This window comes from Nelumbo lutea, chromosome 6, assembly GCF_056320005.1.
Source record: "Nelumbo lutea isolate HS-2025 chromosome 6, American lotus-T2T, whole genome shotgun sequence".
Taxonomy (NCBI): Eukaryota; Viridiplantae; Streptophyta; class Magnoliopsida; order Proteales; family Nelumbonaceae; genus Nelumbo; species Nelumbo lutea.
The window spans coordinates 65,948,406-66,059,378 of NC_142689.1; the positions used below are offsets into that span (position 1 = coordinate 65,948,406).

Consider the following 110,973-nt stretch of genomic DNA (forward strand, 5'->3'; position numbering starts at 1 on the left):
TCATATTAAGCCATTTTTGTTGGGTTCTTTTAAATTTGAAACTCCCTTATTTTATGTGCTTACAGATCTGCAATTTGGAAGAGTTTAACGATGACAATATCACCGTCCAGGGGGACAAGGAGGTCAGCTCACCCAAATCCTCCCCTCCATGTTTGGTGTTTTTTTTTTTTTTTTTGTATGATTATTTGTCTGATTTGAAAATATTTTGATTTCATATGAGAAATTCGATATTTTTTGTTAAAAATCATGCAAAAAAATTGCTAAAGTTGGATGAATATTTGGTTGCATTTTGATGTTTGAATATTTGTGTGTTTTATTTTTTTTAACTTCTCATTAATTTTTTGTTAAATCCGAAATATTTACTTGTTTTTTTTTTTGCTAAATTTCTTAAACTACAGTTTAGCTAATTGACTAAGTGTATATTACTGTTTGAAAATTAACTAATGCTATCTTTACTGTTTTTGACAATTGACTAATACTTCCCTTAATGTTAATATTCCATCAAAAACCATTCAAATGTATATTACATGACTGCTAAACTTTCAAAAATACCCAACTTGCCCTTATTATAATTTTCAACACCGGCTTCGATGGAGTATCTCATTGTCCCCTCTGGCACCGGCGCTGGCATCTTCGAAATAGCGTCTCTGGCACCGGTACCATTTCGGAGATGCTCTCTCTCTTCCTAGAAAAACAAAGCCTCCGAACCCTCTTCTTCTTTCTTATCTTCTCTTTCTCTCTTCTTCTTCTTCTTCTTCATCTTCCTCTCCTCCTCATCATCGGTGATTTCTCACCATTTTCTTGGAGGTGTTCCTCCATCGCCACTGTATCACAAGTTATCAAAACCCATCGCTCAGTCCCAACAAAATCCCTTGCCCAGTCCTAATCATCTTCTCAAACCGAGCCAAGGCGACGAAGCAGCTATTAGCTAAGGAGTGGGTGCCACTACCGAAACCGACACTCACAGCTTTTGGACCCTTCTAACCATCTGATTCTGCTGCTCCATCTCTCTCCAGGCGACGAAGCAGCTATCGACTAAGGAGCAGGTGCCACTACCGAAACTAGCAATCACAAGGTCTTTTGAGCTCCTACAAATTCCGGCAAGGTGGTGTTCCTATTTCCGGCGAAGTGGTGTTCCATGAGTTCTGATGCAACTATTTTTACATTCCATCCCTTTGCTCGCCACCTAATCAATGAACCTCAGTCGTTCAATTGCAAGGCCGACAACTATGGGGACTAAATTCTCCGTCATTAAATTTCCATCGTTGCAGAGAGAGACCGCCTTTAAATCTCCATCGGCGAAGTGGTGTTCCATGAGTTCCTGTTGCTTCTTTTTCACCAACGGCACAGATGGAATTGCCGCAAACATTGCTGCTTGCTACCGTCTGTTTCAAGGCCAATGTTGGTGAAACAAATCACCTTGAAACAATGTCGATCTCACCTATCCTTCGACCATCTGTGCCAGTCTGTTTCAAAGTCTGTAACTTCCGATCTCCCCTGTTTCATCGCCCCCTCCACCTCTGTCTCTCTCCATTCTCAGACCTCCCCCTTCGCCTCTGGTCTCTCTCTCTCTCTCTCCTTTCTTCGTTCTCAGACCTCTCCCTCTACCTCTATCTCTCTCTGGTCACTCTCTCTCAACCTCTACTCTACGGTCTCTCTTAACCTCCGTTCTTAGACCTCCCTCTCCACTCTCCGATCTTTCAGTAAATTATTCTGAATTTCAATTTTGATTGGGCTCCATTGAAATGGATTCCTGTTGCATATTTAAGTTGTTTTATTTTGAAAATTCTCTCTCTCTCTCTCTCTCTCACTCTCTCTCTCTCTCTCTCTCTCCTTTCTCCGTTCTCAGACCTCTCCCTCTACCTTTATCTCTCTCTGGTCTCTCTCTCTCAACCTCTGCTCTACAGTCTCTCTTAACCTCCGTTCTCTAACCTCCCTCTCCATCCTCCGGTCTTTCAATAAATTATTCTGGCATTTCAATTTTGATTGGGCTCCATTGAAAGGATTCCTGTTGCATGTTTAAGTTGTTTTATTTTGAAAATTTGAAGAAGAATAAAGGGTAAAATAGTCTTTTTTGTCTTTCTATTAACAGGCGCTGATGGTAAGGGAAGTACTAGTCAATTGTTAGAAACAGTAGGGGTGGTGTTAGTCAATTTTCAAATAGTAAGGGCTCAATTAACTAAACCATAAGAGTAGTTTAAGAAATTTACCATTTTTTTTTGCATTGTCTATGTGATAGATTCCTATACATGAATAGATTTTTTTTTTTTTTAGTTTTTTTGTTAAAAATGATGCAAACATATGCTGACATATGTGGGTTACAGTTTTCTTCTTGATTTTTGTATATTTTTTGACATTGTTTGAATTATTTTTTATGCAAACAATAATGTTGAAAATGATGCAAACATTATTTTTTATGCAAACATATGCTGAAAATGATGCAAATAATAATGCAAACACTGTTTGAATTATTTTTTGGCAACTTGTGAATATTTGTTATGTTATGTTTTGTATATATTTTTGTGATTTTTTTTAATAATCTGAATTTTAATTTGTTGCATTATCCTATTTTACTTTTTTTAGATAGGATATTGGTGGTGTTTTTTATATTTCCTTGAATAATAAAAATTTCATTTTTTGATTTATTATTAACATGTATACTTAATATTATCCTATTTTATTTTTCTTCAAATCTCATTGATTTTGGTGATCTTTTTGTGATTTTTTGAATAATCCAAATTTTAATTTGCTGCATTATCCTATTTTATTTTTTTAAAAAGGATATTGTGGTTTTTTTATATTTTATTAAATAATCAAAATTTCATATTTTGATTTATTATTAACATGTATACTTCATATTATCCTATTTTATTTTTCTTTAAATTCTTATTGGTATTGGTGATCTTTTTTGTAACTTTTTTTAATAATCCGAATTTTAATTCGTTGCATTATCCTATTTTACTTTTTTAAAATGATATTGTTGGTGTTTTTCATATTTTCTTGAATGATCAAAATTTCTTTTCTTTATTTACTATTAACATGTATACACAATATTGTACTATTTTATTTTTCTTTAAATTCTCACTGGTATTGGTGATCTTTTTTGTGATTTTTTTGAATAATCCGAATTTTAATTTGCTGCATTATCTTATTTTATTTTTTAAAAAGGATATTGGTGGTGTAGCTTATATTTTCTTGAATTATCAAAATTTCATTTTTTTTATTTATTATTAACATGTATACTTAACATTATCCTATTTTATTTTTCTTTAAATTCTCATTGGTATTGGTGATCTTTTTTGTACTTTCTAGAAGTATGTTGTGAAAATTGCACCTTAAAAGCATTTTCTGAAAGTATTTTGTGAAAATTGCACTTAAAAGTACTGGAAGTATTTTGTGAAAATTGTGTCTTGAAAGTACTTTTTAGAAATACTATTCAATATTTATTAAATTATTATTAAGGTAAATCTCTTAAGCTACCGTACTGTTCACGAAATTGATAAACTGTATCCTTACTGTTTATCTATTGTCTTAAGCTACCTTAAGTTTTTTGACAATTGTCTAAAACCTCACTGTTAATTTTCTGTCGCACTGTTCACTTGTGACATCACGAGTGGTAATTATTTTAAAATTCCTAAAATACCCTTATTGTTCACCGCCGCTGTTGGAAGTTGTAGTGGTGGCGATGATTTTGATATCGTGTCGCAGATGACGGCAACCATTACAACTTCCGAACAACAAAAGTTTGATGAAAAGGTGAAAAAGGTCGAAGGAACATCTAGTCCCGGTATCGGCCACTGGTTTCTTGGGTAAGAAAACATTTGCACATTGCCCTGGGGTATAGTTACCGAAGCAATTGGTTGCAATGACGTTCGTGATCCGATGGAATATAGTATCGACGACCCTTATTCTTTTAGGGATAAGGATATTCATGCCCCTAAGGATGCCGGAGGAAGAGCTGATGATTGGAGACGATGCGGTTCATGGAGCGTCTTATTGTGTTCTCCTCCAAAGGCAGCAGCTGATGTCTTGGCATCTTATCTCTACCAGCACCCCCACCGATCTGGAATAATTGATGTCGTTGTGCTTGTTGTTGCTGTTGCTGTTGGGGGCTTAAAGACAGTAGACTGAATCCTTGTAGCAAAGCCAGATTAGAACCACTGAACTCCCCGACGACATTCATGGGCTGATTCAACGATTGAAGTGTTGTTAACTAAGACAGAAACCCTCCACCTGGATAGTAAATAGAAGGTGGGTTGGGTGCTGGTGGGATCATCAAATCTACTTCTTTGATCCTCAAAGTAGGATTACCACCACCACTAGTGGTTATGACTGTAGAGGTGGAGGTTGTGGATGATGTTATGATAGCTGGGGAACTGATGCCAGCTGGTTCTGTAGATTATCAGCGGTATAGGAGTTTTTTTGATCGCTTTCCCTTTCTACAACCACCGCCCACGAGGACGTTCCGTGGGGCCCAAGAAGTAAAGTAAATAGGGCCCAATATGAGATTGAATGAAAAGGACCTCTTGGGCCCATTAAGAGGAGAGAACGGCCAGGATTGAATGGGTTAACGCCTCAGCCCAACGGCTAGTGAAATCAAATGAGGGTATGTTGGGCCTATTAAAGATGAAAGGCTTCTTGATAAGACCCAAAGTATTAGCCCAATTAGCCCAAAAAAACATTGGCGGGTCTAATAGAAAATTCCATTGATGCAAAGAAAAGGAGTTTCCTTTTGAATTCAAATCTGTCATCGGTTGATGATGGGCTGAATCTTAAATTAGGATATATGGAATCCCATTTAAAAGGCATAATTGGTCAATCAATTAAGGAAGTCTTGGTTGGCCAATGCACTAAATGATGCATGGGCCCAATCCCTTTGCCAAGTGGTGCTTGATCCCAAGTGTTAGGAGAAATCCAATATCGAGACCCGAGATCATCCACGAATTGTGAATTTAGTGGGGCCCATTTGAATAATAATCAATTTAATTGCATCACAATTAAAAAGAGAAGAAAAAGGAAATGTTGGTTGGCTATTTTGACCGACCACATGTGGGTTAGTTTCTTGCCAAATAGCTTTCGATCATAATTGATCATGATCCAATCAATTTAGTGGGCTCCACTGGGATGACAATTGTCACTTGCCATTAAAAAAATTCATAATTGCTGTTGGGTTTTTTTACATGAATGAAGGAAATTTGAATGTGAGGTTGGGCGTGCTCTTCAAGTAAGGCCATCCATTATAAAAAGGAGAGGAGAGCAGTAAGATGAGCTCTCTCTAAAAAGGTGATCAGGACAAGCTTATCTGATAGAAAAAATAAAATAAAAAAAAAGAAGGAATTTCAACGCCTACATGTTGCCACTTTCAAGCGTTTCGTTAGAAATGAAGTTTTAAGATCAGTAGTGCTAGCCGCATGCATGTTGGGAAGCGTGCCCAACTAAAGAGATTTTTCTCCCCTTTGGCTCCCCTTTCGGCTACCCAATTCCTCTCCTAAACCTTCATTGCTTTTGACAAAGAAGAAGAGACGAGCTGCATTCCACTCAATAATCTTCGAACCAACTCACGAGTAGGGGTGTCAATGAATCGATTTTGGGTTGGACTTCATCCAAATTAAAATCCATATGTACGGATTGGATAAACCAATAAGACATTAAATTTGGATGAACTGGATGGACTAATATGACATATTGGAATGGACCTGATCCATCCATAATAAATTTATATTGAAGTGCGCCAATATCTGATCTATTAATAAAAGATAAAAACACAAGTGCCAATGGACCAGATTTGAGTTGAACTCAATCTAAATTAATAGGAATTTGAACAGATTGAACAGTCTCTGAACCGATCCAAAACAGTCCAAAATATTCATTAGACTGGATTGGATCAGGTCCATTTGTAATGGACTCACATTGGACTGAACCGGATTGGACCAAATCCAGTCCAACTGACACCCCTACTCACGAGTTAGCTCCGCTCTCTTACAGCCCTACTTCTAGTTAATCATCTTTGACAAAGCATAAATAAAAATTTATGATTGCAACATTAAACAGTGATACCAACTCCAAATTCGGTACATAAATCATAGACAAAGCAAACCAATCCCGTCCGGATGGAGCCAAAAATCTGATTCCCCCTTTGTTTCAGGTGGGACACAAGCAACTCTAGTCATTCAAAACATCTGATAAGTGTTCGATGGATTGCGTCAACAATGGAGACAAGTTACGGAACCCTTTCGGACTTTGGGTATGATTAAATGGAGATTGAGTGAAAGCTAAGGTAACCATGTTTGGACTATTAGCACTAATTATGATTAATGAGTCTTTTAACTCTTTATAAATTACAAATACAAATCGCAAATCAATCTCCATTGTCCACACAATGAATTGTGAATGCCAAAGGAAGCTAGCCAGGATGACGTTCGGTGATCATGACTCGAGCCCATAAAATGGGTGAACGATATGACACTGAGAGGTTGATACATATATATATTGAGCTGCTCTGATGCGTTTCAAACACCAATACCCCAACAGACAAACTTCTTTTTCTTCTTAAATCCTCTCTCTCCAAGCGAAATCGTTGTTCTTAACAAGACAGAAACACAACACATTTGCTGCATGAACTGGAGGAGCCTTTTTGTTTTCTTTCTTACAGTATGACTCATATCAGAAAGATTATGCGGTCCAAGTTGAGATCATCTCTTACGACCGCAGTAGGTGAGAGCCTGTTAATTAAAACCTTTTTGTTTCCGTGTTTTGATGATTGATTGTCTTCTTTATTTCATCTTCTTGTTTTTCTTCTTCCAATCAAATTACTATCTCTCAGGGTTTTTTAGATTTGATACTGCTTTTATTTAGGTTATGTTTGGTTTGAAGGAAAAAGGTAGGGAAATCAATACAAGGTTTATAAAGGTTTTTCTACCTTTTCATTCCTTTCCCTACTTTTTCCTTCAAACCAAACACTGCTTTAGGGATAAAGAGGGATGGAATTGAGAATTTATTTATAGAAATTGGAACATATCCTTATTTTCAACTTTAGGGTATGTTTGGCTCATAATTGAAATTAGAATCAGAACCAGAATCAAAATCTATTGGAATTGGAATTGGAATGGTCGATTCCCATAATTTATTTGGTTCAGAGAAGAATTAGAATAGGAGTTGAAATCGGTTTCGAATGGGATTTCATTCTCAAGGGATGGGGGGAGGGAATATCCATTCCTTCAAATGAGAGAATGCCATTCCATCAGAAATGGGAATAGGATTTCAATTCTATCCAATATACCAAACAGTTGGGTCATTTAGACTGCAATTCCAGACCCCCACTCCCATAATCCAAACAGACTCTTAGTTCAAGTGAGATTTGGAATAGGAATTAGGATCAGAATGAGATCTCATGTCCAAGGGAGGAGGAAATGGCCTTTTCCTCAAATGGAAAAATGTCATTCCACCAAAAATACTAGTGAGATTCCAATCCCACTCAACCAAACAGTACATTGGACCATTTAGATTCCAATTCCAAGACTCTTATTCTCACGAACCAAACAGACCCTTTAATGAAATAGAAGAGAAATTCTAACGACTTAGGGTGTCGTATGTCTCCTCCTTTTTCTTTCAGGCGGTGGATCTCCAAAGCAGCAGGAGAAGAGTAACGTGGGAAGCAAGTTAAACGTGAACGAAGAATACATGGAAGCCTTCAGAACAAAGTCTTACGTAGAAATATGGAGTAAAGCTCAAGGCCAGATGAGAAGAAAAGACGAAGACAGGTCCTCTTCCTCCTCTTTGCCGCCCCTCCCTTCCTCCCCACGTCTCTCCGATTTCTTGCTCGAACCTCGCCAAGATATTCTAGTCGAAATGATAAAAAACTCCGACCAGCATCGTCTTCTCACCGACTACTTCGACGGTAGCTTAGAAGCATGCAGAATATGCGACTTACTCCTGAAAAGCATCGACCAAACACGAGCCAATTATCGCATAATCCGAAGGATCATCAGCCTAACCAAAAGGCTACCGGACTCCTGTGATTACACCGACGATCAATGCAGACTTATATTCCGTGATCTCGATTCTTTCGCGAAGCTCAACAACCCACTTTCGGCCGGTTCTAGCCCAGTCGAATTCCGTCTGGTTCATGACAGATACGGGTCGATGCTCAATCAACTAAGAAAAACACGAAAAAGGATAAACAAGAGAGAAAAATTGATCGGATTAAGCAAGAAGGCTGCCGGTCTGGGCCTCATCGTTGCTTGCGGTGCAGTCTCAGTAATCACACTGGTTCTGGTGGTTCACACGTTGGTGGGCATCATAGCGACCCCTGCGCTACTCGCTTTCTCTGTGAATTCCATGAAGAAGAAGATAAAGTCCGCCCGAGTTGGGCTTAAGACAAGCATGCTAGCCAGGCTCGGCGCACAGCTTGATGCGGCGGCCAAAGGGGTTTACATACTGAATAGGGATTTTGACACCATCAGTCGGCTTGTGGTGAGGTTGCAGGATGAGATAGAGCACGGAAGGGTGATAGCTGGGGTGGTTGTGAAGAACCAGACGAGGCGGATATTGAAGGAGGTGGTGAGAGAGTTTCAAACCCATGAGTCTTGCTTTCTGGAACAGCTTGGAGAGCTTGAAGAACACGTTTACCTGTGTTTCCTCACCATCAACAGAGCTAGAAGTCTTGTTGTACAAGAAATAATTAATGGCGCACCAGACCCACCCAAAAACACTAGAAGATTCAAATTGATTAATATCAGAAGCTAAGCTAGGTATTATTGTGATAGAGAATAGATACTGGCAATCAAAGCTTCAAGCTTTACAGAATGAGTTTTCCTTAGTGCATCTAAACAAAATGTTTTTTTTTTTATTCATTTACTAAAATAAAACACCCCTTATAGTTTGCAATCAGTCTACTTAATCAACAATTATGGTGGGAAATGATAGTTTTGACCCTAATTCCATTTAAACAAATTTAATCAAATAAAAATAAAATGGAAATACTATTTCTGCCCTTAATAAAACATGGATAATAACCACTCTATTTGGCTCTATTTTGTCAATTTTATTTTCTATATGAAGAAGTGTTGGGGTAATTTGGAAATAAATAATCATAGGCACATGCCCTTGAACATTTTCCACTCGGGATGACCATATTAACAAACAGTTCTTAGAGAAATGTCAATCTAAGTAAATAGGTTGCAAATTATATGGGGTATTTTGTTAAAATGAAAAAGATAAATTTAAATAAATACTTGAAACTATAGGGTGTTCTAGTTAATGGCCCCTTTTTTTCCTTGAATTTGAACATATTGACTGTTTTTTATAAACACAATATGATCGGATAATGAGGCATTAATGCCGAGCAACCTGAACCGCTTGATTAATCAACTTAATTACCAAAAAATAATTAAAATTAAGCCAATAATGAGATTTCATATGCTGCTAGAAATAGCTTTGCTAAGGATGATTAATAATTTAATATATATTGGTGTTAACACAAATTTCGGGCTGAATTTGGAGCACAAAAAATTAATGCGGGCAAATTCAAAGAATTTTATTTTTTATTTTTGCAGAAATTTAAATGGGATACAAACTCTCTTTTTATTGACAAAGAAAACTGTCTGATTCTCATGTCTTGGACAAAATCTGAAAACGTGACTAGAACTTGCAATTATGAGAAGCAAGTAACACCCAACCTTGTGTTAACGAAGATTACTCATGCTCAATCAATGATTAGAACGTAAACAACTGAAAGCAACATCCTCGCTTGTAGAATTGATGAAAGTCTTTTGAATCACAGGAATTTGAAGATCGAAACTTCACGAATTGATGTTGTAGCAATTTTGATGCCTCGACAATTGAAGAGTTAGGGCCTTTCTTCTTTTTTACTTAATCTTATTGTATCCTGTTTCATCTCTTTCTTTTTAAAAAACAAAGGAAGCTATCGATGATAGACGAAAACGGTCGGAGATGAACGGAAGTGATGGTTGAAAGGGGGCCGCCGAATTGGAGAAAGACCATCCCCTTTTATAGCAAAAATCACGCTCAATTCAGATATGAATCAATCAATTAATTTGGGGGACCCACAAGATTGGCTTTAAATGGTTGTTGTCAAGATTTCATCCATCAATTTTGGTGTAATCTATTCAAGATTGATCGGCCAAAAGATTAACCCCAATATTTTATTAATTCGGTTAAGATATCCCTCTTCATATCCATTAGCCAGCCATTTTACTTTTTTTCTATAGATTCTCATTTAAGTTTGATTTCCATTTAATTGGGCCCCATTGAGCTTTTAATTCATTTGACCAAAAGTAATCTCCAAATTTGGTTGATCAATCAGGCCTCCTTAACGTGCTAATTTCCTTTTAGATGGGATTCTTTGTAATACCAATCCAAGATTTGGCCAATCTGTTTACTGAATGATATTTAAATTTAGGGTTTTCCCCTTTTTTTGATATCATTCCAACGAATGTTTGCAACTTAAGCCCATGATCCATAAAGTTCTAATTGTTTCTTTGGGCTAATGGGCAAATGTATTGGATTCCACCTTAACTCTTTCTTAGCGGGCCCATTTTCTAATTAGATTTCACATTGGGTTCCATCCAACATCTTTCTTGGGCCCAAATTTTGTTATTCTTTTCTTAGTGGGCCAATAGCTCCTTTGGGCCCTATTTACTTAACTTCTTGGGCCAAAATTTTACATATCAACAAATGCCCCCCAAGTTGGTGGTTGTTGTTGTAATTGGCAATGCAACCACCGGCTTGCAAAGTTTACGCTCTTGGAGGATTTTCTGTAGTCTAAACCTGTGTGGACAATGAGTTTTTTTTTTCTTTAATTTGATTTGGTTTGGCCGTTGGCAGTTTATACTCATGCGGGCCAAGAGTTATACAAATGATTTATTTTGTGACTACACCTTTTCAGGTTGCCTACATACCCCTTAGAGGGATCAAGTCATGATGTAGTTCATAAAGTAGTTTGTGACTTGGGGCTCTATAGATAGTTTAAGCACTTATCTAGGAGCACTTAGTGGATAGTTTAGGCTCATGTCTGGGAGTACAATCTGAGTTATTTTGGAAGTTGAATAGTTTATACTCATACTCAGGAATCTTGTATACAGTTTATGCTCGTATCTAGGAGCAAACTTTGAATTGTTCATGAAGTCAAGTAGTTTATACTCATACTCGAGAGTCTTTTAGATAGTTTATACTCATATCCGGGAGAAAACTTTGAATTGTTTATGAAGTCAAATAGTTTATACTCATACTCGGGAGTCTTATAGATAGTGTATGCTCGTATCTAGGAGCAAACTTTGAATAAAGCAGTGTAAATAGTTTAAGCTCATATCAAGGAGCGAACTTTGAGTAAAGCAGTTTAGGAAGTCGAGTAGTTTATACTCATACTAAGGAGTCTGGTAGATAGTTTAAGCTCATATCCAGGAGCATACTTTGAGTAATGCAGTTTAGGAAGTCAAGTAGTTTATACTCATACTCGGGAGTCTCATAGAGAGTTTAAGCTCATATCCAGGGGCATAGATAGTTTAGGCTCATATCCGGGAGTGAACTTTGAGTGTTACCTTTTGTTATTAGATAGTCTAAGGTCATATGGAGCATAGATAGTTTTGGCTCATATCCAGGAGTGAACTTTGAGTTAATTTGATTTATTTTCTTTCTACGTAACATGTGACAGTATGCACAACTACACATCCTCTAGAGAAGAATCCTGTTTGTATGTACTTTTGTAGAGTCATTGGAAGTCGAGGGACTTGTTTTAAAACTTCATTAGTTACCACTCGTGGGGCTGGCCAACAATGTTTTTGCCTTGTCTTTTCTTGCTTTTAGGGAGTCTTTGTGATTAAACATTCCTTTTAATTTGCTTTGATTGTCCACAAAGTGGAGTGGATTGGTGTGTTGCATGACACTCTTGACGTGTAATGATGGTCCAATCATCTTTTGAGAGTAATGTGGTGGATTGGGGTAAAGGAATTTCCTTGGAACTTAAGGCCTGTACTTGTGCTCGATTTAGTATTGCCCCCCACGTATGGCCACGAGTAGAAGGGTCAGTAGGGATTTTGGTTTGATTTAGTGCTGCCTCCGATATAAGTTCATGGATGATGGGACAATGAGGGCATTGGAGAGCTTTAGGTTCAAAGGATCTGAATGCAACTGTTGTCATCTAGATGGTAGCTATGTCCTCACTTGGATCTAGTTTGATCATTCTTGACTCGGCCAACTGCATTATCTTATCTTTGAGGACAAAACATTTCTCAACTGGGTGGCTAATTACCCGATGGTAACAATAGTACTTCGGATAATCAATTTTCCCTTCCTCTTCTGGTCGTTTACTATTAGGAAGCTCTATAAGCTTTTCGACTAGAAGGGAATCCAACATTTCTGGGACGTCTGAGTCAGGGAATGGATACACCTTCGCTTCCTCCTTAAGAGTGAGTTTTGGATTTTCTTTTTCTTGTTGAGTATTAAATTTTATTTCTTTTTTGCTTTTCTTCTTCCCAATAACCTTGAGAGGGGCTATTGAGGTTGCTAGAACTTGCATTGGCCTAGATGATTTTGTCTCATTTTCACCATCTTTCTTTTCCCTTCGGAAATCGTTCCAGTGATATTCTCCAAAGATAGCCAAGCTAAGTTCCATGTCATGGGCGCGGGTAGCCAATTCCTCAAATGTTCGTGGTTTCATTCCATTGAAGATGTAATGCAAACTCCAATGCCTTGAATACAAGTATCAATAGTTGAAGCTTCTGAGAGTTTGTCTCAATAGTTAAGGTAGAGATTTCTCCACCTATCAATGTAGTCAACAACTGGTTCATCCTTCTTTTGCTTTGTGGTGGTGAGTTCATACATGCTTATAGTACGTCGAGTACTTTAGAAGCGATCTAAGAACTCTCTTTCTAATTGATCCCAACTATCGATTGATCTAGAAGGGAGGTCAATGTACCAGTCAAAAGCATTTCCTCATAAAGATTGTACAAATTGCTTTACTATCAAATCACCATATGTCCCAGTATTGTTGCATGTCTCAACGAAGTGCGCAATATGTTGCCTAGGGTTACCTTTCCCATCAAATAGTTGAAACTTCGGGGGCTGGTACCCTAACAACATAGGCATATGATCAATGCACTCAGTGTATGGCTTAGTATACACCAAGATGACTGTAGAACACCCCCATACTGAGCACATATTGTGTCAGCTATCATGCTTTGGAGTTGCTGTACTGAGAGGGAGGCAACCAAAGCATGTTGGGCGTCCTGTATGTTAGTATGTTCCGGCAACTCCTCTCAGGGAGGATCTACTTGTGGGGTAAACCCTGGTAGGTGTGAAGGCCCCTGCCTGGATGTCGTTGTTTGTATTTGTTCCATCTGATTCATGAGAGAAGCAATCTGAAGGTCCTTCTCTTCCAATGTCTTTGTTAACTTAGCTATGGCCGAAGCCATCTCAGCGAGTTGTTCTTCTACTGTAGTAGCTCCTGCCATCATGACAGGTGCTACCGAGGTGTAGGAGCGAGTCTGCATGTAATCAGACCCTCCAGTCTTGGGAGAGTTGGGACAAGAGTCGGACCTTGACCCGATGCTCAATCCCACGTCGGACATGGGCATTCCTCCACTTGGATACTCAAGTGGTTTGTTGTGGTGAACCCTTTTGCCAGGGCTACCCCCTTCATATTAACGTCCCTTGCCATTGGCAACCTTGAAGGTCCCTTTTTGGCATCTCGAACTTTTGAAGGGACCCCTTGAGTTCCATAGAAGGCGAGAAGTGCAACCAGTTGGGAATCCCTAGACCTTGTCATAAGGTTGGTAGTTGGCCTCTCGTAGTTGGAGGCTACAACTGCACTTGATCCGGATGAGCTTGAGCTATATGTGGTGTTTTTCTTGTTCTTGACAACACTTGAAAATGTTTTCTTTGGAGGCATGTGTCCAAACCATTTGCCAAAAATAAACTTGATGTATTGACTTGAGAGATGAGAGGAAAGAGAGGTCCCATCGGGCGTGCTAGAAATTTGTCAACACAAATTTCGTGCTGAATTTAAAGCACAAAAAATTAATGCGGGAAAATTCAAAGATTTTTTTTTTGCAAAAATTTAAATGGGATACAAACTCTCTTTTTCTTGGCAAAGAAAACCCTCTGATTCTCATGTCTTGGACAAAAGCCGAAACCGGGACTAGAACTTTCAATTATGAGAAGCAAGTAACGCCCAACCTTGTGTTAACGAAGATTTACTCACGCTCAATCAATGATTAGAATGTGAACAACTGAAAGCAACGTCCTCGCTTGTAGAATTGATGGAAGTCTTTTGGATCACAGGAATTTAAAGATCGGAACTTCACGGGTTGATGTTGTAGCAGTTTCGGTGCCTCAACAATTGAAGAATTGGAGCCTTTCTTTTTTCTTCCTTAATCTTAGTGCATCCCGTTTCTTCTCCTTCTTTTTCAAAAGTAAAGGAAACAGTCGGAGACAGATGAAAATGATCGGAGATGAACGGAAGTGGTGGTTTTAAGGGGGCTGCCGAATTGGAGAAAGATCATCCCCTTTTATAGCGAAAAGCACGCCCAATTCAGATCTGAATCAAGCAATTAATTTAGGGGGGACCCACAAGATTGGTTTTAAATGGTTGTTGTCAAGATTTCCTCCATCAATTTTGGTGTAATCCATTCAAGATTGATCGGCGAAACTTGCTAAAGTGGCTAATTAGGAATAGCTTGACCCCAAGATTTTATTAGATCGGTTAAGATATCCCTCTTCATATCCATTAACCAGCGATCTTACCTTTTTTCTATAGATTCTCATTTAAGTTTGATTTCCATTTAATTGGGCCCCATTGAGCTTTTAATTCATTTGACCAAAAGTAATCTCCAAATTTGGTTGATTAATCAGCCACCTTAATGTGCTCATTTTCTTTTAGATGGGATTCTCTATAATCCCAATCCAAGACTTGGCCAATCTATCCACCGAATGACATATTTAAATTTAGGGTTTTCCCCCTTTTTTTTTATATCATTCCACCGAATGTTTGCAACTTAAGCCCATGACCCATTAAGTTCTAATTGTTTCCTTGGGCTAATGGGCAAATGTATTGGATCCCACCTTAACTCTTTCTTAGCGGGCCCATTTTCTAATTAGAATTCACATTGGGTCCCATCCAACATATTTCTTGTTCTATTATTCTTTTCTTAGTAGGCCAATAGCTCCTTTGGACCCTATTTACTTCACTTCTTGAATAAAAAATTTACATATCAAAAATTGGGAAGGAAGATTAATGGATTATAAATAAAGATGGAAATTGCTAGAATTTTTCCCTTGACTTAATTCGGGTTAGCTGAATGCGATAACTGTTTTGTGGACTATCAAATAATGATAACACCCCACACCAGTCATAACTGCTAAGCAAGAGATTGAATGGTGGTGGGAATTATGTATTTTTTACTAGCATGAGGTGTTATCGTTCATTCCACAGCCTGCTTAACAGCTATTGTGTTCAGATAATCTATCAGTAAAACCACATGTTCTCCATGACATAACGAGTGGGCCTCTTGGTTTTGACACGTATAGAGTTCCTTTCAAGTGAAAGAGAAAGAAAACTTCATAGTCTAGGAATTTTTATATGTACTGATAATACATTTTATACTGCACCTCAGTTAGTATTAAGTGTGAGAACAATGCATCTCTTGCCATAGTGCAAGGTTGTTTATTGCTTCTTGGGATGGCCGAGGACAACAAGGTAGTTGCGTTCCTGAGCTCTGGAGGCAGGTCGAAGGCTTTGAAGGCTCAAAGGGGATATTATCGAAGTCGAGGTGTGTAAGCTGAGGCGGAGTGGTCTCGGAGTACGGTAGAAGCCAAAGGTAGATATCCGATCTCTGTTGGAAGATAGAAGCCCGTTAGAGAACCCGAGGCATAGTCTCCAACGGTCAAGTTAGTACATGGTACGAGAAGAGAGAGAGAGAGTGGGAGAGTGAGAGAGAGAGAATCTTGGTGGTTAGCTCTAGGCTAGAGCAATCAAGGCAATAGCTATATGATTCCGATTGTAAAAAAACCTTCTTTACCTGGAGGAGGGCACCCATATTTATACTTGACTTACTTGGAGGTAGGTAGAGATGGGAGTTGTACGAGGGTTGTCAACAATTCTAGCAGGACCATGTGATAGCGCTGTGGTTGGTTTCGTACTAAGGGGGCATGGTAACCCCTGCTGTAGCGGATCCCGTTCCCTACTCTGGCGCTCATGGATAGGGCCTCCCAGCCTCAAATGGGCTGGGTTGGGTCACCCCACATCACTTGCCCCCCACTCCCGAGGCCGAGGAGAAGAATTCAGCTTCGATCGGAGGAAGTAGTAATGGTGAGCGCCAGTGGGCCCAACAACCGAGGTGTTCCTTGCAATGGTGTCCTTTCCTGCGTCTCTGCCTGGTTCATCTTCACGAGTCGGGCCAAGGACTAGAGGGAGTCAAAGGCTGTTTAGGCCGAGGACATGTGAAGCCGGGGGGGGGGGGGGGGGAGAAGGGGCCCCAGGATCCGTTCGCGAGATGGCTCTATAGTCGAACTGATAAGCTCATCCACGAGAACAGGTCGCTCAGACCAGCGGGTTGCTTTGGGTGAACTTCACTGGTCCGTCTTGAACGTCATTCCATCTTCCGAGGGTGAGCGTTCGAGGGTGCGACATGGCTGGATCACTGGTGCGGAGGTGCTCCCTGTCCGTTGGATCTGCGATAATCCGAGCTATTGCCAACTCGCCGTTTTGTCTTCCGAGGCGGAATGTCACGCAGTGCACTGTGATTGGAAAGTGGAAGTGGTGGCTTATCAGCCATTGGATCTCGAGAGATCTAGGCCGTTTACTCTTCTTTAAATAGCAGCTTCGATGGCAGAATTCTTGTCATTTTGCCTCCAAGCGTCTTTGTTCTTTGAGTGAACTCAGCTCCCAGATCTTCCAGTTTTCGACACTCCATCTTTGTTCCTTTTTCCTTCCACCTCCTTTCTAGGTAATCAACAATGTCTTTCTCAGATTTCGGACCTGAGTGCTATGAACTTCCAAACATATCGAAAAGGAGCTCTACTCGAACCTTTTCTCCCCTTTCTCCCATGAGTCCCTCCGTCTTCATGCTCCCTCGGCGCGAGGTGGATGTACTCCGGGCTAGGGTAGCCTCTAGGGGAGTCGAACGCATCTGTCGAGGCCATGACCCTTCCTGTGAGAGCGCCACCTCTGTGACGTTGAGGGAGGCCAAGGGGTCCCCCCAGGTTGAGGAGGAGCAAGACCCATACCTCATCCCCGGGAGGAGGGTTGAAGGTGCTGCCAGGGTAGTAGCCGAGACTAGACATGTTCATGGGCCGGGTGGCCTGACGGGCCAACCTGGCCCCCGGACGAGCTTGAACATGTTTATAGGCCCATGGGCTTAAACTCGGGTCAAAAAGCCCGACCCACAATAAATTCGAGCCGGGCTCGGGTTTTGTCAAAATAGCCTGGCCCGACCTAAAATTAGACTTAAAAGGGTTATGTGATTATGTCCATTTGAATAAATTTTTTGATTTAAGAATGTAAAATTGTGTTTTAAAACGTAAAAGAAAGGGAAAAAAACCATCTTGTAGGCCCATTGTTCATTTAAATAGGAAAAAAAACCATATGAATTTTTAATTCTAATTTGAATAGGGAAAATTATAATTTTTTTATTAGGTTGGGCTTCGGGCCTTTTATCAAGGCCAGGCTCAGGCCTAAGTTATAGGCCCACTGGTCGGGCTGGGCTCGGGCTCGAGCCTAGCGTATTTCCATTAATGATGAGTAAAAGCCCGGCCTGAGCCCAGCTCGGCCCGACCCATGATTAGGTATAGCCGAGACTGACCCTTCTCGTCCAAAGTTCAGAGGTTCTCTGGACTAGGATCAGGTCAAGGCCCTGACCGGGCAATACTCCATTCCCTCGTCTTACGGGGTAAGGGTGCCTGAGTCAGGCAATCAGCCGTGGACTCCCTAGGAGGGGGAGATCTGTGTTTATCAGCATTTCCTCCAATTCGGTCTTCAATTTCCCCTACATCCATTGATCTCCAACCTGTTGAGGATGTATGGGATTACCCTTAGCCAACTTGTGCCCAATGCGGTCGGGATCATTGTAGCAATGTTGGTGGCGGCTTGGGTCCAGGGGGTGGAGCTGATGCCAAAGCTCTTTCGAGCATTTTTTGCGCTGAGGAAGCATTCTTTCGAGGCGGGTATTTTCTATTTCCAACCCCGTAAGTCCAAGCTTGTAGATAACCCCACTTCTGTACATAACTGGAAGATTATTAAGTATTTTTTCCTGTCTTGTCCTGAGGGCTGGTCCTTCAAATTAGGGTGGGGAGAACCCCATTTTTTTGCGAAGAAGGGTGTCCCTTACTTACTAGTGAGGAGAATGACGATCTCACGTGGTTGCTCAACTTGGGGAGAGTCCGAGCCCAGCCCTTGGTGGAGGAGGAGATGCCATTAGTTTTCGTGGGGCTCAGCCCTGCCTCCCTCAGTCGAATGGGCCACGAGATCTTTTTCCGCTCCGTCTTCGTCTTTCGCTCTTATATAGTGGTACTAACCGTCACCTTACTTGCAGATCTACCGATGGATGCTCGAAAGACCACAGTGGAGCATGCCCATGCTATGCAGAAGGAACGGGTGAAGACTGGTGCTTAGACCCTTCAGAGGGCCACCAAGGATGCTTCCGCCTTGAGGGAGAAGTTGCTGCCCCCGGTGAAGGGGGGTTCAACTCGACAAGTCCCCTCCAAGGGGACGAAGATGCAGGCCCTCACCAAGGGGGCTTCTTCTTTGGCTCCCCCTAAGGGGGCCACCTCCTAGAACGCCACAAAGGGGATGGGGCCCGCCGAGGAGGCACAAATGGGAAGCAAGGAGCAGGCACCACTATAGGTGGTCGAAGGGTCAGGAAGGCCTGGTGATGAGGCCGAGAAGACCAATCGGGGCGGGAAGAGGATAGTTGAGGGGCCCATAGAGGGCCAACCACAAAAGAAGACTGCCCGCAGCGCAAGTCCTATGGATGACGCCTCCGGGAGGCCATACAACGAGAGGATGGGACCCTTCTCAGTCCCTACGCCTCTGGAGGAGCTCGCCCAGTGGTCCGACCAGATCTTTCATCCCTAGTGGGAGGTCTGTGAGGGGGACTCTGTCTACAACGAAGGGGTTGGCCCGACCTTGGTGAGCGGGGCCTTGTTATCTCGATACCAGTTCCAGATGCTGGGGATGGTCCCTGAGAAGCTGTACAACCAGGGACTACAGAGCTTGGCCGAGGTGACAGTTTGTCTCTTCCACTTTTGTCTCCCTTTCTCTTTCTCCCCCTTTTTTGTACTGACTGAATTCTTCCATTGCAGGTCTACCTTTACTACTTGGTCTTGGAAACCGGTTGAAGTTGACCCTGGCCAACATGGACAGGCTAGAGGTGGAGAAGGAGAAGCTTCAATAGACGGCTACCCATGTTGTGAAGAAGCGGAGGGAGTTGTAGTGGGTCACCGTAGATGAGTAGAAGTTCTACAAGGAGGCCGAGGAGAAGCTGAAGAGGATGCATGACCTCCTTGCCAAGGAAGAGATGGAGAGGGCTCAATCTGAGAGTCCTATGTTCGAGGTCGAGTGACGTCTTCATTAGGCCAAGGTGGGCACCTCCGAGACGAACAAGCGGGCAATTGAAGCGGAGAAGACGGATGAGGAGGCAGCAAAGAGGGCTGCTGAGGCCGAGGAGAAGGTAGCGGGTGTTGAGAAGAGGGTCCGGGAAGCAAAGAAGCGGGCCGACGAGCTGGCCGAGGCTGCTTCCAGGGCTTACATGGATGGCATCGAGGATGCCAAGAAGTCATTCCTCGCGGTGCTTCCGGATTCCAACGTTGAGTCTCTACAGGTGATCCTCGATACTCCTAAAGAGGCTACCGACTCCGCGCTCCCTCTAGCTGGCGGTGAAGCTTAAACTGGCCTCCTCCCTTTTTCTTTTTCTCTCTCTTTTTTTTTTTTTTTGTACATGCACATGTATTCGGCTGAGGGGCCATGAGACTTTTTGTAAAGCCAAAGGAATAATTAAGATGAATGGAGCTCAATGGGCATTTTTTGACGTCTGGTGTGTTTGTATTTTTGTTGCATTGCTATTCCTTGTGTTGTTTTTTTCTTTCTTGTTTTTGTTGCACTTTGTGCTTTTGCTTCGTTGGCGAAGGGTCCTTGCCCCTCAAAAGGGTAACCCTAGCGTAGGACCAGTATAGTTCCCTTCAGTTTGTTTTACTTTGCGTGTCAAGAGCATGGCAAAGCCTCGGTAGAGCCAGGGCTTATCTGGCCTAACACCCTTTTAGGTATTCACTTAGGTAAGGCCAAAGAGGCATGTGATGGGGAGAGGCTGAAGCAGAGCATGGGTCTTGCCTAACTCTCTTCCCTTTATTTGTACTTAAGTAGATAGATAGGTGACCCATCGATGTAGAGTGGGGCTGAGGCTAAGCTAGGACTCGCCTGGCTCCCGTTACCCCACGCACTAGCCTTAGCGAGGCCGAGGTGGCCTGCCATGTTGGGGGTGGCCGAGATAGAGCCGTTGCTCGTCTGGCTCAGTGGGGCCTAGGCTGAACAGGGGCTCGCCTGGCTCCCACACCCCCACGTACTTGTCTCGACGAGGTCGGGCGCAGCGCTCCTAAGAGGTCGGCTTCTACACCAATAATTCAAATTGATGATGTGGACAAGATTCCGATTGATCAACTCTCACGGAAGCGTGATCGTGAAAGGTTTGTTACAACTCTTCAGATAGGTGCTCCTAAGACTAAAACAACAAGCTCGTGATGGTGGGAATGCAATTCCAATTACATCTTCAAAGCCAGCTGTGGAGGCAGGGCTCATACAGACCCACCCGGAGATGTGAAGCTGATTAGTTGGAACTGTCGAGGTGGCGGGACTTGCCTGACAGTTCCTCATCTCACTAGACTCCTGCAAAAACACTAGCCTAATATTTTCTTCATTTCTGAAACAAAAACTTCCACATCCAAATCTCACAAGTTGTTATGGCATTTTGCATGATTTTTTCATTGAAATTGTGCCCTCTATAGGACGATTAGGTGGTGTTTGGTTCGGATGGCATAAGACTGTTTCACTTACCTTTCAAAAGATTACTAATAATGAAATTTATTGTACAATTCATAATCGTCCCCATTGTTTTGAATGGGGCTTGCTGTGCTATTATGCCCACCCTTCAGCGTAGGGCCGTAGGAGCTTCTTTGATGAATTATAGGACCATAAAGAACAAACAACTACACCGTGGGTAATTTGTGGGGATCACTACTGACCATGAAAAATTTGGTGGTCATACTGTATCCAATAGAGACACTTCACTGTTAACAGAGATTATAGATAGTTGTGGCCTTCTAGATTTGGGCTTTGCAAGCCCTGCCTTTACTTGGAGTAATCGCAGATCATTTGATCAAATTATATGCAAGCGATTGGACCGCTTTCTTGTTATTTTAGACTGGGTTCTCAAATTTTCGCGTGTTCATGTCCAACACTTACCTCTCTCTGTAGTGATCATAATCCTATCATGTTAACAACTTAACGTTCCTGGAAAAGAAGAAGGAACTACTACAAGTGTGAAAACTCCTGGTTTGTTGAACCTGCACTTTTTAATGTGCTCTCCAATGCTAGGCGCAACTCCCATGGCAATTTGCTTTCCAAATTACAATGTGCATTCACAGAATTTTGCAAATAGGGTCAATCCCTCCATGGTATATTAGAAGAATTGTTAAATTGAACCACAAGAGTGAGTTAGAGGTTGTTACAAGTGTCAATCCACTTGTCCAGCTGTTTCTGTTATTGCATGTACACATGTATAAATATTTAATAAGAAAGCTAATACAAAATATACTCATTTTCGACATCTTCTTTATTTCACATTGCACTGCCACCTCTTGCGATAACCTTTCACATGGTATCAGAGCGACCCCAAATCCCCATATTACTTACATCCCTCAGACCATTCTGGAGCAGTGCTGATCTCATTTCTCTTTAATGGAGAAAATTACTCAATCTGGAAAAGAGTGATGTTCAATGCCCTGTTATCCAAGAACAAGCTGGATTTCGTTGATGGAACCCTCAAGAAACAAGACGAATCTTCACCAGACCTGTTTGCATGAAGGAAATGCAATTCTCTGGTCGTCGCCTGTCTCTTCAACTCACTTGCACGGGACCTTCACGGCAACGTAGCATATGTGGAATGCGTTGTTGATATCTGGCGTGATCTTGAGAAAAGATTTTCACAAGGGAATGCTCCTTGAGTCTTTCATCTCAGACAAGAACTAGCCTTGATCAGGCAAGATAATTTTCCAATTTCTACCTATGTCACTAAACTGAAGTCTTTATGGGATGAACTCTCAGTTTACGTCCTGATTCTGATTTGCACTTGTAGATCCTGTACCTGTGGAGCAATGAAGGAATTTGTGACTGATAAAGAACAAGTAAAGGTATTTCAATTTTTTCTTGTATTAAATGACTGTTACAACACCGTTCGATCCAACATCTTGAGCCTAGATCCGTTGTCGAGTATCAGTCAGGTTTATGCAATGGTCATACAAGAAGAAAAGTATCAGACCTTTGTAAGCCGACGAACTCCTCATATTGAAACAGCAGCCCTGCATGTTGGGAGCACTATAATCAACTCTCAAGCTCAATGCAATCAAGGACGTTCTAAGTTGAAGTGTGACCACTGCAAACGCACAGGCCATATCAAAGCTAAATGCTATGAATTGGTTGAATATCCAGCCGATTGGGAGTCACGAGGCAAGAAGAAATAGATTTCCCATTCATCATCCTCCTTTGCTCAAGTTACATCAATTAAGACAGGATCATCATCATTCGTGAGTCTCACGCCATAACAGTATCAATAGTTGATGGATTTGTTGAATTCCAACAATGGTAAATGTTTTATTTCATCCAATTTTGATGGTAAGGCTACTAAACCCCAAAACATTCTTGAAAACAAATGGACCTGGATAATTAATAGTGGTGCATCGAACCACATGACCTTTCTAAGGTCTTCTTCAATTGATAATCATAGTGATGTAAGACCTGTGCAACTTCCAAATGGCACCACAGTGCCGATGGAATCTCAAACAATAGTAAATCTATGTGCAGTCATCTTCTTTTCGACTTTCTGTGTGATACAGGACCTGACCCACAAGAAGCCGATTGGTGTGGGCAAACTGCATAATGGGCTGTACGTGTTCTTAGACCATCAACCATCAACAAATCACACTACATATATTCCATCTAACACACAAACATGGCATCATCGACTGGGTCATGCTTTATATGATTGTCTTTCTCTCATACAAGAGTTACATGTTTCTCCTTCAAATAAAGACTGTTGTGATGCTTGTAATAAGGCCAAAATGACATGGGTACATTTTTCCTGTGTGACAGGATAGATCCAATTCTTGTTTGATATCATTCACTGTGACACTTGGGGGGAAATCGTACCCTGTCATTGTCTGGTGCACACTATTTCCTGATAATTGTTAATGATTGTTCAAGTGCCACTTTGGTTTTCTTACTCAAATACAAGTCTGAAGTGGCCATTTACTTGCAACAATTTTGCGCTTATGTTAATACTCAATTTCAAACATCAATTTGTTGCATTGGTTCAGATAAAGGGCTTGACTTTTGTTCAACTCCAATGAGGTCCTTTTACGCTTTTCATGGCATTGAACATCAAAGACCCCAACAAAATGGGGTGGTTGAATGAAAACACAAACACTACTAGAAATGGCACGCGCTCTCCGATTTCATGTGGAATTTCCTATCACATTTTGGGGAGAATGCATATTGACTACAACCTATTTGATCAACCACTTGCCAACACCACTACTATCCGGGAAATCTCCTTATGAGGTATTGTCTGGAAAACAACCAAGTTATGAGCATTTGCATGCATTTGGATGCTTATGTTATGCTTGGGTTCATGGTCATGATAAATTCTCTCCGCGATCCACAAGTGCATGTTTCTCGGATATCCACATGATCAGAAAGGATACCGATTCTACAATTTGAACACCCAACAAATATTTGCCTCAAGGGATGTTCAGTTCTATGAAAATCCATTTCCATTTGTTCATGATGAGAGAACAACAAATTCTGGGCCACCAAATGTGATGGGGCACCTTGAACACAACCCAATCATTTTGGATGAAACATGGGCCAATTTCAAACCAAAACCGATGACTGAAACCCATGTTAAACATGTAGAACAAAACCACCCATCACAGTTTGAACACATAGAATCATCCCAACCTGAACAACATCAGGATCAAATTCCACCTGCACCTTCTAGGCCCCACACTAGGCCCACCAGAACCACTCAGATTCCCAAACGTTTTCAGGATTATGTGTGTCCCACATTTGACTTGCCTAGAATGCCCTCATTTTCAATCATCAACACCAATTCTCTAAAATCATTATAGAAAAGGCTCGTGTGGATTGGTAGTTGCATTCTAATGATATTCATCACTCTTAAGTGGTATCTAATGAGAACAGTTCTTTGGCCCCAAAAACAACCATCCATTGGATCCCACCACCAAGAGGTAGTGTGAAAATCAATTTTGAAGGTGTCGCTGCTACTGATAAATCTAGCATTGGTGTCATTATTTGGGATAATAATGGCTCATTTCTTTTTGCATGCATTATTCCAATAGCACCTTAGCCTTCACTCTTCAGTAAAGCCTTATCTCTTTTGGAAAGCCTTCGATTTGCCTCTTCTCTTGGTATTTCTACTGCTATAATTGAAGGTGATGCACAACTTTTGATTAAATCTCTTGTTAGAGGATACCCTTACCCCTCAATGGAGTATCTACACTCTTCTTATGGATTGCAAGAGATTCATATCCCACCTTCAAGACTACTTAGATACTTTTCCTGGCTTTGTAATCGGGTTGCCCATATACTCACTAAACATGCTTTGTGTTGTTCTTCAGCTCACACTTGGTCACCTACTTTTTTTATTCCTTCTCTGGAATCCAATGTAACTGAGTAATTGTTGAATAGATCAGCCTTCGAACATTTTCAAAAAAAAAAGTTAGTATTAAAGGAGTTAATGGACTGGATTTATGTTGGACCCATCCAAATCAAATCAATTCTAATGAGTTTGATGGACCAATATGACATATTGAATTTGATTAGTCCAAATTTAATGGCCCAAATTATTTTTTGGATTGGATTGGACATGTTCCATTTGTAATTGATTTATATTGGACTAAGTTGGATTTAACCATTATCCAGTCCATTCATAAGATAAGAGTGGCGATATCAATGGACCAGGTTAATTTGGGTTAGACCCAATCAAAATTAAACCAAATTGAACAGATTGCACGATCTAGACATTGAACTGAACCAGCCTGGTCCAAAGGATTCATTAGATTGGATGGACCAATATCTAGTCCATTAACAGCCCTAGTTAGTACATGAGAAAAAACGCCATTAGTAAGTCAAAATTGTATTATCTAAAAGAGGTTCACATATGATTTTATTTTTATTTTTATTTTTTCCTATTCTAAAATAGGTAAATGGGCTATTTTCTTTTCCTGATTTTATTTTAGTTAATGTTTCCTTACAGGGGTTTTGTCTATTATAGGGGTGCAAATGGATTGGATCATAATCCGATCCTATTTGGTTGAATTCGGATCACCCTTGGTCGGATCTTTAAATCAGATCATATCCTATGATTTGATCAGAAATTGGATCGGATTCGGATCACCCCCTATCCGGTCTGATATGTTATATATTTATAAATATAAATATAATATATATATATATGTTATTTATTTATTTATAAATATATTATTTATATTTTATTGTTATAAATTTATTATATTATTTATTTATAACCCCCTATGATTTTTTTTCTTTATTTAAATTGGTATATTTTATTTTTTTCTTTTAATAATTTATTATTTTTTAAAGAAAACAATTCAGATCAAATCAGATCCGAACATTCGATAGGATTCGAATTCAGATCGAGTCTTATCAAATAGGACCGGATCGGATCTAACATGAACAATGTTGGCTCGGATTCAAATATAGCTTGATTCGAATCCAATATGATCCGCTTGCATCCCTAGTGTGTTATAATTTGTCTAAGCTGGAACTTATATGACTTCACCCATGTTTAAGCTGGAATCCAATTCGAATCTGCTCCTTACAGAGTGCTCCTCACAACATGTTTAAATTGTACATCAGAAACATCTCCCGTTCTTGTAGATAATTATTGAAGGGAAATGTTCCCAATACACGATAGGATGTCATTGTTAGGTCAGTGTGAGGAGCGCTCTGTGCAGGACAGATCCCAATTCATCCCAATGCATGGTAGAAACTTTAAATTAGTTCCAACAAGAGGACACTGTAAAGTTCACATTTCAATCTTCAGTCTTCCATATCAATCCATGGGACTATTTACCTTTTTCATGAGAATACGTCTAAATTGCTGTTTTGGGATATTGCAAAATGATTCAATGTATTATCTGGGTAAAATGGGCCAAAACTAGGCCCACATTCGCCTCTCTCTCTCTCTTTATATATATATATATTAAAGGAAAATCTTCAGGCAACAGTCCCCACCCTTAAAACACATGGCATTGTAAAAATTCAATAGATAAAATCTTAGAAGATGTTAAACTCTCACTCTTAAAAAAATCTATCCACTCACAAAAAAGTTATAACTCAACTCTCTTAAAATTTACACACATAGCATTCTAATCCCTAAAAAGTGGCCGCTTCAAATGTTATGGTAGTAAATGAATTTTATTCAAACACAATCATTTCAAAAGTAACGATTAAACAAATAATTTAACTTAAAATATTCAAAATAATACAAATAGTGTGAGTTTCATTCTATTAGATGAAATAGTTTATTAGGCTGTGTTTGGAAATGATGCAAATATGTAGAGTGTAAAGCGGTTCATATAAATTGCAAAATTGGGTTAGTTTTGCATTGACAAATTTACCTTCTTATCAAACAGATTTTTAGCTGTAATGGATGGAAACATGAATTCCAATAAAACATATGTTTTTTTTTATTAAAAGCCCACTTGAATGCAAATTTACTTCCTTTTTATTAATGTACTTTTACATCTTATTATCAATGTAAATATGCATTGGTCTTTCATTTGTCAATGCATAAATGTAATGCTGCCAGACACAAGCAAAAGTGAACCAGAGTACAAATTTACCATGAACCAGGATTTATGCTCCATTTGCATCGTTTCCAAACACAGCCTAATTGCAAACTAGATTTAACTTTTTTGGAAAGCATAACCTAATTTAACTTTTAAAAATAAATTTATCAAATAAATAGTAAATACCAATTAAAGTGGGTTATCGCTTACAAATAAGACCTCAATTAATTTCTTAAATCAAATAAAATGCCTAACCTAAAAGTCTAATATAAATAATTTAAAATTTTAAAATAATTCAGATTAATGGTCCCATACTTAGTATGGGGTCATTCCTAGTGAATTAATAATACTGGGTTGTTCTCCATTGTGATTTTTCTTTCTTTTCTTTTTTTTTTAACACAAGAACACAGAAAACAACGTTCTTGTGTTCAATATTGTATTTCTTACTTGTTTACATAACTAAATCACAAATGCAGTTCGGAATATTATCTCATTTCAAAAACATCTTTTTTCTTTTGGTAGCTTAATAATATATTTGACGAAACATAGAATGTTCAAATATAGATTTTGATTGAATGGGTATTAGCTCACTTCTTTTATTTATTTATTTTTATATAATTTGGTCCTAAATCCATTTAAATGTGGGGTGGCATGATCCACAGATAGTTTAAACCAACATTTGTTAAAGGGTGTATATGAGATTTTGGTAAATCTACCACAAACCAAATAGTTGACCACATAGCCTTATGAAAGTGAAACTAAGTCTTTCTGTAGAAGTATCACTTTTTCTAGGGTTTTAAAAACTAACTTAAAAATTTTCCTGTGGGCCAGTAAGTAGCAAATAGGCCTATTTGCCCTTTCGGGGTGGGTTTTTCCCAAATTTGCATATAATTCCCCGAATCTGATGGTAAACTATTAAAATACCTCTATGTTTGATATTAGTTTTTAAGATACCCATGAATTACCTTTAAGTTTCTAAAACCCTAGGATCCAATAATTTTTATTTCTAAAATACTCTGGAATTCCCATAATCCCATTTCTAAAATACCTACACAAGCCCCAAGGGTAGCCCTTCCCCAGCAGTGACAAATGCATATATAATTGAACATCCAACAAAGAAGAAATTTAGAGGCATTTAACTTTTTTGGTTCCTCAATCAATTGATATTCAACTAACATCACACTAGCTTTCTCAAGGATTAGGAAGGGGGTTAAAGGAAATGTTTTTTTTTATTTTAGGGTAAATTACAAAGACCCCCTGTACTATGGGGTCTATGACAAAGGCCCCCTTGTACTTTGATCGTGAGACAAAGATGCCCTTCCGTTAATCTTCCGTTGAAATCCACTGTTGCAATATTTTTTAATCCCCATACTACCCTTGTATTAACCATTTAGAGAAAAACATTGTTCATCTTCCCCGACCTAATGATACACGAATAGTAGTGGCGGTAGCTGTTGTAGCGGTGGCAGACTTCCAAAGTCCTCCCTCCCTCTCTCTCCCCCGGTCTCTCTTCTTCCCCTTCCCCATTCTCCATTCCTCTCCAACATCATGTCTTTCTTCTTTGATAGAGACAATGGTTGCGGAAGCTGTCTTGCTCCCCCAGTGCATTGAATTGGTACGCATTGAGGTCCTCGCTTGCCATTTATTCCAGACAGTAAACAACACACCATTTGAAATTAATCAAGTTTTAAACCCACTTTTTTGTAACTCAACCAATCTTTTGTAGCAGGGGATTTCATTCTGTAGAATGATAATATAGAAGACAAAAGAGCATGCCTCAATCCCCTGATTGGAAGTAGCAACGAGGCTCAAAATTGCTTACTAATTCTCACATTCTGTCTTCTCATTTCCGTGGGGCACAAGTGATGGTTTCATCAACTTTGAGTATCATCTCTGTAACTTTAGTTGCAGAAAGTAGCACAGCTTGTTTGACTTTGAATGACTCTGAAATTCCAAGTTTCTCCATGTCTCCTACTGCCCCAGAGAGGATGTTGATTCCAGCAGTACATCCCTCCTTGTTATGCTCTACACGAAGCTGAGAAATCAATTCCGCACTGTCCAAACCTGCATTGTCTGCAATAGTTGTAGGGATGGCCTGTAAGGCCCATGAGAATGCCTCAATTGCATAAGACTTCTTTCCTGGAGTCCTGTGGGCCAATTCATCAACTTTCTCTGCCATCACCATCTTAGGCCACCCTCCTCCAAGTAAAACTCTACTATCGACAACAGTTTGGGAGAGTACACACAACGCATCATGTAGAGACCTTTCAGCCTCATCAAGCACACATGAAAACTAGCACCTCTTAATACTATGGTGTAAGCTTGACCCATTTCAACCCCAGAGAAGTGAATTAATTTGTCTTCACCAATCATGATTTCCTCAATAAGCTTACAGTGCCCAAGCTTAACCGACTCTGGATTATCAAAGGTCGATGCAATCTCACCACCAGTTACCAGAGCAAGATCTCAAATCCATCAAAATCAACATGCTCAATCGCCAAAATTCCCGCATCTGCAAATAGTTCCTTAGGGAAATTGTAAATTAACTATCTACTCACAAAGCAATTAATCCCATACGCTATAATCTTCTGCACCTTCTCTTTCATTTTCTCTTTTTTTGCCCCTTCAATCTGTGCAACCCGTGAAGACCTAAAGACCCCGTTGCCAGCGACTATAGAGGCAGCTATAGAGACGAGATTGAAGATGGAGAAGAGAAGAAAGGGAAGATGAGAAATGGGTTTCCTCCATCCTTTCATTTCGGAGAGTTGGGAGAGAGAAAGAATGAAATAAGACGGTGAGGGAGAGGAAAAGAAGAGAAGAAAGGCAAAACAATAGGTTAAATAGGTTTTAAGAGAAAAAGGGAAAAAAAAGAAAATAGAAAAAATTTAGTGAAGCATTTTGGTAATTTAATGCATTTCATCATCTGACTTAACGGTCAAGGGGGGTCTTTATCGCAAAACAATGTACAAGGGGGTCTTCGTCACAGACCCCATAGTACAAGGGGTCTTTGTTATTTACCTTTTTTTTTTTTTTGAAATCACGTTATTTTTTTTTTCTTCCATAGTTGCCACAGAAGCACAACACAACAATAGTTGCTGGAAATGCCCTTTAGGCTGTGTTTGGTTGTACTGCAAATTCATTTGCACTAGTACAAATGCATGGGAGTGCAAAAGAAAAAAATGCAAATTATTGTTTAATTTTGTTTTGGATTTTACTTTAATTCTACTTCATGTCTTAATTATTTCATTTGTACTGCAATCAAACAAAATAAGCTAAAATTTGAAACAAAAATATGTCAGAATTTACACTCAAACCATTTACACTGCCATGGTTTTGCATCAGTGCAAATTTATTTGCATTGCAACCAAACACAGGCTTATGAAATCAGATTTGTGATGGGGAAAAATATTCTCCCACCACTCAGCCACTCCCAAATTATTATTGCATGGGTTAGAGATTCTAATATCTAGGGCCATCCAAATTTGTTTCACTTAGGCTACGTTTGAATGCGGTGTAAATACGGGATTGAAGGAATTATGCATCGTTGCCATTCTGCACTCATTGGTTTAAAAAAGTACGTGATGGTTATCATGTAAAGATTTACATAATTTTTATGAGAGAAATTTACTTTGATTATTGATGTAAAACTCAATCTTTGAAAAATTTTACATAATTACATCGATTTCGGGTGGTCATTTACGTTTCATCCAAACAGCTATAAAATGGGACCGAAGTGTAAAACTCCTATAATCCATTGTTTACACCGTAAACAAATTAAACATAGCTTAATTAATTGGGTTTGCCTATGATATGGAAAAGATATGATATCTGAAAAACTTCTGACCAAATCAACCGAAATCATAAACGTGATAGTCAATCAGATAACCAATCAGATATTATTTATCAAATTTGATGAGTAGGTTTTGATTGGTCAAAACCCATAGATTTTCCCTAATTAAAGAATAATTTATAAAAAAGTGGTTCAAATCCTCCACTTCTCCTCAAGTGTCATCATCCAAATTAACATCCATTCCTTGATTTTTTAGGAAGGTGTTCGTGGGAAGTTCATTCATTGGCACCAGGCTCATAAAGGAATCGAACTTTAGGACAATAGAGTCGCCAGACCCCCTTTTGATCAGTGCTTATGGGAATGCAACCAGCATTCTCCAAAGCTAATTGCTTATGTTTCAACCTAATGGTGAACGTACCTTTAATTGAGCTCAGCTCTCCAAATGAATTCATCATCTTGATCTCTCGCAGGAATTGCTATAGCAGAATATAGCCCTAATTTTGTTCAAGGATTAAAATTTCATAACATATCGAAGTGTATTGGCCAATACATATTGTATTGGTGACCCCCCGATATAGCACTTTAGGTAGGGTTTTGAGGGTTGACCAGATTTAAGGTGTAGACAGGCCTTATACCAACCCCTCTGGATAGGCTTGAGAAAAAAATTAAAAGAAAATAAAAGCGACCATAGTACAGGCCGTTATGCCCCAGCCCAAATCAGGTAGGCACAAAGTTGTAAACACGTTTAGTGAGCACTTAAAAATTTTTTTGACACATATCCCTTAATGTACCCCTAGCCTACCCTTGAAAAAGATTAAAAACCACTTTTTAACGCTTGTCAGAATATTTATCAAGTGCTCATTGAAGGTACTTACTATATTGTGCCTATTAGATCCGGTCCTACATATTTGGCGTGTATCGATATTTAGAACCTAGATTTTTCTCATATATGGGTTGTTTCAATCTTTAATTCATCCCACTTTTTCCATTTGAAGGTTAATATCACGAGCAAATACTCCAACTCTTAATTTATTTAAGTGCTTGTCACCAACCCAAATTTCACTCTAGAAAATTTTCTTTCCATTTTCAATTCTCACACCAAAACCTTTTTATAGACTATCTTTACAGTTGACAATACCTCCCCAAGCCCAATAATATCTTACATCAAAGAAAAAACGAGCAATTAATTCCTTATTGCATCCAGCCATCCACCAGTCAACGCTCTCAAAGCGGTATATTAATCTGGGCCAGGCTGGGCTTTTACTGGGCCTTGAGAGTTGAAGTCGTGCAGTCTCAAACACAAAACAAAACAAACAACAACAACAAAAGTAACAGCATCCTTACAGCAGAATACCTCGTCTAAACAAGTAATAGATAGAGGGTACTTAGGTCATAGGTGGCCTTCTGCGTTTTTTTCTCATATTTAGCAAGCAACAAGAAGTCACTCAGCAGCCCTCCGGGATCAAACCGGTGGAACTGCTCTCAGTGTTAAGGTCAGTGGGCCTTACGTGCTGCCTGCTCTCTCTCTCTCTCTCTCTCTCTCTCTCTCTCTCTCTCTCTCTCTCTCTCTCATACACACAAAGCAAAGTAGTGGAAAAAATCACAGAGATCGGATGTATACACATGTATATAGCTTGGAAACATTGGACGGAATAAATTGCAACAAATGGGTACCTTCATAAGAATCTCCAATCAAGTTACAAGCTACACAAACTACGTACAAAGACAGATAGAAACAGAAGAAGGAAAGTAGGAAGAGAGAACCACGCAACCAGGTCATTCTTACCCACTTCCATGTTCATTCCACTCATACAAAAACCTCACACTCACATTACCACTCACCACTCTGTAAATTGTAATCCAACAAGAAGAAGAAGTAGAAAAATAAAAGAAAAACTAAAACAAAAAAAAAGGCATTAATGGCATAAGAAGCTTCTTACGCAATGCAGAACAAGTTTGGAACAAAGAAAGGGAGCTCCCTTGGTCAAAACTAGGGTCATTGTAAGATGGTATCAGCCACATCCCACTCTTTCTTTCCCACCCAGACTTCCACTTCTGTTAGGGACTGTGCCTCCTTTGGACCTAAAATTCCTCCCAATGCACATAAATCCTAAACCCACTTCCACACCCTCCAAACAAAACCAAATCATTCTCTTCATTCCCACCTACTCTCTCTCTCTCTCCAATTCTCTATCTCCCAACCCCTCTTCTTGAATCTTGATGTGGTGAGTCGAGAGAGAAGAGAAGAATGTCTTAAGGCTCTCATCTAGCTAGGGTTTCTTAAATAATGGAAGCTGCTGTAGGAAATAAGGATATGGAGTCATTGAATTCCTCTGAAAAGCCCATTATATTCTGTCCTAGGCTGCAAAAGAGACCTGTCGCTTTAATGATCCTAGAAGAAGCTGTAAGCCAACTAATGAAGCTTTAAACCAACCCATAAACGTGAAACTGGTGGAATTTTAGCAGGGAAAGGTGTCGCAGGTTTGGCCTAACAGCACAGAAAGCGAAGACTACTTACTGACTAAACACTCGAGCTGCTTTTCTGTGGCTGTGTGCTTGCTATCTTGGGTGCATGCAGTAAATGTACGTCTTTCTCGGGCCCTGGAAACATGACGAGACGTGCGTACGTCGGAGAGTCTCAATAGTCGCACAGACGCACGCAGACACACACCCAGTAACTAACCCAGATCCAGATGCAAACTAATTTGCTTCCAAACCCCATGATTTTACTTTAATTAGCCACCATCTCTGATTCCACTGTAGCCATATTGACCACTCTCTTTTCCAATCACCCGCAAGCTTCAGCAGTGAATCCGTGATCGACATGCCTTCTCTTTCTCTTCTACTCTTATCCAAGGTTCAAAGTATTGGCCGATAGTGGAGTCTTAAACGGTCCCCTCAATTGGTTTTGAAAAAAATAAAGAAAAAGTAAAATAAAATAGTATTAATATCACCTGATATGCCCCTATCCACATATGATGTATTGATATTTTGAACCTTGCTCTTATCACCTTCACCCTTTCATCCTTTCAGCAATGGTGGGAGGGAGAGGGAGAGAACTAGTAAAATCATGATTTTGAAAACCGGACCTGATGATTAGATCGGTTGACCTAAGAACTGGTCAGCAATCTGTTCCATTTTACTCTTAAACCGCTCCTGGGCAAAAAATTGTTGATTTGATCAATGACATAAAAGATCCGGAGAGTCAAACTGTCGATCTATTGACCCAAATAACGGTTTTTGACCATTTTTTATTTTAATTTTTTAATCAAAATGAGCCATCCACTTGAATCAAACAATTGATCTGTTTGACCTTAGAACCGGTCCCCAAAACTGTTCCATATCCGGTCCATTTTCAAAACCTTGAGTCAAATTAGAACATCACACACAAAGGCACAAAGCCATGGCCCAAGGACAAGGAGCCCTCCTCTCCTCTTTGTGCAGAAAAGATTTAAAGTTGGGGAGTGGTGCACCCATTTTAATAAAGTTGCACGCCCTAATTAATAGTTTAAAAAGTACTTTGCTCAAAAGACAAAGGGAACCTAGTACGTATGCACCTCGTCATGATATTTCTTTTCACAAAAACGTACTCTTCCATAAAAAAAAAAAAAAAAGTACCCTCTTTATAAGAACACTGGATGTGCTTGAACCACTACTACTGAAGTATTTCAATTTGCAATGAGAAGTTGGATTAACATTGATTTTTTTCTTTGAAAGCCAACATTGATTTATTTTTATGTAACATGTATTTTTTGAAAATATAAATTAAAGGATATGGCATATTATAACTACCAAATTTGTATGCAAAATAAACTGATATTTTTGGTCCACGAGGTGACGATGAGTCAAAAAAAAAAAAAAAAAAAGACTCGGTGGTATTTTATCAAACATCTGAGCGACATTATATAAAACAAAGCCATTTTATAAATTAACCATTGGATATACTTGAGAGGGGAAAAAAAGGATCTGATTGAGATGGGTGATTTGCGTCAAGTGGGGTCCAGTAACAGTGACAGTGCTAGTGGGTCGGGAAATAGAGTTGGAAATGATAGAATCTTGCGCTGATGCAGTTAACATTGAATTCTTATCTTTATGGATATTTCTCTTTCACTCTACGCAAGTACTTTTTATAACAAAATCCTCACGCTGCATTTGGTTTAAATCGTTATTAGGAAAGTTGCAGAAGTCCTTGAGCGATTTTAATACAGATGTTGCGTTTGGATAACCTTGAAGATTTGTGCTTTTAAAGGCCAAAAGCATGAATCCCATTTTTGGCTTTATGTTTTGGGGGCTTGAAAGTGTTTTGGCTTCAGGGTATAGTATCCTTAGAAACAACTTTTACCAAATGCTCAGATTAATTTTGTTTTCCACACCCCAAAGCTCTAAAGCAAAAAATATATATATATATCCAAACGGGGGCTTAGTTTTATTTAGGATTCCCTTTTAACACAGGAAGAAATATTGTCAGACCTGAATCAGAAGTAACATTGGAACGATCACTATGTTACTGGTTCAATAGGTGATTTATCCTTCGAGCCCATGAAAATCGTAAAAAATGAAGACCCAGGCAAAGTTAAAAGGTTTGATAATTAATCCAGTCCCCCGAGTCTGACAACACTGACTGGACATTCATGACCAAACTGAAAAATCCAATTAGGAGTATTTTCTATGGAGCTCAGATAACTATCCTGCACTGCACCTGCACATCCCTAACAGAGCAGAGACAGAGTGGTTGTCACCTCCAAAGAGAGGCTCAGATACACTGAACCTTACCATGGTTTTACAGCCAACCCGGCACTACACAACCATATAATTAAATCTCAGCAAAAAGCCCAACCCAACTTTTTCTTTTTCCCTTTTTCGGTTAACCAAGCCCAACAGTAATTTTCTTTTCAAAAAAGTGTTTGGCATAAATCATATTGTACGCTACTGGTTTGCAAATTATGGGCGTGGTCATGTAGAATCACCCTCGAATCCAAGAAGCTATCTCCAACTTCCAAAACGCAATCAAGAATGCTTGATTAATGCTTGATTCCTCTACTGATTCTTGAGGAAACAATACCAAAAGTGATTTCTTAAGAGTGGGTTAATGAATCAGTGAATTGATTCCTCTAAATAAACACCACCATGATTTATAGTACCTAATTAGGGCACATGCCTTGTGAAAGGACAACAAAAAACCCTATTAAAGTATAGAAGCACATAGCAGTTCCTGTCTTTTCCAAAGATCACTTTTGATCCATTCACTATTCACTATTCCTGCTAAACTTTGTTTTTCACCCCTTCTAATTTGTTTCGATCTGAAGGGCGAGGAAAACTCAAGCAGTGAAGTAAACATAGCAAGGAAACAAGCAATACCGGAATTTACAGCTTGAAAAAATTTTCACCTCTTCTACATTGAAATAAACGTAGAAACCAAAGCTTGAAAATGGAATGGACTACAACAGAACCAAACTATTCACTAGGGTACACGAAATTAAAGGGACGCACACCTTTAACAAAAAGAAAAGGATAGTGATACTTCAGCTCCACCTTTTCTATCGCCACTCATCCTTTATATTACTTTAATTAAACTAAGGGTGTGTTCTCAAAATATGTAGGGTTTTGCTTAATAGGAGGGCCAATCAGGCTCACCCCAAATAAAACCACGGTGCTTGTAGGCTATGTTTGGTTTGATAGAAAATAAGAGAGAAACAGAAAGTTGAGGGAATGTTATTAACAAATTTTGTGTAATTCCTCGAGAACTGTCCCTCAGCTTTCTGTTTCTCTCTTATTTCTGTCAAACCAAACAGTCTTAAAGTTTGGTTTGAATTTTTCAGCAAGCAAACCTCTGCAAAATCTGCATTCAGTCCTGAAGCAATGAATACACGTCCTTAAAAAGATGCAGAGAATATGGTGTTAATTACATACTTTCCCACAAAAGCCAATACATTATGGTTGGGTACAACATTCGGATCATCTTGAGGGCAAAGAAGTGAGAAGCACAAATTTTTAGATTGCAAGATTCCAAGCTAAGTCATTTCAACAGTTACAATACATGTTCTCAAGTCCTTTATTTATCCTGTTTAGACAAGCAAATGAACCATTTGGCAGTTTGGCACAATTGCCAAACTCAAGTCCTTTATTTATGGAAAAAGTTTACAGCACCTTAGCCTCTGAAAGTAAGCTCTAAAATGGCAAGTAAATCTTAAAGACATAACAAAACCACAATACCATAGATCTTCCGAGTTCCAACAAGGGGATGTCTTTTGAGAAATTAAGGGAGATAAGTAGAGCAGCAACAAAACACGACGACAAACAATGGAAACAATCAAAACCATAAAACTAGCAAGAATTCCTATAATTTATAGAATCACAAAATGAGCTATTAATCCTTGACTTTGCAATTAAAGTGGTAAAAGTAGGACAGGACATGGGATGAACTCAGCTAACAGATTTGCATCAATAAGCTTTGAGTGGATGGCTTCCATGCTTATCACTACTAAATCTAAATTCAGGTCATCAGCAACTTCACCTATGATGGCAGTTGGTTTGTTCCCTTCCCCAAGTCGTTCTATCAGCTTGAACTCCTGGAATCCACCTGAACAAAAGAAGCCATTTGTATAAGATAAGCAATGAACAGTTCCACAAATATATTCCAGAAAAGCTCAGAAGATATCATTACGTATATATATTCACATTAGTTTAATATATAAAACCAGAAAAAGAGACATCAATGATGTGACAAAAAAGGGCCATATGGAATGAGTTAAGATAGCATCTATGTGCAAATGGTTTAATCGATTCTTCAACATAGGGTGGAGTGAGCAATTCCCATGCCTAAAAGGTCCAACGGTGTCCACTTCTCAGTTGACAATTGACCATACACATCTCTTGATTGACAATTCCACAAAAGCTAAATGTGTTAGTTAAGTGTGTTTCATGTGGGATTGTAGCAACAGTTCAACAATTCCAGGTTAAATGTCAGCTAAGGTAGCTTAAGTCAACCAAAATCACATGGTTCATAGTTAGTAACTCAACAGAGCCATTATTGCTCTTAAATACACATCCCAGAATTACATAGATTATGATCCAAAAGAATCAACATCCAATACTTAAATTCCTATTTGAACACAATTAATTTCTCTGGTGAGAGAGAATAGGGGATCAAACCTTCAGAGAGATGCCATTGGATGCTAGATAGTTGTGTGTCATGCTCTGGGAATGACTCCTTAGGATTTTCATCAATAACTGCAAGAAACATCAAGTTTCTATATCTTCTGAAATCCAGTGCTCAAAAAGGTCTGTAACCAAAACAAGGGGTGCCTCTACTGCTTACGTTTCAGGTTTTGATAACTGCAAAAATTGAAGAGTACAGAGAACTGGTAGGCATACCAACTACTGTAATGTCTGCTCCATACTTCTTTGCCAAAGCAGCTGTAGTTGCTGCAGCCTGCCAACAGAAGAATAAAAGACTAATACCGGCTGGCCATTACAAGGGTAGTAAAGTAGAATTTGCACTGAGAAAGCAAGAATCACCAGTCTTGTTCCATCAGATAGATATGGGTTCCGATCAGTGATTGGAAGTAGCAAATGTTTGAAGCTTGTAAAAGCATCTGTGACCAAACTAGCTTCAGATTCCTGTTGCTTTGCCCTTGCTGAAAACAACTAAAGCAGAGGATTTCAGCAATAAATCATAGTTCAAAATGAAAGTAGGATCACCAAGTAGATCAAGGATATATTGCAATAATAACCAAGGAAGCAAAGCAAACTTCATCCACAAAATAGAGAAAGGGCTGAAAACAGTACAGTAGGAATGGAGAAAATACATTGATAATAATGAGAATTGGGATAACAAATTGAACCAGGACTGCAAACCTTAAAAAAAAAAGAACAAACTTTAAGCAAGAAAAGTGGAGTAAAGATAGGAAAAATAATAAAGTGAATTAGTGAATTACAGTAAAGAGCTTGAAAATATATTTCAGGTAAACTAGGTGAAAAATAGCGAAGTAAACCATCCTGATTTGAAGATATATGACAGTAGAAGGACGAGGATTATGGCTGCACTTTTTTGTGATATAGATAAAAAAGCTATTACCCAGTGCTGGTCCTTGCTATCCAGGGGATCTTCGGATAGGTGGACTGGGTATCAGTGCAGCCTCTGGCACTTTAGCACGAAGTGGCTATCTTGACATGAACCCAAATATTCACTCTTGTCAGGCTGAGATTTTACCCTTGCACCAAGAAATGGACCCTTTCTTGAGGTATATAGGAATAATTAATTTAAGTTGCCATAGAAAATTAAAACATGAGCATGGTGATCAACTGCACTCCAAGGATGAAATTGCTCTCTTCTATAGATATGTTTCCTTAGCATTTTAATGGCACGTGGTTTGTCAGAAGCTCTAACTTGAGTCGTGAGGCTTCTTCATGAACTGAGCTAAAGTGATGCAGTAATGCATCTAGAATCTTGACCCAATGTGCTGCCTAGTAACATAAGCCCTTACAAATACCTACAATTAAAAAAAAAAAAACCGATTCTTCCTAAGCAGCAAAGCAGGCCAAGTAAAATCCCTTTTTCCACAAAGGGCACTCAACCAGTCTCCAGTACAGAAGATTTGCTCATGGAATAAGGTGATTGTAGCAATGCAAGTTTCCCTTATCCAAAGTGTAACAGGAACCACTCTCTCAACAACAACAACCAACCTTCCAAATAACAGGATAAACTATCTGTCAATCTCCTGTCAGTATGAAAACAAATCCAATCGATGACCATTGGAGCTGTAAAATTTACTCCTAAACCAGACTTTATATGCCTAGGTTCCTTTACAAGAGATCAAGATGGAATAGCAGCCCTAGACATGAAAACGTCCGATGATTTGGATTGCAGAAGTGAGACCAAGAGTTGTGGTCAAAAGCCACTTAAAAAGCACAAGCAAATCTTACTAAGGTTGTGTTTGGTACTAATGCTGTTTCTACAAGAAACATTTTGGGTTAATCAATACAAATTGGCATAAAACCTGTCATTTGAGATTGTTTATAGTTGAAACAGGCATACCTTAAAAATGCATGTGGAAATCTATTTGTAGAAACGTCAAATTGATGTTTCATGCCTCCAGGGCTGAAGTCTAATCATTCTAGTCTAAGTGATTCTCACATGTGATGTGACAATGCATAACTCTCACCAAAGTATACAACTTAAAATTTTGAACTGTCTTTGAAGACTGTTTCACTTGTGAAGAAAACCTTTAAGGCCATGAATAATTTTTTATAGTCCAGAATCTCCTACTGCTCTTCCAGTTTCACTGATATAGTGCAACGGGTGGCATTCCTTCCTGAAGTAAAGAATGTGCATAAAGCCTACTAAACTTAAAATTTTTTGGACAATATGGAATAATAGCTTAGTTATATAACAGCAGTCATGAGATTGGGAATTCATACTAATCTGCCATTCCCTGAGCATAGAGCTGTCTGCCCTCTTATGCATGTGGTTGTCCATGAATTTCCCTTTTTGTAGTGGGTGGAGCTGTCTGTCCATATTCTATGCATCTGTATACTTCCTTTCAAGTACTTTCTTTTCTTTTCTTTTCTTTTTTTTTTGACAAGTAGTATTTTTCTTTTTCTTTTATTTAACATGCATTCTCCTTTTCCTGAAGCGAGAAAAATGGATAGAACCATTCAATTTTTATAAGTAATGATCCACAATGCAGTTCATGATTCGATTTGATTCAACCTTCTCTATTATTTAGGATAAGGTTATTATGTACAGAGCATTTCAACCCTGTGATTCAGAAGACTGCTACACCTAAATCTAAGTGACTTGACGATAAAACACACAGCTCCTCTGTATTCATAATAAAGTGAACAATTAAAAACATTTTAACAGTAGGCAGTGAAAAAGATAAATCATGTATACGAACAGATTACAGCTATGGCATTAGTTAAAGGTTAACAAAAAGTAACATACATGGAATGTGATCACACATGCAATTAATATCACCCGTAAAGCACTTCAAACTTTGACCAGAGGACTAAAAACTATTGAAACCGGAGAATAAACTAATCAGAGTACAAGAAAAAAAAATTCATGAAATCAAATCTCTAAATTTCAATTCAGGGCAACAATATCCTCAGCAACTTCCACACCATTGCAGATGAAAGAGAATTTGGACAAATCCCCGGAAATAAAATAAAAAAGGGAAGAAGTGCTTATTAATGAAAGAGAAGGAGAACACCTGCTTGTGCGATTCTACGGAAACTCGAAAAGAGAGAAGGCTCACGCACTTTGATCCGAACAGAAGAGAAAGAATTCGTAAAGATAGTGGTATTAACTGTGGAGGAAGATGAAGAAAAAGAAGATATAACCGAGGTTCTCGGAGGATTTGAAGTGTCCACAGGCACAGCTAGTGGATAATGAGCAAACGCCATGGCAGAACTGAAACAACGGCCTCAAATACTACAACTGTCTAGAGACAAAGATCAGAATGACGAGTAAGGTTTTGGTGATCGTTCTGAACTTCTGATACACAGTAAATCAGTAGCAGAGGAAATGAGGAATAGGCAGATTGCCTAGGACTTGGAGAGGAGCGGATCAGAGAAAAAGAGATATCGAGAAGGGCCAAGCTAAAACAGGGATTGCCTCTAAGCGACGCACGGGGTGCGTACATGCGCGCATGAGGTGTACAGAAATGAGATAATCAGATAACGAAGAAAATCAACGAGTGGGATCACCCGACCAATGATAACCGTGAGGCCCGTGAGAGATGAACAGAATGAATATCGGGGTCATATAATACAAGTTGGTGAAAACCGTTGATCATCCAACTCGTGACAGATGAACACATGGATAACCGTCTGATCGAAATCGGTGCATGATTACAAATGGACCGCACGATTCTCGCGGGACCTACGTGGCTACGTTGGAGAAACGGCCCACGCTCTCTTTTCTGAAGGATTCTCTCGCCATGGTGAAAGCGGGCCTTTGGAATGGTACGGCGCGTACCATTAGCATTCCCGTTATTGTCACTGCCTAGGCTAATTCGCAGTTGGGAACTTGGGAGTTGGAACATATCGGTTGGAGATGGTCCGATTCGTGAAGAGAGAACCCTGATACCAAAATCCACAATCAATTTTTGGTTCACTGCTTCAGATCTTTCTACGAACACCTTGTAGGCCTCAATTCTAGTATATTCAAAAGATTGAGTGAAAACGCATAGGAGAGATTTCACCGGTTCGCCGTTTGTTCGTTGTTTCAGCCAGCACGATGGAAGGCGACGACGAGACCACCGTTACGTCTAAAGAATCCCTTCATATGACGACGATTTCACGGCATTCGTTCTCAATCACAGATCAGACCGAAGAAGCTTTGACTATCCAAATCATCGAGGTATATTGTATTCCACTCTCTCTCTCTCTCTCTCTCTCTCTCTCTCTCTCATCGGTTGATGGAGTAAACTGCAAAGTTGTCACTTTTGATTCCTCGTCTTGGAACTCAGAATATGAAAGAAGATTACGGGTTGTTTGTCTGGCCATGTAGTATTGCACTGGCCGAATATGTGTGGCAGCAGAGGTTACGCTTCGCCGGGACATCTGTAGTTGAGGTATTTCATTAATATTTTCTTAGAATGCTCTCTCTCTCTCTCTCTCTCTCTCTCTCTCTCTCTCTCTCTCTCTCTCTCTCTCTCTCTCTTTTCTTTAAGCTGGAAAACTTGTTTATGATGTTAAAACGGTTATCTTTTGGTTCATTTGATCACTTCTTTTAACAAATACGATGGAGTCAACATGCATACGAAAAGCTGCGAATTGCGATGCAACTTCTCCCTTACGGGCTACTGTATTTTAATTGTGTTTGGCCATAAGGTGCATTTAGCTGTTTTTTACTTTGTATCTCGTCATTTGAACCGCCTCAAATTGGCTTCAGAAACCAAAAAATACGACCAGAGAAAATTTGGTGTAGGATGTGGTTCATGCTTCAATATTTCCTACATTTTGTGATTTGTTCTATTTCAGTGTTGCTACTGCGGTTTCTGCCAAATGGACCAACTAATAGCTCGGAGTTAGATAATATAGTTGGACCGGGGAAAAGGGGTCATTACCCAATCTTGGTCCTGGATCTCCTGGTCATCAAGGGGAAAGGTGGATTGGATTTGGATTCGGACCAGGACTATAATAAAATTAAATTTCTAAACCAAGCAACATTTAATAATCCGAAGTGTTCAACTTGGAAATTCCATATTTGAAGATCTTAAACTCCAAATGCATACTTAATCAACTATGGCATTTTACATTTTTTTATTGGTCGACTCATTTGTGATTAGGAGCATTGGAGAAAATAAAACCAGCTTTTTTATTGTTTCCAGTAAATTACCTCATTTTTTATGTTGTTTTCTGCTTTTTGAACAATCATTTCTTTTCCTGTATGCTGTTGAACTATTGATTAAAGTTGATCTGTTGATGTTCTTTTCTAATCTCCATATGGTGCAGCTTGGGGCTGGAACTTCCTTGCCTGGCTTGGTGGCTGCAAAAGTAGGTGCTGAAGTCACACTGACAGACAGCTCGAACAGAGTAGAGGTATTGTATTGGTCATAACACAACTCAACAAAACCTTATTCTAAATATATGGGGTTAGTTACTGGAATCCTACTTTTCCATTCAGCTCTATCAAGGTCCCCCTTTCTATGGTCAAATTGTGAGCCCTCAAATCATTTCTGTCTACCTCAACCCATGTTCTTTTTGGCTTGCCCCTAGTTCTTTTGGACCATTCAACTTGCATCAATACTTCTTTTTATTGGTGCAGTAGGTATTCTGTTGGTTCGTAGTTGCTTGAAAAACCACAGCCATCCATTATTGAATGCAAGAAATCAGAACAAAATTTCTACCTTTTCTTGCGCTACATAAATCATTAGACAGATAGATAGGAGTGTCCATTTTGTGTCTCTAGCACATCTTTACAACTTTGTTACCTCCAGTAAAGGTTCCTTGTGCTTGATAGAACTCACTAGGTTCTCTAATGAATCAATAATCTCAGAACCACCAATTTTCCCCCATAGGATGTTACAACTTACAGGAGCTGGTAGGATTGTCTGGGTTCCAAGATGATCATGATCCACCAATAAATGGCTCTGAAGCTTTCAGTAAATGCAATAATCTGAAATCACGCAACAAGATTGTCTCCAATATTTTAACACCTCACTCTAAAAGCCAACCACCAGACCCCTACTCTGACTCCAAATTCTGTATAGTGAATGGTCTATTTTCTCATTGCAAAGCTCAATACAATATTAAGCACAGTAGACTATGGTTCATTATTTCACCTTTCTATTATGATTTACTTAGAAATGCAGGTACTGGAACTACATCTCTAAAACTGTTCTCTTGAATGTTCTTTCTGTTTCACTCACTGGTATGCAGGTGCTGAAGAACATGAGAAGAATGTGTGATCTCAATAAAGTCAACTGTAAAGTAAACTATCATCTTCATTTGAGTAACTTGGCAATACAAACAAACTCCTATGGGCTTCTGACTACTGTCAAATCTGAAATGATAACAGTTGTGTGGCTGGAAAAATTGGGGGAAGTAGAGGAACCTAAGAGTGACCAGAAGCTCAAAGGTTCAACACTGATGTACATGAAAGTCACTGAGCCATTGACCTGCTAATACATGCGATGACTGCACAGGACAGTGAGTCCAATCTGGTGAACCTCCTTAGCTTTATAGATGGAAACATCTCATACCATGTCTGGAAACATTGAAACAGTGACATACTTTTGGTCTGGAAACATTGAAACAAGGATTAACATTATTTTGGGGTAGATACCACACCATACCCAGGAAGAGCGCACGTGCGCATGGTGGAGGTGGGGGGGGTTAGCTGAGGATTTTTTTGACCCAGCCCAGATGGGTTAAACCTAATTTCTATACCAAAAAATGCCTGATATGAGCTTGATAAAATTACTTAACATGTTGAGTTACTGTCCCTCCCTCCCCTCCCTCTCTGTTATGGTTGACCAGTATGTCAGTATAGCTTACTAGGTTTCCTTGATAAATAAATAAAAAGAAGCAGTGAGTAATTATTTTTCAAAGTGGTTATCTTTTATTTTGTAGGTTTTGGGGCTGACTTGGGGAGAATGGGATGCTTCCATATTTGATTTACATCCAAATATTGTTCTTGGAGCCGATGTACTGTACGATAGTAGTGGTAAGTAGTTGCTTCACCAGATCTGAACCTTTATAATTATCTATATGTTAGTGAATCAAATATTGATGAGTGTGCTTGTTGGTAAGATTTTGATGATCTCTTTGCAACGGTTACGTTCCTCCTCCAAAATTCTCCAGGATCAGTCTTTGTAACCACATACCATAACAGAAGGTCTTCTTAGTACTCACTTCCCGATACAGCTTTATAAGAAATATATATTTTGAATGTATGGAATTATCTTGCCAACCAATAATTGTATCTGCTGTTGTACAGTGGGCATCATCTTATTGAATATTTGATGGTGAAATGGGGATTGAGATGTACAAGGCTTCTAGATGCCTTCTCATTTCTGCCTTCCTCCAAGGCATCTAATCTAAGCGGCAACATACAATTAGTGGAGATGATTGTGGATCTTAAATAGCTTATGGTAAGCAATTCCATAAATCTTTACAGCAGGAATCTTAATTTAATCTTTTCACAATCAAATGTTTAGATGACATCAGAGTTTTCAAAGAAAAAATGTATCACCTGAACCCGATGGTCAGTATCAGAAAACAGCACTGGTTTTGTTTTAGGAGTCTAAATGTATATCCCCCATAATGCACATTTAAGTTCCATATTTTTTAGTACTGATAAAGAAAATGTTCCATGTTTTAGTGTTTTTTATATTATGAATTGCAACATAAAGAGTGACATTTCTTTTTCCATCTTTTTTAACTATGTATACATAAAGTTTGTCAAAATGTGTTATGTTCAGAATTTTTTTTCTTTGTGAGAATATGGCCTTCTACTATTTTCTTTATTTGGCTTCAGCTGAAGTTCAATAAGCAAAAGCGGATTCTAACTTGTAATTTGGGTTAAGACGAAATGCAAGATTAAACAGACAATATTTTGGCCCGTAAGGGAAAGCTAATAACGAACAGTTTCTCGGTGTAAACAATAAAACAGTTAGAACACCAAGAAATAATATTATCTTCTCTTTCCTTTTTGTCTTTTTAGATACACTATTTTGAGAACCCTAGTTTTTTTTTTTTTTCTTCATGGGGCTACACAACAGGGGGGGCCCAACCCCAGTGGCAGCGGGATTTGATCCAAGACATCTGCTATAAACAGCCAAAGAACATACCAACTGAGCCACTAATAGTTGTTTCTTGATAACCTTAGTTGATTTTATATGAGAAGGCTTGAGAAGAAATTTCAATGGCCATGAAACCATGGCATTCACCATTGTCCTAACAACTTTTATGGGGTGTTTGGTACAGTGGCATTGCAATTTGGGTTGATCGATACAAATTTGTGACAAATATATGTTGTCACAACATATATAAATTTCATACCAACTAGAAAAATGCATTTTTGTGATTAATCATTTGCATTCATCAACTCAAAACATTTTCTGATTTTTAGAATGTTTCAGGTGGAAAAATCTTTCACGCATAGGGATGCGTCCGGTTTGGTTTGGTTTGGAGAAGATCTCGAACCAAACCAGTAAATTATGGTTTGAAAAATTCTCAAACCAAACCATTTTAGTATAGAAACCAAATCAGATCGAACTGTAAAACGGTTTGGTGCGGTTTCTAATACGGTTTGGGCTATTCTATTGGCCTTAACCCAATTAGAAAGTCTAAATAACGTGCATACCTACATAAATAACAAATATAATTGAAATGTTAACAAATGCCACTTTTAATATAATTGATGGGCTTTTAGAAAAAACGGTCTTTTTTCTGTTTGTCTAGTAAAAGCCTGTTAGACTAGAAGACAAAACTCCAAAAAGACCATAAAAGCCTGGAATGGCCTAGATTTGATAAGCCGCAAGTGAAGCCTAGTCTTTTTTGGATTCCCAGCTTCCGGATGTGTCTGGCAAAAATTCCAAAAGGTCGATTGAAACTCCCGCTACGTCTGCCCCAATGAATAACCATGGACACGGGTACGTTTTTCTCATTTTCTTCTTCTTCTTCTTCTACTACTACTACGTTGTAGCAGCAGGAGGGAGAAGAGGAAGGAAATGGATCGGAGGGTGATTTCTACCCAATCCACCGCTGCAACGAGTTGTAGTGGCAATGACAGAACAGGGGAGGGAATGTCAAACGAAGAGGAGGAAGAAGAAGAAGAGAAAGGAGAGAGAGAGAGAGAGAGAGAGAGAGAGAGAGAGGGAGAGATCGGCGGAAGAGTCAGAATCGGGTTCAAATCTATCGCCACTGCAAATTGCAGCAAAATGGAGGGAGAGAGAGAAATGGGGGAGAGGGGAAGAAGAAGAAGAAGAGAGTGGGGGAGGGAGGTTGGAGGTGGAGATCGATTTGGGTTCACCGCCGCTTATGCTCTGTTTTCCGTTCGAAGGAGGTAGGTAATGAATAGTGTATCCTTAATGAAAGACTTAGGAGTTGTATAGGTAGGGTTAAGGGCAGTTTTGTTAATTTTGGAAAATCTAGGGGTACTTTTATAATTTTGAAAAAGTTGGTAGCATTTTGGTAATGCAAACTTGGTCAAATGGGGTCCAGGGGTTGAATCGAGTTTCCAGTCCAATGGTGGGTGGTTTCGGGTAGGGGTGCTCACGATTTGGTTAACCGAATCGTGGGGCTTTTTCTTGGACCGAACCAATACTATCGGTTTTTGGAAAATCAGTAACTGAAATTGAACCAAAATCAGTCGGTTAAGTGGTTGATCGGTTCGGTTTGTCAGTTTTTTTGGTTTTTTAATGTTTATAATATATATTATAAACATTATTATAAAAATATATAAAAATATTATATTTTAATTTATAAATAATATATCATATATTATAAATATATATTTATATATAATACATATTTATTAATTTATAATATATATAATATACATAAATATATAAAATATATAAAAATATATATTCTGGTCGATTCGGTTAACTGCCAGTTTTTTATGATTTTTCAGTCAGTTTGATTTTTCAGGTTTTTTTGCTCACTCTAGTTTTGGGTAAAAAATGGAGGGTTGAGATGGGTCTAACCACAAAGAGTGAGTTTGTGTGTGTGGATTCATGAGATTGGTTGAAATGGAATCTTTATAGATGGAAGGGTAAATGAGGGTATTTTTTATTGAAATTTCACAATGTGGGTTTTTCGGACATTCTAAATTGATTGGTAGGGTCATATTGGCCCAATTGGGCCTGGATTGGGTAGATTTGGATAATCTAGAGCATCAAAACGGAATTTGTGTGATCGAGGGGAAAGTCGAGCAAAAATCCTATTATGTTTCAGAGAGATTGAGAGTGTTTGATCGGGAATCTGGGGTGCATTAAGGTTTAGACGACGAACTGAGCAAAAATCGGGTGCTAACACATTGGCGTGGAACACCAGTTGTTGCGAAACGCATTAATTCTTCCATCTCTTTCAGATGACCAAATAGTGATGTGAGATACTATTAGATGCAATAGTTCCCTAAATCCTAATCAGTAAAGCAATAGTTCATTTCTTAAACTTTGACATGTATGTCTAGGGAGTCCAGATTTGCCACAGGGTTAGTGCAAGCATGTACAATCCTCTAAAGAGAGATGCCATAACAATGACAGGGGATACAAAGCTTTGGAGGAAAAGTAGCATTAGCGGTGGTGGCAACAATGCTATCGAAGACCCTCACCTATAATCAAGGTTTAAAATTTTGATACGATACGCCCGATATGGGGTGTATTGTATTGTATCTTTTAAAAACCGATACATGATAAGCATGGAAATTAGACATTTCGTCTTTTTTCATCTGCATCAGGGGCGTACCGGTAGTGTATCGACGAAAAAGATACGACCAAAAACTAAAAAAAAAAATAAAGGGAGAAAGCAAGCTTCTTTTCCCCGAAATAAGCCTTCTTTCACCCCCAAATGATTCTAAAACTCCAAACTTCATTCCTAGAGTGCTAGATTTGCAAAATTTTGCAAGAAACAAGTGTGAATCGTTAATTTTTTTAAAAAGATTTTTTGAATTTTGAAAAAATATGGCAAAAATAGGGAAATTTTTTCAATATTTTATAATATCTTGTGATTTCTTTTTTTTTCTTGATTGTTTAAATTTATGTTGATCTACATTTCTTACATTCAAAATCACAATTTTTTTTTGTGCTATCATTAGATTTATGGAAATTTCATGAAGATATTTGGGGAAAATATAAATTAACAAAATATTTGAAAATGTAAATTTTTTCTTTGCCTTTAAAGACTAAATGTGTTTTTTTATCTATGGATTTATCTATCATATCCATAAAGCAATTGAAATTTCTTCTTTAATATATATTTTTTATTTTTTATATTTTAGAATTAAAAAATTAAGTAATAATTAATTATATTTTACCATTTGGTCATAACAATTGAATATATTATAATTCTATGGATGATCTATCATATCCATAGACCAATTGAAATTTCTTCTTTAATAAATATTTTTTTATTTTTTTAGAATTAAAAATCAATTAATTAATTAATTATATTTTATCATTTGATCACAATGATTGAATATATTATAATTCTATGGATGATCAATCATATCCACAATTGAAATTTCTTCTTTAATAATTATTTTTTGAATATATTATATATTGTTTATTTATTTTTTATAATTTTTGGAAATGAATAATAAATAATAATTATTTAAACAATAATAATTATTAATTATATTTTCACATAGAAGTTGTGCCAATGCATGTTTTATGGTTGGATAGGAGAGTTGGGTTTTTCTCATCTCATAAAACATTAAAACTTAAGAATTATAATTTATAAATTATAGTTAAGCTTAGGATTTTTAATGAAATTATAATTAGCTATAATATATTTCTTCGTAAAACCATTAAAATCTATGAATTTGATGTATATACATCTCATTGAGGCCTTATATTTAGTGTTGTTGATGTATTTTTATGATCTATTAAAATATTTATAGTGTTTTTAAGCGTATTTATGTGTATCTTAGTTTTTCTCTGGCATGCATGTGTATCCAAAGCGTATCCTGATACATATCTTAAAATTGCCTTTCTGGTATACTTGGCGTTTTCGATACTTTGAACCTTACCTATAACAAGGATTCTGCTGGAACAAAGATGAGTTCCTTCAGGCCAATCTATTTTTTCTTTAATAAATTCTTCTTTTCTATGTATTTTTTTTCTTCATGGTCCAAGATAGATCATGTTTAGAGAATGATGCATATATAGAAAAAGGGTTTTAATATTTCAATGATTACCAATAAATCTTTTTTTTTTTATGGATTTGAGTTCTTAGAAATTAAAAAATAAACTTGAGGTATAAATCCATTATTTTGCATAAGTGGAATGTGTAAGTAGGATCTAAGTGTTATTTTGCACAAATAAAAGTGTATGTGGGGCCCATAAGTGCTAAATGTACTTTTTGAATGTATCAATGGGTCCACCCATGACATTTCATAGGTGCATTTTCATTTAGATGTTCAGCACTTGTTTGTTGTGGTATGTATGCTTAACAAACAGTCTTTTTAGCTTTTAAGAAGATCTATTAAAAATTTGAAACCGAACAGTCTTTGGTCTTTAAAGATCTACCCATAAAAGCTCATCAGTCTTTTAAGGTCTTGAGCTTTTGAAAGATCTTACTAAAAAGACTTGTCAAACACCTCCTATATAAATTACATTCACACTTTCTCAAACATAAACAACTCCTTAGTCATCAAATCACAAGTTAAAAATTGAAACAAGCAACAATAATTTATGAAATATTAAATGAATATATACATGCATACATATTAGAAACCGACTTAATGGATTTATGATTTGTTCTGATTTCAAAAATATTAAAAACTAAACCAAACCAAAAAAAAATTATGGTTTGAGAAATTCTCAAGCCAAACCAAACTGTTTTAAGGCCATACCAGACCAAACCACCAATTACAATTTGGTTCAGTACGGTTCGGTGGTCTAGATCATATAATGAACACCCCTAGTCACACAAATTTGTATGGTTCAATCCAACCCAAAACGTAATGGAAATGAAATCCATTTAAAAGTAATTGCTCTTTACATCATTCACCAAGTGAAATCTAGGGATGTTGGCAGGCCGGGTTAAATGGTAAAAACAACTTGACTCGTTTTGTTGCGTTCGATATGTTCTTAACTAGGTTCTGGTTGGGTTTGGCCATATGGGTCGAAGGTCAGCTTGCACCACACCCAACATGTTTACATAGTAGAATTGAAAAAATAAAATAAATATATCCTATGGCAATAATGGTGGTACTGTTCATAAGTTGAGCATGGATGGAGTTTGGAATCCTTTTTAATTGGTCAGGTTGGTTCAAATTCGGCTTGAGCCAAACCTATACCCCACCCATTGAGTATTGACATCCCTACTCAATAGGTCTGCAAACAGATCGGATAATCGGATACAGGTGTATTTAAATCTGATTTGTTTACATTCAAATCCAAATTGGATCATATCTATGGGATACTTAGCGGGTTCGAATGAATTCGGATTATAATTGGATATTAGCAACGACTCGTGCGATGCACGGGATTTATTAAGCAAAAGTTAAATAATAAAAGGGTCATTTATCAAAATACCCCTTATAGTTCAATGGATTTACAAAAATCTACCCTATACTTAACATTTTACTAAAACCCCACTTATAATTTGTAATGATTCCATTAGATGATAGTGGAAAATGACAGTGTTAACCCTAATGTTCATTTAAATAAATTTAATCAAAATAAAATAGAAATAAAAATACCATTCTTGATTTATTGGCTATATTGGCTAATTTTGTTTTTTTTATAAAAAAGTGCTACGGGTATTTTTGGAATAAAAAATCATGAGCCTAATGGCAAAACAAACACTCCTTAATGGAAGGTTGATTAAGTAAATAAGTTGTAAAATATATGGGATATTTTAATAAAATGAAAACTATAAGGTAGGTTTACGTAAATATGTAAAATTATAAGACATATTCTAGTAAATGACCCTAATAGAATCACATAAGAGTATACAATTGTTTTATATTTTCAAATTTTTAAATAATTAATAATTATTCATATTTTATATACGACTTTTAATAAATTTTTTATAATACAAAAATAACAATAATTAATTTCATTTAGGTTTGTTCATCAAACTGATGAAACCGACCAACTCGATCAACTCGACCCGAGTTGGTCAGTTTTCTAGTATTATAGGTCGGGCCTTGATTAAAAAATTTCCCAATTTGACAAAGTTGGATCAATTTCACTTTGGCCATTTGTAAATCAACTAAAATCGAACTACCTAACCATGGATATATATTAATATTTTATATTTTAAAAATAATTTATAATATGAAAAAGTGAGAAATTTCCCATATTTCTTAGTTTAAAATGTTTTATTTCATAAATCTATTTTTTTTATTTTTTTAATGATTACATTATAATTTTTAAAATTAAATTACATTTTTAAGTTTAAATCTCTTGAACCGACTTACCTTTTTGTGAAAACCGACCCAAACCAAAACAACATCAGTGGGTTGGTTTTCACAAAAGGTTAGTTGGTTTCAACTAACCAAATTTTAATCTCCAATAATTATTCAAAGTTTTCTATTAAATAACAAAACAAAATAAATTTATACATAATCATTGAAAATACATATATCACAACAAACAATAAATAATTACTGAAATACAATAAATATTAATTTTAGTATATATAATTATATAAAAATACAAATTAAGAGTATATATATTAATTTTAGCATATTATAATTCTTATTAATAAATATTAATTTTTTTGACAGTTATTTCCTCAAATTATTACATGATATAAATGAAATTAGTTATTTACAACATTATGTAAAAATATTAAATTAATATTAATTTCAATATTATGTTATAATTATTTTTCTACGTTTTAGAATTTTATAAATTTACTACATAATTTCTATATTTTAACTATTTAAAGTTTAGTTATGTTAAATATCTTGTTATTTAAAATATTTACTTATTTAAATTCTTAATTAGTATGTAAAATATTTAAATTTTAAAAATATTAATTATTTATTGAATTTAATTATCCATAAAATCATAATTTATACTATTATTACAAAATTTCATTATTAGTTTTGTAATATATTAAACTATTATTAATTTCAATATTATGTTATAATTGTTTTCTACTTTGAAGAATTTTTTTAAATTTATTACATAATTCTGTTATTTTAACTATTTAAAATCTAGTTATGATAAATATTTAAATAATCTATAAAATATTTAAACATTTTGTTATTTGAATTTTATTTATTTAAAGCTATTACATATTATTAAATATTTGAAAAACATTTAAATTGATAATCCAAAAAAACATAATTTATATTTTTAGTACATAATTTTGTGATATATTTTGTAAAAATATAAATTTATTTATTGTGTTTTAATAAATATTTTAAAGATTATATAATTTTGTTGGAATATTTAAATAATTCTTAAATTTTTTTAATCCAAACTTTCTTTAGATAGTTATAGATAAATAGTAGGGGAGAGGATAAACAGGAATTAAAGATAATTTAGGAGAGAAACTCTCTAATAAATTAGAGATAATTTTGGAAATAAATAGGAATTAGAGATAATTTAGAAGATAAATAAGAATTAGAGACAATTTTGGAGATAATTGTTGAAAATTTATAGCAAAAATGCACAATTATTGAAAAATATATTGATAATGAAAAAAATACAACAAGTACTAAACATATATTAAATTAGTCAATAAATAATATAATTTCAAATTATAGTATAATCTCTAATAGATATTAATCAATAAGTTATATAAAAAATACAATAAGTACAATAAACAAAATTTAAAAATTTCAATAATAGTAGTTTAATCTCCAATAATTATTCAAAGTTTTTTTGATAAATAAAAAAACAAAAATAAATTTATACATAATTATTGCAAATACATTTATCACAAAAAAATAAATAATTACTGAAATACAATAAATATTAATATTAGAATATATAATTATATAATAAATATATATTAAGAGTTTAAAATTATTAATTTATATAAGTTAAATTAGTTACTTACAATATTATGTAAAAATATTAAATTATTATTAAAGTTATTTAATTATTAATTTTGTAAAATACTTAATTATTATTAATTTCAATATTATGTTAGAATTATTTTTCTACTTTTCATTTTTTTAATTTATTACATAACTTCTTTATTTTAACTAATTTAAAATATAGTTATGTTAAATATTTCGTTATTTAAAATGTTTAGTTACTTAACTACTTAAATAATATGTAAAATATTTAAAATTTTAAAATATTAATTATTTATTGAATTTAATAATCCATAAAATTATAATTTATACTATTATTACACAATTTTATTATTAATTTTGTAAGATATTGAATTATTACTAATTTCAATATTTTGCTATAATTATTTTTCTACTTTTAAGAAATTTTTTAAATTTATTACATAATTTCGTTATTTTAACTATTTAAAATCTAGTTATGTTAAATATTTATTTATTTAAATATTTAAATAATATGTAAAATATTTAAAATTTTTTGTTATTTACCGAATTTAATAATCCATTAAATTATAATTTATACTATTAATACATAATTTCATTGTTAATTTTGCAAGATATTAAATTATTACTAATTTCAATATTATGTTATAATTATTTTTCTACTTTTGTGAAATTTTTTAAATTTATTACATGTTTTCGTTATTTTAACTATTTAAAATCTAGTTATGTTAAATATTTATTTAAAAATTTAAATAATAAGTAAAATATTTAATTTTTTTATTTGGATTTTATTTACTTAAAGCTATTACATATTACTAAATATTTTGTTATATAGTTACTTATATATTTATAATATTTGTTATTTACGATATTTATTTATTGAAATATTCAAAAAGGATTTTATTTTTTAATGTTAAGTTTTTATTATTTGAATAACATTTAAATTGATAATCCGGAAAAATAGAATTTAAATTGTTAGTGCATAATTTCATGATATATTTTGTAAAAATATAAAATTATTTTTTTGTATTTTTAATAAGTATTTTAAAGTTATTGTATAATTTCATTAGAATATTTAAATAATTCTTAAATTTTTTACTCCAAAATTTCTTTAGATAGATATAGATAAAAAAGTTGGGGAGAGGATAGGAGTCTGGATCTCCTACCCACGAGAACTCTACCCATGTTTATTGCAGCCACACATGGAGAACATCTCATCCTCTACATAGTATTATGCAGGGGAGGATGTTCCCAATTCACGGGGTTAGTGTATTGTGGGTAGGCGTGGGCAGAGTTCTCGTGGGCAGTCAGAGGATAAATAGGAATTAGAGATAATTTAGGAGAGAAACTCTCTAATAATTTAGAGATATTTTTTGAGATAAATAGGACTTAGAGATAATTTTGGAGAAAGCGGGGGATAATGGGGGAGGTAGTTTAGGAGAAACTTTAGGAGAATAGATTATTTAGGTTATTGGAAGAGTACATCTCATTGGTTGTTGCAAAAATGACATGGAATAAAAAATTCAAAAAAAATAGAATTTTTTGACCGCTTTGTTTTAATATATATAGATATAGATTAAATATTATAAATAAATTAAACTAAAAATTATCAAAATACTATATATTATTAATAAGATGAGTTAAAAATGACCTTAATATTATATTTTATTAATAAAGTAAATTGAAAATTATTTGTATAAAAGTTAAACATATGACAATTTAGCCAAAATACAACACTAAAACCAACTTCAATGATAGATATAATATAATTTTTAAGTATATATTAACATATATATTTAAATCAAATTGAATCAGATTATATCATATCAGATAGGGGTAGATCCATATTTGATCTAATTATAAATGGATCAAATTGGGATTTGGGATCGACCTTAAGGCTGTGTTTGGTTTGAAGAAAAAATAGGGAAAGGAAGGGAAAGGTAGGGAAATCTTTACAAAACTTGTATAGGTTTCCCTACCTTTCCCTACTTTTTCCCTCAAACCAAACATGGCTTAGTAGTATCGAATTCGAAATCAGATAATCAGATACTTTGCAGCCCTACTACTGGGATTCATTTCAAGTTCTTAACAAGCTAGATCCAGCTTGGAAACCATTTATGATGGATAGATCCACTAATATTAACTGACCGTTTGGGAGGTCCATGGCTTTTGGCCAGGAGGTGGCTCCACCCATATAAGCAATGGTAGTTCATTTGAGCTTTGTGGATTTTTCACCAAACATGTCTTATAGACTGTTCCTATAAAGCGCACCTAAAAACTCAAACTATGAATGGAAATGGGGTTAGCGGTGGCAATTGGGCGGGTTGGGTTGCTTTGGGTTTGGTTTGGGTTGAGTTTCAATCTAATCCTTCTAATCTACCAACTCATGAATGACCCAATTATATAAAATTAAATGGATTTGGTTCGACTTAAACACGCCTAAACCCATTAGTCTTATATTTATGTACTTAAAACCAAAAGTTAATTTACTTAATAAACAAGTTGGTCATAGCTTGGTGGTAATAGTATTTGTTTTTTATACAAGCAAAGAAGGTTCAAATCACGTTACATGCATATTATTTTTACACAATGACCCATTGACTATGTTCAGGTTTCGGGTTTGACCAAACCACTTAGGTTCAAATTGGTTAGACCAACTTGAACAATCCAATTGGATTTGTCTTCAAGCTAATCACATCAAGAGTGGTTGAACTGTTTGGATTAGGATCAGTTCGGTTGGACCAGATTGGACCAATTCAAACTGTTCAGTCAATAGCGGATTGACTCGGACTGTCCCATATCGGGTCGTGCACAGGTCTAGGACCGAACTGACTAGTTAGAAGCAGGGCAGTGGGCATGCCTGTCCAAATTTGGGTCGGGCTGCACATATTCAAGTCGAGTTGGTTTGACCCAGAACCCAAAATAGGTGGATCATGCCGCTTCAAAATCGGACGGGATTTGGGCAAAAACGACTTGCCCAAGACTATTGTGGAACCGGGTTGATTCGACCCAAAGTGGATCCAAAAATGAGTGGTCTGTGTGGCTTCGGGTTGGACTAGATCTGGCCCAAACCGATTTTGATCGCACCTATTTATGGTTCGGGTTGGGTCGCATCATAACATGCCCAAGTAGGTGGGCCTGGTTGCTTCAAGCCAGACCAAATCGGATCTGGGTTGAACTGTTCCATTTTCGGGTCGAACCATATCGCTCCATACTAAATCAGGTTGGGTTCATACTAGGCTGTTTAACCCAAACTACTCAAACCGAGGTGATCGGGTTTGTTCATATTCTGACCAGGCTAAATTGATTCAAACTGGTCCGGGATCAAGTCAGGTTGATTTGGATTTATGTCGATTTGGGTGAAGTGTGTTGATTCGAAGAAAACTAATTTTAGTTATTAATTAACGCATTAATTAATGGTTATCCACAACCCTACCCAACCCAACACAACCCATTTAAATTGATCCAGTGGGTGATCAACCCATTTCTAACCCACCAAGTAAATGGGTGGATTGGGTGGGTTAAATACTAGGTGGGTTGGGTGGGCTCAACAAGTTGGGTGAAAAATTGCCACCCCTAAATGGGGCAGGGCAGGGCTTGGTTTGGCCTGCCCCATCCCCGATCCGGAACTCAAATGCCACACCCCATCTTGTATACTTACATATTTATTTTTAATATTTTTAAATCTACCTAAAACTATTTTATATTATATAATATATAATATTATAATATAATATAGCATATATTACCAATTATATATATATATATAATATAGTCGGGCGGGTCTGGGGCAGGTTGGACAAATACCACCCCCGCCCCATCCCTAATCCCTAGAGCTTCGGGTTTCCTTAGCCCACCCCAAACCCCAACCGGGGTGGGGTGAGGTAGGTCCCTACAGGCACTGGTCAAATTGTCATTTCTAACTCAAACTACTGCCCACTGCATGAAAGCCCTCTCAAACGGGAACCAAATTTGCTGGCCTTCAGCCCATGGTGACAGATAAATACATATATACATAGCCCATAATGACAGATAATATGAAGAACACCAACTATTCCGACTAACTGATGGTGGCTCGATGAGTTTAGTTATAGCGAAAACATATTCCGTAATGGCAAAAACACAAGAAACAACGAAGGAGAAACCAATCAATGTCAAAATTGGAATATACATTGGGGTGTCAATTGGACTAGATTTTAGCCAAAGATGGACCAGGTCCAATCCAATTTGATAAATTTTTTGAACCAGTTCAATTCAATGTCTAAACCCTGCAATCTGTTTTAGTTTTAATTCAATTTGATAATTATTTGGGACCATTTTGGACCAGTTCAATTCAATGTCTGAACCGTCCAATCTGTTCAAATTAGTTTTAATTTAGATCAGTTCCAACCCAAATCTAATCCATATCAATCGACCGGAATTGGTTTAACCCAATCCAATCCAATATAAATCCATTATGGATGAACTAGGTCCACTCCAATCCAGTAAATATTTTAAACTAGGATTGGTCCAATTCAATGTCTTATTAGTTCATCCAATCCATCAAAATGATTTTGATTTAGATGGTATCCAACCAAGGTTCAAAGTATCGATACGTATCGTTTCAAGACCCCTCCATTACACCCCTACAGTAGATGTATCAGAGGTCTGATCGGTTCAGGGGGTAGAGGAGTCCTAAACCGGCCCCCCTGAACCAGTTGCAAAAAAAAATAAAAAAAAAAACCAAAATATGTATCGATACACCCCTACCGGCATATCAGGCATATCGATATTTTGAACTTTGGATCCAACCCAAAATCGGTCCATTGACACCCCTACCTACCAATCCTGCTAACGCATTTCCAGAATTTTCAATTTAGAAAAGTTCCAAAGGGAAGTCAAAAGAACACAAGTGTACAGGCTTGATATTGATCTTAAACTTCCTGGATGAACTTAAATTTATTAATTTCCTCGGTAAAAGATGAGCTCTCTCCCTATGTGAACTGCAATCCCCAGTTTGTACAAATAAAGTCGAAGGGAATATTATATACGAGCAATCCAGTTTGAGCATCTGCTGACAAAGTTTAAGAAAGTACTATGTAGAAGATACTCTTTTCGGTGAAAATTGGCTCACCCATCTGAAAGAAAGAGAAGGAAATGTCAATGAAGAGCCATCATGTCATTAATTAGTTTCTGTTGTTCAGACAAATCAATTTGAACATGTTGATTACAACATGAGCCTTCATACTTTCCCCCTGAACTCCCCGCCATTTGAGCAAACAACAAAGAGAATTTGACACAAAGGAGAACCCCTGCAACATCGTTCATAAGAACTCCAGCTGCTAAAAAAAATTAAGAGAACTCGTAGTTCAAAAAAAAAAAACTTTCCAATATAACAGGACATTTTAAATGATGGATCAATAAATGGAACATTTCTACATCACAGAAAACTTTACAGTGTTTTTTTGAATTCCATAACAATTCTAAACAGGAAGGTTAGCACATCTGAGGAGATCTCTGCTATGACCGTTCCAAATGCTTGAATTCATGACAGTCGGCCCCTACCTTTTTAAAGGCCAAGATTAATTCAGGAACTAGCTTGGCCAATACCAGTTTGAAACCAACAGAAGTTGAATTCTGGTCGCTCTTCTCACTTATGGAAGCATCCTTTGTAAGAGAGCCAATTAAGTAGCCTTTCATATATGCATCACATGCTTTAAGAATGTAATAACCACGCCTCCTGAAATGGTCCTTGACAAGCACCTCAAAGTCCTAAAATCCACAATGAACAGAATTTAAGATTCAAACATAAATAATTGTTAAAATTTTTGAAGATTCAATCTAAGAACCAGCAGCATGTATTTGATGAAAATGTTTGCTGAATTCTCTATATTATTCTGTTGCGTTTAGGGGGTGTTCTTTTTTTGGATTTTGGGAGGGGGGAAAGTTGGTCAATGGGATTTTGGTTCCCATTGACCAAGAATCCCATGTTCATTTTTCAGATTTGTGGGGATTAGGGAAAGTTTATTTTCCTGGGTATCACCCATCTCCTAGGTGGGTAAATAACTTTTCCACCTAGGGGGAAAATTGCTAACATTTAAATGGGACAAAAATGCCCCTTTTAACAATGGATTTTTATGGCTAAAATGGTCATTACCTTATTTACCTAGGAAATAAAAGAACATGGGTAAATGCACTTACCCGGGTAAGTGTTTCCTAGGAAACTTACCGAAAAGCAAACGGGGCCTTACAGTAATTAGAATATACATGAAAATAACGAAGTTAGGCATATTTTTTCCATTCATTCAGGTCTTGTTCAGATGGATCCTGAGAAAACATAATTCTATTCAAAATTGCCTAACCAGATTGGGTGTGAAAAGGGTTTCCTCTAAATTATCCTGTTGCATTTACAGTGATTACAATATACATGAAAACAACAAAGTTAGGCAAATTTTTCATTCATTCAGGTCTTAGTTCAGATAGATCCTGAAAAAACTTAATTCTATTCAAAAGAGCTCTTTGACTAGAAGATTTTTCTGATAGGAATTGAGGCTTTATAGTTATGGTTTTTGTACATCTAATTGCATATCCTCCCCCATATATCTTGTTCTTTTTCTTTTGATCAATAACCATATACCTTCTTTATTCTCAATCAATATTTACTTTTTCTCAAAAAAAAAAAAAATGTACATGAAAACCAACAATAGAAGATGTAGTTTTCCCATAACTTATGTTTTATATAAAAATGAATAGGTTAGAGAAAGTGAGTGTACATGCATGCACCACGGATCTAGTAGATCAGTTGAAATTGATCCAGATATCACAAAGTGCAGTGCAGATACTCATAGTTGTCAAGGCGTCGCCTAGGCGACTAGGCACCCTTGTATCTTATTAATGTATGTCTTAATACATTTTATTATATGCTATATATATATAGCAATATATATATATATTGAAATTTAATGTTTTACTATTGAAATTTAAAAGATCAAAGGGTTTTGAGAAGAGAAAAAGAAAGAAAGAAAGAAAGAAAGAAAGAAAGAAAGAAATGAAAGAAATGAAAGAGGAAAGAATAGAATAATAAAGTTCTTTTTTTCTATTCTCTCTCTAATTAAATAAATCAGAAACTCCATCCTCGTTTTTTTTTTCTATTTTACTTACCATTTTGAATATTTATCATATAAAATTAATAACCTTCTTTAGCTGCTAATTAATATGAATTTACTCTATTAAATAATGAAATTAATATATGTAAAAGATTTTTATCTTTTAGATGTGATGATTTGCCACATTTTTAGAGGAAATTTAATGTTCTTAATAAAGAGAATTGCTATTTTTTCAATTAACGTACATGCTGAATGGTATATAAAACTAGGAAACTAGCTAAAAGTCAGTTTTTTATATAATAAAATTTTTATCGCCTAGGAGACTAGGCGCCCTAGTGTCACCCAGAATCGCCTAGACGCCTTGAAAACAATGGTACTTCTACAAGGCTTAACACTGATCTAAAAAAATGGTCTTTTTACCAGGATGGATGGACATTGTTGTAGGAGACTACCAAGTGCTGATGACTTGTATCTCCTCTTTTTTTTATAAGAAATGAAATTAACTAATATAAATCAATAATTGGATACAATACAAGCATTCCTTGGAGAGAGGTGTGAGATGCAACCTCTCACATTATAAAAGATAACATGTATCTCTTCGAAATCAGATAATTCCTTGGACACTAAGAATTCTGGCTAGAGAAGCAAAAGAACAGCCAGCCAGCCTGAACTATTTGTTCAGATGAACTCCTAGAACAACCAGATGCTTTAATTAGGGCTAGAAAGATGTGGTCTTGTTTGAGGGGCACCAGGCCCTGCTGCCCTGGAACGTATCTGTAAAAAGGTTACATGTTTATTTATGTTTATATGGTCAGCCTAGAGCTTTTCTACCCATTTCCTCATCTCATAACTGCTAAGATAAAGTAACCATTTACTAGTTAGCCATATACAATCACAGAATCAATAAGCAGTAGCTAGGCATTTACTAACCACCCCTACTACTGTGGCACAAGATCTTATTAACCAGACCATCCAATGCATGGACTGATGTCTTGGCATGACTGTTGGAAAGGGGAATAAGCATAATTGAATATTACTATTGATGATCAAGAACCATGGTACTAGATAGTCTAGGTAATACCATAGATCCACAAAAGGGAAATAATGAGTTCGGATATGCTACTCACATGTACCCACAAGACACTACAGTCCTGGGAACATCTCTCCAATGAATGACAATTGAGATGTTCCCAATGTGCAGCTGTAGTGTATTGTCGGTAGGCTAGTGGTTAGTGTTGTGGGAAGCAGATCTGGACTCATATACAAGGGAGACCTTAATAGCTGGATAAACAAAGTTGAAGGGAGGAGCAAAAGTAAAAACCATGTCAAAAATTTTTTTTCGTATTCAACCATCTCAAAAATTCCCATGTAGTCAATAGATCGCCATGATGTTAATATTTATAGAAAATGCTACTCTGACCCTCAGAGGTATTTCAATCATCTGACCAAAGATTCACCTTATCCAATGTAATGCTCCCATTTCTTTCATTTACTATTAGAGCCTAAAGCTTAGTCACTACTTCAAGAACTTAAAACATTGAGGTGGTTGAGTAACTGATGTAACGTAGAAGTTATCCTACAGATTTATGTGTAGCATATTGTTGTAATTCTGTTAGTATGTAGCCACTAGGGTTTTTTTGTCTTTCTTATTCTTATTCTTTTCTTATTCAGTGTGCCTTTTCTTATTCTTCTTCTGTTCTTCTTGGATCACATGGTAATAGAGCAAATAGTTTTTAAAGCACCAAGGCGAGGCGAGGCTAGGCGACAGGGGGGCGCCTTGTCGCCTAGTCGCCTAGGCGTTTAAGTAAAACCATATATCCTATGGTAGTCCTTAGGTTCCATAACCATCTTTCCTTAATATTTTTTTTTTTTGATAAATCCATCTTTCCTTAATAATTATGCATAATTTTCATAAGAGAAGTAAAAATTTCATGTTTTAAGTTTAGAAAATCAGCATTTTATGAGAAGAAAATGAACAAAAGAAAGAAAATTCATAAAATATAGGGGCTGAACCCCTACTTTTGTTATAGGAAAAGAAGAAAAGAAAAGGTGGAAGAAGAAGATCTGTAAGAAGAAAATGTGTTGATTAGACAAAATTTTAAGTTCTTCCCTTGCTTATTGGTTCAGGTTCTGAAATCTTTGAGGATTCAATCAAGGATCAAAACTTCGATACGATACGCCCCATATCGGGTGTATTGTATTGTATCTTTGGCACCCCAATATACATGTTTACAGGTGTTTTCAGGAACCCATTTTTTTAAATAATATATATATATATATATATATATATATATATATTTATTTATTTATTTATTTATTTAAATATGAAATTGAAAACCAAAGAAATAAAGAAATAGGGGGAGTATCGTTATAAGTACCGATACACCTCTGTCGATACACAGAGGTGTATCGATACTTTGAACTATGGGTTCAATAAAGCAGTTAGCAATGTTTGTGTTGATTAAACCCTAACAAATAAGAAAATAATAAAAAAAAAATTAGTACATGAACACATGAAATGATTATTCTAGTTTAATAAAGCATATTTTATAATTATAATGTCAAAAAATTAAAAATATAAAAGTATTTTATAACATAGTGCACAAAACTACTTGGCGACTGGGCGAGGCGAGCCTTGTCGCCTAGGCGTCGCCTTGACAACTATTATAGAGCAGGGATCTGGACCCTAAAACAAGGGAGATCGGTGTGTGCTTCAAATGGACAAGGAGATCAGCTAATGGTTTAGCTGACACGTTGGCTAAACAAGGGACTGTGAGAGAGAGAATGTTCTGAGCAGTTTTGTAAGAAAGATTACTGGGGGCTCAACACCTATTTAGGGGTTGACAGCTGTACCATTTCCAAACAAAAAAAATCTGGGCTCTAAAACATTCAGTTCATGATTTCTCAGTTAGAACTTGCCTTTCTTGACTGGGAAAGGAGAAAACTTCAATCAGAACGATCTAGATAGAAGAGGTACCTGTGGCATTTGTGGTGATAGCCGAATGCAATAAACATCCCTTTTGAGGTGTGTACCTTCTGTAAGAGGATAGACTAGTATACTAAAGTATCACCACAGACTAGCCACAATAACAAGACTAGGTTTTAATTATAAAAAAATAATAATAATAATAACAAGACTACAGGTTTCACGGTCATCTGACTAGTAATACTCACCTAAGGAAGACCATGGATTCTCTGTACAGAGGCCAACCTTGGATGTCGTTCACATTTAAACCTGAACTGTAGATGCCTTTCGTTGGGCACGAGACAAAGCAAATAAAGTAAAACTACAGCCTAGGGAACAGATAACTGCAAAGCTGATCGTACAACAGATGTTGTCTCCCCCAAGATGACACGTAGTAGGAGCTTGCGGGTGTGGGAATTAGGGCAGATATGTTCCCTACACCGCAGCCCGACACATGTCCTCGTCATAGCAACCTAGGGACTTGAGCTGCCCTCAACCACCTAAAGAATATTCTAGATTTCTTGATCTTTAGAAAGCTCTTAACTGCCTAGGGAATGTTCTAGAATTCTTGCCCATGCACAAAGTGAGCCTTTCATCTATAAATAGCAGGGTTCATGATGTGAAAAGGGCCTTCCATTCTATCGTTTTACAAGTCATTCCCTAGGCCCTCCACTATTCCATCATTCGTTCTATTCAGACTTGAGTCATTCCCTAAGCATTCTAATCCTGGCATCATTTCGTCCTTCATAAACTTTCATTTTCATCTCCATAAATCAGTCTTGTCTCTGACGCCATTATTCTCTCTAGCATCCTATTCACTATCTCCAGAACTTAGACCATCTCTATAGTGCCTCACCTACACCTTCCTTTTTGTAATGTGGGTCGTGGGATCCTTTTTCTACTCTAGGTATGTACAGCTTCATTCAAGCTGAAAATGTGCAGTGAGCTGTGAATGTCACAGTTTAGAGTTTTGGGGGGACTGTATTTTTTTTTATGAAGTATAAGGGCAAGGTGTCTGTTCAGCTAGGGTTTCCAATCCTCTATTGTTGATTTATTGTTGAGTCTACTGTTTGACTATGCTGTCATAGCCTTTATTGGTCAGTTTGATCTGTTACGGCTTTGTAGCTGTTGTGTAACGTGTGTGGAACCCTGTTTTCTTGAGAGACCAGCAGTGTGAGTGATTGTCTAATGGCTACTGAAGGCCCAGCATCATCTAGTATCATTTCCTCTCAAGGAAACCTCAATGGAGGGATTGACAGCATGAGCTTTTTTTTATTGGAAATGGTAACTTTCATTAAGGATATCAAATAAACATCTTACACCATCTGCCACAGAGTTGGCTGATCTCCTTACCCATTTGAATATTACTCCAGCTTCCCTTGCCAAGCAGATTATTTCCCTTATTTGCTGTCTAAAATTCCATAGACCCAACTTCTTTTTTTACAGCCACCCTATGAGCTTTTCTATGACTAGAACTCCCTTGGATTGGCTGAACTGCTTGGAGTGGTCCAAGGGTATTAAACCATATGTTATGGCTAGGGGAAAGGCTGGTTACATGATTGGGAAGATCAAAGAACCTAAATCTGGTTCGACTGAACATGATAGGTTCAGGAGAACAGCATGGTGATGTCTTGGCTTCTGGGTTCTATGTTACCCCGTGTGTAGAACCTCGTGTGGACTGATACTACTTGTGAGATTTAAGAACAAGCTAAGTCTACCTCCTTAAAACAAAGACACTATGCTAAGATCTATCAACTTCGGGTAGAATATTCTACCTACAAACAAGGGGATCACTGCCTATCTACATATTATTCAGCCCTTAAGTCTTACCTCTATTTGGAAGGAATTGGATCATAATCAGACCATTGAGTGGAAAAATGATGAGGATGCCAAAGCTTACAAAAAGCTTGTATCTCAGCGGGTTTTTGCCTTCTTGATGGGGACACGAACCACTCCATGTGCAGATTTTGGGACCTAGTGTGCTTCTCTCAGTTTAGGAAGTATATGCTTTGGTTCAATCTAAGAAAAGCAGAAGAAATCAAATGAATACTTCTAAGGGGGAGCAGCCAAAGGTTCAGACCAAGGTTTTAAATTTCACAATGTATCGGTCGATACGTATCGTTTCGGAAGAGTTCTGATACACGGAATATATACAAGTAGATAGTTTCGTAATTTTTCATTCGTATCAGATCGATACGGGTCCATATCAGCCACGTATTGGACCGTTTTGGGTATGTATCGACTGATACAATCCCGAAATGGACTGATACGCATTATGCATCAGCCGAATTTAATTACCTCTCTTTTTTTAATTCAAATTTAAATTTTGTTCATCTCTTCTCTCTCATTAATATCAATTTTAATTAAGCCTTTAAATTTGAGACATCATTATTTTTTTTTTTGATAAATAATTTGAGACGTCATTAAATGCTAATATTATTTAATTAAATGCTCATTTGAGTTACCTTTAATTAAGGCATTTAATACATCATTAAATGTTATTTAAGTCAAATAACTTGTTAAAAATCATAAACCGAAGGTAACAAGTTTCGAACCCTAGTCATTTGCTTACAACAACAATTAATTAACCACTATGCCAACCTTAATTGCTTATCATAACGACATGTTTTTTATACTTGAAGTAATCTTTCTTGCCTTGGTAGATGTTTCCCAACAAATGCTAAAATTTGATTTATTAAAATTTATATAATAATAAGATGAATACAAATTATATTTATTTATTAAAAATTAAGGTATATATTAACTTGTATACGTAATAAACATTATCTAAATCTATATATAATAAATGCTAACTAATAAATGGCTTCAAAAAAATATTTTAACTAATAAATATTAGTATATATACACACACATACATTTTAGTTCAGTAGAAGATCAAGACTGTAATCAGTCTTGAATCCTAAAAGGTTTTAGGTTTGTAAAACAGAAAAGAATATGAGAGAAAAGGGAGAGAATAGAAGAGAAGCAAGAGAACACAAGTTGCTGAAAGGAGGGACAGATTCTTAACAGATCTGTTGCCGCCACTCTCTTAATATTTATAGGTTTATGTTTAGTACATGATGAAAGGACACATCTGCCCTTGGTACTTACATAATAAAGAAAGTAAATAAAACTGAAATAAATAACAGTTAAATTAGCAAACTGACTCAAACTGACACTACTATAACTGAAACAAATACTGTTGTCCTACGAACACAGTGGGGACCACTGCAGTGGGGCCCACATCGGTGTTCTCTACACTCCCCCTCAAGTTGGGAGTAGATATCTATCATGCCCAACTTGGATAGGTCTGTCTCTAACTTCTTCCTCGGTACAGCCTTGGTGAGGATATCCGCGAGCTGCATATTGGATGTGATGTACGGAAGACACACTTCTTGTGATATAACTCTTTCTCGCACAAAATGTCGATCAACTTCGATATGTTTAGTTCTGTCATGCTGCACTGGGTTGTGGGCTATATTAATAGCTGCCTGATTATCACAATACAACATTAAGGGCCTTTCATAGTCAATACCCAACTCTTCAAGTAGTGACCTCAGCCATAAGATTTCAGCCACTCCATTAGCCATTGACCTGTATTCCTCTTCAGCACTGGAGCGGGAAACAACACTCTGCTTCTTACTCCTCCAAGAGACAAGGTTACCTCCCACAAGGGCACAATATCCAGAGGTAGACCTTCTGTCATCAACACTTCCAGCCCAATCGACATCTGTATAGACTTCCACCCTCATGATTATTGTTCTTAAGTAATATACCTCTACCCGGGCATCTCTTCAAGTATGCTAATATTCGTTCTGCTGCAAGAAGATGAGAAGTTCTAGGGGAGTGCATGTACTGGCTGACAACACTAACTGCATAGCTGATATCCAGCCGAGTGAGACAGAGATATAGAAGCTTTCCAACCAACCGTTGGAACATAACTTTGTCCTCAAGAGGGTCCCCACCCTCTGCACTAATCTTGTGATTTTGTTCGATGGGTGTATCGACCGGCTTAACACCCAGCTTTCCAATTTCCGCCAACAGATCTAGAACATATTTTCTCTGAGAGATAAAAATCCCCTGCTTGGATCTAGCAACCTCAATACCCAAAAAATACCGTAGTGCACCAAGATCTTTTACCTCAAACTCTTGATGAAGGAACTGCTTGAGAGACTCAATCTCATGACTGTCATTTCCTGTCACCACAATATCATCTACATATACTGCTAGTAGTGTCAGAGAGGACTCCATCCTTTTGATGAATAGTGTATGATCTGACTGGGCCTGTACATAACCAAACCTTCCAAGGGCTAATCTAAACCTATCAAACCAGGCTCTAGGTGACTGCTTAAAACTATACAATGCCCTGTTCAGTCAGCAAACCTTCTTACCTGCCTCTGTATCATAGAATCCAGGAGGCAACTGCATGTAAACCTCTTCTTGTAAGTCTCCATTCAGAAAGGCATTTTTAACATCCATTTGAAACAGGGGCCAAGAATGATTTGCTGCAAGGGATAACAAAACTCGAATGGTGGTCATCTTGGCTACTGAGGCAAAGGTCTCCAAGTAGTCTATACCATAAGTCTAAGTGAATCCCTTTGCAACCAGTCGGGCTTTGTATCTTTCAATAGAGCCATCAGCATTATGCTTCACAGTGAATACCCATCTGCATCCCACCGGTTTCTTTCCTTTTGGTGGGTCAACCAGTGTCCAGGTATTATTCTTCAACAGGGCATCCATTTCGACTTGCATTGCATCTTTCCATTCTGGAACCGATAAGGCTTCTTGCACTGTTCTTGGAATAGGGACATCGGCAATGGAAGTGAGATAGGACCGGTAAGATGGTGATAGACGATCATAGGATAGGAAGTGTGAGATGCTGTGAGCTGTAGAAGTGGTGCAATGTCGTTTCCCTTTGCGAATGGCAATAGGGAGATCAAGGTCATCCACAGGAGGGGAAGTGGCAACAGCGAGAGGTATCTCAGTAGGCTCTGGATCTGGAGCCGCAGAAAGAACTGGCCGGGACTGCCGAAGACTAGGATCAACCTGCCTGCATCGCCTGTGATAGACTCTCAACTCCGGCTCCCTCTGACCACCCTCACCACTACAACCTTCATTACCCAGTGGAATAGGTAAAGGAACAGCCCCACTTCCACTCTCACTGCTCAAAACAGCCCCACTTTTACTGCTCTCCCCATGAGGAGAAACCCTAGGATAGTAGGGTGTCTCCTCAAAGAAGGTGACATCCATAGAGACAAACCGTTTCCCTGAAACCGGATCATAGCAGCAATAACCCTTTTGAGTTTGTGCATAACCAAGGAAAATGCATTTGGAGGCCTTAGGGTCAAACTTGGAATGATGAGGCCCGAGAAGCTGGACAAAACAGGTACAACCAAAGGTTTTAAGGGGAGCAATGAACAACTCCTTGTCTGGGTAAAGAAGGGAAAAGGGGGTTCTCATATCAAGGACCCGAGAAGGAACTCGATTAATGAGATAAATTGTCGTGAGGATAGCATCACCCCAGAAGCGAATAAGTACATTGGAGGTAAACATAATGCTTCTAGCCACCTCCAAGATATGCCTATTCTTCCTTTCGGCAACGCCGTTCTGCTGTAGTGTATAAGGGCAAGTGCTCTGGTGAATAACTCCATGGCTACGAAGGTAGGAGGTCAATGGTTGAGCAAAGTATTCCTTTGCATTATCAGATCTGAGGACTTTGATTTTAGTTCCAAACTGAGTGAGAATCATCTGATGGAAGTTTTGGGTCAGAGTGGAAACCTCATCCCGAGAACGCATATGATATACCCAAGAAAACCGGGTACGGTCATCAACAAACAATAGAAAATATCTGTACCCACCCATAGAAGAGATATGATATGGCCCCCAAACATCAATATGCACAATATCAAAAGGGAAATTACTCCTTTTATTACTTAAAGAATAAGAGGTTCTACAATGTTTGGCAAGCTCACAACTCTCACACCTCAACTCTAATAGCTCAACAGACTCAAATAAAACAGGAAAAAGACTCTTCAAAGACTTAAAAGACAAATGACCTAATCGGTCACGCCAAAGCATAACCGAACTCACAAACTGGGAAACAAAAGACTTCTTATCCACTGACTCTTCCCATCGGGTACTCTCCCCAAGCAGATAGATCCCGTTCGTCTCACGGCCAGTTCCAATCACCTTCATCGTCTCCAAATCCTGAAAAACACATCAGTCAAGGAAAAAGGTTACTGAACAGTTCATGTGTTTGGTAATACTACTAACTGAAAGGAGGTTGGCATCAAGCTTAGAAACATGCAAAACAGAAGATAAAGAGATAGTGTCCGATAACTTGACGTCCCCCTTGCCCGAAATGGGAACAAGAGAGCCATCAGCAATGGATACTCTATCTCGGCTAGAGGGCAAGTGATAAGAAGTAAACAAAGATGGCAAGCTAGTCATATGGTCAGATAAACCTGAATCTATTACCCAGCAGTGATCAATATTACCTGGAGCTGAAGCATGGTAAGCTGAGGCTCGAGTACCTAAATGTGCAAATGCAGATGTAGCAGGAGCTGATGAGGACTGGGATGGCTGAGCTGAACTTCCAACTTCCTTTTCCAACTGTATGAGGGCATCCCGAACAGCAGCTAAAGTCTCCAGGGATGTACCTGATGAGGATGTTGAATCAGTGTTCACTGCCATATGAGCATTACCCTTCTTATTTCTCAGTTTTGTTGGGACCAAGTGAGGATGTAGCTTCCAACAAGTATCTTTTGTGTGCTTGGGTTTCTTGCAATGTTCACAAACCAGATCCCGTTTATCTTCCTTCTTCCGGTCCCTTTCTAAGTCACCCCCTAGCTTGGGTTTAATAGCTATCAAGGCTGGGAAAGAAGGCTGAGGCAGCATCATAACTTTCCTCCTGGTCTCTTCACTATGCACCAAAGAGTATGCTTGAGAAAGGGTCACACTATCTCTTGTCAATATCTGTTGTCGCACAATGTCATATTATGAATTCAAACCAGCCAGAAACTCAAATACCCTATTTGTCTCAACTTGTTTTCTGTGAATCTGTGCATCTTTGGGACTCTCCCACTCAAGGGTCTCCAGATGGTCAATCTTATGCCACAAGGATTTCAAGGTAGAGAAGTAGACAGAAACTGGCTTCTCTCCTTGTTTAAGGTTGTTCACCTCACACTTCAGTTCATAGGCTCTGGCAACATTGAGGGATTGGGAATAGGTTTCTTTCACAACATCCCATATTTCTTTGGCTGTCTTTGCCCACAAGTAATTTCGACTTATATGTGGCTGCATGGAATTACACAGCCATGCCATAACTAAATAGTTCTCTTGAACCCACTTAGTGTATATTGGGTCCTCCTTGGAAGGTTCTTTCACATCTCCCAAGAGGTAACCCAGTTTTCCCCTTCCTCCAATAACCATCATGGCTGATTGTGCCCACTCCAAATAATTTGACCCATCAAATCTCATAGTTGTAATCTGAAACCCGGTTTCAGATACATTACCATAACTGTGGTTTCCAAAACTATCATCTCCCTGACCCTTGAACTCCATCTTTGATCAAGATTCAGTGGCTACAAACTGTTAGAGCAATTATACCAGAAAATAGAGTCAATGAAGTAAGTCTGAAAGCTGATCCGAAACTGATCTGATCCAATCAGAAATACCAACACAAAACCGATCTGAAACTGGTCTGAAACTGGTCTGATCCGATCAGGAATACCAACAAAAACTGATCTGAAATCAATCATCTATCAATCTGAGATGCTGTTCCCTGAAACCACTATTGTGGGGCCCACTACTATGAGAGCAAAAATAGGGTTTCAACTATTGGTTTGAAGAAAATTAGTGATCTAAAATCACTAAAGTGCTCAGCTGCACTCTCCAAGCAGTCCGCACCAATAGGACTTGTCGTAGGGCACTGTGAAACCCTAAAAAACTAATCCCCTTTGAAGAGGAGGGTTCGGACCAACAATCAAACCCTAGACACAAACTTAATCACAGTTCGGCAAGCCAAACCCTAGAGCAAACTTGAACATAGTTCGGCCCCTCTTTCTAGATAGGTCCAACCTATCTCGGTTGATTGCAATCTCTAAAAATCAGTAAAGAAACAAACTTACTTACTGATTACCTGCCTTCGGTGTACTGTCTTCTAGGGTTACCTGAACCCTAACCTTCGTTGCCTCTTCCTGATTACCAACTCTCTACAGGCTGCGACAAGTCTTCAACTGCTGCGAACCTCTCCTGGTAATCTCCAAGATTCAGCCGCCGAAAAACTTCTTCAAGGCTTCCAGCCCTAGCTAGTTCTCATGTGATCGGATGGACTAGATAAACATGAGAAGCCCTAGATAGGCTTTGATACCAAGTAGAAGATCAAGACTGTAATCAGTCTTGAATCCTAAAAGGTTTTAGGTTTGTAAAACAGAAAAGAATATGAGAGAAAAGGGAGAGAATAGAAGAGAAGCAAGAGAACACAAGTTGCTGAAAGGAGGGACAGATTCTTAACAAATCTGTCGCCGCCACTCTCTTAATATTTATATGTTTATGTTTAGTACATGATGAAAGGACACATCTGCCATTGGTACTTACATAATAAAGAAAGTAAATAAAACTGAAATAAATAACAGTTGAATTAGCAAACTGACTCAAACTGACACTACTATAACTGAAACAAATATTGCTGTCCTACGAACACAGTGGGGACCACTACAATGGGGCCCACATCAGTGTTCTCTACAAGTTCTATTATTTTTCAACGGTTACTAATTATATCCCGATGCCTTATATAAATCATTAAAGAATGGTTTTATGTTTAAACAAATTAGTTATAATCACATAAAATTCATTTTTATTGTTGTTCATATTTTTTAAGGAATTTTTTTTTTGATTTTTCTAGCGTATCCATGCATATCTTGATTTGTCATCTGTATCTATGCGTTTCCAAAGCATATCTCGATACATCTCTTAAAATTACCTTTCTGGTACACCTTACATTTCCGATACTTTGAACCTTGGTTCAAACACACTCGAGAGACTTGTTGGAGCTAATCGGGAAGCCCAAGTGGGCTACCAAGAACTAGGACACCTCGAAGAAGCCTACTCTTAAGAAGTTTAATTCTACAAATATGGCTACTCAAGAATCTTAGTCAAAAGCCTAACCATTGGCATTTGGCAAGAACACTCCTTTGGTTCCAACCCTAAGGAAGATATTATTAACTCCTTTTGCCATTACCTAGAGCTGTATGGTAGGACCCATCAGGAAATGGACAATTCAGCCCCTACCCCTTCTACCTCCTTTTTGTCTACATCAGGTAAAAGTGTTTATGCATTTCATGTGTCCACCTCTATTCCCGATTCCCCCTCGGACCATTGGCTCAGGGACTTCCAAGTTCCAACCATATGACTAATAAGTCCAATTTGTTTCAATTTTACACTCTTCTCTTTGGTAGGGATAAAGTGAGACTAGCAGATGGATCCTTCTCCACCATTGTTGGTCAAGGATTTGTATCCCTTCCTCATGAACTTGTTTTTCCTAATGCAGTTCATGTTCCCAACTTCCCATTAATTTGTTATCAATTAGTATTACCCAATCCTTAAATTGTTGTGTAACCTTCTTTCCTTGTACTTGTGTTTTCCAAGATTTGGCCTCAGGGAGGAAAATTGGTAAAGGAAGCATGGTCGACGGCCTCTACATTTTGGAGAATAAAGCTAGTCTTGCAGCACCAATCTCCATTGGTCTTTTGCGTCAGTCTATTAGTTAATCCACTAAGAGTCAAGTCTGTCTATGGTATAATCGTCTGGGTCATTTGTCGTTTGAATCCTTGAAAGTTATGTTTACTAAGTTATTTAAGTTTGGGTCAGGTTCAAATTTAAATTGTCAAACCTGTCAATTAAGCAAGCATTGTAGAACAAGCTTTCCTTCAAATAATAAAAGATCTATTTTGCCTTTCCACATTGTGTACTTTGATGTTTGGGGCCTTGTGACCATACCTACTAAAGGTGGATAAAAGTACTTTATTTTTTTTTTTTTGGAAAAGGTAAGGTATTTTATTAAATCAAGAACCAGTACAAAGGAGCCTAGGCCATTAGAGGCTGCCTAGAGACCACCACAAATTACAGATACATCCAATTCTGAGATTTAAACAACAGACTCAAATTCTGATTTTTAAACACCTCCGTTGCCGACACCCAGGACAGAAGTTTACCCACAGCTTTCTGCACCATTTCCTCTGGAGATTTAGCTTTGTCCTGAAAAATTCTGTTGTTTCTTTTAATCCAGATAGTCCAAAGCACAGCAGTCAGGATAGTCTTCCAAACCAAGGTACCTTTCTTTCTGAAACCCTCAATCTGCCAACACAACAATAGATCCTTCACAGAATTTGGCATTACCCAGCAGATTTCCAAAGCTTGAAGAAAATGCCTCCAAATATATTTCGAGACAGGGAAATGTAAGGCCAGACGTTCAATAGTTTCTACTGCCCCACCACACAAGCCACATGACATGTCCGAAATCTGTATGCCACGTTTCACTAGATTAACTTTGGATAGACATTTATTTAAAGCCATTGTCCAGAGCAAAAACTTCACTTTAGAAGGACTGATTGAGTTCCAAATCTGCCTAACCAGAAAGTCTCCCTGACCTCAACTTATCAACTTACTGAACATAGACTTTACAGAGAACCTACCATCAGCTTCCCATTTCCATCTCCAAGCACCCTCCATGTTTGGGTCAATCCTCTGGTTATGGAGCAGGACCAACAGAAAGAGTTACCATCCACATTGAAATTCTCAGCCACCGAAGAATCTTGATTTGCAGAAATTTGATACAAGAGAGGAAATGCATCTTTCAGACACACTTCAGAACACCAAGAGTCTTTCCAAAATTTAATTCTTTCCCCATTTCCCAAGTTGTAACTGATTCCTTCCTCAAATAAATTAGAGTTCTTCATTATACATGTCCAAATGGAGCTTATCCCTCTTCAAATAGGAGAATTGGATCTCTAATCACCCCAATCCACTCCATATTTGTCCACAATCAGCTTTCTCCACCAAGCATTTCTTTCATTTGAAAATCTCCAGAGCCGTTTACATAGAGGGCAGGATTAAACTTCTTCAATTTTCTTATTCCCAACCCTCCAATTTCCTTAGGAAGACACACTTGATCCCAGCTTACAACATGAACCTTCTTCTCCTCCTCCCAACCTCTCCAGAGAAAATTTTTCTGTAGTTGCTCCAATCTGTTAGCCACTTTGGAAGAAATAGGAAAGAGGGAGAGGAAGTAGGTAGATTAGAAAGACTACTCTTAATCAAAATCACTCTCCCCCTGAAAGAAAGGTATTTAGCTTTCCAAGAAGCCAATTTCTTCTCCATTCTTTCAGCCACTGGATTCCAAATCTGAAAGGAAGTATATTTAGCTCCAAGAGGGAGCCCCAAGTACTTGACCAGAAGATGGGCAGTCTGACAAGCCATAACTTCTGCACAAACTTCTAGATTTGTAACAAGACCTACAGGGATAATCTGAGATTTACTCAAATTTACCTTATGGCCAAACACCAACTCAAAATTCCAAGCACCACCTCTAGTTGATTAGGATAAAAGTACTTTATTAGCTTCATTGTTTACTATTTTTGATAAGTAGTTAAAATCCTTTTATTAGATTGGAAATATTAGCTTCATTGATTATTATTCAAGATATACATGGATATACCCTATGCATTCAAGGGAAAAAGTACCTAGAATTGTGAGGGATTTTCACTCAATTACATGTTGAGATTCAAACCTTCCAACCAAATAATGCAAAAGAGTATTCCCATTGTCATCTGGCTGAGTTTTTTACTTCTCGCAGATCTCTTCATTGAAGTCTTGTGCTAGAACACTGCAACAAAATGGTGTAGCAGAATCATATGCCCTCTCATTTGCTACAGTACAAGGCCCCACATCAGCTTTTGTTTCCTCAATCTCCCATGTTCTCTTTTCCGTTGTGTGTGTTTAGTTGTTGGTGCTTTATTCATAACTTGTTTTCCAATCGGGGTAAGATAGACCCCAAGGCTATTCCCCGTGTCTTGGTTATCCATCCTCTCAGGAGGGCTATAAATGTTATAATCCTGCTACCCACAAGTATTTTGTGTCCATGGATGTGTCCTTTAACTGCTACCCACAAGTATTTTGTGTCCATGGATGTGTCCTTTAACTGCTACCCACAAGTATTTTGTGTCCATGAATGTGTCCTTTTTTTGAACCTGAACCCTTCGTCCCTACCTCTCCTCAAGGGGAGAATAGTGTAGAGGAGAGGCAAGTCAAGCAGGTCCATCTTCCTTCTATTCCAGATCTGAGGTGTAGTAAGGACCAACAAAGCTCAAAAACTGTGAAGCAACCTGAATCTATGCATCCAGCATCATCAGACTCTCTAGAGGCAAATCCCTCTCAACTAGGTATTCTTGTTCCTCTTGATGCTACTGAGTCTATTGCTATTGATGATTCTGTTGATGATCTTAATATCCAAATTGCTCATAGAAAGGTTGTTAGGTCATGTACCACTAAGCACCCTATTGTCCATTTCTTTGCTTATGAAAATGTTTCACCTTCTTTTTGTGCTTTCCTGACTGCCATTGATAGTGTCTCCATTCCGAAAAGTGTTGTAGAAGTTTTATCTATACCTGAATGGAAAAATTCAATGAAGGAAGAAATGTGTACTCTACACATGAACAATACATGGGAGTTGGTAGATCTTCCTAAAGGCAAAGAGCTAATGGGGTGTAAGTGGGTGTTCAACGTGAAACATAAGGCAGATGGAACGATGGAGAGATACAAGGTCTAGCTCTCCAAGGACTAATAATTTGCATTGGATCAGATTTATATTAATAATAATAAAGGTTTGGCATTTCTTTCACCCCATACCAATCAAATGATAGGAAATGGAGAAACATTCCAACTTCCAATTATGTTCCCAAAAGAAAGTAAACAATAAAAAGTTTGAATTAAAAACTGCTCAGTTTTTATCTTATTTTACCAAATTAATTTTGGACATTCTTTGAGGGTGGACCTTGGCACAATAGTTGGGTGGCGCCATTGCGACCTGGGTGGCCAAGGTTCAAATCTTGAAAACAGCCTCTCTATATGTGCAAGGGTGAGGCTGCGTACACTTGTCCCTCTCCAGACACCGCATTGGTGGGAGCCTCATGCACTGGGCTACCTATGAACTTTCTCTAGGTAAGCTAGTATTCAAGGTTTCTTTCTATACTTTAGAAAACTAAATTGAACTTGTTTAGAGGAAAGAAACTCAAGGCCACGGTTTAGACAAAGGGCTTGTGGTAACTGTTGCTAAGGGTGGCAATTTTCTACCCAACCCATCCAAAGGCAGGTTGAATATGGGTCAACTAATCCATTTGAATCACATAGAAAGGGTTAGGGTAGGTTGGGTTGAGGATATTCATAGGGTTCATTTAGGGTTTGAGCACTACTACAAGTCTCTCCACCACCTATTTGCAGAGAATACAGGAGAAGCTTCCACAACTCTATTTCGCCACCATCAACAACCCTTCTCCCTCTCCCCTCCGACTCTCAACTAGTGTTCTTATGAGCGCCACTCCGTTTTCCTTTTTCCACTCTCTTAGATGTTGTGAAAAACAGGTCAAGGAACTGGTAATGCTTCTACTACCAAACTTCGTAATTCAACCAACCCACCTTTCCAATTTTCCCTTCTTTTTTCTTCTTATTATAAAAAACCTCCGAGAAACAACCTGTTTACCTAGGGTTTCTGCTGCTATAATGCTAGACCAGGAAGAAATCATCAAAACAAATGAAATGAGTTCCCTTAAAGGTAGACTTTCTAAATTTGAGCTAGGTAAGCCACAACCTTAACCTCACCAAAGTATGTTCTTCCCTTCTCTTTCACAATAAACAACTTTAGTTTCATGCAAAAGCAACCAAAGGGAAAAGGTATTTTTCCACACTCAAAGAAACTGATTCTATCTAAAATCTCAGAAAAAGTTGCTTTTTAGCCAAGGCATCTGCTAAAACGAACTGGGTTTTGTATTGGTCCTTCAGATTGTTGACATTGAAAAGATACAACTCTTTTTGATATAAGCCAAAGAATAAGATGGGTTTTTGGTTCTAGCTACTAACACCTTTGTGTTTGATCTAGGAAAGCTGAGAATAAAGATGGCTTTTTGAGCACAACCATCTACTAAAATGTGTTGGATTTGACTTTAAGTGAAGGAAAATGAGGGTCAATCTTCTGCCCACCCACTTCTTGTCTCTCCTCTGCTTTTTTTTTATCAGTTCTCCTCATCTTTCTTCCTCTTCTTCATTCTTATCTCCTTATAATAATAGTTATCAGAAGGAATCAACCCGACTACATGACTGGTTTTTTCTTGATAAATTCTAGATTAGGCTTTTAGAGATGCGCTCTCTATTGTGCAGTTTGTCTCTGAATTTTCAGAACAAGAAAATTTTATGTTGCTTAGATGTGTAGCCATGCTTTTCATGTTAACTGTATAGACACATGGCTTCTCTCAAATTTAACATGCTCTCTCTGCACAGGAACCATTTTCAGCCGTAGTCTTTCAATTGAAAATCCAGTTTTTGATTTTGACGATTCAAGAGAGGAGGATGGGTTTCCAGGTGATGGAGAGGATGGGTTTACTTCTAGCCATAAAACTGTGGAAATGGAGATTGCCACTGGAAATAGGGTTTTCCCTGTGAGAATTGGGAAGTTAAGAAACTTGAATAACAAAGGAAAAAGGGAAGGAGAGACCAATAATAGTAATTTGGATGTGAGGAGATACTAATTTATGGGTTCATTTCAGTATATTGTTGGTGATTCCAACCTTGAATTGGCGTATAGAAATGATGCCAGGCGTGTGAAGACTGTGAAAGTGATTGCCAATTCTTCAATTGGGAAGGAATGCCAGGAAATGATATATTCAATCGGTTGGAGCTGGTTATTTTGTGTGTTGCTTGCTTAGCTCTAATTGACCAATTAGACTTTCTGTTTTGGACTTTTTCTTGTGTTCTACTATTTTTGTTTTTTTTGTCTGAAAATTATGTTTAAAATTCTTTTATCATTATTTGTGTTTTTTTCTGAAATTTCTGAATTTTATTGTTGAAATGCATGTTGGTTTTTAAAGTTTTTTATCAATTTCTGTGTTTTTCATTTTTTCTGCAATATCTACTTTTTGCTGAAATGCATTTTTTATTTCTTATCAACTTCTGTGTTATACTGTTATCTGCAATTTCTTCTATTCTGTTGTTATGAATTGTGGGCACTGGGCATACAGATACAGGTTGGCCCAGCCCAGTTATGCCACGTAGTAGTTGGCACATGGGCCATACAGCAAAATTCCTTTCCTGAAATAAGTCATTTTCGGGTTTATTGGTTGACAGACTCGATTCTGACATTTGACATGTGTGTCTGTGTGTGTGTGAGAGAGAGAGAGAGTTGCCAATTTTGGGTAAACAGGTCAAAGTGGGTGGGTGGGTGGGTTGGGTTGGGTTGTAACCTGTTAATATGCATTTGGCATGGATTGTTATTGGTTGTGGGCGGCCCCCCTACCCTTCCTCTGTTTTGAGAACTATGTGAACAGAGAGTGAGCAGAAGGGAACGAGGTCCTCATATGGAGTCTCATGCAACCTTGAGCAATGTGGGAGACCGGTAATGAATCATATCTAACACCCCTAGGGCTGAGAAAAAAATCAAAAATAAGTCAGATTGTGATTTGATTGGCATTGATTCTTCTTACTGATTTGAAAGGAGGACACTTGGGTGCCATAGTCATTCAAAAGGTGCTGCTTCAATTCAAGTGCAAGCCTCTGATTTGACTATAGGCAAAGTATAAAAGTGGTTGCGGGAATGAGATGCTTGGGTTACACAAAAACACTTCCAAAGTGATCCTCTTGAGTTTCCAGCTATTTCTTTTGATCCCCTACCCTAAGAAGTCACAATCAGCCCGGCTGTTATAATTGAATAGTGGAAGGAAATCTTCTCCTTACCCATGTATGTAGGCTATAAAGCCAAAGCACAAAATATTCTTTATTCCTTTCTTCTCTATTTTTCCATTATCTTTCTTTCTTGGGGTGTCTTACAAGGTTAAGATGAAGTGAATGGTTCCACTATAGGATTTCTCTAAAATGCTATGATCCATCAAATATGAAAGTGTTGACATGGTTAACCTTAACCCTTGCCTTTGAACAACAGATGAAGATCATAGGCTTAATTTAGCACACCAGAGAATGAAAAAGAAAATATGGGAGTTTAGGGATATTTAGCCTCACCTTGGGAGGCTTTCGCAAAAGGTACATCATTGTCTTGCAGTTTAGCAAAAATGTGTTCTCATTGTATGATAATGAATTTTTCTCCCCTTCAGCAGTGCCAACCTGCTTATCATACCCAGCTTCATTGAAGTATGGCTTAGAATTCAGCACCAAACCCTGGAGAGAAACCAGGACTTGAAGGATGCTTGAGCATGATGGATCCCAGACTTCATTTCCTCTGCCAGCCCAGGTATTTAATAGGCTAAGGCAAACCTTGCCATCCTCATATAGGTTTGGGTTTACCCGCCAACCACCAGAATGATAGTATGCTGACTGCAGATCAAAGACATTGTCAAGAATAGTATATAAATCCAAACATTCACAATCAAGATGAATCAGCACCCATCTAGTCCATCCTGATTCATGCTTTTAGATTCTAAAAATGAAAAAATCAGTGAATTTTTAAGTAGCATATTTAGTTTCTCTTACCGGTGGGAGTTGAGGATACTCTGGTGGAAGGTGAAAATCAAAGACGAAGAGGCCATCTTGGTAAGGTGTTCCATATGCTCCAACCATCACTGCCCTTAATAGATCCATTCTATCTTCATAAACTCTCGCATATATTCCATCTGAAAATAAAACAAAGAATTATAATTCTTTTCAAACACACTGACCAAGATTGAAAGTGTATCCCACTTGTGAGTTGCGAGCCCTTAAAGAACTGATTTATTATACACACCAGGAAGGTTTTTCTGAAGGATGCTCCAATCTTGCTGAACTTTCTTCAACCATTTCCTTCCATTGCTATTCTGCAAAAAAAATAGTTATCATTGTTAGATAGGCCAATTTATAGGTAGACACATGCACCATGCAAGGCAATTGGTTTTAGAAAAAACAAACTAGAGAAACTTAAAGTGAAAATTAGCAATCACTCCTTTTTCTTCTAACAGGTAACATTAGAAATCAGCTTTGTTCAAAAAAAAGACCAAAGTAGAGAGGTAATAATTATTTAGAGAAGAGACAAAAAGAATACACAAGTGTAATCTGAACCATTTTATCTTTACGTGTCCATAAGTTTGGGTTAGTTACTTTTCTTCATAATATTTTTTTTTGATAAATACTTTTCTTAATAATATTATATATTATAAAACTTGTGGAATTAAATATAACTGTAAAAGTGAACTTGTATACAAGAGCCATATCACTATGATTCGATGATTTAAAAGGAAAAAACAAGTTAATTTGCAAATTATGAAACATATCAAACAGGAATATAGTGTTTACCTGCCCACTTGCACCAATAAAATAATGATCCAAAGGATCTTTAGTAATATCAAAACGTTTAAAGCTGCAAGTATCATCCGAGTCTTCATGCCTCAAGTTAGATAATGTTTCTGCCACATCTGTTTCATCTGTACCCTCAACCACAGCACCATATTCCACTGCATTCTCATGAGTAGTTTGTGGATCATAACCATCAGTCACATTGGATTCCTGTAAACTTGAATCACAACTAACTGTTTTTCTCTTAGAATCATCAACTATTTTCTCTGATTCAGGTTCACTTTCACCTCCATAATCTGGATGTGGTGGATCTATCTGTTTCCTCCCTCGTGAGAAAAGGCCAGTAGCAAATCTGGTAACAAATCCAAGGGCAGCTAGGGGTATAGAGAACGGGCCATTTCGTCCAGAACTATTCTCTTCTGAATGAATTTCTATGCTCTCTTCTTCTTCTTCTTCTTCTTCTTCTTCTTCTTCTTCTTCTTCTTCTTCTTCAGGATTGTTATCAATGCCTTTTAGTTGTCCTGACTCCTGAAAATTGCCAACTTATAACTCAATAATTCACACATAACAGAAAGACAAAATAACTAGTTAACAGTCCAGGAAATCTAAGCTATACAACTGATAATCTGAAACCTAAGGTACATAATTGGTAAATTCTATGGGCAGTCAAGTGGCATAGGAATGTATGGACCTGCATAGAAGGGTGAGGAACCAATGTGGCAATAATTGTCACAAGACCCATATCTGTATGATTCTAACTATCTAACCTATCAATCACTCAATATTCCATAACAAGAAAGGTACAATATTTTCAGTGTTTTATCAGCCAGTAAAATATTTTTTTGACACATCACACATGAGATATCCATAGGGGCCATTAAAGGTCTGGCATCCTATACATAATACAGTCACTGATGTCCAGCTCCAGTACAACATCCTCTTAACAGATGGGAATTTTAGACTTCCTCTTAAGATGTCAAAAATAATCCTAATTGGGAAAAAATACTCACCTCTTCAGCATTCTCAGCAACTTCCATTTCATTTTCATCAACAGTTTCCCAACTAGCAGCATCATCACTAGCTTCGCCACCAGCCCCAACAGATCCATCATCATCATCCCGGTCAACCACATAAACTGCTTGAGGCCCAACCTGAGACCAAAGGATCGCTTAAGGATGAATTGACATTTTATGGTCATCACTGAATATTTTATCAACAAGTTCTCTTCTTCTTTTTCTTTTATTTTGGTCATTTTCTTGATTGCCATTAAGTGCCAATGCTAAAAATATGAGAGCTGAGTGATTGGTTTCATTATGTTAAAACCTAAGTCTATAGCATTAGCATCAAATTCAATATCGAGGCAATGCTCATTAAGAAAAAAGAAAGCAATCAAAATTTTCATGGAACTGCATAATGACTGTACCATTGAAACCATCCCATCAGCCCATGTGACTTCAATATCACCATCTTTAAGACCTGTTATATTACCAACCCAAGAAAGATCTGAGAAGTCTGCATAAGTTTCATCTTTGGACACATCATCTTCTTTAACAGATGCTGAGTGCTTTCTTGGATCATGTTTGGCTTCATTTGGACTAAACTGTTGTTTTGCATCTTCAACAGGATTATTAGAACTGAGCGACTGTGCAGAAATAGGAATAGGAGACAGTCGAACTACCACATCCCCATAGCAATAGTCATAATCTGGATGCCCCTCTAGCTCATACACACTTACCACTTCCTCCTTATCAAACTCTCTTGGATCTTCTGGCCTGGCAACAGGCTTTAACCACCTCACAATGGCCGTCCGCTCCTTGGCATTTACACTCTTCACAACCCCAGCACGCTTCACTTCACAAGCATCATCACTGTCATCAGAAGCCTTCTCTACCACATACTGTTCAGCAACAAATTCATGATCACCAGGAGTATCAATTGGAATTAAAGTAGTTGAATCCAGTCCAAGCTCCTTCTTTCCATCCTGCCAAGCCACATCTACTCTTGTTTTGGTCTTTATGATCAAAAGGGCTCTTTCAAAATTTTCCTCTTTTCTTCGAACCTTCTTGTCTTTCCTAACAACAATTCTGCGGATCTTTTTGCGATGAATAGACCAACTTTCATGCAGAGGCTCCTTAGAAACTGGCATGGAACTGCCACAAGAGCTGCATTCTGGTGAGGCATTACTTCCCACACTCCCACCATTTTCATCCAAATTGGGGAATTTATCAAGGTCCATGGCTTCAGTGCTTTCAAATGAAGTGAAATTACAGCCTAATTTCTCCTTATCAACCACTTCAGAACCACATCCACTTCCCAAATGAGAAGAAACTAATCCATCCTCAAGAGGATCATTGGGTTTCTCTCTTACTAAATCCTTGTTTGCTGGAGCAGATGATGACATGGGAAAAAGACACCAGTCACCCACTTGCCAATTTGCATGTGCAAAACAAGATAACAATTTCAGATTCTTTGGGCTTTGCTCTTCTGCAGGGGCAGTTGCAGATTCAGAACCATATCCAGTGGCAGCTGAAGCAATCCAGTAGATAAACACTGATCCAACAGTGACTTTTGTAACAGTACCTTCCAAACGGCTAGCTTTCCACAGGCCAGAAAGCCATCTAGCATTTCTGAAAACAGAGGAAGAACTTGCTCTAACACGCTGTCCTGGGTAGTAAGGGAAATGCCCGTCTTCAAATATGTTCTTGGAGACTGGCTTCAACTGCAATGGATCAGCCTTCATGACTTTACACATTGATCCATCATCAAACAAAACAGTCACATTATCTAAGATATCATCAATTCTGCCCAACCAAGGTCCAAGAACTACATAATCACCCACAGACAAATCCCGTACACGTTTCAGATCCCTAGAGGTTACATCTTTTATTATGGACCCATCAGTTGCTAATAAATCAACAGAGATGTTGACATCCACCACTACACCCACTTGTCCTGTTGGGTCTGAAGCAGATGCAACAATATCCCCATGTAAAAATCCTCTATCTATAACTCTTACATCATTGACATTGTGTGTTGCCTCAGTCTGATCCATCCATATTACTCTAACTTGATCAGCTGGAAGAGGAGCATTCCTATAACCATCTCTGTTCCCACTAGCATTCCCACTAGTGTTGCTATTAAAATCATTATCACCACCAACATCATTGTTATCTCCATCATCATCATCATCATCATTGTCATCGTCATCTTCATCATCAGTAATGCTGCTGTCAGAATCTGAGTCACCAGCAACTTCAGTCACAATCCCAATCCGATTTTCATCTTTTATGCAACTCACAACATCTTGTCTGTAAATATATGGCACCATATGCAGGTTTGCATCAACCTTTGGTGATTTGATTGCTTCTCCACCATCAGAACCTTCATTTGGCATAGAAACAAATCCATTCATTGTGCAGTCAATTGCATTCAAGGTTTTGTCATCATTCATGGTTGCACTAGAATTAGAAATATCGATGTCATCATTGCAACGTTCATTCCCCATCTGAAAATTCAGAATAAACGATCCTGGGAAAAAATATATATATACAAAGGAATCAATGTTTTAAAGCCCAGAAATTGGAATAGGAATTAGAATACAACAGCACTCCTGAATAAAGTTTTGATAGAATGGAAAGTTTAGCCACTAGCCAGCAGAAAGATAGCTAAGTTCATCAACAGCCAATTTGCCTATTTTGGTGCAATGGAACGTAAAACAACCAAATTTTATGTTTATTTTTTCAACATGGATGATTACCAGATAGTTTGCAATTGATTCAGGAATTTGACACATACTGTTCAATAAAATATAAGTCCATTAAAACCAAAACAAAGAACACTTAAAATAAAACAAGAAGAAGGGATTGGGGGAGGAATCAGCAATGCAAACAATTTTATAAACAACAGTATAGTTTCTTATTTCACATTAAGTTAAAAAAAATTGCCTCAAAATCAATTTAGATTTAAATAGTTCCAAACCAATAAAATACACAAGGATTCCAAGAAGCTCGTGAGGGTCGCCACGCAAATATTGTATAAGCAACTCCTCCAGCTCAAACATTCATACATATTGAAGCAGCTATATTGTCCTAACGTAATATCAAAATACAATTTTAAAAAAGAGATGAATCAAAAAGCTTTATAAGTTCAAATGAATATTGAAAGGAGAATACCACAAAGCGGTTATCAGCATCTTTTTATTTTCCTTTTGAGAGGTGAAGAAACCATTATCGGATTCAAAAACAACAAATCAGAGCAAAAACACACCAAAAGCAGCTCACGTTTACAGAAAAACCGACGTCGGATCGAGAAATTAAACTCGACAAATCAAAAGGACCTAAAATAAGCTCGAATCCTTCCCGAGTGAGCCCGTCATTTTGAAAGCAAGCAAACCAGAGAGAGATGCAGATTTCATATCCAAGAACAATACCTTTTATCAGGCGAAGGAGATCGTGAGACGAGGATTTTTACCTTTGAAATCGAAAATTATGGGAAAAATATAAAAAAGAATGGGAAAATAAAAAGTTCTCTCTGCACGAACGGCTCTCCAAATCGTACTCTTTCGTTGAAAAAAGCATACGAATGATATAAAGCAAGGGAGCTTCGTGCGGTGCAGGGAGAAACTTGTCATTAAAAATGTTTCTTCCCCAAGACTACCTTTTTTTTTCAAAATTCCCAAACCCTACCCCAAATTTCAGAAATTACCATAAGCATTCTCCTTTACAGGAACTGTTTATTACACCTGGCGCCTCACAGGCGGTTCACACGCACATCCTACATGCATTGAGAACGTCTCTCACACTTATTAATTATTCGTTTGAGAAGGCTTATCTTCGATTCAGCTGCTTTGAAGAAGCTACTAGAAAAGGCTTGTTCAGAGTAATCGTGTAAGTAACTGTACCCGCTGTACGACGACAACAATTACAGCCATTTACGCGACTCTTCCTACAAATCTCTTCCGAATTCCGATGGCTTCTTCAAAGCGGCTACACCAAAGCTGCAGGGAGCTTAACTAACAGTGGCGTCATATCACTGGAATGGATTTGCGGAAATGCCATTAATTAGTTAATTTTGAAATGACATTTGTATCCTTTTGTACTGTAAACAGATTCTAAACCGTCCCTTACAACACATCAAGAGTGGCATTTGCGATTTCCCTATTTGTTCTCGACTTCTCATGGCTTCTCAGGCTCCAAACCGGCTCACGGGTCAGGTTTCGGGCTCGGTCCATGAACATTTTACATTGCTTTGGTTTGGGTTAAACCCATGCCCGATCATGAATAAAATTTCATTCCATTTGTTCTTAAAAATAAATCTAAATCTTTAGCTCAATTTGGAAGGAGTATAAATATAAATATATAGAGTGAAAAACTTTGTATTTTGTATTATTTTTTATATATTTGCATTGTATATATTTATATTTATACTCTTAGGCTCAAAGGAGTATAAAAACAAATATATACAAAACAATAAAAAATATAAGGTTTTGCACTCTACAAATTTGTATTTATACTCTTTCCAAACTGAATTTAGTAGAGTGGACAATAATGAACCAATAACTTTATTATGGCTCAGCTCGGGAAGAATACAAATATAAATATATAGAATGCAAATACAAGGTTAAAAAATACAACATAGAAAGAGTTCAAATTTAAATATATACGAATATAAATATATAAAATAATACAAAATACAAGGTTTTGCACTCTGTATATTTATGTTTGTATTTTGTACTCCTTCGGAAGGATTCCTTCCAAACTGAGCCTATCAATTTTATGTTATCATAAACATAAAAGCAATTATTTAGGTTGAACCACGAATTGAGGTAGATCCGTATTACATGCAATTGTAAATATATTGAAAGTTCTGGCACAAAATGGGAGATGTGATCCTCTATTTTCCTTCCCTATTATCTTATTGTTTTTCTCTTGATCAAGATGCAACATTTGTCCCATAACCATGGTGTTTGAATTGTCATTGATCCAAATGGTTAGACCATTCGGCCTGAAAAATCTCCAGCAACCAGTTTGTTTTATTCCTAAACCATTCTTTGCCAAAAACTATTGACTTGGTCAGTAATCCACTGACCAAACAGTCAAACCTTTGATCCATTTGACTCGAATAATAGTTTTTATCATTTTTTATTTTAATTATGTTCGGACCAAATGGTCAAATTGCTGACCCAAAACCTGGTGGTCAAAGTGGTTCCAATTCCAAATCAATTTTTAAAACATTGCCAATAATAGGAGGAACCCTTTTCATTTCATGTGTGATGAATGATGTGTCGTTTTTGTTTTCCAATTTTTAAAAAATAATGCATCGTTGTCATATTTCCCTCCAAAATTCTCACCACCATCTATCTCCTCACCCTCCAACAATATTTTCTCTACTCATCCTTCCCCTTTCCTTTTCTCTTTTCCTTTTTCTTTGTTTTGTCTTTGATAAAATCCTGGTTTTACCCAAATCCCATTACCTTACACAATCAAGTGGAGTTCACATCTGTGCCTCACAATGCCCCACAGCACATTCCGATATTGTATCAGAAACATCTCTCGATGATAATACAGGAGATATTCCCAATACAAGGTCGGAATGTGCTGTGGGGCATTGTGGGGTGCAGATGTGAACGATGCTAAAGTGTAAAATCATCAAACTGTAGTTGTATTTGTGTACGCTTCCTATGCACAAAGAAAGGAGCTGTGTCATTAACAACTACAGAAATGGGATTCGCTGACAGCACAGCATCGAGCCATTCATTCAAAACATCTCCGTGCTTGTATATTGTAATTTATGTTAGATGTACCCAGTGCACGGCTCGATGCAGTACTGTCAGCATGTTTACACGTTTTTTACTGGCAGAAGATGCAACTACACACTGTGGCTCAATAAACAAGACAGGATGGTTGTTATACACGTATTGCTCCCCAATGCCTACCAGGAAAAAGCATTGTTTGTTAAAACAAAGACAGAAGAAACATTCTTATTGGTTTTGTGGTTTATTTGTCTGTTTACAAAATGAAAACTAGAAATGCCTTCTTCATATTAGGGTTTTAAAAACATGGTTTCCTCTAAGGTTTGATCGATGCTATATTTCACAAAGCATGCAAATGAAACTTCAAACCAGCACTTGTAAGAGTGTGTATATCAAATTTTAGCTTGAACCATGGCTTAAAAACAGGATTAGATCAAATGGTCGGACCAGTTGACTCAAGATCAGTCAAGCAACTTGTTCCATTTTACCTTAAAATCGCTTTTTGGCAAAAAAACCTATTGATTCAGTCATGGGCTTTTGAACCATCGACCTATTAATCCGAATAATGTATGGAGCCCACCTAAAACCAAGCCCCACTATCAAACATATGTGATGGTTGAAAGCTCATGCGCAATTGACTTTGTGCAAGTACTTTGGAATGTGCCAGCTTGGTTGTTGGTCACCGGCTGGTTGTAAATGGGGACTTGTGATTGAATACTGCCTTCATTAGTCTCTTTTTCTTTTCCTTTTTTTTGTTTGTGGGTTGGGGTGGGTTTCAACTTTCAAGGGAAGGCTACCCTATAAGTATATCCCATTTGCCTAGCAAAACAAAGTGCTAATGTGTTTGGTAACATTTCTCTTTCTACCAGAATTTCCATCCCTTTCACAACCAAGACTTTGTTTCCACCTCTTTTAGTTAGTTATAATGTAAATGGCAGGTAAAACAAGTTTTCATTTCAAAATGGACCAAATCATAGCTCAAGTAGTTTTAACCCCAAAATTGTTTTATATTTTATGCAAGAGAAAATAACAAATATACTTTTTCAGTTTCTCCAAAATTTGTCATTTAGTCTCAGTTTGGAAGGATTACAAATATTATGTAGAGTGCAAAACATTGTATTTTGTATGCATTTGTACTCTTTTCAAATTGTGCCTTAAGCTTAGTTTGGAAGAATTACAAATACAAATATGTATGGTGCAAATATATACAAAATAATACAAATACAAGGTTTTGCACTCTACATATTTGCATTTTTGCTGCTTCCAAATTAAGCCTTATTTTGCTTGGAATGAGTACAAATGCAAATATGTATAGTGCAAAACCTTGTATTTTGTATTATTGTGCTTGTATTTGTACTGTACATATTTGCATTTGTACTCTTTCCGAACTGAGCCTTAAAAATGAACCTCTTTTCTTTTGTTATCAAAAGAGGCGCAAAATATATTAAGCATTAAAAGTTACATGCTGAGAATGTTTGGAGTTTAAGTGCAAAGTAAACTGGCCTTTATAGGCTAAGTAAACAAAAAGATGAGTTGTTTGGTTGAGCTGCCTCAAAATATGTACGAACTTTATAGATACAAAAGATTCTATTAGACATGAACCAGAAGGATACTTGATCATTGTTTGTTAGCTGTACTAAAGTTGCATTATCTGTATATACCAAAAGATGGGAGATGCCATTGGAGAGTGTTGTCCGTAGTCCATCTAGAAGGGCTCGAATTTTGGCATCATAGCTGGTAAGGGCCCAAGAAGGTCTACCTTTAACGATGGTAAAATGTTCATGAGGGTGTTGGAGGATGAACCCTCGTCCTGCATTACCCGTAGTTGTATCAAAAGAGCCATCAGTATATAGAGTGGGAAGGTCATTTTGCCTTGGTTGATCCCGTTTTTGCTGCCTAGGCTGAGTTATTGAAAGCTCCACATGATAACTTAACGCTGAGCTTACCACTTGTGCAGGATGTTGCATTGCATTTTAAAAAATTTGTTTATTCCTTGCTTTCTAAATTAAGTATAAAATGATAGAAAGATTACTTAGACATATTAGAGCTTGATGTTTACCCAGATGAGTACACAAGGAAGTGTACCAATTCATGAAATGACGTGGATGGGGAGTTGAGATATGCGCGATGGGTTTAACCCAATCTGGGCACCGCACCAAATTGCTCGAGCAAATGGGCATCCAAAGAATAGGTGGTAAGTTGTTTCTTCTTGAAGTTTACAGAACACACATATTCTATCTTCTTCGTTGAGCCATGAGGAACACTTGGTTTTTGTAAGTAGTCCATCCCAAAGAATCTTCCAGAGAAAGACTTGGAATCTAAATGGCACTTTGAGTTTCCATATGAGCTTCCAGTTGAAGTGTGTACTTGATGTCGAAGCTCCTAAAGAAGACAGAGAGTAATATGCCGATTTAACTGAATAAATGCCTGTGGCATTATTCTTCCAAACTAGGAGGTCATTCAGTTGGTCAAGTTCCAAAGATACTAGGATAATATGGGAAATGGTGGAGTTTGAGAAAAACTGTTGTAATTTTTGAAGATCCCCAAAGCCATCTAATTTTATTAGCTCTGCCACTCTCAGCTCCTAAGCTTGATTTTGCGATAGATGGACGTTCAGGGGCGGTATATTTCCAAGCAGAGATGGGATCCATGAATCAGATACGACAGAAATCTCCCTACCATCCTTGACTGACCAAACCATGTTGGGGCACAGAAGAGGTAGTAGTTTGTGAGCCTATTGCCACCACTATGAGCTCTGTTTACCCTTCTTTGCCACAAACAAAGAGGTGTGGGGAAAGTATTTGGTTTTTATCTAGTTTGTGAAGTATGGATTTGGGTAGAATGGTTGTTGACATGGAATAAGTGGGGATTGCTTGGAGAACTTATTTTACTAGGGTGGTGTGGCCAGCTTGGGATAGAAGTTTTGAGCTCCAGGAGTTAATTTTCAATTGCACATTGTCAACAATTTCCTTATGAGAGCTACCTAGCCGAATATTTGTCCCCACTCGAGCTCCAAGATATTTAAATCCAACCAATGACTTTTTAACATGAAGTGCATGGGAGATGAATTTATGATGCTGGCGAGGTACATTTCTACTGAACAAAAAAATGCTCGACTTGAAATAATTGATCTCTTGACCCGACATCAGCCCAAACTTATGAAGAGTGTCTTGCAAAGATTTGACTTGTAACATATCAGCTTTGCAGAAGAGAATACAATCATCAACAAAGAGAAGATGTGTGATAGGAGAACTGTTCCTGCTGAGTTTTACACCCTCAATATGTCCAGAGATCGTGGCATGGTTCAAAAGTTGTGTGAGAACTTCGATACCTATGATGAATAGGTATGGTGAGATGGAATCACCTTGTCGTACTCCCCGGTTCAATTTGAAATAGTCATGAGACTCACTTGCAATTTTGATTGAGAAGGTAGTTGTGGATATACATTGATATATCATGTTGCACCATTTCTCGGGAAATCCCATTTTTTGAAGAGTATGGTACAAGCATGACCAGCCCAGACAATCAAATGCTTTGGACATATTCAGTTTGAGAACGATGTAACATTTCCCCTTTTTTTGACCCAATTGGTACAGGGATATCACCTCTTGTAATATTGGTTGTAGCCAGCCAACCATCCATTTAGTGATAATCTTATATATCACATTGCAGAGACTAATGGGACGATAACTTGAAGCATCCACCGATTGATTGTTCTTGGGAATAAAGAACCTTTTATATATAAAGGGTAAACTACCCATCTCCTTTGGTGTTTCAATCAAACACCTATTTTCCCTAGGCTCAGTTTGGAAAGAGTATAAATACAAATATGTTTAGTACAAATACATACAAAGTACAAGGTTTTACACTCTACATATTTGTATTTTTACTCCTTCCAAACTAAGCCCTATGGTTTACCTAATAACGAATACCCCCTTTCACTTACCTGGGAAAGAGTAATAATCAATGGGATTTTGATTACGATTGGCCAAGAAACCCATGTTCTTTTTTTATATTTATGTGGAGACCAAGGAAAGTTTATTGGGAGAATGACGGATCAGCCCAAGGTCAGAATTTGTAGGCTCAAAGTACATTTGGGGTAGGTGCCAGCTGGGAATTGATGCCAATTCACGAGCAGGTATGGGTGCATAGAGTGTGGGTTTTGGACCTTTTGAATGTTATAGTTCTGCAATGGAAATCAGAAATCTACATTGAGTCTGTCCGTATTTCTCCGAAGTTTATTTTCCTAGATATTACTTACCTGGGTAAGTGATACCAATCTCCTAGGTGGGTAAATAACTTTCTCGCCTAGGGAGAAAGTTGCCAACACTTGAATGGGACAAAAATGCCCCTTTTAATAATGGATTTTTATGACTAAAATGATCATTGCCTTATTTAGATGAAAAATAAAAGAACATGGGTAAATATACTTACCTGGGTAAATCTTTCTTGGGAAGCACTTACCCGAATAAGTACTTACCGAAAAGCGAACAGGGGAAACATTCTATATTTACCGACCTAACAAGTATGTTTGATAATTTAGTTATAAAGGTTTGATTTCACAAATTACAACAACTCCACTTGAAGCCACCTGTTACACAAGGATAGCTTCTTCACGCCATAGTGATTCCAAGCTTCTAAGGTAAATAAGGTGTTGGAAGACTAGGTTATGGAAGAATCTTTATTGTTGATTCAAAGTAATGCCATTCTTCTACTATCATAATAGAATGATTACAAGGAGGGCAACATAGATATTGCCAAATATATAAAAAAAATTAACATATTATTTACATGTTTAGGGTCTATTTGATTCGTGGGAATAGGAGTCTAGAATTGGAATCGAAATGGTCCGTTCTAATTCCAATTATTTGGTTGGGAGGAATTGGAATCCCATTCCCATTCCTGGGGGAATGGCCATTCCTCTCCCCACCCTTGGGAATGAGAATCCATTCCAATTGATTATGATTTCCGTTTAAACCAAATAGATAGGAGGAATAAACCAAACAAACCTTAGTCTTTATGGGATTGCATAGCCTGTTGCACACACTTTGTTGTAGCATTTTTAGCCCAATTCAAATTCCGAATGTGAACCAAACGAACCAAAATTAGTAGTAGATGCATCAATTGCACTAGGGATGATCATTTTCAGCCCCAAAATTTTCAGGCTTGGGCATAGGTTTCCCCCATCAGGCCCATGAATTTTAGGGCCAGGCCTAGGCTCAACACTTCTAGCTTGGCTCAGGCCTAACCCGAGCCCAAATAGACCTAGACCGCTAAAGCCCTTAACATAGGTGCTAAGCCCATCCCATGAACACCCCTACCCCTAAGGTACGCATAGTAAAAGTATGGATTGATTAAACGCTCCTTCTAATTTTAGTGGTGAATGCGATGAAAAAATTAAGATATACATTGGATATGCTTGAGAAAATTCAAATGAAACTTAAAAAAATGCGTCTATAAAATTAAATCCATGTCTTAAATGATTATAAATAAGATATATATTCATAGCCTAACATAAGAAACCCATGTTTTAATAGTTTATGGCATGGTTTTCAAAATCGGACTGGATCAGAAAAACTAGGAACCGGTCAGGTGATTGGTTCTATTTTCCCCAAAATCGGATTTTTGTAAAAAGACCGTTGATTTGGTCAGCAAACTGCTGACTTGGGCGGTTGAACCATTTGAACCATTCAACGGTTTTACTTTTTTATTTTTTATTTTTTTTAATTTTTTTTTACTTTTTTTGGTCAAAACAGGCTAACCATTCGGGTCAAACAGTTAGACCATTCGACCCGAGAACCGGACCCCTGACTAGATCAATCTCCAAGTCGATTTAAAAACCTTGGTTTATGGTACGAGACATCAAGATATGTAAGAAATGGTAGAAAAATTGAAATATCACCTAAACCAAGAAAGTCACTAATTTAAATGAACAACTAATTATTTTATTATTTTATTTTCTAGTTAATAAAAAATAATAAAAAAAATTGGTAAAATGGCTTAAAGAGTTAGCTTAGTGGAAGAATCATTTTTCAATGTAGTTACCTATAATCAAGTCTTAATATATAGTTTGAAATCGGTTTGAGTGTCAGTTTGTGACAATCAGATATCAACCAATAGTCATCAACCAATAGTCATGGTAGCACATGGTGTTTAGAGCTTGCCCCCGCCAATGTGAGATGTAAACCAACCAAACTAGTTCAGTATGTTTTATGGTCAAAACTATCATTTTTCACTATAACTTAGGTTGATTTAGTAAATTGATTGAAAATTATGGGGTGTATTAGTAAAATGCAAATTATAAGATAGGCTTTAATAAATATGTAAAACTATAGGGGGTGTTTAATAAATGACTTTTTTTAAATAGGGAAAATTTCAGTTTAGTACCCTTAGGGATAGTGTGTTAAAATTAATATCCGAACTTTAAAACATGCCACGTAGTACTCAAACTTTTGAAAACTGTCAATTTAGTACCTGTGGTTAGTAGTTCGTCAATTAACTAATGCATGTGATATCATATGTGATTTATAACATTCTGAAATTCCAAAATTACTCTTTTAAAGAAGACATTGTTTATTATCTTCTTTCCTGAAACTGAAACTAAACCAGAGCAACAATGAACAATAACGGAATAATTAAATGCTCTAAAATAAGTTAGCCAAAAAACAGATGAGAAACCAGAAATATAAACACGTCCACTTGGTCTTTTAGTATCCGATCCATCTCGTGCATAATAACAAATATACATTTTATAAACACATCCACCGGCTTTTGATATATGTATATATATACACGTGTTTTCATATATATATAAAATATATAATATTTACAAAATGTGGGGCATGCTGTATAAATAGTGAGATGAGGAGAAATCTGCAGGTTTTCCATCATGATTATCATATGTTATAGCCACATGATATGTATGATTGATTTTGAATTTTGACTTCCTCCTGTATATAAGAATCTGTTAGATGTATTCCATACTAGCAAAATTAAAATTTAGACTATCACCATAAACAAGTTAACAGTTTTCTCTTTTTTTTTTCTTTTTTTCTTTTTTTTTTTTAAATGGTTAGCAAACAAGTCAACATCTTAAAGCCTTAAAAACTTAGGAATTCAGATATTGCCATATTAGTTTAAAATTATAATAATGTCTTTCAAAATAACCTTACTGCAAAATCAATTTCTAATAATTCTATGACAATGGATCACCACATCTAGGCCTAAAATCCAAACAAATTAACAGGATAGAGATGGAATTTGAAAATTTGCTAGTATGTATGTTTTTAAGCAAGTTCAAATCATGAAATAGTATTCCCTCTAGAAGACTAGAGCTACATCATATTTGTCGATTTCAATATTTTTTTTATATAAGATATCATCTACTTCTAGCAATAAGAACAAATGGATGATTATCTGAAAAGGTATATCTGATCCAAGTAGAAATTAGAAAAAATGACAATAAATAAAAGTTAACTGACCTTCTGGTGGGCTGATATTAGTTCACAAATCCAAGGATAAATCAATAACTGATAAATAATTTTTAAACCATTCAAGAAGTGCAGAACCAAAAGCTCCTTTGCCAATCTGTTCTAGTATTTCATATTGCTTCTATTAGTATCCACTTGTTTAAACATGAATGATCCTTATTCCTGACTTAGATTAAGTGTTAATAACTACTTCATGCTATACTTGTTTATTATTCCTGAATTTGGTAAGATATGAATAAAATCTGAATTCATAGGTTTGGGTAAAAAGATAAAAGAACATGTAATTTTTCTAAGAAAATTTTTTAATTAATACCCTATACTTTGGGCCTAGTACCACTTTGGTCCATAAACTTTAAAATATAATAATTCAGTATCCGAATTTTTAAAATACGTCAATCCAAACGCCTACCATTAACCATCTATTAATCAGCCATTAAGTGGCATTTAAAAAAGATATAAATGCCCTTTGAATGTCATCTAATTTTCTTTATCAACCATTGACAAAAAAATAACAATCCCAAATCCTTGCTGTTTCTATTCAAGAAAGTTGGGGTCACGTCCGGCATTCTAGACCTCAACTTTCTTAAATAAAAGAGGCAAGGATTTATGATTGTTAATTTTTGTCAATGTTTAAATGGTTGTTAAAGAAAATTAGATGACATTTGAAGGGCATTTGTGTTTTTTTTTCAAATGCCATTTAAGAACTTATTAACGGTAGGTACTAGATCGACATATTTTGAAAATTCGAATACTGAATTGTTGCATTTTAAAATTTGGGGACTATAGTGGCACTAAGCCCAACATACATGATACTAATAAAAAATTTTCCCTTTTTTTATAAGATAATTTCTTTACAATATAACTTCATTCGGGCTTATATTTATTAGAATTAACATGATTTTATGTGTGGTGATAATTGATTCCCATAAATAAGGTGATGCCAAACGTAATTCTGTTTCTAGCGAATAGGAATCAGATGACTGGAAAATTCTCAAAATCCATTCTTCTCCGTAAAAATTCTGAGATTGCGAACCCCAAAATTGATGCCAAACGGGGCCGAAAATCCAAGCCTACTCTGGATCGGACCGGCTCGGTTAGGCCCGCCCAATCCCATTACCCTCGCACGTTTTAATCTCTCCCTCGTGATTCGATGACCATAGCGTACCATTTTTAAAGCATTGCAGATCCGAACTAGTGAAACACTGTTCTCAGCAAACTGGGATTCCCTCCCTGCGCGTAGCGGAAACGAAGAAGAATTACTGCAAATTGCACATCTTAATTCTGAAATGCAGCTGCATTAGACGTTGTGACGTGAATCAGCCAATCAGACAAGATGATCGTCTGCATCGCCGTCGTCGGACACCAGGTGCACTCTTGAATCCTCTCGTATTTTCTCCCTTTCTCTTCTAAACTCCGATTTCATTTGGCGGAATTTCATGACTTTGACTTCTTTGCTGAGCAGAATAACCCACTATATCTTCAGAGCTTCACGGAGGCAGATGATGCCCTAAAGCTTCATCACATCGTGCACTGCTCATTGGACGTCATTGATGAGAGAGGTACTAGTTTGATTTACTATATCTCACTTTGACTTCGAATTGTATCTAACCTCTTAATCCTGAAGAGTTTCCATTGTGATTTTGGATGGTAAATACAATCATTTACGGAGTTTTAGCTTGGATTATTCGATAATATTTGGCAAGTTAGATCTCAAGGGGGATCTAGGGTTTTGATTATAAGAATTTATGTTGCAACCTTCTATTATTGTATGGCGTCGTATGGATAATCAAGGAACGATATGGCCACAATTATCAACCTCGTGAAATTACAGTTTTGAAGTAATATGGAAGTTATCTGCTTTAAATAATTAGATCTTTTATCAAGGTCACTTTGTATGGAGAAGAGATGGATTAAACTTTTCTTATCATGTTAATCTATTTCAATAGGAAAGAAATGCTCCTATCTTTTCTGTCATTGATTAAGAAGGTTTGCATGGTAGTTCATCTGCCATTAAATATAGAAACTTGTCATGCCAATCAGTGAAAGGCGATGGTGCCATGTAACAGATGAAGTAGCTCTTTGATAAAAAAACGAAAAAAAAAAAAGATGAAGTACCTCAATCACCTACTTTCAGTTCTATCCTACAGTGATGGCCTTTCTCATTCAAGTCTTTAAAAATGTCTGTTTCTAGTTTCTACACAATTTTTAATCAGTGGCGATGATGGATGAAATGCCTACATCTGCATTCTTGGCACCGCTTTGCAAATCATGTAAAATTTTGGAATTGGTCCTGGATTATTTTAAAGGTTATATAACACAAATGCCATCACTATTGGTGGACCCTGTGAAATTATGGTATATAGAACAGGGCCTATTATTTAGGTAAATAAAAGATAATCTCAGTACTCATCAATTAGGTTTGACTGTTTGAGGCCCCAAATTTCTAAGGATCTGGAAGAACAAATCAAGAGATTTGAGATGAGTATTATGCTGACTATAAATCACCCATGGTCTACATGATTTTGGTCTTCACAAATCAAGAGATTGACCCCATTAAGCACAGGAGTGAGATTGATTTCCACTAATTTATGCTGGCTTTTTGATTCTTTACAAGAGCATAAACAACACAGTTCTTGATAGTCATCCAAGTTGTTTTGAATCAACCTGCATGGTAATGCATTGCCTCAGCTTTCCGAGGACTCCAGTCAGTTTCACTTTTAAGTGGTTATCATAAGAATGTATTATCCTCGTTAATAGGCCTGGTATTGGTTTCAACAACTTGTAATGAACAATAATCATGTTATTCCTTGCATTTTTTCTTCTGTCTTGCCTTCACTTTTCCAAATACAAGATCCATTAGGTACCAAATTTTCGTGTTTTATTTTAACTTCTTGGCTAGTTGAATTCAACTCAACAGAACATTGTCCCAACTTTATGAGGTCAGATGCATAAATCCTGTTCTGCCATTCCACTCAGTTCATTGCCATATCTGTTGTTAAACAATGGACCCTCAAATCATTTCTAATTATAACTACTTCAAACCATGTCCATTTTGGCCTGCCGCTAGCTCCTCCAGACCCTTCAACTTGCAACAAGTCACTTCTTTTTACTGGCCTGCCCAATGTCCACCAGTGCTGAGCTTGTCTTAAACTGCAGGTCTCAAACTTAGATATTATAACTACTTCAAACCATGTCCATTTTGGCCTGCCGCTAGCTCCTCCAGACCCTTCAACTTGCAACAAGTCACTTCTTTTTACTGGCCTGCCCAATGTCCACCAGTGCCGAGCTTGTCTTAAACTGCAGGTCTCAAACTTAGATAAAGGAGGGTTGTGTCAGGCTGGAAGCTAGCATTGAAACTTTTCCAAACTTTTATAAGCATGCACCCTGAATTGTAACTTTTTAGTTAGTCTACCTTGAAATATTTATTACTGGTGCATGACAATTAGAACTTGTAATGTCATAGCATTAAAATACATCTTTCATGGTTTTCTAGTTGAAAAATAGCCTGACTATTTCTTTCTTTTTCTTTTTCTTTTTCTTTTCTTTTTTTTTTCTTTCTTTCTTTTTCTTTTTTATTCATGCACACTATGCCTTCAGTGAACAATCCCAAAAAGACTGGGTCGACATTGAATGAGACGTATCTTGGACTTCTTTATCCAACTGAGAATTATAAAGTGTAAGTTTGCCAGGGTGGTTCTATTATGATTTTAAAAAATTTCAGTCTGCCAATTATATGTATAGGTGCTCAGAATTTCTCTTCTGTACCTGGTGTTAAGCTTGAACTGTAACCTACATTTTGATATTATTACCACGGTGTATTTTGAGCAGGTATGGATATTTAACAAATACAAAGGTGAAATTTATTTTGGTCACAACTCATCTAGATGTCAGAGATGCAGATGTCAGAAATGTAAGTTAAAACATATAAATTGATGCTGTCATACAAGTTTTTTTAAGAGTAATAATGGAATTTTATTAATTCAGGAACTGATTCAGATTTATAATCTCATACAACAGCCCTTGGAGAGGCACAGGCTGCAGCCTCTCCTAACAGATTGCAAAGAAACTAGGAAAAGAGTACAGGAATCACAGCTGAGCCCAGAACAATTCTTCCCTATTTGCCCCTTGCTTGGATAACACATCGACCAAAGCATTTGTTGGTCTCCCCACCCACTGAATAGAAACAGACATATTCCTTGTCAGCCAATTAATCTTCTTAACTTCATTCTTATAGCACCAAACAGCATCCTCAGGGTTCTTCAACCAGCCCACCATCACCTTGGAGCCCCCTTCAATAATTAGTTGCTGTACCCCCAATTGGTTTGCAAATTGCACCCCTTGTACAGCAGCTAGTAATTCTGCCCAGCAGAATCTCCAAATCCCAAAGGACCTGAGTACAGAAGAGCAACCTCTCCAGTACAAGTTTAATTGTAAATTGTCCTTTTTCATATGGCGTTATCTTTTAATGGTATTGTTTAGTCCAAAATCTAACAACAGCCACACCATCTTTCTTTCGAGGTTGAAGTGACCGTAGCTACAGTATGTTGCATAGCCTCCTTTTATTTTGCTTTGTGTGTGTGCATATGGAACAGAAATAAATAAATCACCTTAAACGGGGATAAAAGAATGATTGTTCTCTTTTCACCAGTGATCTTATACATTTATTTCTTGGGGGTGGGAATGCAGTTAAATGGCTGGTGTCCATAAGTTGTCAACTCGGTTCACTCAAAATGACAAAGACAAAAAAATATGGCTTGGGATGTTTTTATCTTAAATTAGCTTTGGTGAGAATTCTGCATTCTCAATGGTTAGATTTATTTGTTTTCTCTAGTTGTTTTTTTATAGATAAATTATCATATTTCCATTAAATCAGAAAGAAATTACATAATCAATCCCTTGGGAAGGCGCGAGATGCCACCTCCCCAAACATGAAACACATCAAAATCTTAAAACACAGAATCTAAAGCAAAGCGTACATGTGTACTAATACAAAATTGTAGTTGAGCCCAAAATAGTATTCCCCAAGTTGTGCCCTGTTTTTCCATGCTATCAGCAAAGGCATTAGCTGATCTCCTCACCCACTGTACAGTAACAGTCATATTCCTTGTCAACCATTTGTTGTTTGGGTTAATGTTTTGTTTCTAATGAAACCAGTTGAATGGGATTTCTACTGATTCTTAACTGCTTTATATAGATTAATCAAAGGCACAAGGTTCAAAGCAAGATATGGTTGGGACATTCAAGGAAAGTTCAAGAAAGTAGGCTGTTCCCCCCCCCCCCCCCCACCCCTCAAAAAAAAAAAAAAAGAATAATTAAGGTAAGGCCTATGGCTGAAAAGAATTAAGAGATTTCTTTTACAGTAAAGTTCTATTTCAGGGATAAGTTAGTTGATTCTAGAATTTAATAGGGTCAGGCTTGAGAGGGCCAATACCCAGTGAGACTCATAGCTATCTGGGGTCTTGGGAGGAGTAGACTGGATTTGCACAAAGTGGTTGCTTTTGACTCAAACTTACATTTGTCAATCTTAGGTTTCATCGTTGAACCAAGCAATGGCCCCTTCGGAATTAGACTTGAGAGAAACAGTATAGCAGTATTAGTTAACTTTTTATGGAATACTAGTGTAGGGGGTGTGTGATATGCAAGGGTGCAAATAAAGAGTAAATTAACATTGTATAATCAAATTTAACTTTTATGACCTGCACAAAAAACCAAGGCAAGCATCCACATTATATAATATAGATTGAAGTGACTCAATTGAATATTCTGTTTTTCTGTTGTACATTATTGTTGTAAGTTGTAACATAGATTTGTTCTTGTCTTCTCTTGTGTCTTTTGAGAAGAGTTGTTGTTTCACAGTGTTCAAACATTTCTTTTTGTGCAAGTAAAGTTATTCATAATCAATAAAAATAATGTATTAAGTTAATTAAATTAAAAATTGCGGCAAAGGATATGAGTTGAAGGTCCACAAATTGGAAACATGAAATATAAGAACTAATCTTGTCAATCAAGAACAATAGAAATTCGGAATTCAAGAAAAGAACATTTAGAATTTGAATCCAATGACAATAAGAATATATAAACAAGAAAATCCTTTAAGAGTCTTCCATCAGTTAAGCCATAGAGTGGTAGTACCAGTCAGACAAGGGAAATTGATGACGTCAGACATCACACCAGCGAGTAGAAATGCAAAGAGAAAATCATTCAAAAAAGCAATTGCTTATGGGAAATGGCTGAAATGGGATGGGAATGCTCTCCATTTAAAGAAGTATAAAAGCACCAGGATGTGAGGTTCACTTATTAAACAATGTTGGGAAAGAATACACAAGAGGGTGGGTTTCATTGCTGCCAATTCACAACCTTAATGTTATTTTGATTTTCTCCTTGGCATTTTCCTCCATTACTGTATAGTGCACTCTGCATAGATCAGATAATGGTTTCTCTTGTTGTGTTTATCATAGATCTCATTTTCAAAATCACAAGCTTCTAACATGCTCCTTTTTTCATTCCCTGTTTAACACTGCACAAGCAGTTTTTCAGGAGATTCCACTCTGCATATGTGGATGCAGTTTCAAATCCGTTTCATGTTCCGGGGAAGAAAATAACATCCCAAACTTTTGCTGAAAGAGTCAGTACCATTGTGAAGTCTTTTGGGTTGAGCTCAGCTGTATAATAGATTCGATTGCCTGTGGAAGATTAGAACATTCTCATGCGTTTGTATCTGAAACGGAATCTTTTCTTCCCTTTCTGTATTTCCTTTTATCTTCTGTCTTTATCTATTTTGGAAGTCTAGTGAGTTATTATTTTCTATATACATACAAGTAGTAAATCAATACAGTTGAGATTTAACATATAGCATGAGAACACATTGAATCATACTTTTTCTAACAAATCCAAACTACTTTTTTCAATAAGAAGAAAAAGAAAACAAATGAAGCTCGAGCCTTGCTCTGGCTTTATGAGATTGCCATGTCAAAAAGTGCTCTCTCTCTCTCTCTCTCATTTCTTCCAATAGCAATATTATCAACTCAACCTTAATCCAAATTAGTGGTCAGCTATATGAATGAATCTTGTTCTGCCATTGTGGTCTATCAAGAGCCATGTTTCTTATCTAATTGTAAGTCTTTAGATCATTTTTACTACTTAAGACCACATTTTCTTTGGCTTCTCTTGCACTTTTTAGAACCTTCTATCTGCCGCAAGTCACTCTTCACCAGTGCAGCATTAGTTGTTTACGCACATGTAAGAACCATCTCAGTTTACTTTCCCTCAGCTTGTCACAAATTGGACTCCCAAGTCCCTTGTGATATGTTCATTTTTGAAATTGTCCCTTCTAGTCTATCCGTTCATCCATCCCAGCTGCGTTCATTTTTTTATTGGACATTTATTTATCAACAGTCTATCCAATATATAGCAATACTGATATTATAACTGTATTATTAAAGTTTTCTTCTAATCTCATTGGTATACGCTGGTTATACAGCAGATTGTATTCATCTCACAACTTCAACCACTATGCTCTAATTATACGGGCAACATGTATTAATCTCACAACTTCAAGGTATAGGAAGTGACTTGTACATGTATTTTATCTTAGTTTGTTTCATGTTCAAACTTTTTAATTATAAATCATATCTCTATTATTCTATCTTTGTATTGAGTCCATCTTTAGTCTTTATCAGTCAATGTTATATCATTAACAAATAAGTTTTAAGTGTTTAACCATGGGATCTCCTAAAAAATTTTAATTGGTTGCAGCTATAAATAATGCAAAAAAGATAAAGAAATTTTGGACTTGGGTCCAATTGCAATTGATCCTAGTAGCTAGTAGGGATCTCATGGAAATTCTTATATCTTCCAAGTTGAATTCGCCCATATCGGCTTGACAATTGTCTAAAAAGTTTAAAGCGAGGGTATGTGTCTACTGTTAAGTAGATAAAGTATTTTTCTTGAGTAGAAAATGCAGGCCCCCTAGTCCTAGGATCGGTAAATAAGTCCCAAGGCAAGGCAGAGAGATTTGGAGCAGATCGGAAGCAGCATCAAATCAACAAATATCCTAGCTTTGACGCCATTCTGATATTTAAAAAAATAAAAATAAACAAGAGTGCACTACACAACGGGGTAGTGCGTCTCCAACGAGGAAGAGAGAGAATTAGAAGCTAAATAAGTGGAAGAAAAAGATAGTGGCATTGAGCTTCATGAGCAAGTCAGCCTGTTGCTTGGTTTGCCTCCCAGAAAACATGATGGTATGTTAGACCCCTATCGAATAAATCCCTCATCCGAATGTAGCTTGTAATCACGTTTCTCAGCTTTTATGGAGTTTTCACCTTTTGCTTGAGACATGAGATGACCAGCTTCGAATTGCCCTCGATGATAATCGGAAATTCTCTAAAATTCAAAGCTCCCATGCAGCCAATGCCTCCACTTGGTTGTTAGTGCAAGTGCCAAGTTTATAATCTTTAACGTCCAAAACTCGATTAAGATGATTACGAACAATACAGAACATTTTTCATCACTATTGTAAGAAGTGTCATTTTGATATCTGATAACCTATAATTCGCCTAGTCCAATAAAACTATACCATTCTGATTTCCAAGCGAGCATGCTAAAGGCGGGTACTTCTTGGATGAGAGCATCAGCCATGCCCATGCCCATGGAAACTGAGGTTTATGGGGACGAAACTCTGCGATGAATAAATCTCCACCAAGGACCAACTGTAACTGCTCCTGGTCATAGCTAGTCTAAGACGAGTGCCAATATCAACTTCAAGTCCTTTTAGGCAGCCATTGAGCCAATCACATCAACTTAATATATTACTATTTAAGGGGGAAGCTTATAACAGGAGTAACAGAGCAGCGGAACAGGCCAGATTTGATTTCAAGTCTCCACTACAACCAACTAGAGTCGGCATCTTGTGAAAGTAATGGGACATTTCAAAAGAACCAAAACACCCCATGTTTTTGGGTTTTGTCGTAATAAGAAAGGTTTTTGTCAATTCATTTAATTGATTATATATTCTTAATCAAAATGTAATAACCAGGCGGGAAACAGAACCATTTTAGTCACTGGTTCTCGGATCAAATGGTCCAACCATCTGATTCGAAGCCTGTTTAGACAGTAAAACAAGACCCAGAGCCATGACCGCTTCCCGGGTCAGCCAGTCCAACTGTCCGATCCTGTCAAGTTTTCAAAACCATGATCTATTTCTCTTCATGCCAAGGATTTATGCTAAGGCTGCATCATGGAATGCTCTCATAGAATTAATTCTGAGACTTATAATTCTATGAATAATTTTACAGTTTGGATGTATAAAAGTTGTTGGAATTAGTTCTTTTTTTATTTGGACTCAAAACTCTTTAAAATTTGATTTTTTTGGAGTAAAAATATTCAACTTAAAGAGAATCATTTTTTTACTCAAAACTCATTCTTGTGAATCTTCACAGCAGAATTTTAACCAAATATAACCTAGATTCCCTCCTTATGAACTCAATTTTCAAAGATCCCCCATCAACTTTTTTTTAACCAATCACGACCTAGATTCCCTCCCCATGAACTCAATTGTGAAGAGGACTGTCCTGCTTCGAAGTTGGAGAGGAGCTTCATTGATCTTATGCTTCGTTGTATGGTAAGAGAAACTTCAATAAATTTCTATAATACAGACCACAGGAACACTAAAATTGGATCTGACGACAAATACAACCTGCATACAGGTCTGGGGCCTCATAACTTGCCACCTACCCCCTGTTTGGAGCATCGGAACCCAACTTCAGATAGATGGATTGTATTCAGAGGATCAGTTGATTTGGACTAAAAACCAACCTTTTTCTGGCTAGAAAAGAAAAAAAAATATATTACTTCATTTAAATGAATGTCGTAGAAAACTTTTCTTAAAACTGAAAAAGTAGCTTCGCAAATGATGCCGAAAATCTGAAGATCATGATCCTGTGTCCTCAGATGGAAAAGTGATTAATCTCTTCAGTAGTTCCAGTGAACACCATTTCTCTTTATTACTTTCGGTTATATGATATTACATTACATCCACATAAATTAAAGAAGAAAACAAAATCTTCTTGAAGAGATATCACTTCTGGTTCTGGGTGTCAAGCTTTTTAATACCTGGTTGAAGAGACAGAGATGAATTCATCTTTGGGGTTAGAGAGATGAGTTCATCTTTGGGGTTTACATGGGTAGGGTAGGGACTAGGGAAGGGAAGATTGCCATCGTTCTCACTTCTTTTCAGTGAAACACAGATGAGAGATGGCGGGCTGCTTTATCAAAATAACAAGCACGCCTCTGCCAAACTAAACCTTAAACCCTAAACCCATAAAACATCAACGAACTTAGAATTGCACAGGGCTAGAGAAGGTCTGACCGAAGGCCCAATTTGCTGGGACAATATCATGAAATAGACGGGTCTCTCCATCAGTAGTGGTAACCTGGAAGGAGAGAAGTTGGCCATTGAGATAATGGTTGGATTGCCAGTGAGCACCCCAGTTCCTTGACATCGCCGTCCAGCCCGTGCTTGAACCCTTGATTGACACAGCCTGAATCGATCCAGCACCTGCCACATTAGTTATGAGGACGAGTTCAAAGTAGTCTCTTCCATTAATGGTGAACCTTACTCCTCCATGTTTCTTGCATGGAACCCTGCAACAAAACACACCATGAGTCTATGACTACGTCCTTACTGGAAGTTGACAGACAAGACAAGTAGTAGTGAAGAAAACAAGTGACAACCACCTTTGGAACAGAACTGGAATTATGCCCCCTCCGTATATGCCGATCTTCTCCCAGGCAGGTTGAGCCATGTCGAAGTGCTGAAGCGGCGTGTTGCACCACCCACCATTATCATTTGGAAGAGCGAAATTTGGAGGACAAAAGTTGGTTGCTGTAACAGTCACAGACACCCCTTTCAAACACCATCTGGGGTCTGTCTTGTAGTCACATATGATCTTATAGCACTGCCCACATGAGGCTCCACCGTTGAACAGAGCAGTGCTTAGAGCTGCTGTTCGAGTCCCATATCCTGTTTCATACAAGTTCCCATACCCACAAGCTCCCCCTGCAAACAGTCAATCTCTAATAAGATTATTCATCCACCCAGTTCGCCATTAAACAATCAAAAAGAAATTAACAAAAGTAATAGCAGATGGAATGGCGAAAGAATCATATACCCATGGTTCCAGAGGCGTCGCTTCCACCATAGAAGGTGGCATGGCCTTTGATCCATCCAGAAGGCGTAAAAGACTCGACAAGAATGTTGGACTGATGACCCAATCCAAGCAGGATAATGGATATGAAAATGATGCTCCACTCCATTCAGCTCTGGCTCAGTAAGACAATACAAGGAGAAGGAAGAAGAGAAAAGAAGATAATGCAAGGAGAGGGGAAATATGAGTTTTGGGGAACTGGGGATATATTTACATTAATTGCTTCTCTGAACGAGTATAGACTTCCACTATAAATAAAGACCAGTCCCTCCCTACTCTCACAATGCAACAGCCCTGACATGTGATCACTGCAACTAGGGAGAAACTTGCATTATTTTAAGTAAGAAATTAAATTAATGTGTTCCTGTACCTGCATCTCCATATATATTATCTCTGCAACTCTGGATATTTCCGAACCTGATTCAATTATTCCCACGTTCTCCTCTCTTCTCATCATACTCATGTTTTACCATGAGGAAGGAGCAGTGAATGGATCACAAACTACTTTTAGGTCCCAGTATTCTTTGTTATTTTGTTTACATTTTCATCTTTTTGTTGCTATATCTGTGGAGAAGAAAAAATTCACCTTCTCCAATTCCTTGGATTGGGTGATGGAACAGTTTTCTAAATCCATCTGATACATCTCACATGGTCTTTCTACTGATGATCTATATATATCTGCTCAGAGCCCATGTTTTCTAAATCCTGGGTGTCTTGCACGTGGCCCCATTTGATCCATTCCCATCCAGGGTCCACCCATAGGCGGTGATGGGGTTGTGCTGGTGTCTTTATCCTTATGCAATCCTCAATCTTTCCATGAGATGGGTTCAATCAACAGTTTGGACCATTGTTGAAAACCAAGGTCACTGCCCTTCATCCAACTAATAGATTGTCAGGAGTCAGGACTTGAATTGGAGCCATTTGGGAACTATAAAAGAAATCTATTCTCCCTCAATCCAATCGTCCATACTTATTATCATGTGCACCGACTAAACATGTAATTAAGATGGTTTAGGCATCTTGTCTGTGTGAATAGCTCTAGTAGTTCTTTTAGCAATATAGTATTGCTATCATCTGATTACCATAAAATTAATTAGTGTGAGCTGGAATTTTGCAGGATATATTATTTTTATAATAAAACAGTATCTTCATCTACAGTAAGGATCAGAGCAGATGGCCCACCAACCTAGGTCTTCCTCGGTTACAGTTGATTACGGACTTCAGATTGGGTGTAAGCCCACAGCCCAATTTTTCTATGATCCCAACCAGTTTATTTTAATAAGAATAACTGGGGGAAAATCCAAAGGAACAAGCAAACAAAAGAAAAAGGCTGAAGTCATAAGCATCGTCCTTGATTATTAAAATCTTTATATGTGTATACACTTCACAGTCCCGCCCAGTGCAAAAGTTGGCAATTCATTTCAATGGTCAGGATTGGTTTTTACCTGCTAAGAAATGGGGATATTCTCATCTCACTCCTTTAATGTAACAAGTTTTTATTAATTTAAAACTCTGTCCATTCATAAATGTGAGCAGAGCAAAACAGAGATCATAGACAAGTTGCTAAAAAAGAACAGGAACCCAAAGAACTCAAATAAAGAAATATGTTCAAATGATTGGTTTGGTGTGTAAACTTCCTGAAAAGAACTCATAGGTGGTGATCTACTTTTAACAAATTGATCAATTAGCACAAACAAAATGGGAATCTAGGCAACCGATGGTCTTTGAACAGCTCAGACAATTGTGGGTCAGAGTTATTTGTTCACTTAATTAATATGATATATTGCTAAGTACATAAGCAGATTCATAGCTTTAACAAATCACTTGTTATAGCATTGGTCACATGATGCAGAGATGAGAAACGTGTCTCTGCCTCTTTTTTAAATCAGTTGGACTGTTGGATGAAAAAATAGAAATGGAATCTACCGATATTAGTTAACTTCTACATAAAGAAATCTACTGATTGCATCTATATTCATATAAATGACAATACTGTAAAGTGTTGTCAAGATAAGTAGATCCAGAGCAAGAAGACAGTTTGGATTGGGTGATTTGAGTATTTTGCAAAAGACCCAGTCACCCAGAAATTTATAGTAATCCTTTCTCTAGTTCTCTCTGTTTCTCTCTAGCTAGGCCAATAATTTAGCAAACCCAGCTTCTCAAAAGGCAGCAAATAGTGTTGTAGCTCAAGGTTCAAAATTTCGATACAATATGGGGTGTATTATACTGTATCTTTGGGGGTCTAATACAGCTGTTTACAGGTATTTTGGGACCCTAGTCTTTTTTAATAAAAAATATGTTTAAATATCTTCCCAAAAACTAAATTAAAAAAAAAACTAAAAAAAAATATTTCCTTATATATCCAAGTACAGATATGTCTATACTTTGAACCATGTTGTAGCTACATGATAATTGATAAATAAACAGAGTACAGTCTTAGGTAGGTAGAGGAGTGGTGTAGTTGTGTTTGTTAAGAAATCACATCTCCCCACAGAATGTGCCCCAAAAAAGTTTCACAGTGCATCCCAACCATGCATTAGGAACATCTCCAATGACAAGTTCGGAAGATGTTTTCTATGCACGCTGAGATGTGCAGTGGGGCGTTTTGGGGGGCATTCAGTGGGGGCAGATGTGAATTCGTTTGTTAATAGAGAATACCAACACACAAGCCAATCCATGAAAGGGAGGGAATCAAAGGCAAATGTACTCCCCAGGCCATGGGCCATCCATCTCTGCTGTTTCCGATCCGATCTATATAGTACAGTGTTGTAGCTATTGATATCACTAATCGTCATATATTAAATAATTGAGATGCTTTTGGAACACTTTCTCTCCCTTTGTATATGATCGATCAGTCCATTTGTTTAGCTTCCTTCCTTGGTTGTATTCTCTCTCCAGTACATCTTTCTGTTCTCTTTTCCCAAATCTGTTTTAGTGCTGCTTGTTGCTTCTTAGTTTTTCCAACAAGGAATCAAGGACAGACCTCCATTTTTCCTGTCCACATGAATTCGAGCAGTTTCCTTCCTGAAATAATCAAATAACAACTTTTTTCTCATCATACCTTTCTGGGTGTCTTAGGAGTTTCTTACACCAAATTAAACATTGTTCTTTTCCTTCGTGCATCAAGATTCAAAATTTTCATACTATTATGTTTCTTGGTAAAATCCAGCTTCAGTCACTCAACAATTCTAATTAATTAATTAATCATATAAGGGGGATAAGGGGGAGGATAACCCCTTCTTATATTACTATCACCCAAAAAACGAATAAACACAAATCCTGGTTATAACAAATTCCGCTCCATGTGCAGCTTTATAGATGGCGTTTGATACATTTGCGTTAAAAAGACGTGTTTTGGCATGAAATCGGAATTGAACTCGGAATCTGTTTGGTTGGACGGAAACAGAATCTCATTCCCACTTGTGATAGACGGGCATTCTCCCATTTGATGAAATGGTCATTCCATCTAAGGTTCAAAATATCGATATGCACGATACACCGGTAGGGGCATATCGAGCAAATTGATACTATTTGTTGTGTTATTTATTTATTTTTTTCACAACCGGTTCTGGGGAGGCTTTTAGTCTCCACCCCCTGAAACGGTCAGACCTCCAATACACCCACTGTAGGGGGCATATCGGAGGGGTCCCAGAATGATATGTATTGGCCGCCAGTACTTTGAACCTTGATTCCATCCCTCCCTTGGAAATGAATTTCCAGCTGGTTTCAATTCCCATTCAGATCCCCATCTCAACCAAACAGATTATGGGAATAGACCATTCCAATTATGATTTCAAAGAATTTCAATTCCAACTCTAACTGCAAGCCAAACAGACCAAATACGACTTCAATTCTAATTACAATTC

The 110,973-nt window shown here is 37.3% G+C and overlaps 6 protein-coding genes and 1 pseudogene across 12 annotated transcripts; 3 read left to right on the forward strand and 4 right to left on the reverse strand.

Moving 5' to 3' along the window:
- The first annotated feature begins 6,445 nt into the window (after positions 1-6,445).
- LOC148849323 (UPF0496 protein At1g20180-like) lies at positions 6,446-8,889 on the forward strand. The gene is made up of 2 exons (XM_088948823.1): positions 6,446-6,714; positions 7,613-8,889. Exons 1-2 carry the CDS (start codon positions 6,654-6,656, stop codon positions 8,743-8,745), a joined length of 1,194 nt encoding a protein of 397 aa, XP_088804949.1. The 5' UTR covers positions 6,446-6,653; the 3' UTR covers positions 8,746-8,889.
- A 20,053-nt stretch (positions 8,890-28,942) lies between these two features.
- On the reverse strand, positions 28,943-29,870 carry LOC148849324 (T-complex protein 1 subunit beta pseudogene; annotated as a pseudogene).
- Positions 29,871-36,982: 7,112 nt separating this feature from the next.
- Positions 36,983-41,589, reverse strand: LOC148849325 (uncharacterized). Its single transcript, XM_088950082.1, has 5 exons — positions 41,119-41,589; positions 38,423-38,541; positions 38,279-38,336; positions 38,057-38,134; positions 36,983-37,484 (listed from the first exon to the last, which is right to left on the reverse strand). The coding sequence occupies exons 1-5, from the start codon at positions 41,309-41,311 to the stop codon at positions 37,291-37,293; spliced, it is 642 nt and encodes a 213-aa protein (XP_088806208.1). The 5' UTR covers positions 41,312-41,589; the 3' UTR covers positions 36,983-37,290.
- A 250-nt stretch (positions 41,590-41,839) lies between these two features.
- LOC148849326 (Putative methyltransferase family protein) lies at positions 41,840-45,785 on the forward strand. Of its 2 annotated transcripts, XM_088950081.1 has the most exons (8): positions 41,875-42,051; positions 42,139-42,269; positions 42,379-42,483; positions 43,367-43,453; positions 44,294-44,344; positions 44,987-45,080; positions 45,167-45,251; positions 45,354-45,785. In XM_088950081.1, the coding sequence occupies exons 2-8, from the start codon at positions 42,147-42,149 to the stop codon at positions 45,499-45,501; spliced, it is 693 nt and encodes a 230-aa protein (XP_088806207.1). In that variant the 5' UTR covers positions 41,875-42,051; positions 42,139-42,146; the 3' UTR covers positions 45,502-45,785. The 2 variants fall into 2 exon arrangements, with proteins under 2 accessions (XP_088806206.1, XP_088806207.1); XM_088950080.1 differs by having other exon boundaries at positions 41,840-42,269.
- Positions 45,786-59,202: 13,417 nt separating this feature from the next.
- Positions 59,203-86,259, reverse strand: UBC23 (ubiquitin-conjugating enzyme 23). Of its 6 annotated transcripts, none has more exons than XM_088952120.1 (8): positions 86,130-86,259; positions 83,083-85,187; positions 82,670-82,810; positions 81,660-82,187; positions 81,115-81,184; positions 80,865-81,004; positions 80,397-80,708; positions 59,203-59,816 (listed from the first exon to the last, which is right to left on the reverse strand). In XM_088952120.1, the coding sequence occupies exons 2-8, from the start codon at positions 85,162-85,164 to the stop codon at positions 59,565-59,567; spliced, it is 3,525 nt and encodes a 1,174-aa protein (XP_088808246.1). In that variant the 5' UTR covers positions 85,165-85,187; positions 86,130-86,259; the 3' UTR covers positions 59,203-59,564. The 6 variants fall into 6 exon arrangements, with proteins under 6 accessions (XP_088808246.1, XP_088808245.1, XP_088808250.1 ...); XM_088952119.1 differs by having other exon boundaries at positions 86,089-86,245; XM_088952124.1 differs by having other exon boundaries at positions 83,083-85,164; positions 86,130-86,222.
- Positions 86,260-96,858: 10,599 nt separating this feature from the next.
- On the forward strand, positions 96,859-102,748 carry LOC148849328 (SNARE-like superfamily protein). The gene is made up of 5 exons (XM_088951118.1): positions 96,859-97,266; positions 97,363-97,459; positions 99,498-99,576; positions 99,729-99,810; positions 102,430-102,748. Exons 1-5 carry the CDS (start codon positions 97,234-97,236, stop codon positions 102,568-102,570), a joined length of 432 nt encoding a protein of 143 aa, XP_088807244.1. The 5' UTR covers positions 96,859-97,233; the 3' UTR covers positions 102,571-102,748.
- A 3,128-nt stretch (positions 102,749-105,876) lies between these two features.
- On the reverse strand, positions 105,877-107,748 carry LOC148849329 (expansin-A11-like). Its single transcript, XM_088951126.1, has 3 exons — positions 107,072-107,748; positions 106,638-106,959; positions 105,877-106,544 (listed from the first exon to the last, which is right to left on the reverse strand). Exons 1-3 carry the CDS (start codon positions 107,214-107,216, stop codon positions 106,238-106,240), a joined length of 774 nt encoding a protein of 257 aa, XP_088807252.1. The 5' UTR covers positions 107,217-107,748; the 3' UTR covers positions 105,877-106,237.
- Between the last annotated feature and the right edge of the window lie 3,225 nt (positions 107,749-110,973).

Bases quoted from the DNA above. Each gene is read 5' to 3' on its own strand.
- LOC148849323 (XM_088948823.1), top strand. From the start codon at position 6,654: ATGACTCATATCAGAAAGATTATGCGGTCCAAGTTGAGATCATCTCTT. The intron at 6,715-7,612 runs GTGAGAGCCTGT...TTTTTCTTTCAG, and splicing joins ATCTCTTACGACCGCAGTAG to GCGGTGGATCTCCAAAGCAG.
- LOC148849329 (XM_088951126.1), bottom strand. From the start codon at position 107,216: ATGGAGTGGAGCATCATTTTCATATCCATTATCCTGCTTGGATTGGGT. The intron at 106,960-107,071 runs GTATATGATTCT...GACTGTTTGCAG, and splicing joins CGACGCCTCTGGAACCATGG to GGGGAGCTTGTGGGTATGGG. The intron at 106,545-106,637 runs GTGGTTGTCACT...GTTTTGTTGCAG, and splicing joins ATTCCAGTTCTGTTCCAAAG to GGTTCCATGCAAGAAACATG.
- LOC148849325 (XM_088950082.1), bottom strand. From the start codon at position 41,311: ATGGCGTTTGCTCATTATCCACTAGCTGTGCCTGTGGACACTTCAAAT. The intron at 38,337-38,422 runs GTGATTCTTGCT...TTCTGTTGGCAG, and splicing joins TATCTGATGGAACAAGACTG to GCTGCAGCAACTACAGCTGC. The intron at 38,135-38,278 runs GTATGCCTACCA...TGTTTCTTGCAG, and splicing joins AGCAGACATTACAGTAGTTG to TTATTGATGAAAATCCTAAG.
- LOC148849326 (XM_088950080.1), top strand. From the start codon at position 42,147: ATGGAAGGCGACGACGAGACCACCGTTACGTCTAAAGAATCCCTTCAT. The intron at 45,081-45,166 runs GTAAGTAGTTGC...CTTGTTGGTAAG, and splicing joins TGTACTGTACGATAGTAGTG to ATTTTGATGATCTCTTTGCA. The intron at 45,252-45,353 runs GTCTTCTTAGTA...GCTGTTGTACAG, and splicing joins ACCACATACCATAACAGAAG to TGGGCATCATCTTATTGAAT.
- UBC23 (XM_088952120.1), bottom strand. From the start codon at position 85,164: ATGGGGAATGAACGTTGCAATGATGACATCGATATTTCTAATTCTAGT. The intron at 82,811-83,082 runs GTACAGTCATTA...CTTTGGTCTCAG, and splicing joins CTGATGGGATGGTTTCAATG to GTTGGGCCTCAAGCAGTTTA. The intron at 59,817-80,396 runs GTGAGGCTAAAT...TGTGGATTTTAG, and splicing joins TTTTGCGAAAGCCTCCCAAG to GACTTTGAGGTGCTTGTCAA.
- LOC148849328 (XM_088951118.1), top strand. From the start codon at position 97,234: ATGATCGTCTGCATCGCCGTCGTCGGACACCAG. The intron at 97,267-97,362 runs GTGCACTCTTGA...TTTGCTGAGCAG, and splicing joins TCGCCGTCGTCGGACACCAG to AATAACCCACTATATCTTCA. The intron at 99,577-99,728 runs GTAAGTTTGCCA...TATTTTGAGCAG, and splicing joins CCAACTGAGAATTATAAAGT to GTATGGATATTTAACAAATA.